Raw genomic sequence first — 144179 nt, 5'->3', positions numbered from 1 at the left:
GGCCAACAGTGACAAAAATGTCTCCTCCGCATGAGCAAGCACCACGATACAAGCAAATCATAAATACATTAAATCACCCTCGTCACTCCAAGCTTGCGTCACAAAATTCATGCAAATGGAAAAAAAAACAAAAAATAACACCATTAAACACCATTGACTCCGCCCCCTGACAGCTTGTAAACAAAACACCTGCAGATGCTTTTAGAAAAATGAATGTTTTTTTTTTTTTGGGGGGGGGGGGGGGCTGGATTACTTGAAATGACAGTTAGTCTGAGTTTAGGAAAAACAAAAGATATATGAGGGGTATTTTCCAACAACTCATCAATACAGCTTTCAAAGCAGTTTAGAATGTTTAGAAATAAACCAAATGTTTCCTTTCAGATGGTGAATTGGAGGTGACAGATTAATAATCAGAGACTCAGCGTCCTCTATTGACCAGTGCTGCTGGTGGAGACGATAATAAAACTGATCCTGGACGCTGGACAAGAAGGTCCCAGCCATAAACACCAGCTCACTTTACCAAACACAAAATGTTCCTTTAAACCACATTTCCAATGATCAAGAGAAGAAATCATGAATTTTTGAGAAGTCAGAGCTTTATTTAGCTTCTCAAGCACAATTTTTGATTCTTCAGACGCTGGTCTCTCTGTTGTCTTGCTTGACGGTCTCGTTCCTCTCTCTCTCTGCTGCCGCTCAGAACTTGTATAATCATGGCTCTGGCTCTCAGTCCTCTCTCTCGCTCCATTCGTTGGACGGACGGCTTCGCTCTCTCAGCTCTCTCTCTCGCTGCCTTCTCTCTCTGCTCTCTCTCTCTTTGCTCTATCTCTCTCTGTTGTTGCTCCCTCCACTCTCGCTGCTCTATGTCTCTCTGTCTTTTCTCTCTCCACGCTCTATATCTCTGCTCTCTCCCTCGCTGTTCTCTCTCCTGTCTCTCTCTCTCCTGTCTCTGACTCTCCTGTTTCTCCTGTCTCTCCCGCTCCTGTCTCTCCTGACTCTCCTGTCTCTCCCTCTCCTCCCTCTCCTCTCTCTCCCTCCTCTCCCTCTCCTCTCTCTCCCTCTGCTCTCTCTCTCTCTGGATGTGCCTGGCAGAGGAGAGCTGTCGATGAGCTTTCTGGAGGCTCTCCTCCTCTTCCCTCCGAGCAGCCATGTGGACCTGGGAGATCTTTTTTGGTCCCTGCTCGGTGATCCTGGAGACCCAGTTGTTCTGAGAAAAACAAATGATTTTGATGAGTCGTCGTTTTCTGCAGTTTCAGTTCAGATACCAAAGCACATTCAGCTCATGTTGCTCAAACTTCAGGGTCTCTATTGAAATCACACTTTAGAATTGGAAGGACTGAAAATGTTCCGTACTTTTAAATATTTTTGAATATTTCTAACTGTAATGTCAAAAAACACTGTTTGGGTTTCTTTTAGTTTTACATTGCATCGACTCCAATCACACTTTGTTTCATCATGAATAAAACATGACTTGGACTTCAAGTAGACGAGCAGTCAAGATGTGAGCAGGACACAAATATTGTGTTTCAGGAAGTTCAAGAAATCAAGAAAATGACTCAATGGAGGGTAAAGCATGAGCTTTGCAGGACTTCAGACTCCAGCAAACATGTAAACAAACGCTCACCTTTCTGAGGTCTACCAGGTCCAAAATCATGAACTTGGTCCTGGAGGACATCTTGTGGGTCTTGAGGAGGTTGTTGATGCCCTCAAAAACCTCGTCCAGTTGTGTCTGATGGAAAAAAAACACAGAGTAGTTGAGACGTACGTTAATTTTTGTTTCTCTGCTTCATAACAACAAAAGAGGGACCCTCATCAGTCTCTGCAAACTGTGCTGAATCCACAAATCCACTTGTTCAGTCTCACCTTGGCCTTCTGGGCGAGGTCCCGACCTGCAGTTGTGGTCAGCCGACACAGACCCTCCAGAGACTCCTCGGTGGCGTCTTGGAGGAGCCGGTCCATGCAGCCGACCACAACTGCCTCTCCCAGGAGCCGAGCCTTGAGTAGCTCACCGATGAAGGTGAGGTTCCCCAGGGCTCGTCTCCGGGCCTTTAGCTGAGCCTGAGGATCCGTGGACTGAAGAAAACAAGAATGAATATGAGTCAGATATGAATATTAGCCTTGGTAAGTTATTCAGACAAGTCTTTACAAGAGTTGTAGTAAAAAAGTGAAGTTTAATCGATGCATACCGACGCAGCAGCGCCGCCTTGCTTCTCTTGAAAGAGCTCCCGGCACCTCTTCAGGAGGAGGGTGCGGAACCTGATGGTAGAACCGCTACCATCATCCATCTGGACGGTGATCTATGAAACACAGACAGAGGTGGAGGTGAGGAGAAGAACGGACCACTAATGGCGTTTAACATGGAAGACGCCAACTGGTCTCAAACTGTATTTTGTCTTCCATGCAGGACAAAGACAGTGAGCAGACCAACAGAGACATGGACATTTCCTCTGAGCGAGAAATGAATCAATCCTACTTACAGCAGCAAGGCTGCTACACAGTGTAGCGTAGGTGGTGGCGAAGCTGGGCTCAGAGATAGCCTTCTCGTGCACCAGCTCCACCACCCCTTGAAGCCTCTCCATGGTGGTCAGGGGGAGTGCGGTCACCTGCGCCGATAGGGAGTCGTACTTCTCCGGAGTCATCTTGTTCAAGATACTCCGGAGTTTCCGAAGAAGCTCCTGGGGGGAAATGGATTAGAAAACACTGGTTAAGTGAGATCATCAATCAGCTCGCTTGCTCACATGCACATCCAGTCACATTGTGTTGAGGAATATTAGTGTGTTTCTCTTGTGAACTTGTGTCAATACCTCGGTGGCTTGAGCTTCAGGCTCCAGCGCAGGGACCGGCCTTCGAGCCCCGGGCTTCCAGGCGTTGGAAGCCGTCTGGAGTTTAATGTCCTGACCGGACATGTCGAGCACGATCCTCCTCCGCGGACGAGCGACAGTCACCTCCTGTGGAGCCAACAGGAAGACACAATACACACTCAATGTATGCACAAACAAAAAAGGAAAACAGAACAAATTTGAAGTAAATGCCTGTTTTTGAGCAGCACTCATGTGAAGTGTGGTTTCTCCTGACCAAATATTATACATATATATATATATATACATATATGTCTCGTCAATATAATGTCTTATTTCAGCAATATATTCACACTTTTCTGTCGTTTTTGTGCAGTGCATTGACCTGCAGGGGCGTCGACCGTGACGTAGTAAAGCAAACAGTTGACGGCGAAAACGGCAATTACGGTAATACTGATCTACGTTGGGTAGTTGATGTGGCAGTTGTACGTTGCATTTCTGTAGTTGCAGTTATTAAATTCTAAGTCTTCAAATCCTAAAAATTTAATCAACTTGTCTCACCTGTTGACGTTGGAGGTTCGCTGTCCTAGCTGCACCAAGAGAGTTGGTAGATGGTCTCATTGTGGCAGAAGGTGTCGCAAAAAACCAAGAAATATTCAAAAAAGACTGAATAAATCCTGGGTCGCTAAGGGTTGAGGTTCGCTGGTAGACTCCGACACACCAAAGATGAAGGAACAACGAAAATTTGAAGCGCTGCCTTTTATAGGTGGCCAGGAGATCAAAGGACATTTTTGGATCAAGGGACATCAAAGGACACATATGCCTTTGATGGCCTATGTAAGTTCATAGGCTCTCTCTCACTTATAACGAGTTACATTGAAAGTAATCAGGTTACTTAATGTAGTTAAGTATATGAGTTTAAATAAAACAATATTTTTCGACATTTATGGTGATCAGAAAAAGAAAAGAGTAATTCCCCACATATTTTGCAAACTTTATGATGTAAACCAGCTTCAAATGTCCGTTTGTGTGTGTGTGTGTGTGTGTGTGTGTGTGTGTGTGTGTGTGTGTGTGTGTGTGTGTGTGTGTGTGTGTGTGTGTGTGTGTGTGTGTGTGTGTGTGTGTGTGTGTGTGTGTGTGTGTGTGTGTGTGTCTTTGTTGACATGAATCCACGACCCACCCTGGTGACGTGACACTAAAGCCACACAATAACAGCACAAACAGATGGACTGACTGAGGCAGCAGTGGACCAACAACTCCTGTGTTTCAGGTGAAATCACAGTTTATTTTATTACTGACGTGTGGTGACTTTCAACATTTATTACACTCAAAAATGACTTTAAAAAAAGACTTGACTGCTTCAACACACCTGCATTGTTTAATAAGTGGATAAAAGGACTATACTTCCCTTCAGGTGACTCAACAGTGAACGATCTGCGTGAATCTCACCCTGCTGTTACATCAGCCATCTCCTCTGTCCTGCGTCACAACATCTTCCTCTTCTCCCTCTTGTCCCGTGTATCCACCAGCTGTCCTCCTTTAACCCTAAACCTTTCTGTTTTAGTCCAGATCATATTGGTCACTCCCAATGAAAATATCAGCACCTTTTACTCCTCGACCTCTGTCTTTAAAACAGGGCCCCTCTCTCCAAAACTGGGCCACGCAGTGATGTAGTGGTTTGCACACTTTCCTGACAATGAGTCTCCTCTTTCATTCAGGTTTTAGTTTTCTCAGAGAACTCCAGTTTCCACCCACAGTTCAGACATATGCATTTGAGTTTGACGCGACCTTCTGCCGGCCTGCCTGCCCGACTTTTCCTCCTGGATTCTCCCCTCAATCGCCTGCACTGGTTTTGACCTCCTGCCTGCCCGACCTTGCCACCTGGATTACCTCCTCCATCGCCTGCTCTGGTTTTTGATCTTGGACTGCCTGACTTTGCTTCTGCTGTGTTTTTTGAGAATAAAACACTGTTGAACTGAGCTTCTTGTCTGCCGTGCAATTCAGTTCACAAACCCTGACAATAGAGGACTCATTGACAGAGGTTCTCGTGTTGGAGTGAGCTAACCGACCAGAATAAGCTCTGGTTTATTGATAAAAGTTTCTTTCAACTTGAATTCATCATGTTTGATTAATTTACAATAATGCAAATTAGCATTATAAGAGCCCCTTCCTGCTACATGTGGTGGATAGAGTAGAATAAAATAGAATAGAATAGAAATAACGTGTTTAATCCCATAGGGACATTCTTGTAGCTCCACATGAACACAGAATGAATGTCATAGAAGTTAAATATCAATACAAGAGAATACAATTAAATAATGTTCAATAATAATATATACCAGGCTAAGTGGGTCAGTTATAGAGTCTTACTGCAACATGAAGGAAGGATCTCCTGAGACTCTTTAGAGCACTTTGGTGGTTTGAGTCTGCTGTCGAAGCTGCTCCTGCCACTGACCAGGACATCATGGAGGGACGTGAGCCACCGTTCCGGATGGACCTCAGGTTGGACCGGATCCTTCTCCCTGAGACCTCTCGCACAGAGTTCCTCTCCACCGCCACCATGAGTTTGTTGAGCCTGTTAGGACAGCGCTCGTCACCACATTCTCATAGGACACCTTCAGCATAGTGCAGCAGATCTTGAAGGACCACAGCTGCCTTAAAAAATAGCGGTAGTCCAGCCCAGGGATTCATCTATTTACACACCCAAATGTGTATAGTCTTTTACAATGTCCCTCTGGATGGAGTCAGCAGACGCAGACTACTCACACCCAGTGACAAAGTTCTCCACTGTGACCCTGTACTCATTCTCATCACTCCCACTGACACATCCAACTACTGTGTAAATATCACTTCGTAAGAACAACTTTTCATTTTGTGAACCAAGATCTGATTACTAAACTGAACTTAACAGGCTGATTGACTGTACAGATGTATCCTAAATGCCTTTTAAACATCAACACGGAAACTTTTAAAACCAGCCCTCCTTAATGTTAATAATAACATTAACGTTAATAATAATGTTGCTGACCCATTTCACAGCAGCATTATTGATTCATAAGAAAATAAAATATTTTTAACTGTTTTTCTAACAGTTATAGCCTCTAATTCTTGAAGGTAATACACTTACTATCAATAGATGGCTTATCATACATCTGCACAAAAGTATCCGAAACACCCCAAACCCTTCACATTACAGACATTAGACTCCAGGCAAACCAAAAGAAAAATGATCATTTCTATCCTGAACTCCAATGACTGTCATCTTTTCCTCTGAATCGCTCTACTAAGATGTTCAAAGAAAGTCAAAGAAAAGAATCCAAAGCCAATGTAATGTAACTTTAATGAAAATGGATTGAACCCACAATGAGAAATGGTCCTTGGCAGAGCAGCTCTCACTCGACACAATAAAACTTTGGTGGGAATAAAAGACACAACTCGTTGACATTTGGTTTTGGCAGTCCACTGGCAAGTCTGGCACACGGTGCGCCGCCCTGCTCCTCCCAGTCTTGGCTGACACAAAGCCCAGCTTACTTGAAGAGAAGCGGGGGGGGTGGGGGTCTTTATGAACTCCTCATGATATGGCAGGAAGACATTAGGGTGACGGGTGTTCTAACCCATTCTCCTCATGGTCATTGTGTAGAAGAGAAATGTTTGAAGATGACAGCAGAGAGACCAAGTAGAATGTAATCATCCTTTACCTCGGCTTGGCCTCAGTCAAGCTGAGCAGCTCTCCTCTCGTCCTCCGCAGACAGCCATGGTTTGTCTGAAATGACAGGAGGAGAAGCCATGACTGACTTTGATATGTTGGAGGAGACGTGTTTGGCCGCATGCCCTCCTTTGTGCAGTCTCTCATTTCATTTTTTTTTTTTATATCTCGAGCGTGCTCGAAATCAAATATCAAAATCAACAATTCATACCAATCAACTGAATATATTTCCCCAAACAAACAATGAATAGGTACAGTGGAAGAATAGAATTTGGTTGTATAAAGGAGTGAAAAGAAGTACAACATATTAAATCCTTACTTTTTTCCCAAAAAGTGCCAAACGTCGATCTCTGGAGACCGCAAACTATTTGGCATACGATGTACTTGTTTATCATTCATTCCACATCTTTGATCCTTCAGGAGTAATCTACATTACACAGCAGCATCCTTGAGCATTTGTGGTCCAAAATTCATGGTCAGGGCAGTAGAAATGAAACTTGCATACCTGGTCTAAGTTCTTTACCGTGAGAATCCTGCAGCAGGATCAGAAACACCTGAGCTTAGATGTGTGACTGTGGGTAACCTTGTGCCTGCAGTGAAGGAGCCGCGGGAGGGATGTCTCTGCCTCAGGCTGGACACCTATAGTTGAAAGGACTGTCTTAAAGTGATGGATCTGAAAGGCCTAAGCATCGGTGGGAACGTGTAGCAACAACTGCATCAGAGGGAGGAGGAGAAATGGTCTTTTTCAAAAGATGCATGGTTCAGATGTTGCCAGCTAAGTTACGCTGTTTGCTAACAAATAATTCCACTGCGTTAACACCATGCCCTCTTCACTCGTCTCAGAGAGACTATGGCAGAGCAAGAACACTTCGATCCAATGTCTCCCAGCACCTCGCTGTGACACCCCATCAAACAGGCTAGACATAAAGCCTTTGTAATACATTTTGCCAATCAAGAGCAAATTAGAAATCTCAGGGTGTAGCATCGTTTTACAGTAATATTTAATATTTAATAGACAAAATACTCAAACTTAAATCATGTTTCCCATGTTGTTTATATGTCATGCCAGTGTTTTGGCTGTCAGGCCCCATTAAACAACAACATTTCAAGTAAAAACGCCTCTGAAAGGGTTTGCATTGGCATAGAAATGTTTTTAAAAGCAATGTCCATTTACACCACTAGTGGGTGCCGTTTGTCGTTGTCATAATGAAACGACGCACACGTTACATAAACATTAACGATGGAGTGTACATCCGTATGTACAGAGGACAAAGTTTGATTGCTATTTTGGCTTTAACTGTAATTTGGTCTTAAGTTACACGAGTTTTCTGCACAGATTCGCTCACATAACTTGTCATCTGCAATAAAACACAACTTTTACTCACATGGATTGAGCGGTTGAAGTTTAGTGAAATTTCCACATCATTTTAAGTTTCTTTGTGGTTTAATACCTGTTACAACCATATAGTTAAGCCGAGAGACATGAATACTTACATTACTGTAAAATAGTGCTTAGATAGTTTTCAGAATGTAGTTTTACTCACAAAGAACAGAATACACTTAAGCTACTTGGCTACATTGGAATTATTAAGTATGACAGAAGTATTATTATTTATCACAATCTTTTGACATGTATTCATTCTCTAAAGAAATTGTAGTTGCAATTGTTATGTTTCGTGAAATCTGCTTTGAATACAAGATATTATATAATATTTTAGGAACCGTGAAGTAAATTCCTGCCAAAAAAACATGCATTTAATCTTTACTATTTATTGAGTATTTTAGCACCGCTTCTGTAGTTGCAACCAAGTATTTTATAAACAATGTTAATGTAGTTGTACTTGAGTACACATTTTTAGCTTTGATTTCTATCGGCAGGATAAGGTGCTTGGTTGACCTACAAACACACAGTCAAGTGGAAACGTCACTACAAATCTGTTGCAATTAAATGTTTTGGACAAAAATGTATGCCCTGTTGAAACTAAGCCTGACTGTGGGAATCAGACATAAACTTTGAGACTGATCATGTTCAGTGCTTGTTGCAACATTATTATAATTTAAATATAAATAGTTTACAAGTCTCTCGCAAATCTTTGAAGGCTTCAACTGAAAAGATTTATAAAATATTGACAGGAATGTTAAAGACATGCTCCTGGTCTCCTGTACATGCAGCCCTTAACGACCATGAGCCATGAGTGGGGACTGCAAACATAAATTATTTATCACTATGACTTTTCAGAGTTATAAAATTCTGATATGCCATAAATTTGATTCATGTATTACATGCATGTTTCTTCAGCTCGTCACATTTCACATCACTCGCAGGGCTGCGTCGTTCAAATAATTCATTTCTGGAGTTTAGATTTATCTTGTACAAACTGCAAAATATGCCTTTTTTTCACTTTAGAAGACTAAATACTGAACTGCTCGTATTGCTTCATGTCTGTAATCTAAGACGTGAATAACAGCTTGCGGCTGAAAGAAGCTGCATCGTCCGTAAACTGGGGCTGAAATGTTTTGAACATTCATCAAAGGTCTTTACAGTTTGACTGATCCACAAACGCGCGCGCACACACACACACACACACACACACACACACACACACACACACACACACACACACACACACACACACACACACACACACACACACACCACCACCACAGAGTCCCAGTAAAGAAAAAACACTAATTGGTTATTCTTGTTGTCTATTCCCAAACTGTGGTGGTGATGTTCATCAGTCTGGCATGGGCGACCACCACCTATTCTTCTCTGCGTCCACGCTCATGGTCGTGTGAGATCCCTTGTGTGAGATCCCTTCCAGCGCACCATAAACCTAAAGCTGTGCCTCTGCCACAGTCTGGTCACTGTCCAGGCCTCAGAGCTTCAGGCCCAGCTGATCCGGTGCTACTTCCCTCCTCTGTGACTAAGTCTCTTCCACCAAAAGTTAATTTTTAATGACACACTTTGTTATGTGGGTCCATCGGGGGCCCTTAGTGGCTGTGCTTTAATAAAGCGAGTCCCAGTGCTTGCTCCCTTCTGAGAAGACTTCATTAAAGCCGGTGACAGAAAAAGGACTTTGAAGTCCCAGATTTGAGCTGATCCGAACTTTAAATTTCACCGTCCATCTGTCTGTCTCCTCTTTTATGGCTTTATCTTTATTTTTACATCAACGGATGCAATAAACAAACAAAGATATTTTGAAGGACAGATGATGCGATCCCCTAAGGGCGCCTTCATAAATGAAGTGCAGTGACAGTGAGTTATTTGAGTCTAAGGGGAATGGGCAGGTGGCGCAGAGCAAAATGCTACACACACATCATTGATCTTCATCAAAAGCACTTTGTTGTCATCTAATAATATCCCGTCACACAACAAAGGCGAAAGATATATTGTACTGCTTTTCAACAATTATTTTTATTTGTAAATAACATTTATGAAGTCTAGACTCAGCGGGTAGAGCATGTCTTCTATTGCAAGGTTGCAGGTTCAATTCCCCATATGCTGACATGTTCTCAAAGCAAATTGCTCCCAATGGATGGACCGAGCAACTCCATTAGTGTGTGGATGGGTGACTGTGACTGACAACATAAATCACATTGGGTGCTGCTAAATCAGTGGGAAAGTGTCACATACGTGAATTCTATTTACCACTGAAAACCACAACGGGGTTGACGTTCAAACAGCTGGACACTTCAAGCACTGCAAAGCTGGATTAGACATATGGACAGTATGTCCATACTGTAGATAAATACACACAAGATAGGTTAGTTTGTGTGGTTGTCAGTTGCTTATGTGTTTGCACTGTGATGGACTGGCGACCTCTCCAGGGTCATCATTCATTCTCCATTATTCGATGGCCCTGGGCAGGATGAAGAGTGACATGTGATAAACAGGGTTGGGAAGGTTATTGAAAACTGTAATTTGTTACAATTACAAGTTACTTGTCAAAAAGCGTAGCCAGTAACATACTCGAAGTACTAAAATAAAAAGTAACGTACCAGAGTGCTTTTAGTTACTTTCAGATTACTTCACCAGCAAACATAAAAAATAAAGACAAAAAAGAATAGAATGTGTCGTCTGCTCAGTGTCTTGACACACCTTATACACAGCAGGCACAAATGACACTTAACAAGTTTTAAACTATAAAAACTCAGTAACCAATCAGGTGTCCAACACTGATTTGTTTTAAAGAATCAAAACCACACTACAAATAAAATTTTACATTTCTATTCAAGAAAATATGCCAATCTTGTCCAAAACACTCCAGGTCCAGGTGTGTATCAGTGAAAGTGAGCAGGTTTTCTCCTAGCGAGATGTTTCTCCAGGTGAGATGTCGAGTCCCTGGACGTTCACAGCACGTTCACGGCTGGGAGGCGTCAATAGCATTGTACAGAGAGGTTAAGAGACTCCTCCCACTTTAAAACATAGTGAGGAGAGCAGCTGGCTGCAGTATCCATGGCAACGCGTCAGTGCCGGCCAGCCTGAAAGCGTCGGGAAGTGTCGCAATGCCAGTGGATGGTGCCTGTGACCGCTGCATTTCTACTTTATTCCATCTGATTTTCTATTGTAATCCTGCTCAGTAATCCCACTTTTATCGAATATACCTGTAACGAGATTACAAATTTTTTTATGTACTGTAATGCAGTGTTTTTCAACCACTGTGCCGCGGCACACTGGTGTTCCGCGAGATCTAGTCAGGTGTGCCGGGAAATGATCCAAATTCACATTTTTTCGAAAAAAATATTTACTCTCACAGCCACTGTCAGCTGTAAGAGCAGTGTGCAGAGTAATCGTGTATGAATACTGTGGCGAGCATCGCGGAAGAATTGCTCTGAGTCGAAATTCTATTCTGCCAGCTGAACACCAGAGGCTTTTATTTTGACATGAACACTTGTAACCGGAACTTCATAACAGGATGAGACTCCACACAACACATTTCTCACTCATGGTTGCACACCAATATTTAACAAACCAAACCAAACTAGATGTAATAATTAACTACAACTCGTAATATAAACAACCCACCAATGCCTATTCCAAACCGAAGACAAAAGAAAATAAAAACTCTTTTTTTTTCCACACCTGAAAAACGAAGCTCAGTTGGTTCGAGCGTTGTGCTAATAAGGCGAAGGTTGTGGGTTCGATCCCCGTTACAGGCCATGCAGTTCTTTGCCCCAAATAGAGAAATTCGCTTCAATAAGCAACACGTGCAGCTAAAAAGTGCTGCCTTCTTTAAACTTAACCAAAACTAGATAAAGACTAGATCAGTGTTGTTCAATCACTGTGCCGCGAGATTCAAGGTGTTTTTATTCGTCATATCGCCAGTAAAAGCCAGGTTTCACGGAGAATGAAATTCTTATTTTGCCGTTCACGCTGAAGCCGACCTATATAAATAAGTATATGCACAAGAGAATAAAATATAGAAAATATAGAAAATAAAATAGTCAGGTCTGCCGTTTCATCAAAAACCCGACTTCTTCTGGACTAGTTTGAGTAATAATTGGGTTTTACACCTTCGTCATTACGTAAGAACGTGGTATGAAAGCAGATTAAAGCGTTAAAAAAAGAAGTGAATTTCTCTATTTGGGGCAAAAAACTGTGTGGCCTGTAACGGGGATCGAACCCACGACCTTCGGTTTATTAGCACAACGCTCTGACCAACTGAGCTAAAAATTTATTTTCTTTTGTCTTCGGTTTGGAATAGGCATTGGTGGGTTGTTTATATTAGAATACTCTTCACCACTAGATGACAGCACAGAACTTTGCCAATGAACCTTAACAGACATCAGTCTGGTTAATCACCACCACCTGCTGCTCCCATCTTGTATCAAAGTACTGTGTCAGTGACAGTGATGGAGAAGTTTTTGAAAAGTAAGAATCTAACCAGGATCTCAGCTCTGTGTTCATCCATCAGGTCCAGGTTTCACACTGAGTGAGTACAAATAAAAAAAAGACATTGGGAAATACTTTTTTCTGTATTTATTTGATTCCTGTTGATAACGCATTGATGAGAATGACTTTATATTGTTAATAGAGGCTACAGAGTTTAACATTTTAACATTTTCGGTTGGTGGTGTGCCTCGAGATTTTGCCAAAGAAAAAAGTGTGCCTTGGCTCAAAAAAGGTTGAAAAACACTGCTGTAATGGATTACAGTTAAAAAAAAAACAATTGTATCCTAATTACATAATGCCGTTACATGTAATCTGTTACTAACCAACCCTGGTGATAAAAGGCTCGGACATACTTTAATAGTTCCCATGTATTCCTCTCATAGGGCACTTGTGATCAACATGACAAGCACGCCAGGCTCCATGAGTGAGTAAGCTGCATTCAGAGTCCAGCATCAGTGTCTTGGTCTCTGTCCTGTTCTTGTGACCACGTAGAGTCTTCATAGGCTTTCTATGTAAATCGATAGTCCTAAATCTCTGCTTATCTTTGTTAACAGGTCAATTCTGTCAAATCCACCTCTGAATTTAGCATTCATCATGTCTATAATCCCTACAGTCAGAAAACAGTTTGATGAAGGAACCTTGCTTTTACTAGTGTCCACCAGGCACACAACACATTTTGGAAAGTAGCTTCCAAAGCTGTACGCAGAGAGTATGAGCTCCCAACATGTGTTGTTTTTTCCCCCCAAGAAAGTAAATTACACAAATTATTTTAGAAGTTTATTCAAGGGTATGGCCAAAAAGAAATGGGAGTTTTTCATCTGGAACAGGCATTTTATTAGCCGTCTGGATCCAGGAGGACTTGCCAGCTCGCAAGCACATTAATTCATGCCTGTTTGTTTGATAGGCACTGTAATGGCAAATACTACAGCTTTCAATAAACCACAGTTATTCTTTAATGCTAAGCAGTTTTTCAGGGATTTAACACTTCATGTTAAGCTTGATAAAGAATATTATTTTATCCCTCTCTTCTGTTATTCAAAGAGGAACGTACCTGGCCAAGATCAAGCTGAGAAGATCTCGAGTTTTTCTGAGTACCTGAAAGCTACAACACACTCAAAACTACATTTTGTATCAGGGCCTTGCACTTTTGCAATATAGTGGCAAGAACAGCAAGCTTGGAAGCCTTTTCATGCCAAAGTGCACATTCAACTATTTTCTATGTGCCAGTTGTTATTTTGCTATTTCATTAATGAGAAATTGACAGAGGTGAGAGTTTGTTAGTGAAGGAGCAGGGTAAAGTAGTATTTAATATTCTTGTCTGAAAGCAAGAAAACCTGCAGGCATTAAGGTGCAGTTTGCATGTTCTTCAAACTGCAGATTCTTTCCAAGCATACCTACATTTTACAGACACTGAAAGTAGCATCACCAATGTACCCAACTATGGTGAAACCGCAGTACAAGGGGTTAATTCAATGTGTCGTGAGGGAGTACTATACCTTTCATCCTGTTCAAGCGCCCTGTGGCACTGGCTCCCAAATCTCTGTAAGATGAAGTTATTATTTTACTATACCCAGACGATACCCCAACGTTGGTAAACCTCCACCCACAATTAGCCTTCTTTGTCACGACGGTAACAGTTCCTCTGCTCTCCGCCGGTCCCCCAGTTCGTACACTCCGAACACTCCCTCTGCAGCGGTATTTCCACTTTCTACTGTACAAATCTTTCAATTTTTAAAATTGTGACGTTTTCTTTGGGCAAATGGAGGGTCTCTGTGGTACTGTAGCAGCATTCTGTTGTCATGCAGTGACATCGAGTGGTCCCAGATGGTACGCACCAGCTTTGGAAATATGGTCAATCCGAATGCTTGTTTGTGTAGGAAATTGTGTTTCCAGAGAAAATCCGAAGGGAGAACGTGCAAACGTTGTGCAGAAATGACCCCAACTGAAATATTATGCAGTTTAATCTATTAATATACAAGTTCAGTATTATTATAGCAAACACAGTCTGTAAAATTCCTTTTTATTGATAAAGTCTAAAATAAACTTACTTTGCCTTCATTGCTCACCTGTCTGGCTGCATTTTCCACCTTTTCTCTCCAGCTAATCCAAATGCGTTATTACACCTCCGGGTATCTCACAGTAATAAATACAGGTTGTCCTACAAGTTCTTAATGACACAGATACACGTTCGATGTTAAGTGGAGCTGCTAGTAATTGTTCTTTATTGCGTTGAAGACTTGTATTTCCATTCCCTGCCAAAATGAACACCTGGCTCTTGGCTCATTGCTGCAACAATCAAGAAGAAGTAGAAAAACCAGCCTGCAGCTGTTCTATAGTTGTATTTAGCACCCAAATTAATAAATATCTTGTACAAGCTATGCTAAAAATGATTAGACAGTTTATCGGATGCATCTCCTCCCTTTTCTTCCATCTTTGAAAAGATGCAATTTTCTTTTCCCACTCCTCTTCATTGAGAAAATAATTATCCAACAGAGTTTCGAGAAAACTAAATGATTGCTATCGGTAAGCTCAGGAGAAGAAGAAGATGTCTTTATTTAGGGATTGTGAGACGACGTGGTGTCGGTGAAGCGCAGGACGCTGGAGTGGCCAACGGTGATAAGAAGGTGGCAATATGAACACGCTGTAGCAAAGTTAGCATATTATTCTTCATTATAACTTACCCTTCGGTGGACTCTTTATGATCTCATGCAAATCTCCTGCACGACTGGCTAGGGAATTACAGTTTAATCAAGGAAGTTATTTTAGGCATCGGTTGCAAGGCAGTGCCACATTTTAGGAAGCTTTGAAGACACAGTGAAGAGGAGAAACATCAGTCGATCCATCCTTATACCTGCTTTATTCATGTGACGGTCAAGATCAGAACCCACAGGGTCCATCCCGTCAGATCGTCACAGGAGACATCCACCAATTCACCTAATACATAATGTGTTTGCATCAGTCGTCACTGCTAACCACTGTGGTCATCCATGAAAACTGAAAACATTTAAACACCCAAGTAATCAAAAAAAAAACATCCCAGCCAAGACACTAACCTCACCTTGCAACATCTGGTAAATTCCATTTTTCCTTTTTATTACACACATCCGTGCCCACAAGAAGTGAGAAATCCACATTAATGCGTTTTCAGTGGTATCGACAGATCACACTCTCGGGGCCAGAATTTCACTTTTGGAGCTGCTTTTCTTCAGAGGGAAATGAAATCTAAAAATTGAAGTCATCACAACCATGGCTCTTTTTTTTTTTTTCTTTTGGAGGGGGGGGGGTATTTACATAGCATTATCCTCTGGATAATATTTGTACGGGGAGTCCTACAGGGAGGTGTCTTACCTGTTTCTGGAAGCCCCACAGTCATTTTTCATTTACAAATGATTGATATTTGCAGGATAGTTACTCTTCTCCTGATCCAATTAGTCTACCTTCTCAGAAACAAAATAGACTCATTTAAGTCAATTATACTTGAGAATTTCAATTAAATGATAAAAGACCTTTTCATTCTTAATTCTTTATACTCTAAATACCTGTCATTATGATGTTGCTCAGTGATGAGCAGATGTGAATCGTTGCAGTGGACGAGATCAGAGGTCGGTAATGATTAAACTGGAGGACATTTTATCACAAGAGGCATTATGTGTTTCATGCTGGTCATGTGCTGCAAATGCAACACTCTGCAGACTCTCCATTTACTCCATGTGATTTTGCACTCCCTCCTCGCAGGAGGGGAAGAGCTGATTGCAGTGTTCTCCTGTCTTTCTCAATAAGCCCAGCTCTGTCGCCTCCTCTTTGAGTCAAACGCATGTGTAGAGTGACTGTCAAGCCGCCAAGGCCCATTTACTCTGGCACCACATCCAAACTCCCCGTGCTCTGTCTGCATCGCGGCTCCTCCTGAGCTCGCTCTCATCCCGAGTCACGTTCCGCAGCTTCGAACTCCTGAATTTAGCTCACCTCCAGTCTCTAGCCCACAGCCCCTTTTCCACTCCTCCAAGCCCGTCTCTCTCTCTCTCTCGCCAATCTCATACCCGAACCCTACCGCCTGCCCCCCCCCCCCCCTCCCCCTTCCCTCAAGCTCCACTCGAGGCTACATGATAACACACTTTGGAGGGAACCGCTCTCCCCCAGAGCAGCCCAAACTGTGAGCATACTCACTCCATCATAACAGCACTGTAGCAAAACTGCTGTCACACTGAGTTTGCCATGCTAATGTGGCTGTGGGCAACACGAGCCTGGCCTTAAAAAAACAAACCAAAAAAAAAAACTGTGATGGAGGTGTGTGGCGTGTTTCTGTGCCTGTTGGAGCAGAGGGTGGGGTTCCTTGAGGAGGCTAAAACGCACAATGCAGGTCACGCGGGGCAACGGAGAGCCTGTATGGAGAGTGGGGTGAGGAGAGGCAATAAAGATAATTCACATCAAGGGAGCTTTTCCTCTCCTAACCGAGAGCAGTTGAATTCCAAGCTTGGTAAACACTGCTTGATGCACGGTAAAACGTGAAGACACTCCAGTGTGCTCCCCTCCATGCGCTACCCTTTGAGAGCGAGGCTTCAAAGAACTCGATTGACACCTAGTAATGCTTTGAACTATGTCCTTGGACTGTCATGTGGAAAGACAGACACTCCCTTTAATCATACACTTACAAACAGCGTGTATCAAGAAAGACAGATTCGGATAGTCAACACTGTCTCTCGCTCTTACAGCTCCACTCACACATAAGGATCCTAAAAACCTCCAAATGGGCAATTTTATTCCAACTGGCAACATGTTGCTGTTGTCTGCAGAATCCTTGAGCTCGCAATGAACCAATTACCATCACTGCAGTTTTAAGGGTTAAAGGTTCCCATTTGTTTCAAGGTGCATGTGGGAAGCATTAAATTGATCCCTACCGCGCTGGTCTGCTACATTTCTGAGGTTTCATAACTCTCTGAAATGCTTCTGTCGAACGGATCCGAGATGCTGGCTTGTTTGTCAAGGAAAAAGTTTAGCAAGTGAAACAATGTTTTGGTTTTTTGCTTTTAAAGCAATGTTTGGACATTCTGTACAAACACATTGGTGGTGTTGCAGAGAATACACGTTAAAATAAGCAGCTGGGCATGAGGAGATGTAGCCACTGTTTACCAGCCGCTTTAATCCTCACAAAGTGACATAATGAAGACAAATTCAGTTTTCATTTTTTTTTCCAAGCATTGATAAAAATTTTCTTTATCAAAAAGACAAAACTTCATTTAAGACTCAGAAAATGTTTTAAATTTAGCAAAATATGTAGTCAAGTTCTTTAAACAATATCCTTGAAATATGCTATGTAGCATAATTTCAATCCAAAACAGCTATGTCGGATGTTTAATGCTGCTAATGTACAAGGAAGGTTGCAGTTCTCTGGACGTTATTATTTTGCATTCCAGCAAAGTGTCTTCAGACTCAAAATAACTCATTAACTTCCAGAAGCCTTTTGAGCTTAGGTTGAATGGAAGCACATTCATAGTGACAGCATAGCAGTGTCATGTCAAAGCATGTAAGATGAGAGCGTAAACATTAAACTAGCCGAGTTTAATGCAGGTTAATTGTTAACCTATTTCATATCTTGACCTATATTAACTTACTATATACAAGTCTGAATTGATGTGGTTGCATTGCTCCATTAGACTAATTTCATGCACTTTGTTCTCCCACAGCATATTTTCTTCTTTGTGATGATTTTCAAAGATGAATATTCTGACGAACCACACTGATTTAGCCACTCGTCATTTCGTACAGTGCTGTTCAGATAAAACAATAACTAATATTTCTGGTGTCGACTCATTAAGGGAGCAGACATGTATCCCTAATATTTTCTTAATTACGTAAAATAGCTTATTGGAGACTTTGTTGGTTGGATTTAATCTCAACAAAAGACTCGAAGCAACTCAAAATGCATTCCATCCATATGCAAAAGAGATATAATTCATCTTTAAATTAAGACTGATTGCACACACACACACACACAGTCCAAATAAATTACACAAACTCATAAATCATTCATCAACAGATGCATCACCCATGTTTTAACAACAAAACAAAAGCAATCTGGTAAATAATCTGTAAAAATGTTCAGCTTATTAAATATGTTCATTTGAATTATGTTATTTGTTACGACGGAACAAAGCTGTATATCACCTGTATTCTCATTCTTCCTTGTTTTATCCTGATTATAAACTAAATAAGTTTCATTTCCTTCCCATAATCTTGAGTCCTCTTCTCAAACACTGCTGGCAATAGACATCATTCACACCTTGTTTCTATGAACTTTTCAAATCCAACTACCTTTCCCACCACAGATAACAAACCCTATAATTTGCTCATAGCTCTTATCGAGTCGATACATTGTCCTTCTCTCCAAGTATGTATTTCTCAATCCAGTTATTTTCAGTGTTTCACCCTGTCATTGCAATTTGCTGTCTCCTTGGTTACAGTTAATGTCTAACCATTAGCCGATCAGTCAAACACTTGGTCTCTATGAAGCTCCACACAAAAACAATCACATAACTTCTGCTGGATATATTGCAATCTGGAGAGACTAATGGAAAAAAAGATTAAAAGGATGGGTTCACCATTTCTCCATTTCTAAAACAACAGACAGGTGCCCATATCAATGCCAAAGCAGGTTTTTTCCACTGTAATTATTTTGGCTCTGCATGGCACACATTAAAATATCCAATCCCAAAGCCTTTTCCGAGGAAGTAATGAATGAAGAGATTCAGAGTCATTCTCCCCTCATGGAAATGTGAATCTCAATTCTGAATCGTTTGACTTCCACAAATTAAGTGGAGACAGTGTTCTTTACTTTTGTAGTATTACTTCAATGCCATTCAACAGAAGCACTGCAAAACAAAAGGGATTGTAAAATGATAAAGCCGGTTATTTTGAAAGAAGCACATTCGATTTGATTAACGCCGACTGTCAAAGCCTCAAAGTAGCTGGAAAATCTGTATTATGTCCTCACGTCACTTCCACTGAATACACACCAGAACAGGATATTCAAAAGCCTGTGTGAACAAAAGGAATAATCAGAGCAGGAAAAATCTGGTTCTGCAAACAAACATATGACCATTTGACAAGTGTTTTGAGGCATATTCAGTGAAACCAGGAAACACTGCCTTCGGGGAAAGTCTATTTCCATCCAATCACCACTTTATGCAGGAAGTCGTAGAGCCGTAAGCTGTGATGGAGAATCTCCTGATTAACTCAGGACCGGAGCGCTGGTGATGGCGGAAAAAGATAACCGCTGAAGATGTGGATGGTTGTGACATGAGGAGTGACTGAGGAAGACATTTCCGGAAGGACAGCTGAAGAAAAGAGGTGGTGGGTCAAAGACACTGAAGAACAAATGAAGTTTGACAACATTAAGGGGTCCCTTTTTAAAAAAAAAAAAAAGATTTTTCTTGAAGAATAAAACTGCTTAAATCACAATAACCCCTCCTCTGTGTTGTTGAGCCTCTATTCCAACAAAGCCCCGGCTGGTGTTTATGGCACGCTGTGAAGAAGTGCATTTACGTCTCTCGTTGTTCCACCTTGTTGAGCGCCAGAAGCAGTGCAACAGTATGAGGCTTGTGTTTTCTGGGACGTTAATGCACGGCCCGTTTATCTCGATGACTCGTTTGAGGTTTAATTCTCGCCGTGTGCCGTCTGAGCGTTCGCGTGATGCACGAGAAAAACCAGAAGCAGGTCAGCGGTGAAATCAACCATTAGCTTTGTTGGTGTGATGGAAAATATACAATTGTTAATTCATGTCGCTGATGAATAAGTGATCGTCTCCGGCGTCGGGGGCCATGCTTAAAGGCACAGGGCATATGGGGAATGCAAAGGGGCGCAGATGCTCCTCGGGGCCAGAGGGTTGATAGAGGGACACGGAGAGGGGAGAGGAGGCATGACAAAAAGATGAGACAGATGACTAACAACCTGACAATGGCTCCAAAGCCTTTCAAACTCAGCATATGAAGAGACCCTTCACCTCAAACGGTGCAACTTTTTCTCCTGAGCAGAAGATACAGGATTCTGTGAAAACATACAAACTAAATGATATGAAAGCCTCCTCATACATCTTCTCTAATTGCAAAAAGCACGCACACACACCCTCTCCCCATCCTGCAGAGCTGCCCTCTGAGCACCGGGAGGGTCTCAGCGCCATCTGCTGGTGGAGACGGGAACAAGTTGCCCTCCAATGGCTGAGGGGAAATAAACAAATCAGTTCCTTAAAATCATTTTCTCCACCGCCTTTGCCAAGGCGCCACTCTTTCTATTTACACCTCCTTCAAGCCAAGAAACTAATCTGAGTTGATTAGTTACAGTTTGCCAGTGCAGCAGTATGGTATCTTTTATCATCCACCAAGACCCTCTATTACACCGGCAGGGAAGAAGGAAATCAGGATCCAAAATGTGAGATCAAATCTTGCATGGATGACTGGGTATTCTGGATGTTTCAAAACAAAAAATGTAAAACCTTTGCAACACTGAAGATTGTTTTTGTGGGGAAATGTGTGCATGAAACGTCATGTCCAATCATGTTTTACTTCGTTATTTTTTGTGTGTCAGATTATCACTTCACACTGTTTGAGACACAATCAATACTTGCAGCATGGCGTGTTGTCTGTATGTTTGAAAGAAGAACTGGACACTTGACGTTGCATTTTGATAACATTTCAAGACTTGCAGACCGCATTTCCTTACAAAATAAATAAATTAAAACGGTAAGACATTTGCGCAGCAAAGTTTGTCACATCTCAATTTTAGTACCAAATGTAGGTCGAGCCCTGAAATCACTGGAGACCCAATTTTCTGTAATGCAGCTGTTTAGCTGCTTTCATTAGAGCCTCTGCACAGTAAACACAGTCTGCAGAGTGAGAGGAAAACTTACCAGTAAGAAAATATCAGCCAAATGCTGCTTATTTTTCACAAGTGATTTAAAGAGCCATGATGACAGTCATTCAGGGGTAGGTGAAGTGCTGTCTAATTATTAACAATATAAGTAGTCATCAAACCATTAATCTATTATTGTTGCTCTAACAGAAGTCATACAGCAGATTATTGACATTTTTTTTTTTCAGAGACCTGCTTCAACATCACAGCTCACATAAAGAGGTGGTGAGCTTTATGGATTATCCTGATCATGTTCTGCACATATAAACATAAAGTATATTTCAAGAAATCTATAGAAGATTATTGAGAAACCTGCATGTGCAGTCGGTATGAAAAAAAAAAAAAAACACGATACCTGTAAACACATAATCTGGTGGAAACTAAAGTGATGACAAGAATTAGACAAGTTCTGCAGGAGGATGATCAGCAGGATGCAGGAATAATTCCCATGTAAATGTAAAAACGTGTCCAGATTTGTCATGTTGTCTGCACACAACACTTCTTATATGTGATCCAAACCCAGAGAGGCCGTAATGTACAGTAGGTGCATCGCGAGTCCTGGAACTTCAACATTGATTTCATTTATTCTATAAACAAATACATACATACATACATACATACATACATACATACATACACACATACATACATACATACATACAACATGGTATTTTAAAATAGTGAATTATTCATAAGGTAAGATGTTTTTCACAGATTTCAAAGTGTAGAAATAACTGACAAAACATTTAACTTTTGGATGACATTCTAACTTGTGGATATGCACCTTTATCTATTTAACTTAAATTTATAGAAACACAAGTTAATGTGATTGAAGCAAAGACAATACAAGCGTAAGTCATATTACAAGGCAGCTTGTTGGTTAAAGTATTCCAAATATGTCTATTATTAGAGGTTCATCTTGACCTTGAGTATGTGGGGACCAGAGTTGCGACAATTAAAAAGGCAAATTATTAATGCGAGATGCAATGAGACTGTTTACGTGCACATACACAAAAAGTGAATCGATCATTCTCTTATTTCTGGAGTTTAATGCAAGTGTTGATGTAAACAGAATGAAATCCGATCTTTTATCAGAGAATGGTAATCATCCGATTATGAGAAATCCGATAAAAACAGTGAGAAATTTCTCCAAATACTCTTTTGTTTGAATCATCAAGATTGTACAAAAAAAGATCTGATGGTTTGAACATGTAAGCCAAGCAGCCCATTAAATGTTTTCATGCTGGGGTGATGCGGTTACATAAATACACTGATTAGTAATGACATGCGTTGATAGGTCAAATCAAAGATGACGACATTGAGTCAATGTGGCAGCAGCGATAAAAGCATGGACGGAGAACGAGCTAACATAAGAGTCGAGCGTGAATTGCACAGAGAGGCTTGTCATGGGAAACGGGAAACTTATTGAGTTGCTTATTTCACTAAGTAGTCAAAATACCACTGATGCAAACCAGGAGGTTCAGTAAATGCACTGTTTCACTTTGGAGGTGAAAGGGGTCAGAGCGCCCTCTCCTGGGTGTGTAACACAAGGACATAAAAAATAAATAAATCGCAGTCAATCTGTCAACTTTTGGCAGATTACTGATTATTTCTTAGTAGTTATAATCAGATGATTAAATCGACCGGCCAGTTATTCAGTTGGTCTCTAACTACAAGTGTCTCATTGGTCTCACTAATCGGATTTTAATGTAAAAAGACATTGCAAAAATGAACAACCCGAAATGCATGAAATCTTCAGGAGGAGATCAAAGGAGATCAGCTTCTGTTGCCATGGATGTGGCTTTTTGCAAAAAGTCGTGACCTGAATTGCATTAAACTTTTATGGATGATTCATCTTTATCCAAGGATGGTCCAATTTAATATTGTGAGCGATTGGTTCAAAGGTCAAGGTCACGGTCACAAAAAGGTCAAAAACTTATTCTCGCTGTCAGTTTTAATCCGATTAATTTCAAACCAACATATTCAGCTTTAATTCCCCAATGCTCTGACATACCACATGATGCAGGGATGTCATTACCCTGTTTAGCAGTTGGGGGTCAAAGGTCGGAAGGGGGGTCACGCAGAAATTATAAAATGTGTGTCTATCTGTGTCAAGCAGTGTCAACATGAAGCAATTCAAACTACCATGATAAATGATGGAAGGAGTGGTGTGGTGGATCAAATAACCTTATAATCCATTGGTTTCCATGGTGACAAATGTGGTGTTGGCAAAGGTCTGCCCTCAACCAAGTGCCCTTTGTACTTCTATTAATGAGTCAATAAATACACATATCTATAGAGGTACATTGGGGTTTTTTTTGTTTGTTTTTTTTTCATCTTTGCATAGCAGATTTTCTTGTTTTAATTATTGTACAGTAGCCTGTTTTTATATATACTATTTATTGGAATCTTTATCTCGATTTGTCCATAATTATCTAATAATTATCTATCTATCTATCTATCTATCTATCTATCTATCTATCTATCTATCTATCTATCTATCTATCTATCTATCTATCTATCTATCTATCTATCTATCTATGCACTATTTTCCTTCTACTAACAACAACCAAAAAAAATGATACCTCCTCAGTTCAATTTGTAATCCAGGATCAGGATTTCTGAGATAGATTCAGGATTTCCGAGATATATATATGCAGTCAAGGCCATTTTAAAAGCTGGCTAACATGGCAGTAATGTACCATTAGCCTGATCCCGCAATTAATTAGTTCTTAATGGTGCTACAGTCTTTTAGGACACGTCATTACTGGAGATCTTTAAATGGCATCTTAGGTCACATAAAGTAATTCCTCTTGTAGAAGATTAATGTTGTGAACGCACAAGAGACGAGACGGTTGTTCCAGAGCCAGTGAGAGCGGCTTAAAGCTGCTGTTATTTCTGACTAAACCATGGAGATGTTATACTATTTCTGGTTAGTTTGCGCTGGCAGTGTGCTTTTCATATTCTTATCAGTGCCGACAGCAGAAAAAGCAGAATAATAAAATCCTTTGTGTCCCTACTTGTAAAATTCTCCTCCCAACAGCAAGAGCTGGTGGGACATTTCCGGAGATTAAGTTTTTAGTTGATGCTGGAGGAAAATGTGACACTCCACGTTTCAGTGTTGGGGCTTCAGATAACATTCGCAGAATATTTATACAGTAGAAAAAGTGTGGGGCTAGACCCCCCCCCCAGATCAGCATATAGCAGATATGCGTCAGTATTTATCTGCGTATGTAGAGGTCCTCGCATCTCCGTACAATTACTGACAAATGCATCAATGTTTGTTATCAATGGAAGCAGCTGCTCAGGACCTGATTGCAGAATGGTAATAAGCCACAAAGACCTGCCGTGGAACCATGACAAGACAAATTTTCCTCTCGGAAACAGCTTTTCAGAAAGCACGACGAGGTCCCTCACAGTCACTATCTGAGCAAAGATCAGAAAATGAATTGCTGCTGTATCTATAAAGGACTTTTCTACTCGCAGTCCTTCACGCTGCATTATTGAACAAAGTGTAAAGCATCACCCTGGTCTGGTTTATCCTACATGAGCACCGAGCGTGAACGCTCAAATAATGTTTTATTTGTCCTTTATTTTTTTCTTTGTTTTTAATTCGTTGTTTTTGTTTTTGTCAAGGAAGTTAGTTCCAGGCTGCTTCTGACGAACAGAACGCGATGTGCTGGTGGAGCGGGGAATTTCCTTGATAATATCACACACATGAGACACACTCACACGTTTACAGAGGGTTGGCGGCGAGGGGCAAATAGCTTCTGGAAGAATGAGATCCAAACTAATTTGCACCATGCAAATTCCCCATAGTGTTTGCACCTACATGATCAGCCTTATTAATGCTGCATGTGCATCCACGAGTGTGTGGTTGCGATGTGTGGTCTCGGGGAAAGACTACAGTCCAATGAAAAAGAGACAAAGACATTAAAAAAAAAAAAAAAAAAAAAAAAGGTGAGAGAGACGTGATTCAGTGTTGCTAATCTCTTTGATACCCACGCAGTGACGTCCTGTGCCAAGCTGAGAAACACCTCAATTATTCCATTCGTCTTTTATTCATGACCTCCGGCGTGCCCTCTCGCTGCTTCGCCCTCCTCTTCCTCCTATGTGCTCTTTGCATTCTCCTCGTTCTCTCGTTTACCGTCTCATCATCGCCACATGTGATGTCTTGCGCATTCAGGAGCCATTTCTGATTTACATTAAGGATACGGTGTGATACTGGACGTGGGGTAAAGGGAGCCATAGCAGAATGAGCATGCATGTTTTCTCACTTCCACAGTCCCTTTGTATGGAAAGAACTAAAGTCCACTTTGATAAAATAACCACGGAATCTAAGTAGAATGTTTGAAGAATTATGAGCCTGTTTATGTTCCCATTTTTCTTCTTCTCCTTGTGACAATTCAACAACTTCAACATCAGAATCTGTAGGAGTTGGGATCATTTTTACAGAGTGAGATGGATTTTTGTTGTTTGGGCTGAAAACCGTCAGTCAGATCTGGCAACTTCAAAGCTTCATGTCATGTTTTCATTTCAGACGTGGGGTTGAAAGCGGGCACAAAGCTTGTCTCCTGCATCCAGGGAAATATATCATCTTGCGCAGCGTTACCATTACACAGCATAATACAGGTGTGTTATCTCAGGAGAAAATGTTTCTCAAGGCTGAGAGAAGTTGTATGAAAACTGTCACTATGTCAGCTACATTTTCTCACGAAAAGCGACAGCAATGCAAATATTGTGAACAATTGTTTTGTTTTGTTTTTTACTGGATTTTTTTTTCTTTTCTCTAACCTTTACTTAATTATAAAACGATCAATATACTGTCAAGTTGAGCAAAAGCAATTAGTCAACTAAATCAAAGTCCTATAATAAAATACAAGCTTAACATTTCTCGTGTCTGGAGTGAGCGTCTGACAATGACCTGTTTCTCTGTGAAATTACAAACAAACTGAGTGAGTCAGAAACCGTACGAGACCCTCTCATACAAGCAGGCCTTTGAATATACATCTGCAACTCTAAATCAGACGTTTGTACTATAATAGATTTCATTTAACGCGTTAAAACAAAGCTGACACTGCTGATAGCTGCTAAAAAGTGGTTTTAGGGGGTCAATATGACTCGGCGACTCATCCTGCAATTCCACATTTGGAAGTTCGATGCCCCATCCCTCCTTGTCTATGTGTCCTTGTAAAAGCTAGTAAAACCAAAGAGATGCTTCCAATAGTGTGTCACACCTCTCGTGGCAACCAATCCATTTGGTGTGCAACAGATTGTGTGAAGCGTTTTGGGAATGCTCAAGCTGTAATGTGTCAAATTGTAAAGTTTGATTTCCAGGTTATTATGACACTATTGTACCGGTCTGGCCCACTCACACACTCACACAATGAAACTGGGCTGCATGCGGCCCCGGAATAAAATGTGTTTGTCACCCCTGACCTGAAGGAATCAGTCTACACCCCCAACCCCACAAAAAAATAAAGATGTTCATACCTCACAAATAATAATCTTATTTTTTTACCATCTGGAAGCAGATCTGGGGCCTACACTCCACTGGATTATATTCTGGATTACAGCTTCATCAAGCCACTGGTCTTCGCTCTAGTCTGTGCCAAACAAATACTTTTTTTTTTGTATCACCACAACAACTGTTTACATATATATATATACTTAGATTTTTCCAAATTGGAGGAAATATGGTTTTGTCATCACGTTTCAAACCTCAGGATTCGGTCAATAAAACAAGTTGTTTTTGAAGGTAATTTTAAATGTTGTCTTTGCCTTTTGGTGAACTTTTGCATGTTGACATCTTTAGTTAATAAAGATTAAAAAAAAAAATTTAAAGGCTGTGAAACTTTGTGATGGCAGGACTGCAGTAATATTGTAAGCAATATTTTATTTTTATTTACTTTCATTTTTAAAAAGATATATTCTTTGATCGAAGGCCTGAATCTAAAGTAGTTGGATGATGTGTTGCTGTTTTCTAAATCAACGTTTTCTTTCCTAAATATAGCAAGAACTGAAACAGCACCATGGAATGAAATGGGACTTAAAGGAAACTACCATTAGTATCACACTAATATTACCGTCTCCATGAGCACCAGAACTCCATCTGTCTTTTTATTGAAGTCCCTGGGGTTGAAGTCTATTCCAGTAAACACAGAGCTGAAGGGAGCATAAACCTTGACAGATCACATAACTAACACAATAGGACACTCTCACACACGTGCCGGTTTTGTATCAAATTAAAGTCATTAATTCACCTAACATGCACGTCCTTGGATTGTAAAATTAAACTGGATTTTAAAACAAAAATATTATTTAACCTTTATTTTACCAGAAAAACTTAATTGAGATTTAAAATCTCTTTTTCAACGGTGTCCTGGCCAAAACAAGCACCTGTACATAAAATGTTCAGACATAACATGGAAAAATAAAACACATTAAACATATAGGTGTCATCCCAGATTGACAATTCCCAGTTAGACGATTTCCACATCGAACATTCCCAGATAGACGCCTGTAATTTAGACGAGTTATTATAATAATGGAGAGGAGCTTCACAGCGCAGCTAACGACCGCTGTCCGTGGACGAGTTGTCCGTTCAGCAATCGTCTAACTAACTGGGAATGGCCGAACTGGGATGAAAAATGTGAATACATCAAAAAAATGTGCACAACGTTTTTAATTTGCCCATAAATTAAAATTGAGTCTATTATTCAAAACATCTGCAGATGTTTGTCTCGCATCACAAAGCAACTTTTTAAAAGAGTCCAGCGAAACTAGATTTTTGAGTTTCAGGGTTTTTCGTAGTTTGTTCCAAGCAGATGGAGCCACAAACCCCAAGTTCAGTTCTGACTTCAGAAACAGGAAGTGAAAGATCCTGCAAGGGAAGATTATAAAAGTCCGTGTTTCTAACTGATGTAGGTCTAAAGTTAGGATGGTAGCAGACCTAAAACACACTTATAAATAAAAATGCACCAATGAGCATATAAAGAAGACCATCCAACACAAGTATACAACAGACAATGATGTGTCAGACATTTAAAACTGGTGATGAACCTCAGAGATCTATGATAGACTGTATCCAGGGACTGTCACCTACCAGAGGAGGCATGCATATACAAAACATGTCCGTAATCCAGCACAGACAGGAATGTGGCAGAAATCAGTCTCTTTCTGGATTCAGAAGAAAGACAATATTTCATTGGGAAGAAGAATAGCAAGGAGAACACGCAAGGTGCCAGCGTGAATACTTCAATATTCAACCATCAATGTTTATTCCACTGTGCATCTCTTGAGTTTGAACACAACTTACGCTTTCCTACATTGCCATGCAAAGGAAACAATCACATATCTGGCCGACCACTTTTCCTTTTATTCATTTTCGTTGAAGACAGCATCTGCTAATACAGTGTCCCATTTTTCTTACATTTCATGGGTGAATTGTTTCACAATAGAGAACATCGATCTGGCTTTCCGTAACAATGGAGACTCTCCGATTTGTGTAAATGTCAACTCTTCATTGGTGACGAACAATCAATACGCAGCCATTTGAAGTATTTGGTCTTTTCATGGCCAGAATTGAATCCAGTAACATTGGCAGTGATTTCTGCTGTTGATGATTACTGAGAGTCTGACAAATGAGCCTTAAACACAAGAACAGTCTCTGTGTTGATTTGTTTCTGGAGGACTTTAAGTGACTCTATTCTCAAGACTAATGCTGAATGTGGCGCAGATTGGATTGTTACTCCATCCATCCATCCATTTTCTTTACCGTTCATCCCCGTTCAGGGTCGCGGGGCGCTGAAGCTTATCCCAGCTAACTATGGGCGAGGGCAGGATTCACCCTGGACAGGTGGCCAGTCTATCACAGGATACACACCCAATTCACACCAAGCGCTAATTTAGGGTCACCAACTAACCTCATACGCACGTTTTTCTACTGTGGGAGGAATCCCAGGGGAAGCCCACCCTCACTGGGAAGCGGGAGCACAAGCCACTGCTCCACCACTGTTTGTCCAAGTATGGCTAAATTGCGCCACTTCAACACCGTCTTTATGACAGACAAAGAACACAAGAGAATACCTACGTCTCAAAGGTATTGCTGAATTGCGAGCAAAACCCAATTAATTTGAGGCTTAACTGAGATTATAGTGAGTAAACAGTCACAAAATAAACAGAACATAACTAAAGCCTGGATGTGAACTTGTTTAAAAGTGGATGCGAGAGTAATTTCTCCAGATAATTCATTAATCATGAAGATTACTGAGTTGCTGAATGCTTTGTTTTGAGAGCTCAGCATGCTGGTGGAGCATAAAGTTAGGCGAAAGCACGATACTTCTAGGGAAGTGCCATTAGAAAGGGTTATGCTCTGCATGTTTTTAAACTTGAGAATAAGAGTACTTATTTTATATGTTGGGGGGGGGGAGCTCCAAATTAACATTGGGTCAACCTTTGTTTTTGCAATTACACAAGTGGCAGCCGATTCATTAGCAGTCTACATTTGAGTCGCCCAGCCTCATTTAGTTAAGAACACAGGTGTTTGTTCATTTTCCAAGTGTCTCGGCCGCGTCGCAATGCACCACACAGGTAGCAAGGTCCTGTCTGACAGGCGCATTTACCCAGAAGTCCCCTCTCACCTTGTTGTGCTCCTCGGTGTCCCTTTGGTGATGTACGTGTTGAGGCAAAAAATATGTACGCGTCACCAATCTCCCAGCTGCATAGCTGGCCCTCAGCCCTTTACCGCCGTCACTTCTACAGCGAACAGAAATCTTTCTCATCACTTACCATAATTGGGGAGGGAACAACACATCCTGTCAGTCTTCCCGCACCGACGTCTGTAGCATCAACAAGCTGGGGCATCCTCTCGAGGGGCTCACATATTTTGTTCCATCTGCTGGAGAAGAATAAAAGATGAAATGGACTGAATGAGACTGCAAATGTGTGATTTCATGTGAACAAAGGCTAATTTTGATAACAGCTGTACTGCATATTTACATATTCCTTCTTACGTTGTCTGGAAGAAGATCGAACGGCCAAATTTGCAATTTGACACTTTGCCATCAGTCATATTGACGCCCTCCGTCCATCCATTTTCCATACCTGCTGGATCTGGACCAGCACTATGGGAGGCTGCAGCCCGTCCCAGCCACCACCAGGCAAAGGCCCAGGTGCATTCTGGGCAGGGTGCCAGGCCATTACAGAGGAACTGACAATGACATGTTGTGTTTTCATACCTTCAAGAGACATCATATTGGCTTACATTCATTACCTGCAGAGCCTCAACCATTCTTGCTTTGCTGTTACCGGGTGAAATCAAACATAGAATCCTTGCTGCTATCATTATCTGTTCATCCATCCCTTAACCTGTGGCAATTACATAATTTCTTTGTGTTTACATCTCAAAATATCATATTTATCAAATGTGTGACATCTTAGAAAGGTTTAATTTCAATGCTCTCCTTTTTTGTGAAGATCTCTTGAAAGTTTCTTCTACATTGATAGTTGCATGGAGTGTATCAGTTTGAACTCATTGTAATATTTAACATATGTACAGCATGAAGATGTCGGCTACACATTGAGCGCACCATCAATAGTTTCACCAGACACATGACACTCCGTCACAGACATTAACCCTAACCTTCGTCTGATCTCAACCAAATCCTAACTGAATTTGTTTAAAACCATGTAAAAGTAAATAAAATGTTTTTCCTTTTCGAGTAGATGCAAAATTCAGTCACGATTGTACATTTGAATAGAACTCATACACCACGAACATTAGGTGTATATACATAACGATGAGATGGAAATTAGCAACTGCTAAAGTGTGCATAATCATGCATTATGTATACATATACCACATCCACTGCATTACGGCCAGATGTGATAACAAATTTCCAACAATGGGTATTAAGCAGTTGATACAAAAAAGAACCATCAACAAATGTTTGGTTCTTTTGTACAGCCACATTACAGTTAAAAAAGAAAAGTATTTGAATTGGTGAATGGAGCCAAAGTAAAATGGAGAAAACCAAACCAAAGTAATTACATGCAAACTATCTTTCTCAGTCATCTCCTTATCTGCACTGGTCTCTGCTCTGACTGCTGATTGGTCTGATGTTGACTGTTACCCTTAATACATTCGGAAATGCAGGATATGAGAGGTGACCCTTTCACCCCACTAACTTATATTGTGAGCAACAGTCTGCGGCACGTGGAGCTGCACTGCATTTCTAAACAAGAGCAATCAGAGGTTTCTGACCTCCGCCAGGGGTCGACATGGACACAGGGAAATGACACATATTCCACATCCACATCAACTGCCTTTATTCATTTATTTAGTTTGGTGATCCCAATATTTTATTTCATAAAAGAAAGAACACAAGATAAGACAAGATTGGTACTTTGTTTCACATTATGATCCAAACCGTAGTTGAGAAAGCAGAATTATTATGGGGTTTCACTCACTTGTGGCCAACTACACGTCCCAAAACAAAAGCGTGCTCCGACTCCACTTCCCACAATGTAGTTGCAGGCTGAGCATGAAACAATAAGTAGCTCATTTAAAATTTGTAACAATTATTTTTGATCTGGATCGCCACCAAAATCTTATGGGTTCAAAATGCATGTGTGTACCAATTTTCATGAGGATCAGCTCATGAGTTTTTGAGATATCTATTTAACAGACAGACAAATAAATGCGGGTGATTTTATAACCTCCTTGTTAGAAAGCTTACCACACTGCCACTGTCAAATGAATATAACTGTTGTCAGGGTCGTGTGTTATTGTACTATGTGAGATAATCAAGATGCGCTTGCACTACGTTGCATTTTCCTAATTTGCAAAAATCCTTTCTAAACATGCTGCATTAAAAACTGAGAGTATAATAGGCATGAAAAAAGCAGGTTTTTCATTTAACCAGCTAACGATTAATGATTAAATACTTTTGTTTGAAAAGATAAGCTGCAGCCTTTAATAGCCTACAGCAAGAAAAGACATACATTGTTCAGGTGCAGTGGAAGGAGGACTCAGGATGTCAGACATTGTCATTGGAGGAGCAGAAGCCTTTTTTTTTAGAAGCAAACCAAAAACCAAAACGACTAAAAATCACAAAGACCTCAACATCCCAAGAGAATACAATGAGAGGCTGAAATGTCCAAACATACAGAGCACAGACCGAGACAGTGCGGAGCTACCAACAACCAGAGCACACTGAAGAACATAGAGTATACCACAGAAAGCAGTTGGAGACACTCAGGTGAAACACATCAGGGCAGGGAGCAGCAATCAGACACAGTGAAAAGAAGTCAAGGGACCTGGAATCAATCAGAATCTCAAAATAACACGAGAAACAAAATGAACTAACCATAACCCTTTCATTTGTTATACTTTATTTCCAACATTATGCACAACCTCAGCAATTTTCATGTTGTCTGGATGTGTACCGCTTTGGAATGACAAGTTGCAGATGAAAGTTGGTCGTTCTAAAACTAAACCGATGACCTTTTCCACAATTTCCATTCCAGCGTTATCAGACAGATGCTGAGCGGACGAGCAAAAGCCTCCTCCCCCGTCTGGAGGAGGAGGTGAAGCTGAAGGTGGACAGCTTCAAGCAGAGAGAGGAGCCGCTTCAACAAGTCCGAAGAGCTGAGGAGAGGATCAGCTTGGCACCAAGGTCCTGGTGGACAGAGACATCCAGTTGAATGCACTCAGGAGGAGGCTGTCAGGAGACACAAGAAAGAGGTGGAGGAGACAAAGTAGAAAGGACGCAAGGAGGAGGAAATAAAGGAGTAAGTCTCTGCCTCTTTCCATCCTTGTGTGTTCCAAACTTGTAAATAAATTCATCTAAATGAAACCTCAAGCTTATGTTTGCTCGTTTCTGGTCAATAAAGTTAAGAGTACGTTCTTCTTCTTCACATTACAATCATTCTATCCAGTAAATAACACAAAACAAGAGTCAAAAGCAGAATGGTTTGTCAGGATTCGAGCACACTGCTCATCTCACTAATGCATTTGCCTCAAAAGCATGGCATCTCATGAAGAAATAAATAAAATTTAACATTTTGTTAAAACAAAAACAATCATTCAAATGCAAATGTACTTTTCTCCACCTGGAATATGAAGAATGAAAAACTAAATGAAAGGAACAACATGCTTGGAACAACAAAACCTGATGATGGAACAGAGAACAAAGCTCAAGACTGTTAATATGTTATCAAGCATATTTTTGAGTCAATAAACCCATAAAGGAACATCAGTGTTTGAATCCCTATTACATTCCAAACAAAATCAAAAGAAACAAAAAATCACTTTTTATAGGGCCTGAGGTGAGGACAGATAGGTCTTCAACAGTGTTGCCACAGTTATTTTCAAAAACTAATCTGATTACTGATTACTAGTTACTCCTTTAAAAAGTAACTTAGTTAATTCACCGATTATTTGTTTTCAACATTAACTAAGTTAGATTATAAGTTACTTTTTTAGTTACTTTCAGCAGCTGCCAACAACACCAACGTCGTCTGAACATAAAAATTATAACAAAACTGTGCTGATCACTGCCTCCTGCACCATATTTATACATACTTAACCTCTGACCTTCATTCTTTGTTGTATTTATATCTGACTCACGGTTTTATTAGCACAATTTTACTATTACTGGTATTTATTTACCCAGAGATGTAGTTGTAGTTTGTTGTTGCACTATGTCTTTATTTATTTGCACTGCCTGCTCTATACGACATAATTGCCCCTTTTGGACAAATAAAGTCTTTCATTAATTGATTGATTGATTGATTTAAAAAAGAGAGGGTTTATTACAATGATAAGGTTTATTGATGACAATGGTTGGTTCCAATTCTTTTCTGTTACCTGAACGCACAGCGGGTTGGCCTCTGATTGGCTAAGTAGAGAAGGGGGCGTGTCTTTTGGTGTCTGCATGCATGCATGCCCTGCGTGTGTCCTTCTCGGTGGAGGAGAATGGAGGAGTGGCTGGGTTCTGTTTAATAATAAAGCGGCTTTGCAGACAAGAAACTCGTCCGGCGGGAAACTATACTAGTAATGCACAGTGGCTTGGAAAAATAACTTTAGTCTGATTACGGGTTTGGAAATAGTCACGCGTTAGATTACTAGTTACTGAAAAAGGTGGTCATATGAGAGTAACACGTTACTAATTAACGCATTACCGACATCACTGGTCTTCAATGTTTATAGATTCCACCATCACATGTCTCAAAGATTGTAAAGGTCTCACTCAAAACTATCAACACTGATCCTGTGGTGTTGTGAAATGCCAGTGTGTAATCTGAAAATTCAATCGGACAATGTGACATGCTGTGACCTCCAAGATGTTGTTGTCGTTGTCTGTGCATGTCAGAGAGTGTGCTGCCTCAACACTACCGCCAGATGCAGCCTGAGCCATGTGGCCAGACAGTTGGCCAGGGTGACAATAACTGAGACCTTCACAATAACGACGCCTGCTCTGACATACACCTCGTCTCACCCCTTGATGCATCTACAGGAGGTTATTCACTTGTTAATCCCATCGGAGGCCAGCGACACATGGACACATGAAACAAACAAGGCCACTTCTGGCATTTAGAGAGGTTTCACATTTGGATCAATAGGAAAGACTTTTTACATTTGGTTCACACACATGAAACATGAGTCTTTTACCATTTTGACTCAGCTCATTTCATGCAGATTCTGTTATTTTTTTCTTACTTTATAACACCCAGACACATACAAATGACTTGAATACCAGAAAACATAAGAGTAAAAGAAACAAATGAATATGTGTCATGAGCTGAGGCTGCAGCACTTCTCCATGTAGGTCAGGCTCTGCCAGATGCTCATGAATACAACTGCAACTTGAAGAGCAGCGTGGGTTACGTGTGGTGAAGTTTTCGATAGCTCAAGGTCACTGGCTGTTTATACTTGTGGCGAAACTTGCTGTCAAGCCACTGCCTGCCTTGCTGACCCCCCTGTTCTGCCGGTGGCATACCAACATAACAGTCATTGTATTTTAGTTCACTTTCATTTGACTCATGAGTTTTGTTTTGTTCACGTTGGGAAAGCTTTTCTTCTGAATAGTAGTTGTATTTTTGTACAAAGTTTCTGAACAACAGGTAAACAAACTAACCAATCAACATCAAACGATCAATCTACTGATCTTCTATAATGGTTTCTTCAGCTCAGGCATGGATACACTGGTCCATTACTCCAGGGTCACTAATTAATCTCACATGCGTGTTTCTTTTAGCTGTGTAAGGAAAACAATGTATCTCGAGATGACAACACACAGAAAAGATTGACCCCGGTTTGAATCCACAAACGATCGATATCTTTGCATTTAGGTGTGAAAATCAGACACCGACAGAATCTCTCAGCACCTGGAGTTAAAAGAAGCTCAATACAATTAATCCCACAAATGCACACTCTTTATCTATTTGAAAAGGCAAATGATCAAGTTTTCCAAAGATGTCAGACGTATTGCTCAAAAGCATTGTCACACCAAAGCATACATGTTCTGACTTTTTGTTCTTACTGGGCAAATGCAACCTGAAACTGAATTGATTGTTTTGGACGAGACAAAAGAAAAAGAGAAAAAGTAAACAGAGTCACGGAGCATTTTTTTTTAATAAAGAAGAAAGGATCCATTTTTATCTCTGGAAACTTATTACACTGAGAGCAGGTAGGAAGCCGATGCCTCTGTGGATGTCTTGTAATCAGCACAGAACTTTTCAGAGACATAATTAGTCTGTGTCCTTCCTCACTTCCTCCGTGTTCAGCAGGAGAAAAAAGAAAACAAAATATGGAGAATGCAACCAAAGAAAATAACACTTATTGTGATCTTTAAAACAAAAAAGTGGAGGAACAGCTGCTTACAACAAAATAAACACATTAACACCGATGCTCCACAGCTTGCAATCACCGAGGAACGAAGAGACAGCTGCCCGCTTTTAATTACAGTAATGTAAGTCTTCTTTTGGTATTCTGACAACCTTTACAACTTTTTTTTTTTCTTTTGAGGATCTTTTTGCATCATCGTTTCTCTTTTGTGTGTGTGTGTGTGTGTGTGTGTGTGTGTGTGTGTGTGTGTGTGTGTGTGTGTGTGTGTGTGTGTGTGTGTGTGTGTGTGTGTGTGTGTGTGTGTGTGTGTGTGTGTGTGTGTGCGTGTGTGTGTGCGTGTGTGTGTGCGTGTGTGTGTGCGTGCGTGTTGCAATAGCAAACATACCAGTAAATGCAAAATTTTCATCAATATAAAATAGGTTTGAAATCATGAGTTTTATCATGATCTTGAGGTCATTAAGGTTATGGAGTCCTGTTTACAACTGAGCCACAAGGATCACATCCTTTCTTCGGCCGGCTGATTTGGAAAAGAAGAGAGAATCTTCATCCATCTGCTCTACCGTGTTGTTCGACTTCGGGTCACATTTATACACATTGGCATTCACAACAGCTTGAGAGAGAACATGCAAATTCCACAGAAAGGCTCCACATCATCCCTGTACCTGCTGTAAGTAACAGATCTCTGATACAACCCAGCGAGTCTCACGTGACTTCGTCCATCAGCAACTTGGCCAGCAGGTAAGATCACAGACGATGTTTGGAGAGGATGTTTAATATTAATGGAAATGAAAACAAGTAAGGAAGGATGTAAATGACGTTCTGCTAAAATATGGTTCACAGCAACGCTTAGCCTTTGCATAAGAGGTATGAATTAGACATTATGGCATTAACTCAGTATCTGTATCAGTACTTGGTCTTTTAAAAAGTGGTAATGGTACATCCCTTCATTTTAACATTTTATTTCTTGTTTTTAAATCCTAAAGTGTCCAGGTTCCTGCAAGCTTTTTCATTTTTTTTATTTTTTTATTTCTAATTTCTTTGAGCATGTTTGCTGCTACAAATCCTTCGACAGGTTTATTCCAAGTTGTGCGCAAACCCCAACTCGTCACTAATAAGGGTGACTGAGCATTTGCGTTCAGGCTCATCTGTTGTGAAATTCATTAGCAGAGAAACTTTGTTTTAAATCTTGATTTCTATGGTTTTGTATGTTTAATAACTTAGTTTGATTGTGGGTGTGTTTTGCTGTGGTTGGAGACAACACTACAAAAGAAAACGCCACATTCATTCAGAAATCCAAACATGAAGTCAAATAGAAATAGTTCAACACACATCAGGATGAAACATTGAGGTAATAAGCAATGAAACAAGAAACTAGCAAAACATAATTTAAAAACATGTCACAAGGATAAAGATCTTACATGAAGTCTTCAGTCTGAGCCTCCAATGTATTTTGCTTTCTTCTGTTTATTTATAGAAACATTTCATATTGTGTATTTATATACTCTTTGCTCTGCACCGCCAGCTGGGAGCTGCTAAACTCTTTGCTGCTGTTCCTTGAAACAATGATAATCATGATAAATACCCACTTAAACCTATTTCTAAGTTGTCAATTATATATTCAAGGAGAGAGTGAAATTACACACACAGGTGGAAGCGTGCATAAAAGACTGCAATCGGCACAGAGAGACACCATGAAGGCAACAAGACCAAATGAGAGTTTCCAAAAAAACAAAAACAAAAAAAAAAACTAAATAGATGAAGAAAGCAGATAAATGTGATCTTAAATGTAAAACCTGATCCAAACTGTGGAAACGCATCATATCAGATTCAAATGACCGCGTGAAGCTCTATAGAGGGAAATGGGAGAGTAAAGTTTTTAAGTGTAGATTCAAATGACATAGAAATGACATATATTGGCTTGTTTTTCTGGACTGACTATATAAAGTCACATGATTAGAAAAAAATTGTAAGTATCTCAAATGTAATCTTTGAGATACCACTGTGGGTGCGGCTGGAGTACGGGGGGGCACGCTGGCTCAGGCGTGGCACCCCGGGGGGGCTGGGTATGGGGCTCCTGGGGGTGGGAGGGTGGCTAGCCCGGCTGAGCCTTCGCTCTTCCTGGCCTGGGGGGAGGGGGTTGGTAGTGACAGTTTTCTGTGGTTTTGCTCTAGCTTCAAGCATACAATTCCAATATCCTGCCAAATTTTAAAAATGTAAACATAACAGACACATGAAGGTCAAATGGATTTCACGTACAAAGCATATTTTCACCACCTCATCAGTCTCACACTGGTTCACACTGCAGTTACATTCACTTGTTAACACACACCAGTGGCGATGGCTGCCATACAAGGGGCTCGACCACTGGGAGCAACTTGGAATTCAGTGTTTCACCGAAGGACCGTTCAACTTTAAGAGGGAGAAATGAGGATTTAAAGGACGAGATGGGATGGGAAAACTATACCAACTCCACCAAATGAGCCATGGCTGCTTTGAAAAAGTCGGAATCACTAAAAAGATTTTTGTATTGAAAGATTTGGCTGTAATTAGCTACAGTATGTACTGTATGTATGTATATTCAATAGTAATTTTATGTAATAATTGGCAACCTCTTTTCTCTCCTGTGGTGTTACACAGGGTTACGTTTGGGAAAAATCCTCTTTTCTTTTTCCATGTTGCCCTTTGGATCAATTATGTTCAAGGACAAATTTCGTTCTTATGCTGACCACATTTTTTAAATTGTTTGTATTGTTTGTTTGCATTTTCATGTGTTTTTTTTTTAATCTATTTGTTTTTTTATATTATAAAGCTATAGTTTTAATCCTGCATTGCTCATTTTTTTCGGATGCAAACATGGAGGTCGTTCAGTCATTCAGTCAGTCAATTAAAGGCGCTCTCTGTTTTAAAACAAAAGGTCTACCTGGTCTTTATCCAAAGGAAACAAACATAACAACACATATGAAAGTTGCAAATTGATCCTATTTATTAAGTTTGTTTTATTCATTAGAGCCACATCATTTAATTTCCTGCAGTCCTTCACCACACAGTGTGTCTTTTATATAACAGATCATAATGTGAACGGAATTGATTATCATAACTTTTCATCAGACAACATATCTGAACGTGTGTAAATACTTCTTTCATTTGTAGTTTGGAACTATGAGTGGAATAAAAATTCCTGTTAAACATATTCAAACTAATTTGGGCTACACGTTGTCCATTCCTTACACATAATATTTTCCCATTATTGCCTCAACTTTGAACCCCCACCCTGAAATGCTTTGTTGAAATTATTAGTGAGATGTTTTAATTCTGAGTGGGTTTCAAAAAGCAGTGCACCTTTTCACAGGGTAACTAATTAGCATAAAAAAAACACATTTTCCCAGAGCTCTATGGAGAAAAAAAAAAACAACCAAAAAAAACCCATGATTGTGCTTTTTACAGAACATTGTTCCTGGAGAAAATGCAGCCAAACAATGAACAGAGAGAATGACAAATGAGGAAAAGAGCTGTATTTTAGAGGCACAGTTCTTAATTACATACAAAGCTGCCATTTAGAGTCCATTGTCCTTCCTGAAAGTTGGCAGACCTTAGCAGAATGTGTTGACTGCATCCTTCCTTTTCTCCTTCTTTATTTGTTTTTCTTTCTCCATTTTCTGTGGGTTGCAAGGCAAAACCATTGTGAACTCTTTATAATTTCCACGGTAATCAGTTTGTTCTTTTTACTGCGGCAAAGCTTTAATCAAACATCTCACAGCCTTGACTGGCCAGAAATGCGTTGTTCCGACAGAAAAACAAAAATGCATACAATTACTCCGGGAGGACTCATCCCTCCTCCTCTCCTCTCTGCTACAGCTGCAGGAAAGAAGGCACTATTCCAACCATCTCTCTCTCTCTCTCTCTCTCTCTCTCTCTCTCTCTCTCTCTCTCTCTCTCTCTCTCTCTCTCTCTCTCTCTCTCTCTCTCTCTCTCTCTCTCTCTCTCTCTCTCTCTCTCTCTCTCTCTCTCTCTCTCTCTCTCTCTCTCTCTCTCTCTCTCTCTCTCTCTCTCTCTCTCTCTCTCTCTCTCTCTCTCTCTCTCTCTCTCTCTCTCTCTCTCTCTCTCTCTCTCTCTCTCTCTCTCTCTCTCTCTCTCTCTCTCTCTCTCTCTCTCTCTCTCCTCATAATGACAGAGGGTGTACAGATGGGTTTTGTAATACACTGTGTAGAAATAGTGTATCGCAAATCCTATATGGACACATCACCTAATAATGGGGTTCTATTGTAATTGCCTGTGAAAAGGTCAACATGTCATTTAAAAGCCCATATAAAACCTTTGGAGTATTTTTGGCCATATAATTAAATGTCAGCAAGAACAAAGCGAAACTAAAACAAAGTGATGTTCCTTTATTCGTCATTATTGTATAATGATCTCGATGTGGGGCCGCATGGCGGTAGAGTGTGCAGTACTTTTACCTCACTGCCGTTGCCGTGCTCAAGTCCAGGAAGCAGTTGGGAGCCACAGTTTGCATGTTTTTATGTTTTTACTGCACATGTGTGCTCTTTCCCCTGGGTACATTAGTTCTTCTTAGAAAGGCTTGTCAAAAACATATGAATGTAACATATTAACTGAGATCAGCACCCCTGAACAAGGATTATGCAATATCGATGGATGGATGGATGGATGGATGGATGGATGGATGGATGTCTGATCAAGTGAGGGGGAACTGCAACTCTGAGCAAAACTCATAATACTGCAACTCTAATTAGATCAGATGAACTGAATCCAAGTACTGAGATGACAATGTTGAAAACTACTGAATAAATTATAGGCTCAGACGTTGGGGAAGGTAAAATATGGTATCTGTCCAAGTTGATGGCACAGTTCCTAATTGCTTTCACCATCAAATGTAGCCCCTGAAGAAAGAGAAGTGTCTGAAAATGACCTTCAAGATGAAACATCAGATAAATGAGAGTTCCTTTCATGCCAAGAAAAACTGATGCACATACAGAAAGCCAGTGAAAGTGTCCAGTTAAATGTTCTCAGTCCTTAAAAAAAAAAAGAAAACCTGACCTCTTGTGACTGCTTGACGTGTATTTGATGTGAATGAATGAGCGGGTAGTATATACGCTCGGACTTGGTCTCAATGGATGGGAGATGTGAGCAAACGCTGAAAGTGAGTGAAGATATTTAAAAAATAAAAGATTCATAAGTTTAGTTCTTTTAACACACACACACACACTCACACACACACACACGCGCACACACACGCACGCACACACATGCACAAACAACATATAAATTAGACTCTCACCATGTAAAAAGAAAGCTCAGGTTGGATTATTTCATGCTGGCATCAAGTGCATTTTGCTGAGGGTCTGTTTACATGACAACATTTCATGTGAAAATACATGGTTTTTGTGATTTTCTTTTCAGAACGGTTTCTTGTTTACCCAGCAACCTTTTTGAAAACTACGTCCATTTACACGAAATAGGCAGAGATGCTGAAAACAATGTAGTTTTTACGTTGGGTCCCAAGTCGGTGCTGTTGCTTGTTTTTTGTAATGAAGCCACAGACAGAGGCAGAGAACAAGCTTGCAAACATTAACAATGGCAAATAGACGGACATTCGTATGGACAGAGGGTTAAATTGGAGTGTTATTTTGGGGGACTGTCAACTATGAACCTCACAAGTCCCGTGGAGAATATGGACTGGGAGTCATGACACTCGAGAAGCCGCCATTGTTGTTATTGTCCATCGTGCGCAGATCTATTTACTATGGCCGTGTGTGTGTGTGTGTGTGTGTATTTCTCTCTCTTTGTGTTCCCCTTTCGATAGACTGGCGACCCGGCAAGTATGTACAATTTCTTCATCTCACATCCCATTAACATATGTTGAGTGCAACTATTGTGCGCTGTACACATCTGTCTCCTAAACATGAGCACAGTTCTCTCAGAAAACACAGTCTCACTGTTTTCTTTTTCAATAACTATGTGCTTTGAGATTGTCACACCAATTAATGTCCACTTTGCCTGCTTTCCCCACAATGAAAAACACCTTGTGGCGTGGGAAGTGTATGACTCACATCCTCCTCCGCTTACATTTCAATTACATTTTTATTGAAAAGGGTTGCTAATATTCACTGTTCCATGGATCTCTACTGCCACTTCAAATGTTTTAATGTCCATCACAAGCTCAGGGATCTGCAGACTGGCGTCACTTTACTGCCTGAGCTTTTTTTCTGCTGTGAGTTACCTGAATGTCTTACCTTGTTTTGTTGTCTTTATTGTCCCAAATATCATCCAACATTCTGTAATCTGATCATGCACGGCAGACTCTATTAAATTTATGGTAGTGCCTCCTTGCCCTTTGACAAACCTAAATCAAACTTGAATTGTAATATCAAATGAGAGTTTGATGCACCATGGGGATGGGATTTATGCAGGCGATGGGTTTAATTTCCACACAAAGCCACTGTGCATTTTCATTTATTTATTCAAAATCGTTCAGCAAAACAGAAAATAACCAAACAAACATAATATATCTCTGCAGTCTCTTTGCATGAATAATGAAAATAACAATGGGACAGCAAAAAGTGAGTAGAATGCTGCTTAACCAATACAAATAAATCTAATAATTAATGAATTAGGGGAGATTCTGCTCAAAATAAAATCAACATTTAGAACATGCATTGGGAATAGGAGGAACCAGAAGTTACAGTCTTGGTAAACACGTTTGAACAATGTGATGAGTGAGTCTTATGAAAAAACATGCATGTGAGTTTAATGTCTCTCAGTCAGCTCTTGATGAGCAGGTGATTCGTTAAAGGTGTACTATTTTGAATTTGACCCACGAAGGTTAAAATATGTTGAAATATGTGCAATATGTATTTACTATGTATGTTTGAAAATCACAATTCATGGTAATACAAAATATGTTATGGTTTTATTCCATTGGCTTTTATAATATAAATTGTGATCGTGCCAAATGCTACTTTATTCCCCCCTAAACTTAAGTTAAAAATGATAGATGTAAGCAACATAGTATAAGGATGAGTGGAAAAAGCTTGAAAAAGATCGAGAAAGATGTCGAGAAAGTAAATAGGAACTAAAGTCCTTATGCAGTTACACTTACATTGAACTGCTAATAATCGGGGGTCTTGCAACGAAATCGTTTTTAACTCATAAAACAGATGTAATTCAATAAACTTCAATACAAGTCTATCACCCTCACTGTTACGTTCAAGGGTCCTGATACGGGTGTAGTAAAAACACATTACGTATAAATAAATAACGATTTTCAGAAAGCTATACATCGCATTATTACTAATGTGATTACATTGTGTTTAAATTGCGATAAATCGTCATCATGTTCGTTGGTTTAGCTCGCACGATGGAAATTCGACGTTTTTAATCGTTCAGTGTTGTTGTCAACGTGGTGCTCGTGAACGCAACACTACCACGCTGTCTTAGCGGTATATTTGGTTTCGTCTTGTTTTCCAAATCAAGGAGGATGGGAGACGATCTGGGCGACGAGTGGTGGGCACATGAAGAGAAGTCAGGTATTTCTCTCGGCCCCCGTATGGCTGATCTTATAAAGTGTCGGGGAGGTTTGGTGCGGACCTGTTTAAAATCGGGAGGAAGTGTGGGCTTTACCACATCTGACTGGAAGCTAACGTTAGCTAGCGAGTCACATTAACAAAGTTGATGGCCACTTTAGCTGCAGTCTTGAAACGTGGAACGACAGATATGAAAAACAAGTCAAATGTGCTTCTTGATTTTTCTTCATGTTAGAATGGAGGGCGTTAGTTTGCTGAGGGCAGCACGGGTTGTTGTTGTTAGCGGAACGTGTGTGTGCGTGCGTGTGTCGTCACAGAAGTGAAGCTCTTACTGTGAAAGTTCGTCTTGTTTCCTCTCTGGCGCTCTGGACTTTTACTTTCACCCACGTTGAGTTGTCGTTCACTCATAACTTTCTGCTGCCATCAATCTGGACATCTGAGTCTCCCTGCGGCGGAACTTGATGCCCTGTGCAAACCAACAGAGGGCAGTCCTGTTGTGTAGAGACCATCAACCTGATCGTGGTGGACTGATCAGTGCGTTTTGTTTGCGCTGCTTTTATTTCCAGGAGGAAATGCACGATGATGGGGAAAAGGGAAGATGATAGAAATAAACCGTCATGTTTTCAAAGCTGTCCGTTGTGCATCTAAATGTTGACAGAAAACCAGTGTTTGTTGATCTTTAGAGTTTTTCCTGACATTTTGTAACGCATATCAATTCCTTCACTGGATATGAATGTCATTTTTGATATAAAGAGTGACATTGTGATCTCAGACTCTTTTTTGTTGATATTCAAACCACATAACATGATAAGGAAACACAGTTTCCCAGGTCAATAAAATAAATAAATGAAAATGCAACAAAAGACAAATAGGATAAAATAGAATAAACTCAGCAAAAGGGTCATGAATGCATTATGGGGAATTCCTTCATTCAAATCTGTATTTGGTGACGTTGACCTGTAAAGTTTTAGGCATGTTAATTTTCAAGCTCCTTTCTTCCTCACATGTGTTTTCTGTATAGTTGTCCATTTCTCTATTTGCACTGTGTCTTCTGGTTGTGGGATTCCCTGTAGCACTATGCCTCCGATGTGACTGGAGACGAATCTGACTTGAGAAAGAAACCACGTCTCCCTATTAGGAGGCGACGCCATCATGTTCACTCCTCTGAATTTGTTCTTCTTGTAAAACATGGCAGTCACTTTTCCCACAAGCATGATGCAGGACGCTTTAGTTACAGGATCATATAGGATCATGTGCATTTCCACAGCTCATACAATGATGCAGATCAGAAGAAGGAATGGTGTGAAGATTTTTGCAGTGAATGTTTGGTTTAAAGCTTTAATCTCATTATTCTTTCTATACCTATAAAATCCTATTTATTTTGAGACATTTGTACAAAATTGTCTTTTTGTACGTTGGCCCTTTACCCTGACTGACATCCCATCCTTGTGCACATTTAGATCACACAAGCGCTTGACAGAAAAGGAAATTGACAGGGCAGGAAAGGAGAGTTGACGTCTCTTAGATGGACCATGGGATTGACTTTGAAGTCTTAAGAAAGAAGCATTGATTTACAAGAATCAGTATGACTTCTATGTTGATGTGTCTCGTGGCTAAATACTCCCGAGAATGACAAACACACTCGCAAGCTTCATCAAGCTGCGTCCTGCCCCAGACTGCTGTACGATGCCTCATCTCACCTCAGCAGTTGGTGATTTCAGGGGAGTTAATACCCTCATACACCCAGTTTGCTGGATTTCAGCCACCAGCCGCAGGAGATGAAACACAGCCCTCTCCACAGTACTGTCAGCTTGTTTTTTTTTTAATTTAGATTAATTAGCCCATCACAACTCTGGTTCCCAGATCCAACTTCTGAAAAACATTAGGTCTCGCATCATAAAATACTATACATTGAATCTAAAGCCTTAAAGTCATGTCGCAAGGAATTTAGTGATGGATGTCGAGTCTCATTTAAATTCAGATAATGACTTGATATTTGTTGTGTGGTGTTTAGTTCTCGCAGAAGTTATGACTTCACCTCAAGTGGCTGTGGGTCCGCTTCTAATCGCAGAGGACATGGTTCGTCTCCCCATTTCACTCTGACCACTCCTGAAATCACCCTGAAAAATGGAGGTCAAGATGGCAGCCTTTGTCATCGTGTGTGTGTGTGTGTGTGTGTGTGCGTGTGCGTGTGCGTGTGTGTGTGTGCGTGTGCGTGTGTGCACGCTATAAGTATATTTATATTGAATCAAAAAAAGTCAATTTTATCTCCAATCACTGTCCCAATTTCCTGCTGTATTGTTATCCTACTTACCCTCCAGAAAATCTTACAGTTGGAACTGTTATAGGTCTGTCTCCTACATATTTTCAGTTTGACTGGCCAAAATGAGGAATAGGCAATTTGATTTTCACATCATTATTGCGTGCTTTGCTGATATTTAAGTGACACTCTGACAACTTGACTCAAATACAATTGTCCAACATACATTTATGAACTGGAGAAAAACTCGCGATTGGTACAAATGTATAAGAGGTAACTTCACTGTTGCTGTAGGAAGTTGTCAGTCATTCCCCTGAGTTGGGATGTTTGGCTGGCTGGAGATGACGCGCTTAACGGTTTCTGAAGCTTGTTACATCTTCACAGTGGCTGAGTACAAATGGAGGAAATGGTTTAATAGATGTAGGAAGCTGTTGAGAAAAGTATTAAAATGTTTACAAGTTTTGAACTTCTATTAGGTTATACTGTGCAGCGTTAGACTTCGATAATTATATTTAAGGCTTAGTTTTCACCAATAAAGTAGTAAAGCCTGAACCGACACGCCAAGTGTTGTGAGCTGCAATGTGTCAGAAAACCATGTTGAAGAAAAACAATTGAACTTTTTTCAGCTTTTCTAGTTGCTCTAACTCTACCGGTTCCAGTTTGCTTGTGTTTAAACTCAAGGGAAGAGAATAATTGACAGCAAAAAAATGTTTTTAATGAGCATGTATAAAAGAATAATGCAACAGAAAAATATGGAAATGGAATTACACATGTGGTTGTATTGACGTCTCACAGAGCTCCGGGCACACAGGTCATACAGATGGATAAAGTCAGGAAATCATGTTATATACTAATACTGTCAAAAAAGAAGGAGAAAGGTAATTGATTTGATCATCGTTACAAAAATACATCTGGCTTTGGCTGATCGTTAAAGGATGCATGTCACTTTGACCCATCTGGAAGTGGTTGCTTCTAATCACAAAGGCCAGTGACGGTGATGTTTGAGGAGTGTGATGCAGGTGAGCTCGCAGGGGAAATAGTGATGCTACTAGTAATCTTTCCAACACCTTTGACGTGACAACCATTGGCGAGTACTTGAGTCCTTTGCTCGTGACGCACATAGTATGGCCCAACAGGCTGTGCGATGCCGTGGGTCATACCATTCAGAGACTGGATATACGGGCTCCCCAGGTGAATGTGGATCTTGTTATCCTCCGTTGTGACGATACCAGGGCTGCTGTCAGTGCTGTTGGATTTCTGATGCTGCCAGCTGTTTTGGCGCTCTGGGGTCTTGCAGAAGACGGCCTGATTTGTGGCTTCTGTCGGCTCGGGGGAGCAGGTCCTGACTGCAACTATCTGAATGGGTGAGTTGCAGTGGTCGGGCGTGACAGAGCGCGACGAGTCTGGACTCAGCACCCGAGAGGTGGCTGCTCCATTCAACGGGGAGATGGTACGGTCGGGGCTTGAAGATGAGCTCTTGGGATTAACTGCACTTGGTCCTGAGTTCTGGATAATGGTAATTCTTTGCTTGGGCGAAGCTCCAGTTGTAGGGATGAGAGCTGTGCTGGTGTAGGACGTGGCTGCATCTCCTGTGGGGCTGCTGATCTCCAGTGTGGCTGTGTTGAGGATATGATGTGGCGTTACCTTAATATGTAAGGGCTGCCCAGGGGTGTGCGTTAACGTCATCACGTCTCCATTCGCTGTTTGGTGCATGTCGATTCCCGAGTGGCTGCTGTACTGGCTCAGGTTGTTGTTTGCAATGTTCAAGGTGTTGAAGCTGTTGACAAGCGAGCGTCTTCTTTTCAGGACCTCAGAGTTGTGGTTGGGGTCTTCGTCATCATGCTCTTCATCGAGTCTCTCACTGTCGCCACGGTAGATGGGAAGAAGGCTCTCTGCGGGCTCAGTTTGGACCTCTTTGGTGGTCTGATGACGGTTTGAGAAGTCTCTGTTGGCTACCGGTGTCAGATTCTTGATTCGCCGGTACCTGTCTAGTTCATTTAGGAGCTCGTCCATCTCTGTGGCCAGCTCTTTGTTTCTGGCTTCTTGCTGGGATAGTCTTCTCTGCAGTGTGGATTGATCCAGCTGCACCCTGCAGATGGATTCCTCCGTTCCCATCAGTTTCTGGAGTTTCTCTTTCAGGGAATCCACTTCTCTGGTCAACAGTCTCGACTTGACTTGCTCCTTTTGAAGACGGCAAAGGAGGAGGTGCTCCTGGTTGACCTCCTGTTTCTCTGCCTGCTCGTATCGAGAGAGTTCTCTCTTGGCCACCTCCAGCTCCTCTGTTAAAGCTCGAGACCTCCGCTGTTCCTCCTTGAGCTTTCGTTCCAGGCCCTCAAAGCCTTCTTCCACTTTCAACAGTTCGCCCTCCAGGTCCTCCTTGTCCTGGAGCTTCTTTCGCAGTTTATCCAGCTCCTGGGTCAGTTCCTTAACTTTGTTGTCCTCAGGTTGGCAGTGATGGGCAGTGCTGTTTGCAATAGAGCTGTACTTCTCTTCCTTTTCTTTCCAGTTCTCCAAGACCTGTAGCCTCTTCTTCATTATGGTTATTTTACTGTGTTGCTCTCTGTTTCTCTCCTCTTCTATTTCAAGTCTGTCTTGCAGCCCCCTCCTTTCCTTAACTATCCCCTTAATCTTTTCTTCTAAATCTGTCTTACTCTTTACTGCCTGCTGCTTCTCCTCTCTCAGTCTCTCTGTCATTGTTGCCAAATTACTTTGTTCATTCCTTTTGCCCTCCTTCCTATTGAGCTTTTCCTCGGCTTGCCGGAGCCTCTCGGCCATGCTCTTTCTCTCCTCCACCAAAGCTACAGTCAGCGATCTCAACTTGCTCAGGTCCTGTCTAATGACCATTTCACTCTTCTCCAATTGGCCTTCAACTGCCTCAAGCTCTCTCACCCTGAGTTTAAGAGAATCAAGCTCATCAGACAGTGACTTGCTAACGTCTCTCTCTCTCTCCAAGCTGCTCTTTAGAATACTGCAATCTTGTTTGCTTTTGCCTAAAGCCTCTTCAATCCTGTCTAACTCACTGATTCTGCGGCTGAGCTTATCCACCTCAACTTTCAGGCTACGGCAATGGCTGGCCTCACTCGCTAGTCTGCGGTCCAGCTCTTGACACTGGTCGGCCATGCGCGTGAGCTCCTCATCCTTCCCTTCCATTTCCACCACCCTTCTTCTCAGTACCTCCACCTCTGACAGCAGGCCCGGGGCCGTCATGGTGCTCCAGCTCGGGTGGAGCACAGGAACTTGATTGTTGCCCTTCAGCCTGTGATGCGGGGATCTGAACTCCTCCCCCACCTCTGCTCTGGGCTGAGCGGCGCTGACCTCCTCTCTGATATGGTCAGTGATAGCAGTCAGTTCTTTAACTCGATGTTTGTGTTCCTCCAGCTGTTGCCCCAGACACTGTTGCTCTTTTACAACCAGAAGTGCAAACGCCTTCAGCTGGCTCAGTTCCTTTTTGAGAATTGATAGTTCTCTTTCATTTTTCTGCTCCTTCAGTTCCTGGTATTCTTTCTCCTTCAAAAGACGGAGCTTCAGTCTGTAAAAGATAAAATGAAGGGTATGTCAAACAGAAAAAAGTTGGATGAGATCACTTGTGGAACCGTGTCCTCGTCCCGAAGGACAATTTCTAGTGTTTGTATTTATCTTCTGGACTATAAATATTTCCTTAATCTGCTCATAATCCACTTTACACACACATTTTGTTCTCCACTACAACTAAAAAGGCCAACTCATCCCCTGATATTTGTATGGTAGCAGCAAATGCTTTCTTTATTTCTTGAACATCTTTCTTCGCGTGCCTGTAAACCGTAATGCATGTTGATCCGTGTATATATCTCTGTACTTCTCTCGAGGCAGCATGTATCCAGCATAATGTTTTGACTAGCATGGCAGATGGTTCCCTGGCAGGGAGTGTTTGTTAATTAAGAAGTTCCTTTACCCTTGAGTGCCCTCAACACTGCACCCAATCACCCTCCTTCTGTGCACCTCGAATGTCACCCCATTTCCAGCTAGGAGAGGCAGGAATCCCCCCCCTGCTCTTTAAGTAATTACAGACTGGCTGCTTTTAACAAGTGTCGTCGCTCCACGCATTTCGCCCCCGAAATGCGTTGCAAAAACAAAAGAAATGCATTTGACACACTGTAAATTCTAGGTCTCACTGCATTAAGACTCACACGCAAGCGTTTTAACCGTTTACTTCCAGGTTGCCAAGCAGTTCTTAAATCTTTTGATAATACATCACTTCAGACTTTCAGTTTTAGATTTTCCAGGGAACATAATGTGAGAGCTTTTTATTCTCACAAATTGCTCTTAAAAAACTTAAAAAGTTGCTCTTGGTGCTATGTCAGCTGAATGTATGAGGTGGCTCATGGAAAATGCATGTTTTGTGAAACATGTACCCCTTTTGGGATGTAGAAAACCAAACATTTAGAGTGTTTCTACACTTGCTTTTAGGATATGTGGTATGGACAGGCAGTGTTGAAGCTCTGCAAAAGTAAAACTTGATTTCAAGTTTCCACTCTTAAACGTGAGTGTGTTATCACAAGTCATCAAGAACCGCAAAGCAGTGACTTAAATTTGAATGCCGTAAGCTGTTGTCGTGTGAAAGTTTTAGAGCGTGACATGATTAACATGAAACCAACAATGAAACGTAACTTTTGCTCAACTGTTCAAGTCGTCTGTTTTTTGCAGTTGGTCGACTCCTGCCGTGCCCCCTGTCAGTTCTTGTGAAGCAGCTTTTAAACTTTGTAATGTTTCTAAACAAATGTTTGCATCTTTTTCCTGTTGAGTGTTTTTCGTTCCTACCTGCTCTCCTCAGCTGGCCTGCGTCCTTTTTTTTTTTTTTTGTAAAAAAAAAATCCTCAGAGGGGGGAAAAAAAATGGTTTCTAGCCGTTCACCTCTCCTTTTCCCGGAGATCCCAGTGATGTGGACATTCCATCCGGAAAACCAAACATTATGAGAAGTGCTCTGCACACGGAGTCTCACTCGCAGTCAGTGGCGCCCATTACATCATCAACAAGTCCTTATATGGGACTGTACAGCCTCTACTGCTCTGCGCGTGTGTGTGTGTGTGTGTGTGTGTGTGTGTGTGTGTGTGTGTGTGTGTGTGTGTGTGTGTGTGTGTGTGTGTGTGTGTGTGTGTGTGTGTGTGTGTGTGTGTGTGTGTGTGTGTGTGTGTGTGTGTGTTCTGGAGTTCAGCCCATTGCAGATGAAGTCATTGTGTAGCCATGCCAAAGAGGCTAATGGGAAGGACAGAGTGTGTGTGAGTTTGTGTGTGCACTCATAAAATAAAAGAAAAGCTCCAATCACATTTCAAACTTAAAAAAAAAAAAAAAAAAATGCAGTTTGCATAATGACTTTTTAGCAAATTTGGCAACTGCTGTAATGTAAGTGCCAAACTGATTTGGCATGTCCTTGGAACTAAAGGTCTTCTGGAAGCACGCAAGCTGTGTGTGCATGTGTGTGTCTGCGTGTGTATTCGTATGTTTTAAAAAGGGAGACATGTTTTGTGAGTTGTAGCTGCTCTGCCTGGGGCCTGATAACCTGACTGGGAGATGACATCATCAGTTCATCGGCCCGCAATTACATCCATATGTCTCCTCTCTCTTCCCTTCCCTTTCTTTTGTCTGTCATACAGTTCCTCATCCTCTGCTGTGACTTCAGCTTTTAGCCACACTCTTTTCTTTTCGATCTTGTTTATTTGGAGTGACGGGGGTTGTACTGTTCTCGCAGGCTGTGTTATCCGACACAACAAGAGTGACACAAATGTTGAATGGAAAAAGGGAATCGGTCGTCATGTTTTCAGTTGTTAGATGATAGTCGTAAAAGTTCTTCAGAAGAAAAACAAAAATATAGGTCTGTTCGTGCCCCCCCCCCCCATGGGAGTGCGTATTTGCACTGTGGCTCCGAGTTACTGCTTTCACTGGGAAATAAACCTCTGGTGGTATTTCTTTCTGTCAAGCAAACCCAAGCAGGCCCCAAATAAAAGAGAACTATTCCCCCTGTGACATGTTGCCATCACAAAAGAATTCACACAAGCGCCCCCCCCCCCCTCTAAAAAGTGCGCTCAAAGTTCCTTTTTCAGACATTTATGTTCGCATGCTTTTAACGGCAGACATGGAATATCCACTTGGATTGTTCAGATTGATGATTTGCGGTGTGCGTCTGAGAAGTTGTGCCAAACATGCAGCAGAAAATCGTCATGCCAACTGCTGGGTACTTTCTAACGCTTGAAAGGCTTGAAAGGCTTGAAAGGCTTGGACACGAACGTCTCAATACGTGACACAGACGGTAACAAAGAATCACACACGGTTTAAAGCGTTGAAGGAAATCCACAAACGGGGGCCAATGGGGAAACCGAAAGTTTCTCTCAGCTCCGCGTTCAGCGGGTTTGTTTTAACACGACACACTGACGGCAGCACGCAGTTTGCATTACAAACCACTTAGGTCTTCGTCGAACATGTGAATTCCTTCCATTACAGACACTGCTGCCTTTAATTAAGGTACTAACCATGGCGGTTACACAAGTTGGTGCTGAACTCTGCCTGGTTGGCATTCACGTGTTCAGGGCAAACCTGGCTGCTGGGTTTAAAAATGGATAATTCATTATGTTTTTGGTACTTTGTGTTGATTGCCCAGTGTGGCTTTCACACAATTATCTCTTTTCGAAACTGTCTTAGTAAGGTGCCAATTATTAATATTATTGAGTGCTATTTCTTACTTTTAGCATCCCTCTCACTATGATATAGAATTATAGAATTAATACAGGTCTGTTGTATTAGGGTCTGTCAGTTTTGTTTGAGGGGGTTAAATGGCAACTATTTCTGTACTCCGCAGAGAAATCCTATTTTGGTTCTACATATGTGCGAAAATGTGAAGTAGAACTGACGAATAAAGTGACTTTTGCTTTAATAACTAGAGTGTAGTTTGCTTTCGATTCAACTTATTTCCTCTTTTGTGAAAGTCTTTTTATTTCAGTGAGGCATACAAGCTGCCTATTCACTGTGTTTTTATTTACTTTGAACAACAATTCTCTCTTTAACCATCCTCATGTATAGGCTTGCCATCGTCATACAGTCATGATTTCGGACGGCAGCTTATTTTAGAATTTAGAATTGTTTTGAACACATTTGAATCACATTGAATTCTAAAATGACTATTTTATCAAAATGCATATTAGTTTTAAAGTCCACTTTTTGTCCGGAACATCCCTCCCACTGTTTTCTTTGCAAATCATGCTCTCTATACAACCATCTTTGGAAAAAAAAGTAGTTTTATTTGGTGAGTCGTTAGTCTGCAGTGGTATTTAAAAACCGTACAGTACAGCCATATGAAGGATGCTGCAAAAGAGTTGTTGTTGTTGTTTCTTTCCTGCTTTTTAGAAACCGGTTTGCTTTATTTTGCTTCTCAAGTTTCTCTGTTCTAGTGTGAAGTTAAAGATAAGAATGTCGAGACGTTTAAAGCTCCATCGCCGCTGTAAAAAGTTCAAGCACCTCGCTCCCAGCCCATTGGTGTAACGCAACTCTTGCGCAACACTCCGGGGATATCTCAAGCTGACTTACGGGGATTTGGTTTGAGCAAGTTCAGACATTTTCTGATGAATTATCATTGGCTCTATGAAAACCAATTTGGCTACTCGGCGTATGTCATTTGTCTAAATGTCCCACTGCACTTGGCTTGTGGAGTGAAAGTAAACCACGCCTCGTGTGCCGAAAGAAAATGTTGAAATGAAAAGAAACCAGGCAAAGTTGAATTGGTTGTGTTTTGCTTCTTTTTTTTGTGTCTCCAGTATGTTTTAAGTGAACCACATTCTAAAATGCGGTTGCTTGTAAAATACTCTTTAGCTTTATGGGGCTTTTTTTTTTTTTTTTTTTTTTTTTTGAGGCCGGAGATGAAGTGATGGTGTTTGAATCACGCTTAAAATGTAATGCTCAAGAAGATCAGCGCTTCTTTTCCTCTCTTACAAGTCAGTGAATTGTATTGTTGATGAATAATAGTGTATTTTCCAGGTAAAGGCCTCAGTAAGGTGGAGCCGTGGTACATTATTTCTGTTGGTGTGGAATGTCAGGGAGAAATCCTCCTCATTCCTCGCAATCCCTTCTGCACTGACCAACTCCCAAACCAGGGTTCATGCCGTCCTTTTTTTTTATGGGAGAGGCTGAAACATTCAACTCGCTTACAAACACAATGTGATCATTCACAATTCTAATACCTTTCAAACATTACTGATGTGTCAAAAAAAACATTTTCCCTCCATTGTCTAAGCTCAGGTGTTTACATTAGTTTAGATCTGAATGTCCTTTTAACAAATCCTCCAGTTGTTTGAAAGCCACTGCACGGTGACGTAAAGATGGCATTAGGAAAGCAGCTGGGGAGACACTCTTGGCATCCCGCTCTACATTTATCAACATGTTTAATAAAATTAAAGGTATGACTAAACTGACCTCCTCTGCTCAGTATAGCTAATAAATGGGCCCAACAGCTTGCGATCAGAGCAGCGGTTGCTGCTCTCAATTGATACACTGCCAAACTCCTATGGTAATTTATGGACATCTTTTTCTGACACATTATTGGCTGAGCGGGCAGATGGTGGATGCATTTGAGTGTGAGGGATGAACAGAACAGCTGTGTGTTTCCATAAGGGAGAAGCCAGGTTTGCTCGTGATCCTTTTTTTTTTTTTTTTTTGTCGAGCAGAGTCTCGAGAATGTTTCCTCCACCATGTTTAACCAACCAAAAGGCTTGTGTTTTAATTGACTGCCTGTTAGCAACACATTGTGTCTCCGAGGATGAGAGTAGTGGCGTGTCTTCCGGTTGGTTGACCAGCTTGATCTAGTGATGTGTCAACACTCGTTTGGTGCACTTGCGTCTCCAGCATGCTGTCATCTGTCTCCACTAGTTTTGGATGACGTGTTAAAATGAATCCCAGTTATACTAATTTATTGGCCTCAATCTGCTGTCATTATGATTTTCTACAACATCATTATCCATAACCACAACAAGGCCCGAGGAGACGATTCCACCAGAACTTACACAAGTGGAGGGTTTTTTTTTTTCTTGAAAGCATTTGGAGACAATAGTGCAAACTCATTTGCATGTTAAATGGAAGTGATTCACCAATAAACTAGTACATTCACTGAATGAGTCACAGGACACATTTCTTACATACACCATACTGGTGTCTTTCTGCATGTTTGGTTGTTGTTTTTTTTCCAATATCAAAGCATTCATTAGTGGTGGACGGCGATCGTTTCCAAAAGGTTGCCATCTGAATGCAAATATTTTTTCTGAAACGTAAATGCAAAAACGGTTCAGTTTCCAGGCGATTGTTGTTGCGTAAACGTGGCTATGAGTTACTGGATTACTACTGACCATGCTCGTGGCTGGGGTCACGTCAGCGGCGGTCTGCAGAAATGTATTAATACCTTACATAAAGTTTGGCCTCGGTCCCGCCGAGCTGGGAGCTTAGTGAACCTGGACTAATGGATGGCTGCAACCCAAGCGCCCCTCAACCAAAGCCTCCAGTTATACCTGCATGGATTTATTTATTCTTTTCATTTTTTTAACTAATCATGTGCTTTTATTAAATTTTTCCACTCCAGGAGGTAGCATTACGGCTTTCTGGGCTGATGATGCAGTTGCTCTGCAGTGGAACTCACAGTGGAAAGTTACAGATATCCTCATTATATAACAATGGAGAAAATATTAAGTTGTTATAATGCGACCTGGTGCTGCTTATGTGGAAACGTGGTAGGTGATTTAGGTCTCCAAATTTTTATTCAGAAGGAAAAAAAGTGTTTTTCCTGTGCTAAAAAATGTGCATGAGAGAGTGACAGTGCCAGTAGCAGTATAGATGAATGAAATCCGGCTAAGAAGGTGACTATTTCTTAGCGATCTATCAATCCTACAGCACATTTAAACAAACTCTCGCTTGGTTTACATGAGAATTGACACGTGTGCATGTTGCACGAAGCAAAAGGCTGTAAAAAGGCGTCAGAAATGCCAAATCCTTGCCGCAGATTCCTAATGATGTCAACGTTGACCCAATTGTGCCGCTCGTTTGGCGCCTTGATACATTTTATGACCTGTTGGTTCTTTGTTGGCTGTCAACAATACCACCATATTAATTTACCCTGGCATTGTCTTGTGTTCAGGCCAGCACAGAGCATTGTTGTGGAGGTTATGTCATCGAACATGCAGATGTCTAGTGTGCATTTGCTTTACGTTACTGGTCCAAAAAGGTGTTTTTTTCCCCCCCATCCTTTAGATCAGTGAAGACTCATGTGCAGGAGAAGAGCTCTAACACATCAGGTCAAAATAGAATGTAAACATTGTATTGACTTTACTGTCAGTAGTCGTCTGCTGTGTTTCTGTTAGCGAGTTAGATGGTATTTATGTCCACTGATTTTACAGTTCAATCCAAAGTATTGCTGTGTGAAGTGTCCACTCCCCACCCCTGAGTTTTTCTTTGAATAATGTTTTCTAGATCATGTACATCCCAACTGACACGTGTATTGATGAGCAGGCCACATCAATGGGGAAGTGAAAACATGATGGATTTCAAACTGCTTTGCGGGTGTTGGGTAAATTCTCTGAAGAGTTCGCGATTTGGAACCGAACTGGGCAGATTAAAGCATAAACGTTTTATGTGCGTTCAACATGTGTGTGCAGTTAATGCCGAGATGCTGTCATCCCAGTGTCACCCCATAGGAAACACACACACGCAGGCTTAAAGTGTGTCCTAATGGCTGAGGTTGGAACAGCCAGATTGCTGCATTGGCATTGTGATGTGAAGATGTAATCATCTGTTGACACGCAACGGGGATCATGCTATAACATAAAGTGATTATATAGCATGACTGGAATTTTCTGTATAATTCACAGCTAAAGCAGGTCATCTGGGCTGCACATGGCACCTGGTGGAGCTACTTTCTCAGGGAAATCCAAAAAAAAAAAAAAAAAAAAAAAAATGAGAGGGGTGCTGATTTTAAGCCAGTCTGAGTGGCTCTTTTGGCTCGGAGCATCTGCTTTGAAAAGAAACAGAGAGGGAGATTGAAAGATAGTTGAAGAGGATTTGGAGTAGGAGTGGAAATTCTTCCAGTTAAATATTTAGGCAACTGCAGAGCAAGAAGTACAGGATGGAGAGGGAGATGAAAGGGACAGGCGCATCGCCATGTGCCTTGTGTTGTTTACCCTGTGGATAAATGCAGCCGTTGACTCAGCTAAAGCCTGTTTGAGCCGAGCTATACAACAAAGCTGCACTGCAGTTGAGAATGCAAAGAAAGGAAAAATGAGCTCGTGTGTGTTGTTTAGCAGAGATAATAAGGGAAGGGAGCACTGTTGTCTGGATTAAGTTTTCATATATATTAAGGGTTATATAGTTTCATTCGGTTGTGAAGTCTATTTTTATTTTTTGTCCAAAGTTTCATCAGTCGCTTGAAAGTTGCAGCCTTTTTTCTTTATTTTAATTAGATCCTGTAATTATTGAAGCACTTCACAGGAGACCATCAATATAAACACAAGAATAAATACACAAAATACACTTGTTGATATCTGAAAGCACAACTTTGGACGTTTTATTGTTGGTTGGCTCATGCTTCTGGCTATGTAGAAAAATTAAGATGTGATGTTTGACATTGTTTTTAAAGAGACTATATAACAGTTGGCAAGCAAGGAATTAGAAGGAAGGCAGGAATGCATGAGACACACTGGGTTCACACCACACCACAGACTTGCTGTCTACTCATGTATTAATCATCATTAGGCCAAGATGAACCACAAAGCCTTTATGTGTGTGAGTTTAGGGTTTCCACATTGTTTTTGAATAGACAGAATTCTAGTAATCTTAATCACTCTACTGCCTTGACTATTTTTGGTCTTTAATTGCATGTGTGCCTGTGGTGGATCAGTAAAGCCTTTTCAGTTTGGCACACAGATGCAGACAACTCGTCTCCTTCCAAGGCTGCAAGGCCAATGCGGGTCGGTCCTCTGTTCAGCTAGATTACAGACTGGACTCCAGTTGTACATGAGCTGAAACAACCAGGGACTTCAACAAAGCAGCCCAGTTTGTGGGCATTAAATTGCATAGGGGAACCGGTGACATCCTTCATTTTGGACGAGGCCGCGCCCTGAGGCCACACTTAAACGTGCTCTCTATTTGAGGAGGGAATCTCTGTAGCCACCAGTAAACCCTCAGCCCATTCACTTAGGTTGAAAGAAAACTTCATCTTGTCCTGCTGTCCTGCCTGTTGGGTCGGGCAAGAGAGTGCCAATTTAGATCCCGCGTATAATTGCATGCCGAGTGCATGTTGATGTGTTACAAGGGAGAGTGAACAGGGCCAGCAGGCCACAGAGTCTAACCAAGTCCAGGACGTAATGGACCGTGTCTGAGTGGAGTACCTCATAAGTGCCGTCTTGAGGTCACACACACTGTCCAGTGGAGATGCAGCAGCCAACAGTTCCTTTGCTGGCTCACTCAGCCGTAAAGAGCTTTACAGACCAACATAGACTTAAAAAAAAAAAAAAAACAACAAGTCTAAGCCAGCACAAGTGTACATCGCAGACCTCAGGTCTGGCTTGTTCCAGTGCGCTGAAATACTTAAACCCCTTAGCCTCTCCTACCCTGGCTGTAAATCCTCATCTCTTTTACATCAGGAGGAATTCAAAAAAGGCACGGGCGGCTATTTCAATAAGCCTAGCTTCAATACAGGCTACCAATTTTGTGGGAGCTATAAAATATCAATGTTGTTTTTGCTTAGGCCTTCAGTTGAACCTCCTGGGTTTTGTTGCACAAACCTCTCTCTGTCTTGCTCCAGTAGAGTGGTGAGGCAGTTGCTCTTATGGATAAAAGCTTTGTGGCTCCTCTCCTGCTCCTCCAGCCTGCGTAGGGTCTCCCTGTGAGAGCATGTCTTCTCCTCAAGGTGCTTCATCATCCATATGGAGGCACACTTCTGGGCCTTTACCGAGTGACTGAACTGAGATGTGCAGGGAAAACAAAGCAGGGGAGTTGGGGGGTGGGGGGGGGGCTTTGGAGATAATGTAACTTCGATGCAAATTTGTTTGAGTTGCCAGGAGCGAACAAGAAAAGATGCTATTATCACTAGAAACCGCACTGAAATTTGAAGGATCATTTCACTTCAAGTCGACTCGCTTGACCTTTTGCGTTTCAAGACTTTTAAACTTTTCCATCCATCCGAATTTTCTTTGTCATGCAAAAACAAGGGAAAAGGTCACGCTTCAGGTTACACATTGATAATTATTGTAGATGGGTGAACCCTGTGGAACACCTGTAGTGTAAAATAAACACGTGTAATGATGCAGAAGTAATAGATACGCTGTTGTCAGACAGTAATGCATTCATCTCATTAGTTTTGATTACGCTCTCCATATGGTATCCTTGAGCTCAGTATTGGCTGGTGGTACCTTGGCAATTGGTATTTCGCATACATCCTGCAGTCGGTCCTGCTGGGCCCAGAGGGAGTCTCTCCGCAGGGCGCGGAGGACTAGTTCCCGTCCGCTGAAACCGTAGTGGGCCTCCAGTAGATGGGAATCTGTCGTCTCTGATTTCAAAACAGCAATGACTTCATCTCTGGCCTGTTGAGACAAACATTGCAGCAGAACAGTGGCCATTCATAGCATTACCTTACAATGGCTGTAGTTACAGTAAAAACAGTGGTATTGCGACTTGAGCTTTGCAAAACCCTCAAAAGTAAGCACATCATCCTACCTGGAGTTCGCCCTCCAGGACACTGAGCAGGAAGAGCAAGTCCTCGTTGGACAGATCTTCTCTCGTGCGACGAGTCTCGCGCTGTTTTCTCTCGCCTTGCATACTAATCTGTTGGTTAGGGGTTTTTTTATTTAAAAAAAATTTCAATTTAATTTCTGAATTAAATTGAAACAATTTTGCTGCGTTGACCAAGTTCCACCTGGGAGGTAGCAAAGAACAAGAAATGATTAGAGGTGGCAGCTAAACACTAAGAAATGTGTGCTTCTGATCAGAGAGGTTAAATAAGGTCATCCACTGTGTCGATACAGTACAAGTGGTTATTGTGTGACTTTCATAAGTGCTTTGGATTATATAAGCCTCCATGGCTTCATGGGATAATTCAAAGCCAGAAGGCCTCATGTCATAACAGTTAGTGTTACTGAAATGGATAGGTCTGGGCCTGGCATTACTTTGTGTAGGACTTATGTCATCTCATAGTCTTACTCGTAGCACATGTACAGCTATTGCCATTTGCTTGGCAGACTGAAGGTTTCAAGAAAGTAGGACAGAGGGGCTTGATATAGAGTGAGTGTGTGACATGTGTACATGTGAATGTGTTGCTGTAGCAAATCACATCAGCTAAACATGGTTTGCTGGCCAGCTTTCTGTGTAATGGTGTTCTCATTGCAAAGACGGATTTCAAGCAGGTTTATGTTAGTAAAAGATGATGTCAGTGCTCTGAGTTTCTTTTCACAGCTTTCACAGCGACCAAGACCGCCTCCTATTCCCCAGCCCATTTCTCTCAATAAATGCCTTTTTTTTTTTTACAACAGAAAAACAAATGAGTGATTTTAGTGTCCAGAGGCAAGTAAGACCTCCTCAGGCTTTTTATTTGTGCTTTTTGTAAAGCATGTACTAAACATAAAAGCCGTGATGCTCCCTCTCTTTTCTTCTTACTAACTCTTCCTCTTCCACGAGCACACACAGATAGGCAGTATTCACCTGCTGCCATCAAGGCCTGAGACCAACACCGAGTTAGTCTAAACAAGGTTAGAACATTGTGCCAGAGTAAGAAGCCACATCGAAAGTAAAACCTAGTAACTGGTTCAGACTGGAGCCGAGAACATCCTTATATGTAGGTACTATTTCCTTTTGCCTCTGTGTGGAAAGAAACAGTGTGACTTTCTCAAGCTCCCTCCCTTCCTCTTGATGCCCTCTCTGTATCAATCAGGAAGACAAATGAAGCTGTCTTGGCTGTCCCTGCACTCATTTACTTCACTTGTTTCCAGCAACAGGAAAGAGTGATGGAAACTGGGAACAGCTCAGGAGTTTTCTTTCGGTAAGACCTGCTAAGGTTCTCATATTCACAATGCGCAAAACAGAACGTGAGCATATCTTCTATTGATTTGATTGTGCGTGTCCATAGGAAAGTATTTGAGGAACACAGTTGAGTTTGTGAACTCCAGTGAAATTTCATCAGTCAGCTCAACTGGTTTTCGCCCAGGGTCCGTATTGAGGAAACCTGTAAGGCTGTAGAGCTTTGGCACATTTTTTTCTGTGGTGGCCCGGGGTCTATTTTTCTTGGACAGTGGTAATATATTTCTTTGCTCTGCCCATCCGACGCTTTGAATGTGTGCAGTCAAGCCATGACACGTGCCTCTGTTTCCTTGCCCTTGGTCCTCAATTGACGAATGGTGATGGGGTCTGAACACCTCACAAATCTCTCTCTCTCTCTCTCTCTCTCTCTCTCTCTCTCTCTCTCTCTCTCTCTCTCACGACATGAGTCAGACCGTGTTCTTGCTTCAGTGCGCACACAGTGTCTAGACAAGCACATGCTTACTGATGCACACTCCCACACAATGCCAGGCATGTGAAAATACCTCAGAACTTCTGCTCTGGCTCAGAGCCAGTGCATTCCTTAATAATGGTTGCCAGGGCATCCCCACAGAGGACTGTCCACTGGCAGGCACGTTGGCAGCCTCACATGTGGCTGGCCACCACTGTTTATTTATCAGGACACCACAGAGGGCAGCAGGCCCGTGTCCCTCCTGATTGTCCCTTGCCACTCAAAAGGGCACTGCCTGCCCTCGGAATGAACCGTTAACATTTTCTATAAATAATCCTACTTTCCACATGCCACAAAATAAAATGGTCACAAATGGTTCTCATGCCACAGACTTTATACAGGATTCAGAATAAAGAATATTAAAGAGAAATGATGTATTGTTGCTGCAATATGTTCGATAGCGCTGCTTGAGTCTAAAAAGTCTCCTTGAAGTCTATATCGGTGTGTTCTGAATTTGTCACAATACACAGCAATCAGTTCTAAACCCTCCAGCAACATCAGAGAAATGTGGAAAGCCAAAGTTAGAACAGAAACTGCACCAAAGTTGCAGCCTCTTGTCAATGTCAACGGCGACACATGGAGACATCGATCTGCTGTCTAGTCACTGTAATGAATTTACAAACATAATAGATTTTGTGTTTTGCATACAATCAATCCACATCTTGCCATGCTTCGGAGGATCAAACCATTCAGCAGAATCTGGCATCGAGGAATAATGTGGGAAATCCACCAATGCCCAAAAGCTTTTGCAAGTGGGTGTGAGAGCATGAGGGTCAGGGGTCGTGCTTCTGCTGCTTGATGTGCAAACCTATTTTAACTTTTTCAAACAAACTAATAAAATGTATCTTTTCAATAAATATGTTCAGTTTTCCCGAGGGATGGGGCCTGTCCGGTATCGGTATAGGGTTCCGATATGAACGTAAATCACGAATCGGAAATTTCGTTCTTCAAAGCTTCTGCTGAAATTAGTCCACGTGTTTTTGTTCCGGCTGCTCTGCTCTGCTCGCTGCAAAATGTGGAATGGATTTCCTGAATGGAGCAGAGTCTTAATGAGATGTGGAGTAATGAGTCAGGAAATCCATTCCACAGTTTGCAGTCTGCTTAGCATGCTATGGAATTTGTCGCCATTCTGCTACCCGACTTTTCATGACAACATGTCACTGTTTGGTCGGATTTTACGCAAAAAAAAAAACGCAAAGTATTGACGTGAATGTTAGGCGTTGTAAAGGTGTTGTAAAGGCGTGGTACAGCGCGAGGCTCCGTCTTACTCCACGCCAAACTCCTTGAAAATAGTCCCAAACATTTGTGTTGCGTTAGAGCTGGAAAAATTGCAGTTTGTGCTGCGTTGATAAAGAATTTCTCCAGGAATTAATAAAGTGATTCTGAGGTTTTAAAGATGGAACTAGTTTATTATGAGATGATGATGTCACGCAGACCCCCACATTGTCCAAATGGAACAAAAATAGTCCGTACTGTTTCCTTTTCTGACCTTATACTATCTAACCTCAATTTGCCTTTTAATAGAATACATGCAAACATGCATACATTTATTACTTTACTGTAGTGAGGAGTTTATTACTGCCTCATATAAAACCAACAATAATGACAATACTATTATTAAAATAAACAGAGGTCTGGTATCAGAATAATATCGGAACTGGCAGATGTTTAAAGTTGGGTATCGTGATCGGATCGTAAGTCAAAACACCTGGATCAGTGCATCCAGAGTTTTCCCTCAATAAGTTCTCAGAGAATGTGCGTACAAACAAACCTCTGAATTTCCTCATGTCGGTCTTAAGTGTAAAAAAGTGTGGCCGCTCATCTGGAAAAGTCACAGTGCTTCTTGTATCATCAGGTTGAATAAATGCAGTCACAGTCACTGTGAACTCCTTCCAATGTCATGTGAAACTGGACATTTCTGATCAAAATAAGCAAGAACATGTCACTGAATACCTTTTTGAAATTGATTAAGAGCAGGTATGATGAAGCATGTTTACAGTAGTGTGAGGTTTTAGTAGCTATTTTTAGGATGCTCCCTCCTGGTTATGAAAGCAGTGTTGTTGTGATCTTCAGTAAGAATTGAATCCACAGACTAGTGGGCAGGCTGTGTTTATCCTTCCCTCTTTGTCTGAATAACCTCTAATCTTATCAACAGGTTCTTATAGGCTTACTTTTATAATGGTGGCCTACGTGGCTCCCGGGCAGTGTATTGTTGCAATACAACCAGGCCCATGGCCTCCAGGTAATTACATTTTGAGACCTCTGCTTTAGCTATTCATTTCCAACAGGTCACTCATATCCACTTTATATCCACCTGTCATTGGAGGTTGGAGCGTGTGTGCCCCAGAGCCTGTTCTGGCCTCCAGCTCCCAGGGTCTAGTTGGCTCAGCACCCTTTAATTCGCATTCTCTATGGCTGATGTATGTCTTGGCTCTCGCACAGTACTGCAGGCACGGATAGTAAGAGACGTATACCAGAGAAATTATACAGTTTGCACGCCAGACAGCGAGCACGGGAGACGTCATACCGGCTATAAATGCACTTTTGTCACCAGCAATGCCTCTGTTGTTCTTTATAATTACGAGTGCAGCTCGACTGCTCACATTGGTAAATGCCTCAAGCATTGATGAGTTTAGCATAAAGGCAGAGAGCATTTGATGGAAAAACACCTTCAAGTCTTATAATTACTCCTCCTGATGAATTTCTCTGCTTTGTTTAAAGTGTCAAGCTAATATAAATTGCCTATATCATGTGCTGCAGAGTTGAGTTGCACTATGATGTGATATATTTCATTGTGTTGTACAGGGAGTTTGAAACAGTAACCGTTCACAGATTATTTACACCAGTTAACTGCCCGTCTTCACAGAGGCAAAATGATTGGGATATGAAGTTATGAGGTAATGCGACACTGCCCTGCTTGTTTACATTTAAAAGTTACCCTCTGGGATTATGGCATTTGTTTTAATCCCCTTTCCGCATCATGTTGAGTTATTTGTTTTGTTCATGTTAATCTTTGTAGGTGGTCCTTCCCACATTTGTAGTAAAAAGGTCTATAAATTAGATGGTGGCTGCAACTGTGGAAACTGAGCAAAACGTTCAACTATTTGGCAGTCAGCATTGTCATGAAGTATGAGCCACATTGTTTTGGAATGATGCACGCTGTGTCCTCCAGGAGATATTTCGGTTCATCGGGACTCTGTGGCCGCTCGCTGAGTATTCTTTGTGTGGAATTCTGCCATTTACTTTTTGAGGGGTTTGTGTGTTTTGAATAGATGTACATTTTTTTTTTTTTTTTTTTTAACTCCCTGCCCTCCATCTGATTGCAGATGCTAGATTCCTCAAGTGTTGCATCAGAGTTTTGTATTGGTGACTGATAGAGAAGGAAAGATAAGACATGTTACATAGGATGCTTCTATTGTACTTCTATTCTTCTCCATTGCTTCTACGAGAAGCCACAATGGAGGGAGGGGAACCAATAATTTTCACCCCTTCGTTTGGTTCAGTTGTGTTCACATTCACTTCTGAGGCCGGACCAAACCACCTGGAAAATCCCGCCGCTTTAGCCCGTGGTGGCTAGGCTTGTTAGCTCAATGCTAGGTGAATGTGTAGCCACAAACAACCACCACATCTAGACCTCAGACTAGATATCAGTGAGTCTTCCTCACTAATTCTTCTGACTACTCCACGTCGGCCCAAAATATATTTTTCAACTTTTTCTTTCTGCGTCTCATTCTTCTTTTTTGCGTGGTGAGCTTTGTTCGTTTACTACCCAGGACGTATTGCACACTACGTCACATCCTCTCACCCTGTCCTCTCACCCGGTCCTCTCACCCGGTCCTCTCACCCTGTCCTCTCACCCCGCCTGCTACAAAGGTCGTTTGTAAAAGAAGCGAGATCGAGGTTTTCAAGGGGACCAGGGGCTCAAATTCACAATTTGTGGCCGTGTCCAATGGTTCGAATGGTTTTTCCCTGAAGAGAACTCTGGTCCGGGTCAAACGGGAATGTGAACACGCCCTAAGTTTTGCCTTTTAAACGTTTAACGACACTGAGTGAAATTCCTACTTATACACTATGTGTATAAATATATCAGAAAATACAATAAAAAAAAAAAAAAAAGTTTCCTAAACTTCTCATTTGTGAAAGTACACAAGATGCAAGCGTGTGTGGAATACAGACATTTAGAGCTGGCCTGCCGGACCAAGGTTGAGCTTCCCAATGAGATATGATGTGAGTCAAACTCATGTACGAGGCACTCGAACAGCCCACAAACAAGCCAGGGCGACAGAGGCGCAAGACAATGCCATTTTGAAACTGAAGCGATGGAAAATCCGAGATTTGTGTGCTCACAAGACCAGATTGGCTGTCTGGAAACATGGAAACATGGTAATATGTGTCAGGGGAAAAAAAACTTGCATCTTCACTGACATTGTGTCCCGGTCTGCTGGGCTGCCGTCAGGCTTGCCACCACCTGGTGGGCTTTCTGAACCCCAGAGGATACGTATGGTCATATGGTCGCCACTGAAGTCCGGTCTTCTTTGATCCATGCCCGGAGCTCCTGGGAAGTTCCATGTTGCATCTTCCCGGGGGCCATGACGCTATAATCTCCAGCCACCATCCATGCCTCCCGCAGGTGACATAAAACAGCTTTGAAACTTTAGTCCACTGCTGTTTCAAGTCTCTGGAGGCTTTTAGTTAAGCCTCTGGGGATGGCGGCAGGTATTGAGTTTCCAGCTTTGATTTTCGTCCTTGATGTTTGAAGTGTCATCTGCTGTCCATACTGCCCTTCTCAAAAAGAGCTTTGCATGTTTTGAGGAAGCATTTTGGGAATACATCTTTATTTGATCCATTCAACCTTTCTCATTTGTGGTCACAACACTGGAGGGGGGGAATTTAATTTCGGGTAATAATGTCTTTCGTTTGAAGGCTTCCAACTCAGTGTCGTACCTGTGAACTGCGACTTCTTTTGACCAATTGTCACTGTGTTGATTATATGGTCTGCTAACATACTGTGTGTTGTGACCTCCTTTTTAATGAAGATATAAAGACCGTGGATGGGAATTTTTCCAGTTTCTGACCCATTATGGTCTCATTGACAGGAGATTGTGTTGAACGTAGCAATAGCACCAAGAAGACCCGCCAGCAATGTTGGATATTATCATTTCTTTGGCAATAACTTTTGCGTGGAGAGTCGCTGCACCATGAGCTCCCTGTTCCAGAGCCCATTTCTGAACTTGTGCCTTCAGCTCTGGTGCTTTCAATCCCCAATTAGCATTCTTTATAGTTTTTTTTTTTTTTAAATCATGATTTTGATGCTCATTTTCAGTTTTCAAGTGGCAAATTGTTGACTTTCTGGTTCAAATTTAAACTCCATTCCACTTTCGATCAAATACGGCAGTGATGGAGGGTTTAGTCTCATAGTGCGGAAAATACAGTATATACATTTTTTATTTGGATGCCCAAGTTAGTTTTGACCATCTTTACTTTATTTGTTGAAATATGCTGTCATTAAGACAGAGGCCTTGACTCCCCCAGTTCTCCTAAAAGCTTAATTGCTTTGGGTTAATTGAAGGCTTTTATCTCTGATTAGCACTTCCTGTGTAAAATCCTCCGGAGCCTCAATCAGGACCGGCTTCATAAACACTATCTCGCCTTTCCAACGTATCTTTTAACTGTTGTATTTTATTTATTTTTTATTTATGATTGATCCCTCTTGCGAGACCGTCACGTCAGAGTGAATAGATAAGCAGTCAATTTGGTGTCGATGGAGAAGAATCTGATCAGACCAACCATCACTTACCGCAACACATCGGAGGCCCTTCAACCCAAGGTCTCGACTTCAAGCTTACTTTTGTATAATAGTTCTTAAAGGTCAACCGGAGCTGCCTGCATGCGCCTGAACACCTGTTCTCTCTGACGGTATTGAATTCCAGATTCTGTGTCTGGCTGTGAAAAAACATATAACACTAGAAATAAGTTCTGCTTTTTAAATTACCTCAAGGCCTTCTTCTCTCATACAGATTTCAAAAGGTGATGAAGTGTTAGTCGTGTGTGTGTGTGTGTGTGTGTGTGTGTGTGTGTGTGTGTGTGTGTGTGTGCGTGTGCGTGTGCGTGTGTGTGTGTGTGTGTTATACCACGTCACTTTCTGCGTGCATTTCCAACAGGGTAACCAGTATTTCATTTAAAGGGCCATGTCTTGTTTTACTAATATGACAAAGTATATGCTGTTGATACAACTGCTGGGTATTTGCTCTCTACACAAGGCCTTTTTTTTTTTTTTTTTAAAGAACATTTTATGAAAGTGTCGTTGCTGTAACTTTTTTTTGCAAAGCCTTTTTGTTTTTGTAAGAAGAAAATCATTGCACTTGAATATTGGAATTTTACATTTGGCAAATGTGAATATGTTCTTAACGAATTTCCAATTGCTAAGTTTGAGTGATGTCCGTAGTAAATGTTTTCAGATTCAGCTTATAGTTATCACCATTATTCAAGTTGGTTGCTTTCGTTCGAGTCGTAGGGAAATGAAACCGCAGGGAAGTTGTTCACAAGAGACATTTGAACTAAACTAGTGAGATAATAAAGGTGATTGAAACTGTTCTTAAGTGGTATTTATCTTTATGTAATACATTTCATAAAAAGTGATTCTGAATAAAGAAACAAACTGTTACAGTTTACATGTAAGAAAAAATCTGACTCCTCTGGCCTGCTGGCATCGACTCCATACCTGTTTTGTTGAGGCAACAATTACCACAAAAGTGTCTTGATGTTATTTTCAGACTAACACGTTCGCTGGCATGCGGATCATTTGATTTGTTACCAGTGTGGATGCTGGATGAGCAAACGGTGTTGGTCTGAAACAAAACAAATACACCTACTTGGCGTGTGGGTGCCGTTCTGCAGTCTGCAGGTATATGATAGAGGCCCTCGCCGAGCATTTTCCTCCTCCAGCAGCGAGCGCGACCTGCCGGCTGCTGCCAGGTTCCCCTCTGCCTGAACACTCCGTTTGCGGCCATAATGAGTCGTCTCACGATCACCAACAGGGGCAACAAGTACATGAATCCTCGGTGAGATGTTCCAATGAAGGACTGTTATACGCTGTAAAGCATTTGAATGTTTAGTGTTCATCGTTACCGCTGACCAGAGACGGGCGCTCTGTATTTTACTTGTTCCACCGTCTGTTAATTTCCAGCATGCAGCCTTAAGTCTCTATTGATTTAACAATAACATGGTGAAATTGTGGCTTTTGGAGAGGAAGCTGCAAGCCTCCAAATCCAATAAACTGCTTGATCCACTCTCCCGCCCCCACGAGTCTCCACATCAGGCTGTGGTGTATGTCTTGAGATGGGTTATTGATTGTTAAAACATGCACCGAATTGATTTTTTTTGGGGGGGGAAGGTATCATTTTGTTATTATAGAAATGCCATGGCCAAAAAAATGTCGCGCTGCATCACTTGGGCGGTCGTGTGGCCGTGCTCGTGTGTCGTCGGCTTTTGCAGGAGGAAGAAAAGTCTAATTGGTTTGTCTCGTCCCACTGCATGAGTCAAATTGGTATCTTAACTCGGACTAATAGAAACCTAACGGAGCTCTTCCCGGGTCGCGATAACGCCGTTTTATGCAGTTGTGTGGGCACGGCGCCATCTTACTTAAGTGAGCAAATCACACTTAAACGCTAATGAACAAATCTGGGTGCCATTTGTGAACAGCTGAAACAACCAGCTGTTTCCGGGAACCAGTCAGTTTATTCTCATTACACCCAGTCGACACAATTGACTATCCATTAAAAGCAGTCACCTCTATTGATCCCTGTCGAAGATTACTGGCCGGCCCCATTTTCTTGCATGCGAGTCCTCTTCTCAGCCATTGACTTTCATTGATCTATGTCTTTCTGAGCCGCTACCCCTTTGCTCGGTATGAGTTTTAAAGCATTTGCTTCCCTTCCTCCTGACTCCAATAACTAGAGTGGCCCTGTCAAGAGGGACATTAAGGTTTACGGGGAACAGAAGATCCCGTCCACCTAATGGCTGCGCGGCTCTTCAGACAGAGATTTGAAGATTTGTCCTCTTGTTTCTATTCACACTTAAACACTATTTCTATTTAGCGTACATGCATTGAACACACAACCTCCAAACTTTCACCACCTTTTTTTTTTTTTTTGCTTTGTTCCATGTATTTGTTCTTTAATTAAAAGGCTGATTTTCATACGGCACGACAGGATATAAATATTTTCTTTTGTGACTTACATTACAGCTGTGTAGTTTTTTTTTTGGTGGAAGCCACATTATGAAGACCTAGAACTGTCTATCTTTATCACCTTTGCAAACTAAAGCAATGTAAATCAAGTAACTACTTGTTTTGATGCGGTTTGAGGGTTTCTGAGAATGTATCTATACTTTAATCATCCTTAAGGAAATCCAAATTCCTACTGCTCCTACAGCAATTAATTAACACTTGGCTTATTTACTCACTCAATTTACACAAATGAGATTAAAAAGTTAATTACAATCAAATTAAAGCAGTACTGGGTTAGACTCCCTTTCGCTTTCAGAACTGCCTGAATTCGTCATAGCAACGTTTCAAGAAGGTGCTGGAAACATTCTGCAAAGATTTTCTCTCCATTTTGACGTGATGGCATCAAACAGCAGCTGCACATTGTTTGGCTTCACATCAATAACACAATATGTCCTGTTCCACCATATCTCAGCGGTGCTCTATTGAGGATCTGGTCACCGTGGAGGCCATTGTTGAAGAATCCTGTTAGAAATGAATTAAGCTTTGTGACATGCTATTATTCTGCTGGACACAATGGCTGCAGTGTGGCCATAAAGGGACGGACATGATCAACAGCAGCACTCAGGTGGGATGTGGCGTTGGACCGGTTGCTCATTTGATTGAAGGGTCCGAGAGTGTGCCAGGAACATCTTCCCCTCGCTGTCACACCACCTGCAGCCTGTATTGTTTAGTGTATCGGGGATGGATTCACAATTTAATGTTGTTTACTCCAAATTTTGATCAACCATCCAAATGTGCCTGTAGAAATCAAGACTCATCAAAGCAGGAACAATTGTTCCTAGTATTTTACTGGCCAATTTTGCGTTGTACAAACTTGTACCCTCAGTTTCCTGTCCTTGGCTGGCAGGTGTAACATCCAGTGTGGCTGTGGTCTTTGTTATAAAGACTTCCTGTAGCCTTTTCAGTCATCTTGAACTAATCTGGCGCTCCTTTTCAATCACCCTTCTTCCACGTGGTCAATTTGAACCATAGCAGGTCATCGCAATCCTTGCCTGCATGTCTACATGTGCTATTTGAGTTAACAAGTCCAATCCAATCCAAAGTTACAGTACGGTAGGAAATGTTCATTGCATTGCGAGACAGTTAAAAATCGACACAAACATGTGATGGGATTAATTACGGTGGAATATAAAAATGCAACACGATGCAAACTACATCCATCGTTGTTTTGCGCTGAGACGCTTCCCTTCTTTGATAAACGTCCCACGTTTCTACATGTACGACATCGTTCGTCACGCAGAGCAGAGAGCTGCAAGACTATTCCAGTTATAGCTGTGGCTTCAGGTGACTTTTGAAATACAGGAAGCTCTCTCCAGTTTCAAATCAGAGGTGTGTCGACAGAAACGGTGATTAAAATAACATACAAGACCATAACAATCTGCAGATATTGCAAAATTAACTATTAATGAGACGGATTACGTGCAGAGGTATCCGTTCCCCAACGGGATCTATACTGTGAAGTATCTTTTTATTTTCCTTCTGTCTTGCTTGTGCATTGTTGAGAATCATGTAATGCTGTGATTATGGTGCAACGACTGTGCATCTCTTGCTTTTGATTAATTGCAATTGCACCCAACTTATGTAATGCATTTTCCCTCAGCGTGCTTTTACGTGGTCAGTCCCTTTCGCTCACACTCATTGGGAAACAGACGGGTGGGGTTCAGTGTCCCGCTCAAGGACAAACGGACGGTGGTCAAACCATCGATACTGCGATCTGGACGTTACGCCCTGCCAGCTGAGTCTCAGCCGCCACCACTCCTCTAGTGAGTCTGGCTTCTCAGCCTGAATTTGAACCCGCGCACGTTCAACGCAGCACAATTTAGTACGTCGCTACAAAACATACATTTGTGGTCCTCTACATAAATGAGTATACCTCTTAGCTCGTGCTCGAAGTTCTGTCATTCCAATTAAAAGCTTCGTGTTGCCATAGAGGAGGGATGTGTGTGAGGTGTCTGTCTGCACCGTCAGCGCCTCAGTTATTTGGGTGAAGTCGCTCATTGTGGAAGAGCTCAGTGAATTAAGTCACGTGATTGCGTTCTGTTATCGTGAATCGGGCCTTTGAATAGTGCAAATCGCATTATAGAGATGAAGCACTTTGCCAGGTTTGTTTTTTTTCCCCGAGATAAAAAGCATTACTCCACTCATTATGACTAAATGATGTCATCTTGTGAAAATAAGACACTTGGCGTAAACCTTTAGTAATGCGCTCCCATCTTTTACTATCTCTTATTCAAAGCTGCTTCCCCTCATTTAATTATTTTATCCTTTAATCAGTACATTAAAGGAATAAAAACACTTACCTGGTGTCTGGCAATGCACTCTGCTCTTTTCTGTTCTATGGGCCTGAGCTTTGCTTTGGTTGTGGTCCAGTTCTGTCCATCATGACGGCACGGAGTCCTCCTCACCTCTGTGACCGACCGTCCAGAGAGGGACAGGGCGACTCAGCTCATCAGTAGTGGGGATGGCCTTACAACAGAAGGTGTATATTTCTTCACATGACCCGAGGCGTTGGCTTGATCGTTGAAGTGTAAAAGGGGTGTGGTTATCAACGGAAGAGCAACCCGGCTTGAGAGAAGAATAAAGCAGAAAGGGGAAAGGTTGTGATAATAACCGCTGAATAAATTGATTGTGAGACACGGAAATTAGAGGACGAGGCATAAAGTGTGCCTGGGATGTTTGTGTGCGGCGGGGGCTTTTGGGAGCGCCCTCGACCTCGAGTGGTGACCCCCCCCCCCGGCGGCAGATGAGAGAGGCGAGGCGCTCCGCCACACGAGCAGCTGCGTCCAGACCTAAGAGAGCCGTCGCACTCCACCATCATTTGAAGTCGTCCTCCGTAAGATCCCCGACCTCGGTAACGAGTAGACTGTGTTCTCCGTCAAGGTTTCATCATGAAAGCCTCCCAGCGTCAGCGGCGAGAACCGAGCGGTAAACAGCAAGGCCGCCGTACAAATCTCATGAAGTTGGACTCGGTGCCGCATCATTTCCTCTGAACCGTTCACGCATGTGAAACCAATTTGTGAGTCGCGCTAATAATGTACAGGGGAGGCATTACGTAATACTCGTGCATTGAATTAGAGAGACACGATAACCAAAAATGGTTAAATCTGGAGAAAAAGAAAAGGCATCGGTTGAAACATCGGCGGCATAATGCGAGTGGTTGTTCTCCGTCAGCACTTAATGATGTATCGCCTGCTCTCATGCTTCTGATTGGAGTTTGGCAGCAGGAGGAACATGCTCCAAATGGCAACAAACGCAGCCAAGCGTGGAGCAGATTTCCCCGAAATCATAAATGTTCAACAGTCATCACCACGTCTGGCTCGCGAGGTGATTTATTTATTAATTTATTTATTTTGGGTTTTTTTTTTCTTTGTCCGCAGTTGAAAAAGAAAATATATCCATTCCTTTTTATATTGAACTATTTTAAAACTGTACGCCCGGAACATCGCAGTAAAAAAAAAACCCTATAGATTTATTGCCGGTGGTTTAAATAAGGGGGGGAGGAAAAAAAAGAAAAGTTGTAGACCCAAGAATGGAGATGTTGCCGAAGGGCCTGTGCATGACCTCATCGTTGGAGAGGAGAGGAATGCTCTGAGAAGTGGTAGCAACAGGGAAGCTAAATATAACCAGATGCTCGGTTTGAGATCGACCGCTATTGTTGATACCTCAGGTAACATTTGTGTATTCCTCCCTGAAACGTACACAGGAGAACACTCGCACCTGATGAGCTGCACAAACAGTCGGAGGCGTAGTGGAGCACTCGCCAAATGATTTAGTTTGACCCTCGGTCAAACCAAACCAGCGCGGCGTTGCCTCGCCGAGACACTTCTCTTCCGCGCTGCAACGGCTCCCGGTTCCAAGTTGATCCATAAAGCAAGTTTTGTAATGAGCGGGACGGTCCACCCGGACACACACTGTGCTCATTATACTCCACGGACACTACTTATTTCCTTCATTGCCTCTCCTGTCGATCACCTGACCTAAATATAGGACTGGATGTGCACACACTCACTCATAGTTCCTGAATTTAATGAGAACATTTTTCCTCCCTTCTTTTTTTTTTTTTTTTCTTTTAGATGCGTCTGAGTTGGAGGAGGAGACAAAAGAGCCCACAGAGAAAATAAAGACCCGGCCAGAGAAGAGGAAGAATGTAGCAGAGAAAACCAATAAAGCCAAGAAGAAGAAGAAAACTCACGTGCAGGTTGTAAATATAAAAAAGTAATAAAAAAAAAAAACCACATTCCATTGGTATTAGAGCTATTACCTTGAATCGTTACAGCAAAGAATTAATATATTAAAGACAAATTTAGGGTTTCAAATATTCACACTTTCTGTATTCGGCTGATATTCGTTGGCTGATTCGTTTGAAAGAACTGAGAGTTTTATTGATTGTGAAACAGTCATTTCCTGCCCGTTCGCTGTATATCTTTTGATTTAATTTGTCGAGTTCAAGGCTTTCAGTTTCCTCGTCAAATACAAGCCAATTTGATCTCAAAAGGAGCCTGAACAGCAGAAGCACATTAACCTGTGAATGAGTCAATGAAGTACTCGTCCTTCTGAACACAGTCACACTTAATGAACATTTGATCAACCTGAACTTGGAGAAATAAGTGAAATCTTCCCTGCAGCATTTCAGGAACTCTGATTTTATGCTCACGCGGTAATGAAGTTGAGCGTCTGCGTCTTTGTGTTGGGTTTTCTTCTCCACAGTGGACAAATTACTTGCAGTGAGTTTCCCCCCCCCCCCCCCCGTTCGCTGGTTTGGAGCCTCTGGAGGGTTGTATGTTCGATACCCCTCATCTAGATCATTGATTTTTCCAAATGAGCATAAGTGTCCTTATGTACAAAATAAACATGTTTCCATTGTGACCTGAACTTGTACTTTGTGTTCAGGTTCGTCGTAGTGGTGGTACTTGGGAGAGCTGAACGTCTTCTCTCGTGGTACACGCCACACTGTAAAAAGTTAGAAAGCCATCGATCTACAGCGAATCCAATCTGGCCAAGCCACCAAGAAAACATTGATTTAAAAAGAAACAAACATAAAAAAAACACACATTTCTTAAGATTAGTGGACACAAGACAACATGACACGGAGTGGAGATCCCACTGACGCTGCCATGAAAGATAGAAATCCAGCATGAGCCTCAAAGCCTCGCTGTCAGTAAACAAACAGCGTTACTTCCACCGCTGTAAGATAAGCTTAATGACATTTCACAGTATTTTGCACCGCAATGTTTCTTTAAAATTGGCTTGATGTTGACATTGTTGTCATGTAACAATTGTTTGGCTCCTGAAAAATATTGACGTTTACGTAACGCACGACAAAGAAAAACTTTAAATTAAAGGGCTAATGTGTCACTATTTCACTGGTCTGACGCACTCAAGATGAAATGTGGCTGCGTGTGTTAATCTACAGGAATAATAATGGACTAATGTCAGAATTATTCAGCATCCAGCTTCAACAGACATTATCTAACAGTGTTTTAATAATAAATACCATGTGGACGTGTTCCGTCTGACTCGGGTTCTCATGATGTATTGAAATCACAGGAAGAGCCTGCAGTTCCTCCCAAGAAAGAGCCGGAGGACAACAAGCCGTCTCAACCCAAGAGAAAGAGAAAGGCGAGTGTGTCGCCCCCTGCTGTTGCGAGCGGGTCCTGCAGTTGGTGCAGAGTCTTCCTGTGGCAGTGGGCCTTTGTGTTTTGTGAATAACTTTTTTTGTTTTTCAGAAGAAGAAGAAAACGATCACAGATGTCTTGGCGGCGGCCGAGCCGAAGCCGGGCAGCCCGGCTGACCTGCAGGCTCTGGTTACGCAGTTTTTCTCAAACAAGCGTTCCGTTATCGAGCAGGAAGAGCTCCAGTTGCAAAGTGAGTGAAGGCAAAAACCTCCCTCCAGCTTTTGCACGTTCACTTGGTTTTCCCCGCTGATGCATTGCCTCACCAAGGTCGCTGTTTGTCTCCCCCCCCCCACACCCTCCCACACCCTCCCCCGGGTCTTCCAGGCTCCTGCTTCCTGTCGAGCAACGACCTAACGCACACCCTCTCCTCGTACCTGAAGCAGGGTGAGTGGCTGTCCTGAGGATGTCTCCTGGTTTTTTTTTTTTTTACCCCTAAACACTTCACTTCACTTCACTTCACTCACTTCCCTCTCTGCTTTTCTTAGTCTGTCCCAAGTGGGCAAAGATCCAAAAGCAGCACACAGAAAAGAGCTCTGTGGTTCTGCTGGTCGTCTGTAGTTCTGCCCTTCGAACCATCGAGCTCATCAAGTAAGTGACACACCACTTCCCCCCCCCCCCCCCCCCCCCCCCCCCCAACTTTCCTACATTACAGCTTTTTAGGTTCGGATTCCAGCATTGCTGTTTGTTTCCTCTCCCTCCCAGGCAACTGACCACTTTCAAGGGCGAAGCCAAAGTCATAAAGCTGTTTGCGAAGCACATCAAGGTAACGAAGGCCACGGTTTGATCTCCGTGGTTGCGTGCAGATCGCGAGTCCGAGGCAGCTGTGTGTCTGCGTTTCCTCTGCGCAGGTTGAGGAGCAGGTGAAGCTGCTCCAGAAAGGAATCACACATGTGGGAGTGGGGACGCCGGCCAGGATCGGTGTGCTCATAGACAAAGGTGTGTGTGTGTGTGTGTGTGTCTGCTGTCCAACGCCGACGCTTCGCCCGCTTCATCTCTCATTTTCCTCCTCAGAGGGCTTGAACCTGCAAGCGTTGAGGTACGTGGTCCTGGACTGGAACTGGAGGGACGTGAAGCTCAGGAGGATGGTCGACATTCCCGAGGTGAGTTACTGCCCCCTGCTGGGCTGAAGAGACGATTTCCTGTGAACGCAGTGATGTTATTGGGGGGAAATTCACACACACTTCTCCAAAAATCTAATGATGTGGAAGTGATATCTACACCTACTAACTGGCTGAAGAAAGTGATGAAGCATCTGATTGGATGATATATTATGGTACTTTTTTAATTTAAGTGTAGAATTCTAAGGTCTTTATCCAACTCAGAGAGAGAGAGAGAGCGAGCGAGAGAGAGAGAGAGAGAGAGAAACTTCCACCTTCAGAGCTTTTAGGATTCATCAGTTTTCTTTTATCTGATTAAGCTTTGCGGTTTGATAGATGTTTCAAAAATGTTTCCTTTTTTTCAACCTTTTTCTGTTCATGTATTGGAGGCAGGAGACGCCTCGGCCTTAAATGAAGCCGTAAACACACAAAGATACTTGGGCTTTTTTTTGTTGTGTTTTTTTACACGAGATGTTCATGTTCCATCACAGAGAGAGAGAGAGAGAGAGATTTGGGTTTTTTTACACGAGATGTTCATGTTGCCTCGCCTGATTCTTTCAGATCAAACTGGACTTGATGAAGCTGCTGGATAGCGGCGTCCTGGCTGGTTGCAAAGAAAACCGAATCAAACTTGGACTGTTTTAAAAAGCCGATCTAATAATGTAAACGTTCGCGGTGAGGATGGGCCCCGTCCTGTCGGATCTCTTCTTCATACTTCTGTTCATGGAGCCTGTGTGAGATGTTCGCTTGCTGTTTGCTCGCTCTTGTAGTTCGACACATGACGGATTGAATAAACGGACCCTGAAAGAAAACCACATCCTTTTGTTTGTTTACTCTGACCTTGGGAAGTCTCCCCCCCCCCCCCCCCCCCCGCCGAGACGGCGAGGTCACCAGTTTGTTCGCCCACCAGGACGTGCCATTTGTCACAGCATCCTTTTGATAAAGCATTCTAAAGCAGCAGCAGGGGCGCAGACCCAACATATTATCTTCCACAACAAACTGGAATCAGACGGGAATCATTGTTTGGTATCATTCTGATAAACTGAAAATAAGGAAGAAAGAACGAGCACATAAGCACGACACAGAAAGAGGTAGTTGAGCAAAGGTTTGTGGTTAATAAGTAACAGGCCAAAACGGTCTCTCTCCCCCCCACACACACACCCTGCAAAGCCTGCTGGGAAAATCTTTTGGCAGGCGTAGCAGTATGAGTGTGGGCGTCGCGAGCGGATATTGCTGAATAAAGAAACGGGGGGGAAAAGGAGATAGAGCAGTGGCTCTTTTTTTCCGCAGGAAGTGGTTTGAGGCTCCAGCTCGGCCCCAAGGTCTCCCGTCATGAACGACGCGAAAGGAAAGCCGGGCCCGTTGGCCCGGAGGCCCGACAACTCCGCTTTCAAGCAGCAGCGGCTCCCCGCCTGGTCTCCCATGCTCAGCGCCAGCTCCGTGCTGCCCTTCTTCTACCTGACGGCCTTGCTGTGTCTGGTGCTGGGCGTGTGGCTGCTCCTCACCGTGCAGAGCACGCGGGAAGTCAAGGTGAGTTCCGACGGCGTTTGCTCCGCGGTTCTCGCTTCGTTTGATCTCGGGGTTGGGGGGGTTGGTGGGGGGGGGAGGTTTGAATGCAGCAGGTTTTGTTCTACGTACATGGAGTGCAGAAGTGGAATTGCCCTTGTGTGCAATAAAAGAGGGAGTGATAAGATCCAAGGTTGTCTTTGTATACCTGAACTGAGTTTTTTTTTTTTAACAACCTCCTGCTCTTTACTCCCGTGGCTCTTGTCTTCTCAGCTGGACTACACCGACACTGAAAGCTGCCATCACTGTTTTGAAATGCGTAAGAATGTGAGCAACGCAGCCACTTCCTGCACATGCAAAGTGACGCTCTCCATTGCGACGCCATTGAAGGTATGTGTGATGGAGGGGTGGTTTTTGTTTTCTCTATAGATTGTTTTAAAACAAAAAAAAACAAGTGAAAGCTCCCAAACAGCCTGTAAGGTGGAAACTGTGTTGTCAATGTTTCAACACGAACATTTGTGGCTTTTTAACTCAAAACCCAGTCCCAGCACCCCCACGTCCGTCCAAGTCCTACATGCGTGTCGTGCTTCGCCCGCAGGGCGACGTCTTCTTCTACTACGGCCTCAGAAACTTTCACCAGAACCTGCGCAGATACATGGACTCCAGAGACGACGGGCAGATGGTCGGACGGCTCAGCAACCTGAAGGTTTCTGTGCAAATTGTGTGGAATTAGATCAGGTTAACAACGGGGGTGGGTGTCTTTTTGAAATCTGGTAATGGCGATTCAAACTTCTTGAATAAAGTGATCCTGTTCTCCACAAATTAGGTAGGTAGTTTTTAACGTGAGCTGACACTTTGTAGTGACTTAATTATTATAATCGTAATACATTTTATTTTTAAAGCACTTTACTTTTGGGGGGAAATGTACAAGTGCTACATGTTAGGATAAGGAAATTAAAACGTAACAGAATTCAAATGTGATCGTAATATGTTTAATGATTAGACATTATTTTGTACTGATGATTGGAGAACTAGATTACACATTATAGAGAACAAAAGACTATAAATGACTTGGACAACAGCAATCTTACATAAATACCATAAACGGTATATACTCTAGATATATGTATAAACAAATAGTCCAAACTTTTAGAAGGCGTTATTACACTGTTATTGAATTTGAAGTAGTTCAAGTCCAAACCATAAATCACTGACTCACTTGATGATGTAATATAATTATTACAATATTCGGGGAAACTTATTTTGCCCCATAATGTAATATTAAAAGTTTTAAGTTTTGGGCTCAGGGTGTTTTTAAATTATTGACCAGTTTTAAATGTTATTTCATTACATTTCAGGCTCAGCAATTTCGTTACATTATGAACCAGTTATTACATTTTGGGTTTTATTACAACATATTTTATCAACAATTCGGGTCATTGTTAATATCTGGCTCTAACAGGGCTCAATGCAAATATCACAAAGAAATCAGATTACAGTAATGAGGAAAATAAAGCTTTTTGATATCAATGATATCCTACTTTGTAAAGAAACATCTCATTTTAATCATAAACGCACACATTTCCACTCAATGCTGAACTTTTCTTAATACAGAAAGGAGTGTTAGTGGAACTAGAGTTTGTTAAATAATTCTAACTATTGGAACAAGATGAAGTAATCTGGCCTCACATGTTCAGATATTAAATACTGGTCATTTGTCTGACACTACATTCACATTACAGTATGATTATTCCTGTTTGTAAGAAGCTCAGTTAAAAGGAGCACAAATGATCTACGCACTGGCATTTCAGCAGACCGCTTTAAATTACTAACATCAGAAGCAGATATATAATTGATTCCACTATAATGCAAAGTTAAAATGTACAACTACATTGAGAGGAATTGATGTGGACAAAATCAATCAGCGCATGTAGATACAGACATTTAAAAATGTGTATTTGTCCTGGAGAGGCTTGATGGAAAGAGCTGTAATGGGTTACCGGGGCTCGTGACGTTCCAGAGTGATGAAGTGTTTCTTCACACGCCTGTGTGGAGATCTGACTGGGTGGCGCCTGTTATTCCACTTCCACGCCGTATGAGCTCACGACATTTCGCCCTGACAGCTGAGCGGAGAGAAAGTAGCGCCGGGACGCGATGTGCAGAGAGGGAGGACTGATCCAGTGAGCGAGGACAGCTGTGGAAGTGTCTTTCCAAACGCTTCCAGCTCATGAGTTTCTGAGTTAGTGAAGAAGAAAAAACAAACTTCTGTCTGTTGGCTGGAAAGAGCCGATCGCTCCCACCTGCTTCCCCGGGTTTTACTTGCTGGGCTTGAGGGAGAAAACTAAAGGGAAAGGACTTTTCCATGGCATCTCACTGGTTCATCACATATACAACAGAGAAAAAGTTCAAATGTAAAGGTTATTCTGGCTCTATTTAACCAGTAGTAGGTTTTAACCCACGCCATCGTTTCTCTCCGTCAGAGCCCCAGTACATATTGTGAGCCGTTCACTCGGGGCCAGGGCGGACTTCCCATCGCTCCCTGCGGCGCCGTGGCCAACAGCATCTTCAACGGTAAAGTGTAAACGCGCCGCCGTGTGTCCGCCCTCCCACGCCACTCTAAACCCTCGTGTGCTCTCCCAGACACCTTCAAGGTGACGTATGAAAACACCAGAGGCGTGACCGTCAGTGTCCCTCTTCTGCGGGGAGGCCTCACGTGGTACACCGACAAGAATATTAAGTTCCGTAACCCGAGGTCGGGCAACTTGACCCTGGCTCAGGTGTTTGAAGGTAAACTGTGACGCAACACTTCTAATCCATGCATTTTGTTCTGTTCTTGTATTTGTTTGGACCCAAATAAAGACAAAATAACATTTCTCTTTCCCTAAAATGGCCATTATGACAATTGTGATTCAGTTTGTTCACATTACTTTAAGAGTAATTGAGCTTTATAGTGGGTCACACAATGCACTGCAGGAACAAGGAGATTATTATGTTATGTCATGGTTTAAGGCCAAGAGGATGGTCAGGATACCAGGTAATAAAAACTAAGAAATTTGATCAAATTCAAAATATCACAATCTATAAAGACATTGGTGGGTAAACAGAAGTTTACAGATAAAAAAAATATATATATAATGAGGAATAAAAACAAGAGACAAAAAGAAATCAAATGTACAAATATGTTTTAATCAATAAAATTAAGAATCTCACTGAAAGTTTTGCATGTAGACTCAGAAGCTTCTTAACAACTTTGGTCTGTTTAACTAAACTTTAGTTTCATTCACCTTTTAAGTGTTGATTTTGAGCCAATGCTGATTTAATAGTTATTAAATGTTAGAAAGGACACACCAACAAGCATTATGGGTGTCTGTGCTCAGTTCTCCCTGTCAGGGGCGCTAGAGAGTTTCAGGGGGCAACACAAGAGGCATTTGTGATAAAAACTTAAAAACTATTCCTTGGAAATATTAACATTAATATTATATTATATTATATTATATTCTTCCTCTGACCCCCCACCCCCCCTCCTCATCTCCAGGCAGTGCCCAGCCGCCGTACTGGCAGAGGTCCGTGTCCACTCTCAACCCTCTGGACTCCAACAACGGCTTCATCAACGACGACCTGATCGTGTGGATGAGAGAAGCTGCCTTCCCCGACTTCAAGAAGCTGTACGGGGTTCTGAACCGCGGCAGGAAACCGTTCTCCAAGGGGCTCCCCGCGGGGAATTACACCGTCCACATCAACTACAGTATCCTTTTTCAATCAGAGGCGTCTGCATGTGTGAACTGAAGCATGGGCCTTTGTCTTCTGTTTCATCTGCCAGCGAGACGTTAAAGCACAAGCACATGGACGGGAGTTATTTTAGAACTGGCCGTTTTCCAACCGCCATCACACATGTTGGGAAGCCTTGACCCTCCGGCCCTCCCCAGACTTTCCCGTGCAGTACTTCCGAGGCAGAAAGGAAGTGGTGCTGACCACCCTCACCTGGTTTGGAGGGCAGAACCACTTCCTGCCCATCGCGTACCTGGTGACCAGCAGCCTGATCCTGCTGACGGCCGTCATCCTCACCGTGGTCTGGCTGAAGTTCGGGAAGAAGGGCAAGAACATGGAGGAATGAAGGGGAGGAGGTGGAGAAACTCACAGTGGTAATTGCTTAAACAGGACAACAAGTCCGAAATGACACGAGCGGGAACGTTAATTTGGTGTAATTTCACCGCAGCACGTTCCAGGAAAAAAAAAAGAAACAAGAAAAAACAAGCAGCAACGAGTCTGTGTGAATGAGTTTTTATATCTGAACGACGATTCGCATGTGTGACGGTTTTTATTGCGAGTCTGAATGACGTAGATCTTGCTTGGGTGAAATTCTGCATATTTTGAATACAAGTCGTTTTGTTGATGCACTGTTAATATTTATTGATGTGATTGTTCGGGTACTGTTGACAGTGACTCCATTGAGGCTGTCGTGTGTGAAAATGTAAAAACAAAAGCACTTTGATTCGTACTGTAACTGTTGATAAATCTCAATAAAGTTTTTTTTTTAACATCATCTGTCTTGAAATGAATTTATGAGACAAAGCAATCCAGATGAGCTGAAAGATAATGTGAATGGGACGTATTAAGCCTTCCCTTTCTAATTTAAAAGCTGCCTATTCCATTTGTCTTACTAATCTGATTACACAGGTTTACGCTTGTTCTGCTTTCTTTGTGGAGACCAAATTATTTCTTTCAATTCAATGTGTTTTAAGTTGCCTTTAATTTATAATTGAAAATGTTCCGAAAACAAATGAGCAATGATGAGCTTCATTTTGAATTAATGGACATGGAACAACCTGAATGGCCACATTAGATGTGATTTAAAAAAAAAAAAAGAAAACACGCCAAGGCACAGCAGTTTATCTGAGCTGATCCAAATCATAACAAATGCCTACCTGAAAACTATTATATCGGGACTCCATCAGTAGTTGGGTTCAATGCACCACCTTGTGGTTTAAGGTGGTATTGCAAGAACGTGTCACAATGCCAATGAGATCTTTTTGATATTACTCTAAACTTTGTAAAAATATACATATAAAACCTTTCAGACAACTCGCATTTTTCCTTTCTTAAAGTTACAGGCCGAATTTAATAAAACAGTGCAGACCAAAGCAGTAAAGGAGCAGAGGCATCCCGTCACTATGACCTATTAATAATGAGAAATAGAGCCGAGGCCGGCGCAGTGGAGTAGTGGTTAGTGCTCTCACCTCACAGCAAGAAGGTCCTGGGTGTGTGAGCCCTTCATTGTCAAAACAGTAGTGAAAGTAATAGGATTTTAAGTTCCCAGTCTCTGATGGATTGTATATACAGTTTATAGGTACTGTATCTTAATGCAGTGTTTTCCAACCTTTTTTGAGCAAAGGCACACTTTTTTCTTTGGAAAAATCTCGAGGCACACCACCAACTGAAAATGTAAAAATTGTAAACTCTGTAGCCTCTATTAACAATATAAAGTCATTCTCATCAATGCTTTATCAACAGGAATCAAATAAATACAGAAAAAAGTATTTCCCAATTTCTTTTTTCTTTTTGTACTCACTCAGTGTGAAACCTGGACCTGATGGATGAACACAGAGCTGAGATCCTGGTTAGATTCTTCCTTTTCAAAAACTTCTCCATCACTGTCACTGACACAGTACTTTGATACAAGATGGGAGCAGCAGGTGGTGGTGATTAACCAGACTGACCTCTGTTAAGTTTCATTTCACCGGCAACGTTCTGTGCTGCCATCTAGTGGTGGAGAGTATTTATACATGATTACTCTTCAACACACTGCGGCTGTGAGAGCGAATGATTTTTAGAAAAAAAATGCGAAATTGGATTATTTCCCACGGCACACCTGACTAGATCTCGCGGGAACACCAGTGTGCCGCGGCACAGTGGTTGAAAAAACACTGTCTGAATGACACCTGAAGATTTAGTTTTCTTAAAAACTCTTTTATTTCTCTTTGTACAATCAGTGAGAGCTCGACCCCTCTGTGACCAGGGAGCACCAAACCTCTGGGTAAAGATCACGTTGGGTTACTGAGCGGAACAGAACGGCGCCGCCTCCCTCCGGCCACCGAGCCCTCCGGCCACCGAGCCCTCCGGCCACCGAGCCGTCTGGCCACCGCAGTACCGCAGGTGGACGGGAGAGGAATGCAGTCCACAACAGCTTAAAAACAAACCTCCTCCTCACGTGAAATAACAGCTTGGTGCACACACTTACACACACAGATACAAAAAGGACACACACCCAAACACGAGGACAGACCAAACACCCATTTCAAACATTACCGTCAAACACAAAAAATAAAATGGACAAACACACACACTATGGAAGAATCACAGCTGTAACATATTTACTACTTCTTTTTCTTGTACCTTTTTTTCTTTTTAACAAAAACCTATTTAAGACTGTTTTATTTTGGCTAAACCTGTCTGTGAACACACGCTCTGTTGCGGATGAACAGAAAACGTCAGATTTGGTCTTCAATACCGGAAATGTATATCATTTAGGAAGTTAAGTAAAGATCGACCTTATTCAGTAAAATAACAGTGCAACCGAATTGTTAAGAGTAGCGGCGGGGTGGATTTCAATAAGCGTATCTCCTTATCAGCAGGATGTGAAACATTAAAATAAATATCAGTAAATAATTTTGAGTCCGAACAGGATTGCAGTAATGGAATTACTGGAACTGTACACAATTTCAAGTCATGCTTAAAAAAAATAAAACAAAATGTACCGTGGAAAAGTGAGTTTCAGAGGAAGGGCGTTGGTTCAGTAAGAGACCCTCAGATTCCATTGGAGGGAAATTCAAAGGTTGTAACACAATGGAAATCACAGTTTCACAGGATGCAAGACCGACTTACAAATCACAGGACAGGGACAAAGTCTTTATCAAATAGTAGTCAAATGCTCTTGTTTCCATCTCCTCCTCCGTCCGTTTGTCTCTCGGCGGTGGTTTTTAGGGGGGAGGAGGGGGGGAGGGGAGGAGGAGGGGGGGCACATTCATCTATGTGGTTTCAGTGATAGGACTGTAATGGCACTACAGGAGCAGCCGGCGGCCGCGTGGGAAACGTTCAGGCAGCGAAGGAGCTAAAGGTAGCATTCATGACTGGGACCGCCCTCCCTCCCTCCCCCGTCGCTCTCAGGGCCGGACTCGAACCGTGAACCCGCCGCAGCCCCTCAGCCCTGTCCGCTGGGCTTCTGGGTGCTACTCTGAGGCACCTGATAGGTCAGGTCCTCGGTGGGCGCGGCCGGCTCGGCGCCATTCTTCGGCGTGTCGTACGCCTGCCACCCCGACTGGCGCGGGGCGGCGGGCCCCGCCCCTTTGAAGTTGCACGCGGCGGACGGCGGGTTCAGGGTGCCGCCGCCGCCGCCGCCGCCGGCCGACAGATGGCAGCCCATGTCCACCACGATGGGCGTGGCGTATTCTGACCCCGAGGCCGGCAGCGGCTCGGCGTAGGCGTGGTAGACGTCGGGGGAGACGGGCGCGTCGTACAGGTCCGGGTCCGAGTAGCCCGGCGCCGGACCCTCGTCGGGTTTGAAGGTGGAGCGGGCGCCCAGCGTCGTCACGCCGCTCACCAACGGCTGCGCGTATTCTGGGAGGGAGGCGGAGAGTGAGTGAGTGACGGCAAAACAGTTTACTGGATGAACATTTTAAGATTTGGTCTGGAGTGTGAAGGAGCTTTTCATTAGTAGGAAACGGCTTTCATGACCTCATTAGAAAGGGTTTTTGCTTTTCATTTTTCATTTTATTATTTATTTCATTCATTTAAAACAAAGCAACAACAGCATTTCATATGAATGAAAAGGAGCAGAAAGAAGTCAAACTTAGAATGTCTGCCCCTTATCAACACAAAAATCGTTTACAGTTCCAGTTCGTTTCAGTTGAGCGTCACATGCAGCGTCTTTTTCCAAGACATCAAACACAAAAATAAATAAATGAGGCTGATCTGCAACTCCGCAGTGTCGTATTTCTGGAACATTGATAATTTAACACGTTTCTTAAATACATCAATGGATTTAGAAGTTTTAATTGTACAATCAAGACGGTTCCGCAGACCGACTCCTTCCATTGAGATGCATTTTTCCAATACGGCCGATTGAAACCTGGGTTTTGTAAAAACCTCAGTTCATATCTACTTTTTCTCTTGGCGAATCTGTTTTGCAATTTGTTCGGTAAAATTTCCAGATGAGCTTTAAACATGGTTTTTAGAAGGTTATACTCCACTAAATCTTTAAATTTCAGTGTTTTTAGTTGTCTAAATAAAGGATCAGTATGGTCTCTGTAACCACTTCCACTAGCGACTCTAATCGCTTTTTTCTGCAGAAGAAAAATTGGATTAATGTATGTTTTACAGGCATTTCCCCACACTTCAATACAATAGGTCAGAGATGGAACAATCAATGAGTTATACAACAAAAACAAAGCACTCTTATATAGAGAATCTTTGACTCTATGCAACACAGCTATTATTTGGGATACCTTTACTTTGACATTATTAATATGTGATTTCCATGTCAAATGTACATCAATCATAATACCTTGGAACTTGATCTCGTGCCCTTTCGATTTCTAACCCGTTAATAGACAATGACGCTGCAACATATTTCCTTTTACTACAGAAAACCATAAATTTAGTTTTGCTGATATTTAGGGACAATTTATTTGCATTGAACCACTTCGTAATCTTCTGGAATTCATTCTCTACGATTTGCATGACATCTTTTATATTTTTTCCTGAATAGAATAAAGTGGTATCATCCGCAAACAGAATGCACCGAAGTAACTGAGACACAGACACAATGTCATTTACATATAGAAGAAAAAGTATTGGTCCTCATGTTCCAAGGCGGGTCATCATATCCTGTTATCTCATCGTCTTCGTCAAGAGTGAACAGAACTAAACATCAGGATCCAGTCTGACACGGCTGAGAACAGTGATTTTTTTTTACCAACTATTGGCAAGTCAAATGAAATTACATGCAAATAATGCAGGAATAAAGAAACGTCTGCTTTGGCAAATATTGTGCATGAATTCACATTAAATATTGTGACGGAGCCGATTCCCTGATGTGCAACTTCTTAATGACGCACCCGAGAACGCTCCTGTGACACTCAACAAGGAACTGGTGGTTATTTCCTCCGTTGGGCTGCTTTGTGCCACAGTTCAGCTTCACTCTCTCTACGTCAATGTGACCCGCAGCCTGCAGCTGTTTCCACTAAAAAGAACCGCAGCACGTTACCTGCTCGGCATCGGGCCGCGGATAAACACAGTTGGTGATTCTGTGACGAACATAACGAAGCATTCAGCTCCTAAAGAGATGGACGTTTCCCCTCCGGGAGCGGGAAGAGCATCAGGATGAACGATGATGTAATGAGGCTTTTCTATCAGACGTTTGTGTCGAAAACGTTTCCCCAACAACTTTTAAAGTGGCGACATGATAAGTTGGGTAATCCTGACGCTGCTCTGTAATCCTATTATTGCAAACTTGGGTATAAACAATGGAAGTGTAGTTTTTGTTTTAGAGTTCATTGCGCGGCCGACAGCTGCAAACGGTCCCAGACAAACACAACAGTCTACTTGTGTTTCTCGAAAACAGCTGGTTCTGTAAATTATTCAGGCTTTTAAAAACTGCATGTAGCGTCAACATGAGGCCGTGTCTCAGTCTCAGAGTTTAATAAAGGCGCAAAGCAGCCTCCGTGGAGGACGAGCAATCATGGGTGAATCGCTTCACAAACTTCTCCCACGCTGAGCCACAAGAACAACTGCTGCATCATTTCAACCCCCGAAGCTCTGCTGTCGTTACGTTTACACGTCTCCCAGGGCCGGCGGCCGTCCAAACCGCACTCAGTGGACGTCCCGCAGTCAGAGCCCACGTCAAACCAAGTTCCTCAAGCCATTGGTGGAGCAGCTAATAAAGTTAGACTGCAGATCAGTATTCAAATTAGAAATGAGCTGCTGGTTTTAGCTGAACCGTAAATAAGGAGCTTTTTGCACTATCGAGCGGTGCTATTGGTCACGTATAGCAGTGTTTTTCAACCACTGGTGTTCCCACGAGATCTAGTCAGGTGTGCCGTGGGAAATTATCCAATTTCACATTTTTTTCTAAAAATCATTTGCTCTCTCAGCCGCAGTGTGTTGAAGAGTAATCGTGTATAAATACTCTTCACCACTAGATGGCAGCACAGAACGTTGCCGGTGAAATGAAACTTAACAGAGGTCAGTCTGGTTAATCACCACCACCTGCTGCTCCCATCTTGTATCAAAGTACTGTGTCAGTGACAGTGATGGAGAAGTTTTTGAAAAGGAAGAATCTAACCAGGATCTCAGCTCTGTGTTCATCCATCAGGTCCAGGTTTCACACTGAGTGAGTACAACTAAAAATAGAAATTGGGAAATACTTTTTTCTGTATTTATTTGATTCCTGTTGATAAAGCATTGATGAGAATGACTTTATATTGTTAATATAGACTATAGAGTTTACAATTTTAACATTTTCAGGTGGTGGTGTGCCTCGAGATTTTTCCAAAGAAAAAAGTGTGTCTTGGCTCAAAAAAGGTTGAAAAACACTGACGTAGGGTGAAGTGTGTTGGGATGCAGTGAATGAAGACAAACTGCTTTTTGCGTATTTAACACTTGTTTGGACGCGTGTAGTTTCGGAAGTAATGCAAACTAAGGCTCACGACGAACTGTGAGTCTGAACATTCCAGCTCCAGAGAACAAGGTCAGACTGAGTTTGTTCACGCGTCCACTGCGATGGTGGAACCAGCAACCCCTTGTCGGACATGGACCGAGAGACCGAGAGAGCGTCTACCTGCAGGCTCGGCGTGGAGTCGGGGCACCGCCCTCCTGGCCGTCAGCCGGCCCACCTCACTGCTGCTGTAGCGCACAGAGTCGTCCGTCTCCACCATCTTGGACGGCAGCAGCTGCTTCATGCTCTTCCACCAGTCTGCAGACAAAACTGCCGTCAACTCGCGAAAACACTCGACCAGAGTCCCCGAGCGGAGCGGAGCGGCGGCGTACCTGTCCGGTCCCAGTGGGGAAGGTCGTACGTTCCCTCAGAGCTCTTCTTCCTGTGGGAGGGAAGGAAGAGGGGGCAACAAAAAAAAAAAAGAAGTGAAAAACTTTTTCGTGTGAGTTTTGTGTTTGGACGTGCTTGGATAGGAGGATTAGAACCGTCACCTGCCCCTGCAGTGCCAGGCGCAAACTGCAGTCAGGATGAGAGCCGTCAGGACCGTGACCAGCACAGGAACCAGGACGGCCGCCAGAACCACGTCTGTCAGGAGAACCACGTCAACAAAATGTCAGCTTATCCACACATTCCACCTCTGTGGTGCTCCAGGGCAAGAAAAACAACAACAAACAGTTTTTACCCGACTGCAGTCACTTTACTGAAGAAACAACTAATGTGCCATATATTGGAAAAGAAGACCATTTTAAAACTTTATTCATTAAGATTTCTATTGTTTTTCTTTTTACTTCTGCTGTTAATTTATTGTTGTTTTTAAACCCTGTTTTGTATATTTTAACAGTTTTTATTTGTATGTTTATTGATTTTATGACACAGATGGGTTGGCACTTTTTTAATGTTGTACTGGTGACAATGAAAATAAAGTTTATTTTCTATTCTATTCTGTTCTGTTCTGCTAAAAGCAAAACACAAACCGATCAATCGGGGAGTGTGAGACTCCACCAGTCGACGCTTTCTACGGATAATCAAACGCTTGGAAGTAATAAAAGGTGCCAGAGCTCATCAGTATTACAGTTTACAATTAAAAAGTGGGCTTTATGGTCTATTTTTTCCGACGAGATGATAAATAAAGTCTAAAAATCCAGGACACATTAAATCTATTCTGCTGCACATCAAGTTCCACACGTTTTAAAGTATCAGGGAGATTAAATGTAAAGTTTACTGGTTGTGTTTTTAATGCGCCTATGAGCCAATGGTTGATTTTTCTCTGTGTACGTCTCAAGTGGTGTCAAATAAATCATCATAGGAGGATTTATGTATTGAAATTCTTCGTGAAATGGTGTTTTTAGAATTATCCGTCCATCCATCCATCCATCCATCCCTCCGTCCATCACTATGCTGGAGCTGATCTAGAAAACGCTTCTATTTTGAGGTTTTTACCAGAGGTAAGTGAAAATACAAGATGAAATAACACAGATCTTATACACGAGGCCTTTCAAGTACATTAGGAGATTCACGATCAATTCCTCATCCACACGCCAACGCCGTTTCATGAAACCGCATCACTTTTGTCCGGTCGTCCACACGACGGAGGAATTTGAAAACACCATGATGTGTGGCAAGATGCTGAAAACAATGACATCATCGCCTCTCGACAGCAATGGCGGACTTTAACCGACAGAAGTGGGATTTTCGGATGCTCCATGTCTTTTTTTCTCCGTTTTTGGTGCATTTCTGTGGCGGAGTTACAGCGCCACCTTTTTTTTGAAAAATCGATATAATCCATTTATAGAATTTGTGGCTAAAAACTACTTTAATTTTGAAATTCGACTTTTTTCCTTGTGGGTTTCCGTAGTTGCTGTTGCACTTTAGTGTAAATCCGAGTCAAAGCTTGAAATTGTTAAATGACTGAGTCTCATTTACTTTTTATTTTGCGATTGTTAATATGCATTTTAACTCTGAGGACAATCACAGCAAGCAAAGTTGCACTTTTGACAATATATCTGATGTTTTTTCTTTTTCATTTGTTTGTTTTAGGCCAAAATGCCCGAATATGAACTACATCTCTTTGAGTCTAGACTTTTCCAGAGCGACGGGGGAGATAAACGATCGTTTTGTCTGCTGTGGCCCGGACACGTACCTTTGCCGGTGTGCGGCGGCATGGTGGTGTTCCTGATGTCCGGGGTGTGGGTGGTTTGGCCGACGCCAGGCGGGTGCTTCGTCCCAGCAGGAGGCGGGACGCGGCGAGACGGGGTTATCCTCGACTCGGTTCTCGTCCTCTCTGGAAACGAAGGGAACAAATGAAGAAAAAGCCAGTTTGAATCCGCGAGGGCTTTAAAGAAAAAAAAAAAAAAAAAAAAAGAGGCAGAAGAAGAAATGTCTTTGTTCGGTTGCCAATCAACAGATTTGACTTACCGACGGGAATCTGGCAGCCGAGCAGCTCCAACTTCAGCGCGATTCTCTGGTGCCACGAGGTGGGATTGATCCTGACGAAGCGGGCCTCGATTGGAGGAATGAAGTTATTTCTCACCTCATGAAGGTAGTTTATGTTGCCTTGGAAAATCTGCCGTAAGATGAGACCAAACTGTTATCGGTGCCAGAATATTTAAAACACCAACTGTGGTGTAAGTCGTAGTAGCAGCTGCAAAGACCCCCCCCCCCCAAAAAAAAAAAAGTTCACTGGAACAAATGCACTGTAAGCTATAAGCTGATTATTCTCCAACTTGGCCAACTATTAACTACTTTACTGCTCACAATGAGAGGATCTCAGCAGAGAGCAGACGGCAGCCCGGCCACTAAATCCATATCCATTCATTATTAATGCCCAAGTGTCCCGACTGGTCCACCACAGCACTTAACTCAAACCACTGACTGCTCTCACTTCCTGCCATAAACATCTCTTAGTCAATACCAGTTGCTATGAAAACGATCCATGTGAGTGACAGTACTGCAGAGAGGCCCTTTTTTTGTCCATTTGCACTAATTCAATAGGGGGGGAAAGAAAAAAAAAAGAAGAAAGAAACGAAAACCCTCATGAAAGCAAATGACGTGATTGTTGAGCGAGCGTTGGATTATCGACCTGCAGCTTGTTTTACCTTGTCTTGTGTAGAATTAGTTTCCCTGTAGCTGAACCACTGCTTGCCGTTGTGGCTGCACAGGACTCGGTACTGGGAGACGTAGTACTGGTACTCCCTGAGTGTGGAGCCCGTGGTGATGATGCCTGGAGGGAAGAAGATGAAGGAGAGACCAAAGACGACCAGTGTTTGAGTTTAGACCGACTCTCAGGCTGCTTTCATACAAAGTGCAGACACATATGTCAATTTGATTCTCTGTACTTGGTACAGTCTGCGTTTTTTTTTTTTTTTAATCTCTTCTATGTAGGAAGCGCTAACGTGACAACAACCTCAAGTATGTTCTGTATGAAAGGTCCTGCAAAAACAAGACAATTCCAAAGTGTGCATTGCATCATAGATAGTGTGTATCAGTGCTCTGCAGCCTTTATGTCCAAAAGGGCTGTTTTTGCCATTTTACACCTGCTAGCAACATGCTAATGTTCTGAAATGAAAAAAAACCATGACATTTAATGGTCATTCTTTTGATATACTTTAGTTTAATCAATTTATTTCCCCAATTAGCTAACAGCTAATTTTAGCAATCTTTCATTTGAATGGAATCTTGCCTCTTTAGCAATTTAATGAATCGACTATTTTGAAGCTTTGTTGATTCTTTTTAGTGATTTTATGATTGTAGCGCTCTCTCCTGGGGTTTATTTTTGAGGGGAGTAGTTTTAGCTATTTTATTCATTATTAGCAATTCCGGCTGTTTGAGCTCTATTGCCTTATTTCACCATTTTTAGCCATGAGATTAGTTCCTTTTTGAAAGACAATATGGTATGCACATTAAAAACAAAAGAAAGCAAAATGTTTATTGACATGAAATTTTGTGGAACCGTCGGGAAGCCGCTCTGCATCGAAAACCACATTTCTCATCAAACTTTGCTGCACCATTATCCAATCAGGAATTTTCTACCACTTTCCCCTTCTAATCACTTGTATGATCTCAAACACCACAAGGTTTGAATGTAAGTCAAGGGCTGGCAGGTGAATAAATAACCAATCAAAGTGGAGAATAGGCTGCACAAAAACTTTACTTCACTGTGTTCGTTTTAAAACATCTGGATAAAATCCATAGTTTTTAGATTATTTAAAGTTGTTCAAGACAGATTATTGCTTTGGTAACTTGCATGATCTGCTCCCTTTTCAGTTAGCGTGAGTTTCCCTGAAAGCTCGGTGAGTGGGTCCCTTTAAATGTCGCCACAAGGAATTGTGGGGCGGCATGAGCTCCGTCTCCTTTGATAAAGGAAGCGTCGGCGCTGTCCTGTGCTAAAAGAGGCTGTAAAGCAGGGGTGTCAAACTCAGATCCTCGAGGGGTCGAAGCTCTGCACGCTTTCCATGTCTCCCTCCACCGAACGTCCTGATGCTTCATCACCACCTTCAGCACAACGCCAGATAACAAGCTGCTCATTGCAATCAGCTGTGTGGAAGCAGGGAGACATGGACGTGCTGTAAAGGAAGCAATCAGCCTCCTTTTCTTTGCTTATTGAGAATTTGAACGTTCCTTATCATGGCCGCCGCTTTAGCACTTCCAGCATTAAGGAGAAGTGGATAGGAAAGGAGATGGGAGGGACTATCAGGAGTTTGGTGGATGACTGGGCATGGTTATTAGCCAGTTGCTTTGAGACTGTATATATATATATATATATATATATATATGTATATGTATATATATATATATATATATATATATACCCCTCATATTTCATTGTGAGGTAGTAAATGTTTATTTTTCTCTAAAGTAGATGTGTGAGGTCTAAACATTTGTATTTGTCACTTTATCTTCGAAGACCAATTGATTGAGTTTTACCTAAAAATTTAACAACCCATATGTTCATATTTATGTTTTTTTTTGGTGTACGCTGGTACCTTTTTGAGTTTGTTAATACCATGAAATAGAAACTGGAATAACATTGTTTGAACTTCTCAACAAAGATTTATTGTGTGTGAATACAAGAACATTGAAAAAAAAAAAAAAATGTTGTGGTATATTTTATGTGGTTACTTTCAATTAATCTTATTATTTATTGATTTTTTTTTATTTAACCTTGAAGATACACCCTGTGGTGGACCGGTGTCGCACCCTGCCTGCTCCCCCCCCCCCATTGCATGCTGGGATCGTCTCCGTCGTCCCCGCCGTCCCGAACCGGATGACAACAAGCACTGACACTGGACGGACGCTCGTGGTACCTGTGATGCGTTTCTCCCGCTTCAGATCGACCTGCAGCCACTGCCGCCGGTCGCCGTGTGACGGCGCCCAGGGGAGCCCCGCCTTTTTAAGCCGCGCTCCCGGTGGCGACCACACGCTGTGTTGGCCGGCGCCGGCGCTCCAGTCCCACACCGACGAGGCGTTGAGCTGAGTGTCAGCCACGCCGCCGGACTCCAACCCCAGCGTCCCGTAGCAGCCTGGAAACACAGGAATCGTAACCTCTGCTCATAATCCAGTTCAGATGTGCCCCCCCCTCCCCTCCCCTTCCCCCCCCCCCCCTCAAACCACATTATAAATCGGGGCCGCCACAGTTAACACTCAAAAGTTTGTGCACATAAAGAGGCAGCTAATATACTCCAGGTTGTGCTGCAGACTTATAAAAAAATCACAGCCGGGGCAAGTTTTCATACTCAAGTAAAAGTTCAAATGCGCACGGTAAGGATTACGCCACAGGACACCCCCGGGGGGGCAATTATTACCGTCATTAACCCATTAGAACACAATGCAACGTGAGCGCGTTTAGAACACGCCAGTCGTGTCGCCTTAGGAATCCTGCAGAAAAGATACGACATCACACTTCGGCACCCGCTGATGCTGATGATGACCGGCGTGGCGGGACAACGTTTCAGAGCGTGGGGGGGGGGGGGGGGGGGGGGCTGCAGCCAATGAAACAACTCACCGTTGGTCCTGAAGGTGAAGAGGCTGTTGGATAAAGCTCCTCTGTGGAAAGAGGCGGAGACACAAAGTGGGTTTGTTTTGTGGCGTTTTCCTCTGCGTTGCCGGAATCAGACCCAGCGGATCCCGGCGGCGGCGCGGCGCTCTTACCCAGTGGACGTGACATTGTTCGCCAGTGTGGCCTCGTAGTGAGGGATGCCTTTGCTGCTGACCACGTTGATCCTCCCGCCCACTGCGTTGGACACCACACCGGCGTGGACGGCCGCCACACACAAAGGGGAGGACTGCACACACACACACACACACACACACACACACACACACACACACACACACACACACAGAAAGATCAACACTTTGTCTCATTATGCACTTTTGAAGGGTTTTTTTTCCGGCTGGAGAAACCACATCTGATCGGGTGTGACGAGGAGACGAATTCGACTGATAGCAGAATAAAAGCCCAGGGTTTGTCTGAAAACACATTTTCCGCATGAGACGAGTCAGCAACTATAGAAGCCTTTGTGATTACCCTGGAGGAAAGGAAAAGAAAAACCCAGGGGAGGAAAACAGGACATGAAGGATCAGCAGAAGGTCAAGCTTCTTGAAAACGTCACATTCAGACATCTCTGGCTGTTGATTAAATATAAAAAACAACAACACCAGCCCATGTTGTCCCTTCAGGAGGTATTGATCTCTATTTTCCTTGTATTTAATATTTAAATAAATTGCATACACACAGCAGGAAGTGTGACTGCTCCCACATTAAACCAGGATTTTGTTTTAAGGATTTTCAAAAAATGTACCCCTTAGTTTTAATGTTTAGTACCTCTTAGTTTTAGCCTCCTATGGCGATTGATGGAAGATGCAACACCAAAAGGGAGAACGGAGAATTTTGCCAACAGCGTTTATTGAAGAGCCGCTTCGAGACTGAAAAAAATATCATTTTAATTGATAGAAAATCACTTTCTTTAATCATTGTGCTAAATACATTAAACATGAATAAATAAACAAATTGATAATAACTGTTATAAATAACTGTTTTTAATGCAATTTGGGGGGGGGGGGGGGGGGGGACTCGTACTTGTTGCAGTTCTTTCAAGTACCCCCAAAAGGTACTAGTACCCTCTTCTAGAAACACTGTATTAAACCATTATTCATAAAATGAATGCACCGATGTACACGTCACCGCGTAGTGATGGAAAGAACTCTGATGAATGAACTGTGAATTATCTTTATTTAATCGACTGTGTCTTGCCTTTGGTTTGTTTTTGGATCTAATTTTCCATCAAATGTTCCAAGAAAATCGACCATACAATCTCAGGAATTAGGACATTCAAGGTCGAAATATTTGGGATGTGACATTTTGAGAAGCTCCATTTGTGCAAAAGTATGCACGCCGCGAGGAACCGGCTGTTTTTGTTGACCGGGGAAGTTGGCGGAAGCTTATCAAACGATGTGAAATAAATGACTTCATCCATGTTTTCACGCCCTCCTTATACAAGCTAGGGTCAGAGGAGGGGCAGAAAGTTTCAGCTGGCGAGGGGAGAGAAGCGGCGTAGGCCCTGAACACATCAAAAGACCAACACTGATTTAACACAGTGAGATTTATTCACTAAACAAATAGGCCTCATGGACATATATCTACAGGAAAACCAATACAAGCAATGGGAGAACAGAAGAAAAAAAAAACACCACAGAGAAAGAAAGTTTTGATTTCAAAGACTGGACAGACAGAAAATGCAGCCTGATGAGATCAAATGACGCTGGAAGAAATGTCCGTGGACTTAAAACTGTATGAGCAAACTTTGATTTGTTGGCCTCAAAGTGAAGACGAGTCGGTTACACAAACAGGAAGGAATTTGATTTGGGAAAAATGGGGTGAAAAGTGGGTGTGGTGGTTGGTATTCTTACATCACAGCAGGGAAATCCCTGGTTCAAGTCTGGTCTGGAGCCTTTCTGTGTCATTTTCATGTTCCGCCTGTCCACAGCATGTTTGAGGTTAAATGTTTATTCTTAAATTGCCTGTATGTGTGTGTACGTGCGTGTGAGAGTGCAAGAGTGTGTGTGAGTGTGAGTGTTTGTCCAGGTTGCAACCTGCCATCACACAGAGCCAGCTCTGAACTGGATCAAGTGATATTGATCACAAAACAATTGATCAATTATTACCCAACAATTTGACTTTTGACACAAATTGAGCTGAAAAAAGGAGACAACTACAAACTAAATTGATGTTCATCCTTCACTGCATGAGGACTTGAAATGATTCATGTATCTTTTACAAGCTGCTGTCATCTAAGTACAAGTGTGTGCAATTAAAACAAGACGGCAGATTTAACAAGAGTCTTCGAGAAAAGTTATTCAAACCAGTCCGACTGCTTGTGCAGCACAATGTACAGTATATGTGCAATATAAATATCACCAGACACTAAATGGTTCCCCCGCATTGTCAGTTCATGCTCTACAGATTCATCCATCCATCCATCCATTGGCTACCGCTTTATCCGGGGCCGGGTCGCGGAGGCAGCAGTCTGAGCAGAGTGGCCCAGACTTCCCTCGCCCCAGACACTTCCTCCAGCTCCTCCGGTGGCACCCCAAGGCGTTCCCAGGCCAGCCGAGAGACATAGTCCCTCCAGCGTGTCCTAGATCTGCCCCGAGGCCTCCTACCGGAGGTACATGCCAAGAACACCTCCCTAGGGAGGCGTCTGAGGGGCATCCGAAATAGATGCCCGAGCCACCTCAGCTGGCTCCTCTCGATGTGGAGGAGCAGCGGCTATACTCCGAGCTCCTCCCTGGTGACTGAGCTCCTCACCCTATCTCTAAGGGTGACTGAGCTCCTCACCCTATCTCTAAGGGTACGCCCAGCCACCCTACGGAGGAAGCTCATTTCAGCCGCTTGTATCCGGGATCTCGATCTTTCGGTCATGACCCATAGTTCATGACCATAGGTGAGGGTAGGAACGAAGCTCTTTCTTCACCACGACGGACCGATACAACGTTCGCATAACTGCAGACGCTGCACCGATCCGCCTGTCGATCTCACGCTCCATCTTTCCCCCACTCGTGAACAAGACCCCAAGATACTTGAACTCCTCCACTTGGGACAAGGGCACTCCACCGACCTGAAGGAGGCAAGCCACCTTTTTCCGGTCGAGAACCATGGCCTGGGATTTAGAGGTGCTGACCCTCATCCCAGCTGCTTCACACTGGGCTGCGAACCGCACCAGTGCACGCTGAAGGTCCAGGTTCGATGAAGCCAACAGAACCACATCATCTGCAAATAGCAGAGATGAGATCCTGTGGTCCCCAAACTGGACCCCCTCCGGCCCCCGGCTGTGCCTATAAATTCTGTCCATATAGGTGATGAACAGAACCGGTGATAAAGGACACCACTGCCGGAGGCCAACGTGCACTGGGAACAGGTCCGACTTATTGCCGGCAATGCGCTCTCCAGATTCAGAATAACAGTTTTTAATAAGAGACTTTTTTTTTATCAATTGACAGCCGTAATTGATCCATACCTTATAACTAAAGGACAGAAATCAGAGGGTAAATTACTTTATGTTCCGCACTACAGAGCGCACCTGAATTTAAGGCGCACCTGCAAAACCATATAAGCCGCACTTGACGATAAGCAACAGGTGTCCACGTTGTAAGAGGGCAAGAATTTCCCTGCAAGAACATCAATTCTCACCAATCTGTCTTTCATAGCGCTGGAAATTCCTGCACACAGTGCCGTGTTGTGTGTCTGCTGAGAAGCCGGCAGACAGACAGACGCAGAGAGACAGATACATGATCACCAAGCATTTTATCTCTGTTGTTAAAGTATTTTATCGGGTTATTTGCCGATTGTGATTCTGAGGAGGGAGATTCCTCAGCCACGGACGCAACATGTCGGCTTTACAATTCACCTGAACGCAACATTCACGGCGGCAGACAGACAGAGAGACAGACGGAGAGACAAATACATACACAGCAAGCATTTTATCTGTGTTGATAAAGTATTTAATCAGTTATTTGCTAATTGTGATTCTGAGAAGGAAGATTCCTCAGCAACGGTTTACTAGTTTACGTGATGCACCTGAACGCAACATTGATGGCAGTCAGGTGCTGGAGCTCTGGACCGCGGGAAGCAACACAAGACGAGCTACCAAGAGCAGAAATGTTACTTTTAAAGCACGTTTTGGAGAAGCAGAGGCGCTAAAAACAGCATGTATCGACATGCGGAAGTAGAATCTGGTGGCATGAAGCCCGTTAGCCTGTAAAAATCCATGAATTAGCCGCATCGTGTTATAAGATGCAGGGTCAAAGCGTTGGAAGAAAGTAGCGGCTTATCGTAAAATATATAATATAAAATTAAACTGCTTCACTTCTAAAAAACTGCTGGCAGGAACTACAAATGCAAATGTGATGAGGGAAGAAAAAAATAAATAAAACCACTGATGTTCGCCTAGTATTGTGCAAAGCTACCGACCACATCGAGCCAGTTGACATAAATTCTTCATTTTCTTTCAAACTGGTTTTGAAATTGGTTTTGCTTTATGTTCTGTTTTATGTTCTGATGGTAAACAACTGGAATTCAACCGTTCCCTCAGAAAGTTTGTACGTGTTTCAGGAGGGGTGGAGTGACTCTATGACGATTTTCTGACTGAACTTGAGCATTCAGAACAAGTGGTGCTGTTTTCCAGCGCGGTCGCTTAACCTTCAGACCGAGGCACATAAAGGCTGAGGAGTCAGGGTGTCGTCATCGAGGATACTGAGTGGCACTGAAGGTAATGACTCACTACATTCCTGTCCAAACCTGCTGCCACATCACTGAAAAAAAAAAAAAAAAACAAGAAAAAAAAAAAACCATTCCACTCTATCTGCCAGCTCCTCCCGGCCAACAGCTGGTGGAGTGACGGTGGGATTTCATTACTGGAAAAGACGCAGGCAGGAATCCAACACGGGACGAGGCTGCGGGGAAACCGGCGACCCCGCCGGGGCGACAGTCACACGGATCGGAGCGGCGCGGCGCTCGTAATTAGGAGCGGTCCGAGGTCGCCACAGCCGCTCAACACTCAGCCCGCGACCGTTAAAACTTCTCCAAAAACACACACCACATCCTCAAGAGCGGCGCAGCGAACCACCAACACAAATACAAGGTTCAGCTCCAAACCACAGTACCCCGACACACACACACACACACACACAAAGTGGCATGAGGAAACCCAGAAAAGCCCAACCACAGGCCTGCGAGATCCTGAAGCAGGGTTTGGGGCGATAAAGAGGACTACAGGATTGCGATCAGGGCGTGGCAGCTGATCCCTGGTCGATACAGAGTGAACTCCGGCTGCACGCCCTCCATTACGCTCCGGTTCATCGTCTCTCGCGCACACAAACATGAATGAATCACACAAACACGCCGACTCGCTCTGCTCCGCAGCTGCACTGGATTACTGGTCATTATTTTCAGCCAAACTATTATCTCACCTCCCTTTCACCCGCTGACCCTGCCCCTCCTCTGTTCCTGTGGGGCGACTCGCTCCCCGAAGCACACCCCCGACGCTCCTCCCTGTCCTCCCATCAGCCAGGCCCACATCTCCTTCCGTACTGGGGGTTTTTTTTTCCCCTCTTTATTTGCTAAATCCTGTTCTGAGCATGAGGTCATCAGCCAGAGACGCTGCGCCCATGATTTCACACACCGTGGGGGTGCCATGAGGTCATCAGTCCAGGACATGCATACCAGCATGCTTCATTTTACACAATAATAACTGCATGACAAACACAAAGTGTGGCTCAGATACAGTTCCCCTGTGAGGAACCGGGGATTTATTGACAACAAAAGAATCAGGACAGTTTCCTTTCATTAAAATCCAAGCATGTGTCACATCTTCACTTCACTATTGTAATTCTCTGTTATCAGAACGTCCAAATAATTGAATAATTCTAATTGCAATGACCACATCTCTCTCATAATCTTCTTTTAACATGCAGCCAAACTCCATCACATCTTCCTATAAGAGCAGTTTTTTATCCTGCAGCCATTAAAATAAAATGCCGAACATGTTTTTTGACATTGTTCTCAGCCTTTTTCAGACGGTTGCCAAGTAAAGGCAAAACTTTTCTGAAACGAAAACGCAAGAAAACAGGCGTCTTCACTTGAAACCTTGTCGCGCAGACGTGGCCTGATAGGTCAGACTTCCTGCATGCAGTTAGGAAGGCCTACACTCTCTCTACCGTTGATTTCAGGCTTTAAAATGTCCTTTTGAATTGATATTACAGCTCAGGCCTGTTCAGGTCACCTTGGACCAATTTTCTTTTTATGCCGCTTTAGGTTTAGGCTGCGTGAGACCTTCTTTCCTTCTCCCTCTATATATACATAGAGTTTTTTTCCCTGCGCTCTCGTTCCTTTCTGTACCTTCCTGCAGTGGAGGTTACTGATCTGCACAACCTTGTCTGATGTCAACTTGCTTTCAGTGCCGCAGAAACGCCTCCACCTCCGAGTGTGAACCAGTTCTTCCTTTTCCCTTTCCGGACTGGCCAATGAGGGACTGTTGGGATGACGAAGCGCCAGCAGGTGTCGTAGTTGGCGTCCCATAAGTAATGGAGCAAAGCCATGAAGACATGAGCAAGGTGGTGGTCACCGAGACCAGACCAGCGTCAGGCCAGTGTGACTCACTGTGGTGGCGAGACGACGGCGACGAGCACAGAGAGAAGCACCTGGCGTGTAACTCACCTCTCGGTATCCGTTCGGTATGGTTCCAGAAATCTCCTCCGTCGACGTCAAGCAGCCTGCCGGGCAGTATTTGCTAAGAACGGACAAACACGATCAGTGTCCGGATGTGTGACAACCGTAGGAGTATTGACACAAAGCCTACTTTTATCTACCTGAACTCTGCCTCGGGGAAATCAGAGCCTTTGTCCAGACATGTGATGAGATCTGAAAAAAGGCAAACAGACTCTGTCACAACTTGTTCCTGCAAAACCATCAACCGCCCCCGCCGACCACCTTTCCCCACACTTTCTGCATTAATAAAGACATTTTCAACCTGTTTAATTATATGGTATCGTACCTGTAGAAAATCTCTCCTGCTGGCGGAAAGTAATCATCATACCTGGGTTATGAGAGTCTTGTGAGGACTGGAAATTCATATTTCTCCACTATCAAATGATCTAAGATTATCTTTTTACCAACGTGAGATCAAACTGAGAAAGATAAAGCCTTCACAACAAAAAAAACCAAACACAAATTGTATTATTATTGTGTCAATTAACAAAGTTAAAGAACCAAACATCTCAAATCCATTTTAAAGTGGTTTTGAATGGGGTCATGCCCAGAAATTAACATTTTAAGACGCCATTATTGGTTCTGACATGTTTCTGCTGAACGGTTCTTTCTTCAGTCCACCTGGATTTATTTTTATTTAAAGGGGCTAAAATGTGGACACAAAGCTCAACTTCCGTGGTTTCTGGTAGTTTTTGAATTGCATGCCTGATGATGGTTTACTTCATACATCAGGCCTGTGAAATTGGTTTCAAACACAAAATCACACAATGGGAACTTATTTCCAAGACGTATTTGTTCAAATCAAGCCCATATAGCAGCATTATTCCCAGTTTGTAACAATATAACTTGCTGACTTTGAGTGTTTTGTCTCATTATCGTGGATAAAGTTGCACTCTAATCTCAAGACAATGATCGGCTCTTCACAAATGAAGCAGTTCCCCTTTAGAAGTAAAAGAACCAATTGTTTGGGTATCAAACATTATTAGAAATGGGTAAAGGCACACTCAGAATCACCAACTTGCTGTGGAAGAAAAATAAACCTATTCTCTTTAAAATAGAGGAAAACAATGCTATTGCATAAACACAGATTTACCTTTTATTCACGATTCCTGAATATAAGAGACGGCAATATATGACCCACATGCTGTGTAACGCCCAGATGGTCTACTTTAGAAGCTTTTAGCACACTTCCTCAGGGCAAAATGAATTTTATGACCATGCATTTATTATTTATTGAGGTTTTTTTTGTTGTTTTTTTTAAGTCTACACCACAGAAGTGGACAAACCAATGGACTGCATTTAACTTTTAAGTTTGGCTATTTTACTGGTTCATGCTCTGCAAAACCTTGAGATGCATGATTCCCTTCAGATTCACAGCGCAAAGAGGACAATCACTGCTGCACAACAGGCTGAGATGGTCATTTTCCGAGTCCCCAAAATAACCACCAAAAAAAAAAAAAAAAAAAAATCCCAACATGGAAAAACAACGAGTCAAACAGAAACACCTCCAACCGCCAAGGTCACCATGGTTACTGATTCACTTAGCTGAGTAAACTCTTGCCACCCACGCTCATCTGCACAGTCAGACGAGGAACGTCAGCTCCACGGCAGGCCTGGCGACACCGAGGGACTCGCTCGCCTTGACTTATTCAGTTATTTCTCTGCTGCGCTCTGCCCTCCTCTTCCTCCGGTTATCTACTATCTGAAATTCCTGCAAGTGTTGGACGTGATGAAGCAGGCTTCCACAGAACACGCGCCGCGCTTTGCGCCGACTTCCTCAATAAGACGTTTGGAATCTGTTTGGGAGAGGCGTCGGTAACGGTCGTATTATAGGAAGACGACGCGTTGCTGAAGAGCTGGTTCTTCACTGGCCTCAGCAAATGAGTTTAAACTTCCATCGCCGATGAGTCAGAGGTTTGGGCCATTTTTATCATTGGCAAACCTGTTAAGATTACAGGCGACACCTTTAATTGCACTGCAGCTGCAGACAGCTATGATAGGTATTAGTGAGGCATGCAGATTAAAACCAAACCTGCCTCGTGCAAGAATGCCGAGTCACTGTGGCTTCAAGGCTCTGAACAGAGGTCGTGTGAACCTCACGCTTTCCATCGCCGGACAAAGTCGCTTGACAGTGATGAATAACTTGGACAGATTAGTGAAATGAGGGAAAAATCTTTTTTTATCCAAAAGAAAAAAGTGTTTCACAAAATAAAAGGTCACAACTAATTATTGAGAGTGGTGGTGGTGGTTAGTGCTTCATATTCCTGGTCTGCATGTTCTCCCTGTGTGTGCATGAGCTTCCAATATCAGGAGTATTTGAATAGCTAATAAACAAAAGTTGTTGTTGTTGTTGTTTATATTATGTTGTGATGACTTTATCACTTTCCCTCCTCACTTTGTTTCTATAACTGAATTTAGTTTACTGGTAGAAATGCATCATATATCAACAGCAGCATTATTATAAGGATAAAGTTTCTCAAAAAAACATGAAACTTTTGATACTATATTAAGGTTTAAATTTAGTCTGTTAATTATATTTCCAGATATTACTCGATTTCTCTGCTGTGGCCACAGTACATTTCTCTAAATAGTTTTATCATACTAACTAAGTAAATAAAATAATGACAGCTAAATATTACGAGATAATGTTTAGGGTTCAACAAAAAGAAAGTTCCTCTTTGTTTCATACACATTTATTTAATGTGGAGTAATATATAGAAATAGAGAAGTTCAAAGACGAGAGGTCTTGTCATAAAGCCACACACTATGATATTTTCTTATATCCAGTTCGTCTTGCTACTTCAGTATTTGAGTCGTATCACTTCCTGAATTATTTAATGGGTCCCTCCTCGGATCGGTCCTACAATGTGAGCTTGTTGAAAATGACAAAGTACGGGCAGATTTGCATCATTAAACAAAAAGAGGTTGTTAACCTTCCATTTGTCTGAACAGAAGCTTGAGTACATTCAGCAGGAAAAAGAGAATTTGCGGCCTTTAATCCCAATCTGATTTGAAAGAATTGAGTATCAACCAAGCCCAATATTGACATTTCCTTTGTATGCTGAACGGCAAAATGGTTTTATGTCACACAAAGTGGCACGAACTAATCGTCACCTCCTGGTTGGCCTCTTTCACACGTTCTCGAAACGTCAGAGCTCCAGATTTAAAATACGATGTGATCACTTTTAGTTTTCCTTGATCGCGTATGTTGTCACTACTTTCTGTGATATGCAGCTCCGGAGAGACGGCGGAATATACTAAAAATCCAAAAGCTTTAAAAAGTGTTACAGTCACATGAAACCAGAGAGTTTCTGTTTTTTTTTACTTTTTGTTATAGGGGTAAATTAAAGCCCCTCTCCATGAGATAATTGCATTTTAACGTCTTGCAAAGGGATCTGCGTCGCTCATCGGACTATGGAAGCCTTCTCAGCTCAAACTTCAAATCTCTATTTTTGCAGACTGCCGCTCAATGAAATGTGTAGAACGCCACAGCGACATTCTCTGCCCTTAACACACTGCAAGCACACTGTAAAGTATAGATGAGGCATTATGGAACAGAGCACGTCTCGTTTCCGGAGAGCTCCTTGTGGTCTGAGACTGAACGCAGACCAGAGGAAGCCCAGCGTGCATGAGGTCATCTTAAAAAGGTATCTAATTCAAGAGAAACCAGACCAACGTCAACGCTGATCTGATTTCATCCAACAATAATATGACGAACCTCGATACAAGCAGTCGGCCTGGACAGAGATAAACAGACACGCTGCACTTCAAGAGAAGAAAGGAGTGATTTCTAGATGTACGGCCAGCATGCCTCATAATGAAGATGGCCGAGTCGGTGCTCCTCTTGAGTCCTGGCTGATTTGTTATAATGATCACTGGATGAGCTGCTATGAGATACTGCAGCATTCAAGGTCTTTTAATGACTAAAGCCACGAACACTGATGATTCAAGATCCCCTCAAGTGAAATCAGCAGGATCAAACCGTGACCTTGTTCAAACAGAGCAAGAAAGATGTAGTGCTCACTAGGGTGACAACAAATAATTGATTAAACTGATTAAAATCACGAGTACACAGCTATCAAGTTTATGGTTCATGTCATATGTGACCGGCTTTGGTGGCGGAGGAGCAGCAAAGAGGTATGTAAATAAGCTCAGAGACGTGAAAGAAGTAGACAAAACAGTCTAAAGTCAAACTGCAGGTTCAGGGTGGCAGGGTGAGGCAGTGGTAGGCACCGCAGCCTCGCAGCAATAAGACCACGGTCTGGAGTGATTCTGTCCCTCGCCACCCGTTTAGCCTCCGGTCAGCTCGGACGTCCTCCAGCCGGACGTCAATAAAGTGTGCATTACAGAAGATGGATTGACTAGAAAAGGTAGACAGCAAAGGTCAAATATCTTTAAAATCTCACAATGTTATATCATACGTTGAAGTCCACTTCATCATAATCCATTTCAGCGTGCAGAGGGCTTTTAAAGCAACACCGCCTTTAACTGGCAGACGAAAAAAGGAAGAGCTGCCTCTTTCTGTGGTCTTTAGAAAATAAACAAGGGCCCAATTCATTTTGATCGCTCGTTTAAAGTCGTCTCCACACCGACACAAAGACAAACCTAAACATCTGACTCACTAAGTTGAAGAAGCACATTACATGTAAGCAAGGAATCCCCGTTTTTTTTAGCGCACCAAAGGGAGAAGTGTTTGTGTTTGATGCTGGCTGCAACTCAAGGTAAGAAAGACATGCTGGACTTTTAGCCTACAGCAAATATATCAAAATATGTATGTCCATTGTGATACCAAACGGAGGTATTTCGAAAAGTGTTCTCCCATTGCAGGCAGAATCACAGTTGCAATCATCGAATTTCACTATTTCATGTTTCAGCTTGAAAAAACCCCCAAAAACATTCTTGCACAGGATCACTTCCTCCCTCTTTGTAAAAGCATTTTTGGAAACTACATATCTTCTAAAAATGACACCGCTTCAGGGTTTTTAACACCGGCTCCTTTAAAAACGCATCATGATCCACTGAGCCGTCAAATGAGAAGGAAATCATTTTTCCCCCCATAAGTTGGCAGCATTCAGACGTCGTCCCATGTGCGACTCTTTCCAGGACAATGTCATCACATCACAACTCTCCAAAAACGAAGGAGGTGCAGAACTAAACAGCTGTGACGTAACACACAGTCTCCGAAGCACGGACAAGAGAACGGAGTGGCAGGCGGGAAGGTGTGTTTACCTGTGTGCTCGGCGGTGGAGTAGGACAGGTAGAATCCACGTCCGGTGTGGTGAGTCCCACTCATGAACTGCACGGTGACCTGACTGCCCGCAGACTCCACCAGCTCTCTGAGGTCCAGACCCAAACCGCAATGTTTCACTGTTCGGCCATTCGGGTGAACGCAAGGAAAAAAAAAAAAAGAGACATAAAAATGCACAATTTAAAACATCAGTGCAAAGAATTCCGACAACAGTAGAGGAGCTGAGGAGCTGAGGAGCTCTCTCAGTGCAGGACGGAGCGCTAAGCACGTCCTTCATCCCCACTGCTGTTAGACTGGACAACAAGACTGTACAGTAACATGCAATCTACGTCACTTTATCTACGTCACTTTACCTACGTCACTTTACCTACATCACTAATTGACCACTTGTTAGGACTGAACCTGCACTGCCAACACTGGTATTATTTTTTACTATAGTGTGTTTTATTGTACTTTATCCTACACTTTGCCGCCCCCCTCCCCCCCCCCCCCCCCCCCCATCATAGTTTATTTTCCTTGTATTTCATCTTACTGTATATTTTGCTCCCCTTAGAACTTATTATACTTTATTATAGTTTGTGGTTTTTATCTTATTTTTTAGTCCTATTTTATTTACTTATTATTACTCTTTACTGTAAATATTTTTGGCCCTTAGAGTTCTTGATAGTCATTGTATATAAGATATCTCTATCCTTACCTAACTGTTTGCACATTTCTTGTCTTTCATACTCATGAGTGTCTTTAAGAGCTGAAGTACATTTCTCCATTGTGAGATCAGTAAAGGTTTATCTTATCGGATCTTATCTAACACTTTACAAAATGTCCCTTTTTTGAAGAACTATATGATTATTCTCCACCAACTTTGGCTCATGTGGGATATCTGTTTGTCATCTAACACTCTCGCTTCTTAGCAAAAATGTCCCTTCGTTTAAGTCCAGGTCGGACTCGGAGGGGATTTTTCTGTGTTTTCCTCGTTTCTCCTGGTACTCTGGTTTCCTCACACTTTCCAAATATATGCTTTTGCGGTTAACCTGTGACTCTGAATTGCCGCGAGGTATGAATGTGAGTGTGTGTGCCTGTCTGTCTCTCTGTGAGTCCTGTGATGGACCGGAGGTCTGTCCACATTGATTTCAGTGAGATCCGCTCCTGGAAAAAAATGGATGAAGTGCTGTGAAATGACTATGACGTAATCGGTGCAAGATATATATTTTTGATATTTGACATATATAGGTCGAACTTGTAAAGAATAACGAAATAAAAATGAAATATTAGTCAAACTACATTGAAATTAAGCCGACAAATGCAAATGTCTTATTTAAAATGAGTTCAGAATGTGAACCGATGTGACAGCGAGGTCAGCACCATCATCTTTTACCAAAAAAAAAAAAGGTTTGTAGTTTCAACTTTCGAGATAAAGTTTGCATGTTCACCCTTTGAGGTTTTTCGGATGACCCCAGCAAAAATCCACACTGGCAAAAGACAAACTTGTTTGGTTAATGGTTGACTCTTTTACTCACAGACGAGAGTCTGTAATAATCCTTTAACAGACTGGTCATGTGTCTCGTGTAGAGGCGTCTCCATTTTGAAACTTAAATGAAAAAACTTGCGCTTCTTCCAAAATCTCACCGAAAAAACATCTAATAAATGTAATTTTCAAGCAATACAACTATAGTAATGTTGATGTTTAACACAAGATTTCACAGATAAATTGCTTTTTTTTTTTTCCTTTACCATATAATATAAAAACATTTTTGGGGTGTTTTTAAAAAGGTTTGCAGGAAACCGTGTGAACCCATTACACACCTAGCTCAGGGTGTGTGCTGCCTCTTGTCCTCTCCTGGCGAGAAAAGGCTTCAACCCCCTGAGACCCCAGTCTGCGTCAGTCTGGTGTAAAACCATGGTTCTCAACCTTTCACCCCCCAGTTTAGAAATACGAAGGGCTGCAGAGGACCCCGTCTCCGATCTCTGATTTACTAAAACATTATAGTGAAACCAAACACGAGCTTTCACGCTGAGCTCACCAACATACAAGAGACACCTGTCAAAGTCCTTCCTCTGCCCTTCCGAAAGGCCACACGAACCGACAAAGAGGAAAAATCCAGTAATCGCTATTCTGAGGGACAAACATACACATATTGTAAATACGAGGACAGCAGTTCGTGCTTTCAGACGAGCCTCTCTGTGGAAGTCTTCTGCAGTGGCGCTAAAACTATTTGCATCAAAAGTGAAGACGGTAACAAGACCTCGAGAAAGAAGATCAAACCCCGGCTCCTTTCCTCTCCACCTCTGGACGTCCGCCAACGATGACATAGAGCGGATATGAATGTTGAAATGTCGGTTTCAGACAATTGTCACACCCTGACACTCAATATCCGACGTCTGAAAGGTGCGGGGGAGGGGGAAGCTGCCACCACCTGATGGAGAGTCCTCACTCCGAACCCAGCAGAACTGTGCATATGTTCGAATACAACTGACCGGCTGACCCAAGAAAAAAAAAAAAGAAACTGTGCCTGTGACCCTCACCAATCTCGCTGCGGCCCGGTCCGACGCCGTTGTAGAGGCGGAGGTAGTTGACCTGGCAGTCGCCGTCTTCGATGTCCAGCGTGGCGAAGCGGAAGTGGATCCGCTTGCCGCGAGGCACGCTGATCTCCCACTCGCACACCGAGTTGTTGGGGTACGTCCTCGGGTACCCCAGAGAGGACAGGGTCCCGCTGAGGGGGCCGAGCACACTGGGGCCACAGCCATCACCTGCAGGGCGACACCGACAAGCACAAGAGTTCAGCAAACACGTCCAGAAAGGAAAACAAACAAGCAAAACTGGATTACACACACACACAAAGCTCAAACAGAGCTGAAATCACAGCACCTCAATGGCCCAGTTTGAACAATGTGAAATGGAAATATTCTTCAGAGCGTTTATGAGTTCTGTTTACACGACGACGTCGCTCTGAGCCACTGAAAACGAGACTTTTTGAAAACGCGTGGCCCCGGCATCCGACATTCTTTATAGAATCTCAACTCACCATTTGCGTGTGAAGGGACATCATTTTGTGGAAACACTACACTTTTCTGAAATGAACACGCAAAAACGATGCGTCGTCTAAACGGGGGGCCAATTTCCTAATAACCATTTACTTGGAAAACAAAAACAGGGAATTAATGTACGCAAGACCTTGTGCAAACCTTTTACTTGGGCGGGTTCTCTGAAGTAAACACAAACGAAAACCCTTGGAGAAAGTAGGTTTGTTGTTTATGAACTTATAAAAGAGTACCATTAAAATAGCAATATCAGTGGCATGTGCAAAGTTTTGAACACATTCTTCTTTATCAAAATCCACTGACACTTTTATGACAGATAGCTTCAAGCTCTGATAGATAAAGGCTAATAACCATCATTTTAGGAATGTAACCAAAGTTTGTTTTTCGGATGTGGTTCAAAAATAATACAAAAACAAAAACAACACAACTGAAAGAGTTTCCTACTGGAGCCAAGGAGCTCAATCAAGCATAAGCGAATACAAAATGTTCAAAGCAAGCAACCTGAAAAAGCTTGTATCCCACATTTGTTGTGTCTTCTCCAGATCGATGCGAAATGAATGCAGACGGTGACGGTGAATCAGGGAAACCGAGCTTCCCGATACGTCTGCTCGGCTCCATCACTCATCCAAACCTCACCTTCCACAGACGACAAGGCAGGAATAATCCAGCAACCTGGAAGCGTTTCAATGTCTTTTTACATCCTTCTGCTTGGTAAGAACCTGCTCTTACTTGATGTGCGTTACTTCAATTCCTCAAACTGTGGCGTAGAGGAGCTGCCGGTTGTGTGATGTGATCAAAAGTTTCAGATGTGTAAGACTTTGAAAACGTGTCACTTCACAATACAAAACGGACACGTATTGCCCAAGTCAAAACCTGTTAATAAACTACATTTCCAACTTTTGTACCAGTGACACGCACCGTTTACCTATTTTGAAGCATAATGACGGAGAAATAAAGTGAAGCCCTTCCTACGACAAGTCGTTGCTATGAAATGTCATTAAAGACAAGTTATATATGCTTTCATAAAGTCTGTTTACTTTTAATTCTCCACATTGCTGAAACAGGTAGGTAAACGGTGGATGCGTTTCAGGCTTTTCCATTCGTCAGAGTCTCTTATGAAGGATTTGTAGATCAGCTGTGGCTCAGGTGATACGACTATGAAGACATAAATTGTTTGGTTGACATATTGAGGGGCCAAAACAAAAAGAGGGAGACGATTTGGGCGACAGCCCAATCAATCAATCAAAAAAATAATAAGCTATCTACAGATAGCTTGGAGACAAAAATGATATGTAGTGGCAGCTATGTGTGTGATGTGATGCATTTGGAGACATCTGGTTGGCTTTTGCTGGAGGTCTCAATGTTTAAGCATTAAATAACTACATAGTGTAGAAGATAATTGAATAACTAATAGTTTCACTCCTACCCCTAAGATGAAAGTAATCTGGTAAAAGAATCAACACAATAAACTAAAGAACCCGTTACATGCTGGTCAAGAAATTAGGGTCCATTGAGGAGTGATTTTTTTTTTTTTTATGGAGGGAAAGTGTTGATTCTTTACCTGATGACCTCTGACCTCTGAGCTGTCACAAAGCACAGGCATTGTTGTCCGACTGTTTAAGCTGTGGACTCATGGCTGGAGATAACACTCAGCAGTCATGCTTCATGGTGCTAAGTGGATGTTCTGTGGGTCTGGAGTTATATAAGAGACTCTCAGTGGACATTATCCAGATGAACAAGACAAAAACAAAGCAGCTTCCCTCACCCTGACTCACAACTGTTACTGAACAACAGCACGGTGCTCAACAGGAGTTCACATTGTCCTCCCAACGCTGGGCACAAAACAGCCCAGGACAGCCTTTAGAAATTGTGAGAGTTTATTTGAAATCAATGTGAGATTGTAATCCATGTGGAATTTCAAGTTGTGACAGACTGTCCACGTGTTTACAGCCCTCACTGCGATCACCCCACCCCCAACCTGACCACCTGAGAGGGCAGCTGTTTACTCCTAAAAACTATTAAATACTCACATTTTCACTAAAACGAGAAGGAAACCATTTCCAAATACAGATCACAGTGATCTTGACGCATTCTCTGGGTTTGATTCGAGGTTTAATCGGGCGATTCGCAACGAGAAACAAGGCCACGGGAGCCCAAGCGTGTGCGGAGACCACAAAAACCAGACTCCATTTAAAAAAACCGGCTATTTAAAAGTAACGTTGTCACAGCGAAACGCACGCGGGTGAAATAGTCAGACTTGTAACCGTTTACGACTCGTTTACTCTCGTGTTGTAATCCCGCGAGGAGAAACTCCGCCGAGCAGGGCCTTATTGTTCACAATCTCGGTTTTAGGGAACCGGTTGGTCTGGTTTTTTCCACCACAGCCGTCGTTCACCGTGACGGGCGGCGGCGTCAACGAAGCGTAACTCCACGTACACACACACGCGCGGGCGCGCGCACACATACACGCACACACATGCGGCCATGTAAGGTAAGTTCGGAGGAAAACAACACGAGCGGTAAACACTCTCGAACGTGCCCGTGTGTTTACATGGCTGTTTATCAGCCGGGCGCGTGTGCGGCGGGCTCAGCCCCCAGGGTCCCCCCACCCCCACCCCCACCCCACCGGGGGGTGCTCCTCCGGGTGTCACCCACCTTTCTGAGCCGCGCAGCCCTCCGTGGTGAGGATGAGGAGAATCGGCAGGACGAACACCGCGGCCCCTGTCGGTCCCCCGCCCACCATTACCGCTCTGCCCATAGCAGCCTGCAGTCCGAATGCATACTGCTCGCTCCTGGACCCGGCAGCGCCGCTTCAACCTGTACCTGGGCAATTAAAACCCCGAACCAAGCTCCTCCATGGCGGGGAGCAGAGCCGGATCAGTCCGCGGAGTGAGGCGGTTTCCCTCCTGAGGTTTAGTTGTGTGTTTTTCTCTCTTTCCTCAAGCTCGCCTCCTTCAACTTTGCACAATCCAGTGGTTTGCGACACTCTCACTTCACTATGGAGGAGGTAACTGCTCCGCCGCCGCACACATCCACCAATCTGCACAGCTACTTCCTCCGGGCGCCGAGGCTCCTCCTTCAGATCCGGGATGTGGGAGATCAGACCCGAGTCCCCCAAGTGGTGTGACTCCGCTTTACTCCCAGCTCAGAGTCCGCCTGCAGCGCGAGCTCCTACAGATTGTACAAAACATCCAAACGACCCCGCAAAACTTCTTTGTCAAGCAACTCAGCTCTGTGACACCACGGTACAACTCCATCAGTAAATTATATCTATATAACTATCATTAAGGCAGTTCGCAGTGCTTTACAAAGAAATAAAGCGAATATATTAAAACAAAGACATAAAATGAAAATACATAAAGTAAAAACTTTATTGAGATAAAGGCAGTAAAATGAATAAAACCTATTGTTTACTGCAGAGCCTATTAAAACTTATATATTAAAAGTTTATGGTATAGTAAAGTATGTATCTGTCTGTCTGAAATACAAATTCACAAAGCAGGGTTGTCTTGTGGAGTTGTTTTGTTTTTCTGTAACTTTTCCTCACTGTATTTTAATGGTTTTTTTTGCTTAATGTGTTTATTGGCTGGAAAACACTCCTAACCTGATAAAGGTTTTCTAATCTAACCAAGGATGAAGATAATTTTACTGTCATTTCACAAAACATGCAATATAAAAGTGAAACAAAATCTCACTCAAATATGACTTATTTTAACAACACAACAATCTTGACAGAGATACATGGTAAAGGTGAACTTGTATTGGAAAATATACAATATAAACAAACAGTTCCTATAGAAATAGAATATCAAGATAATTTCATAAATATGAATAACTTGTTTGGACATGGTATGGATAGGGGACTGCATGTCTGAAATAAAAGACTTTATTGAAATAGGCACAGTCACAAGATAAAGATAAATACTAATAGAAAAGAATAGAATAGCCAATAGTAACTTAACATAACATGACATGACATAACATAAGGAAATATAACATAACAAGCGCTATCAGATATTTCTTTTGTCTGCCAAAGGTTACTTCTATCAGTGGTGAAAATTATGAATTTTTGACGTAATCCTTAAAAGTCTATAAAATGAAATCCGGATCCACATCCAGACTTTTCCATGGTCTAATATCTATCTGTGGTGAAAACTTCACCAAAATCTGTGCAATAGTTTAACTGTATTCTTGTTAACAAACATACAAACAAACAAATGTGCCTCCATGATTTTATTACATCCTTGGCAAACATAATAAACATTGCATAACATAGTAAAACAACATATAACCAGCATGATGGAACACTATATGACGTGTTCCGAAACAACATATCAGGTGTGATACACAAAAAACAAAATCAACATAAATAAAACACAACATGACAGCGAATGACATAACAATCAGAACCAATAAATCAATACAACATATACAGAGCATATTAATAAATATGATACAAATGTATTAACTTGTGCCTAAAGATATATAAGATAAGTAAGACTCTGATTTAAGTAAAAATCCACTGAACATTGAATAAAGACAGTAGTTTGAGAATAACATTGACTGTAATATGTGGAGTGATATAACGCAACAATTATACAACAAAGTGCAATTTAAATCTTTGGAAGTCCTAAAAGGAACAAACAGCAGAAATAATTGGGAGCACAAAGTCCTACAGTAATTTTCAATAAGTGCCTTCGGTCTGCCAAAACTATAAATGTTACCCATTTCAGCAAAGCTTTGTGAATATGAATAAACAACCTTTTCAGAAATATCACAAGAACAGGGCTGCATTTAATAATTTACAGTTGCAGTAAAATACATTTGGTGGGTATTATTATATTATCGATCATCATGCTTGCTGTTATCCCAAACTGCATTTATTATCGTTGTAAGTCTGACTTCAATAAATTACCACTCACAGACCAGCTGCTCCCAAATATATTAAAAACATCGGGAAGCATTCGGTCCTCGATTATATTTAGCTTCATTCATTCATAGTTTCATATGTAGTACACGCACACAACATTTTGTTTTTTAAACTAAAATGATTGCAATGACAAATATTGTGTTCAAATAAAAAATACATCACTCTTCTATGACTCTATAGTGATATACTGAAATGCAAATATGTTCTTCATATTGATATTTCTGGTAACAACACAGAAACTTTCACAAAAGATTAGTTTGCTTTATTCAGTATAACATCAAGCCAAATTGTGAGCAACAACATTTAATATGTTTGTTTGTGTCATAGAGTGTTAGTAAATTAATATTTCCAAGGAAAAAGGGTGTATATGAAAATCTTAATTCCACTGTCGCTCTACTCAGAGTTAAATACCCAAAGAGAAAGATACACATCCTGCAGAAGATTACTCATGTTTCAGAGGAAACAAAGAAGAAAACCCATCTGCCTTTTTTTTGCACATATTTGAACAAGTCCCAGCAGGCGCAACACGTGTGTTTATGAGTCCATCTCATCAAATCAACGTGTAACGCTTTAAAATGCCCCTATGAACCACACTTTATTCCATTTTTCTTTCTTCCTGTGCAGTTTGTTGTAAATATGTGTCTGTCAAATACAATCTTTGTATACATAAACAGGTAAATCAGACTTTGATTTCAATGGTTTTATTTCCCAGAGTCAGGATTGTAAAGACAAAGACAAAATACCCTAAAACATACTTGTAGAAACTCTGCTTCTTGATGCAGAGATATTTGGACTACATGCTCTCATTATTGCCGCCAAGACACATGAGGACAGAAAACAACAGCTGTTTGCATCCAGAGACATATAATAAATAATAGATATGTCATTTTTTGATCATGATTTCCTTCCCCTGTTCCCCCAAACCCACACTGGAGCTCCCTGGCGTTCAGAGACGTTTTTACCAATCCTCATTGGTTCAGTGTGTGTTTTTCTTTAGTTGGCTGTTTGGGGGAAATCTTAAAAAAAAAAAAAAGAATATCCCTTTGGATGGGCATCTCGACGAGGGTGCTACTGTGACTGTGGTGGAATTCCCCTCGTTCAAACGTGTCCCAGAAATTACAGACGGGGAATGTGAGAGACGGAGGGCGTGCGTGGAGGAGAATGCAGGAGTGGACAACGTGAGCCTGAGCGACGGTGTGAGGCTGCTTGTATTTCCCTGCTGTCTCGCTGACAATAACCTGAAGTCTGCACACACACACACACACACACACACACACACACACACACACACACACACACACACACACACACACACACACACACACACACATGCACACACACACACACACACACAGAGACTGAAAGAAGCCCTTTGATTCATCCAACAAATTACTCACAGGGTAAAAAAAAAAGAAAAGAAAACTTGTTTGTTGCTACACGTTACCATTGGTTACTCTGACAATTGCATCACATCTAAACGTTTTGCCAAGTGAGGGAGTGTTTTAGAACAACAATACGGTGCTGGGATTCTCTGGACCGTAGGACGAGGGCCACCCAGTTATTAATCAGCCGATGTCTTCCCCTGCACAGCCACACTTTAATGAATGGGTTTTCCACAGCCTCGATTCCCTTATGTCACATTTTGGGTGTGTGCAGGTCTTTCATTAAGGGAATAATAAGGAGTGGGTGTCTTTGTAGGAACAACAAATTTGGTCGCTCTTGCAGATCCTCGTGTTTAATAGGACATCTGGGTCACGTGAGGCTGATCCGATCAATGCCAGCAACACACAGGGTTCATCTACTGTGACAGTGCGTCCTCGCCGAATACACATTATTGAAGCCATTTTTAAAATGTAAGGCTTTTACCGGAGTGTCACTCAGGTGGTGCAGGTTTACCAGCACAGTGTTTTTCAACCTTTTTTGAGCCAAGGCACTCTTTTTTCTTTGGAAAAAATCTCGAGGCACACCACCAACTGAAAATGTAAAAATGTTAAACTCTGTAGCCTCTATTAACAATATAAAGTCATTCTCATCAATGCTTTATCAACAGGAATCAAATAAATACAGAAAAAAGTATTTCCCAACTCAGTGTGAAACCTGGACCTGATGGATGAAGACAGAGCTGAGATCCTGGTTAGATTCTTCCTTTTCAAAAACTTCTCCATCACTGTCACTGACACAGTACTTTGATACAAGATGGGAGCAGCAGGTGGAGGTGATTAACCAGGCTGACCTCTGTTAAAGGTATACAGGAGGATTTTCAGGAATTTTAGGAAAGAACCGCCCTCTCCACCGTTTGAAAAAAATGCGCATGCGCAACGCTGTACCTGCTCCCGAGACGGAACGCCTACTAAAACGCGTGCGAGAGACATGCACGAGCCCAGTTCTCCTCGTGCACGCTCTGTTTACAAGTCACAAGTCGGCATCGCTCACATAAGCTCACTGAACAAGAAGATTTGCACCAGAGGGGGTGAAACTGTGTAAAAATGTCCGAGAATAATGCGTCGGGTCGGCCACCGGCATGATGAGAACCGTGTGGAGTGAGCTGCACGCAGGGACGAGCACGTACGACGGGCTTACGTCATATATCACCAGAATGATTGACAATTGGGAGGACCAGTTATTTTGATGATCCACCCGGAAGAAGAAAATCCTCTACTATACCTTTAAGTTTAAAGAAGGCAGCGCTTTTTAGCTGCACGTGTTGCTTATTGAAGTGAATTTCTCTATTGGGGTCAAAAAACTGTGTGGCTCGTAACGGGGATCAAACCCACAACCTTCGCCTTATTAGCACAACGCTCGAACCAACTGAGCTTCGTTTTTCAGGTGTGGAAAAAAAAAGAGTTTTTATTTTCTTTTGTCTTTGGTTTGGAATAGGCATTGGTGGGTTGTTTATATTACGAGTTGTAGTTAATTATTACATCTAGTTTGGTTTGGTTTGTTAAATATTGGTGTGCAACCATGAGTGAGAAATGTGTTGTGTGGAGTGTCATCTTGTTATGATATTCCAGTTACGAATGATCATGTCAAAATAAAAGCCTCTAGTGTTCAGCTGGCAGAATAGAATTTCGATTCAGAGCAATTCTTCCGCGATGCTCGCCACAGTATTTATACACGATTACTCTGCACACTGCTCTCACAGCTGACAGCGGCTGTGAGAGTAAATATTTTTTTAGAAAAAATGTGAAATTGGATGATTTCCCACGGCACACCTGACTAGATCTTGCGGAACACCAGTGTGCCGCGGCACAGTGGTTGAAAAACACTGCTAGATTCTATCAGGTTGATACCAGCGTCAGTGTCCTTGGGCTCTAAATTATGCAACATCAACTGTTCTTCGTGTAGGTTTTTTTGCAAAATTGCTGGGAGCCCGGCGTAACGCAGATTCATATCTGCATCCGTCCGATTTTGTGTCCGCTGCAAGTATTTTGAGTACACAACAAGTGAGTTTACACTGTCAAGTGGCGCCAAACGCAGTGCTGTGCACGTTAGTGCATTATCGATGGAGAAGATCTGTGGGGCGCAGCAGCGCCACCTGGATGAGAACTAAAGGTAAAACCACTGACTGTGTGTCCAGGTCACAAGTTGATGCATGCCACCAGAAGTTGTGTGGGACTTTCCATGGTGAGTTTGCTTGTTCTCCCTGGGTATGCAGCATATTCTAATCTGCAGGTACTGCGGTTTCCTATTTTGACACGTAAAAAGATCAAATTGATCTATAACGTGGCAATGAAACATCATGTATGTTGACTAACTATGTAATCGACTTTCAGACAATATCATTGTACTGACTTAATGACGGCAGAAATGTGTATTTCTGCAATGACCTGGCAACCAGTTTGCTCCCTTTTCCAAGAGTTTTCTTTCCAAACAGGAGCATCTTCACCTCTGTTCAAAGTTAAACTCTCATTAGCATTATAGTCACATACAAGTCACACTTTTAATATCAGTATTTCTATTGTTTGCGCTTCATTAGTTTATGAAAAATAAATGCTCTGCTGCAATGCATCATCGAATGCTTTTACTGCAAGATTGGCCATATTTATTAGGATTTAATGGCTGTATAATTTAATTTTTTATTTTTTTAAAGTGCTGTGGCTGTTTCTGCCTCTTTTTTAAACAATAACTTTCAATATCTGGTCATTCCTCATTAATGCTCTGTGTTGGTGACAGTGCAGAGAAGCTACTACAGATGTGGAACAATGCAAAGGACATCTACAGGTTCTAACACTTTAGTTCACTTGCTACCAAGTGAAGCAACTTTTTGCCTTGTTCATATTGTGAACTAAACATGCTTTGGTTCACTGATCATTATTAAGCCACAGTGTCAATTATATTTGAGCTGTTATAAGCTGGTGCCAGCTGGGACTATTAGAACTGATATCCTGATGCAACGAGGACCTCTGCTGGAAAGCTTCATATCCCCCCCCCCCCCCCCCCCCCCCCCACACACACACACACACACACACACACACACACACACACACTCCATAGGCTTTAAGTGACAGCACCACCTGGTGGCCATACTTGTTACAGCAAGCTGGAAAGCTCTTTCTGAGTTTTATATCACAACCTTCTCTTCGGTTTTTTTTTTTACTGTCTCACGTGACACGTCAATATAAAAAGCGCAGGATCTATTTAATGCAAACCAACTAATTCCTTTGATATGATGTATAAAATGGACCAAATCTCTCCAGATAGCGGTTTGAATTCAAATGGAAAAGTGTACAAATACCACGGCTTTAAATATATAAATACTAGGGCATTAACCAAATGAGTAAGACTTTTTGTGAGGTGATTTGTTTGATCATACAAACATACTAATAAAGGAGGAGGAACCATTAAACAACACTACAGGTCATCATTATTGTCAGGCAATGAAGCAAATATTAATTACATCAGGGTAGAATCGTCAATAACTGCTTTAATGACTGAACATGACACAGGCTTAGTGTTTATAGGGTTTCTGTTTGTTTCTTTTTTTTAACTTGGAGATGAGCGATTTTGAAAAAAAAGGAAACATTGCTCTGGGATTTAATAAGTATTTCTATTCTGTCCTGTTAGTAAATCCACTTCACTCTGAGGAGGGTTTGAGTTCTTCCTGTGTGGAGTTTGCATGTTCTCCATGAGCGTGTGTGTGTTTTCTTCCGACAGTCCAAAAACATGCATGTGACGTAATTATCTGTTTGATCACAATATTGATGAATGGATCGATATTCCTTCTATTGTAACGCCTTTAGAAAAAAAATTTTGTCCCCCAAAATACAGTAAACATAGATTTTTTTTCCACCTCAACCATTCTTCTTCCTTACAGTGTTCCTACATTACTGCAAAGGTACATTTCCTATGTAAAAGATATACATATTTACATTCTTTGTCACACAGAGAAACCTCTTTTTCTATGTTTTCATCACATAAAAAAGCTACAAGACTTTTGCCACTTCTTTTATTATGTGATTTCTTATGGAACAGAACCTCGCTGGTTCACTAAGATCGTCATGGTGGAGGCTGAGATGCAACTTCAGGACAGAAGAAGCCATTAAAGTCACGTATGGCTTTGAAAGCAAGTAAATATGTGGAACAAGGACCTGATTGAAGTATCTATGTTGTCTTGGTACTTGAGATATACTGTGAAAATCCAATAGTTTGGGTGAACTTTACTGCTCATTTACTGTTTCTTCTCTGTCCACAGACGAGCATTGTCCCTGTTTGCTGTTTGCATTGAACATTGACGGATGCATCAGTAAATAAAGTGAGACAATCAAAAAGACACACACACACACACACACACTCTCTCTCTCTCTCTCTCTCTCTGTGTGTGTGTGTGTGTGTGTGTGTGTATATATATATATATATATATATATATATATATATATATATATATATATATATATTGAGCTGCTGTTGAGGGAAATTAATGGAGTATCCTGCAGATGTCTGAAATCTCAGCGTGTGGCTTTTATCCCCCCCCCCCCCCCCCCCCCCCCCCCCCACACACACACACACACACACACACACACACAAATGGAGCTGAAGAAGGTCAGCAGATCACAGCAGCCACACACAGCTGAAAAGACGGGATTGGACATTAAAAGTCTTCCACCCAGGTCCTGGCAGTGGTCATGGGGTCGCACGTTTCCATGGTGATTCCAGTCCAAGGGTGCTGAAAACAAGTGAGGAATCCAAACAAGGATGAGACCAGATGATGAGAATACTCTCTCAGATCGACAATTTTCAGCTCCAGTGCATTGTAACCAGCATTTTCCAAGTTTATGTCTGTTTAACTTGACGAGACTTCATCCAGCTTCCTTTCATTGCTTTTTGGTGGTAAGTGGCAGAAATTTGGAGAGATGAAACAGAGTAGTTACATCGCCTCAAGTCGATCCAGGCAACATGAAATAAAGCTTTTTAGTTACTGCATGAAAATGATTTTCATTGAGCCTTGGAGGGCTGCAGCAGCAGGGAGTCTGGCAGTCAGCGGGATGTTTCTTGAGTTTTAAGAAGAAGAAAAAGAAAAAGTATGAATGAAAATGGAAAAGAATAAGCTTTAAATCCAAACCATATGGGGACTTATCATAAATTCTGTTTGAAAAGCCTTTATACTGGCACAAGAATATTATTTCCCCCCCCCTTTTTTTAATGAATCCAAATGATCAATAATACATATAAAACATTTGGAAGTCTGGTAATAATTCCTGTTGAATAGCCATATTAATTCTGGTCTGTGCAGGCATGTCAAACACTTTTAGGGCAAGTTGCTTGGTGGTTTGGAGCCTCTTGTGGGCCGTTTGTGGTCTTGGGCCTTATGTTCGACACCGCTGCTTTAGGGAAACAATGACAGGCCCAGTATTATAGTAATGCGCTTGAATTTATCCAAGTATTTGAGTGACGTTGAAGTTGGAAGTTTCACATGTGACTCTCAAGGTGCAAAAACAACATTGGACACTTAAATAAATGGCGTCATGATAAAATGTGTAAAAATATAATAGATAAGCTGAGTTTGATTTGAAGAACATTACAATAAGGAATTTACACATATAATTTTAACCTATACAATATAATTTGCTATTAATTATTTCATAATACAAATGATTAGTATTACAAGTAATACCATCACATTTGCAAGGCATTCATTTAAAAATATTTTAACATAAAGCCATAAATCAACATATTGTGACGAGTTTAAACGTCTTTCCTGCTGGATTTGTGCTCACTATGGAAATCAAATGACTTCCTCTGAACTGGTCGCAATCCTTGTTAATCTGATTAGGATTTATTTACTATATTAAATAGTCACACACAGGCACACACACACACACACACACACACACACACACACACACACACACACACACACACACACACACACACACACACACACACACACACACACACACACACACACACACACACACACACATTTCAGCTCTGACAGGAGCCCATAGATTCCTTTTTTTTTTTTTTCTTTGCAGATTTATGTTGAACAGCATAGCTTTGGTTCACAGCAGTGTGAGTGCGCGTGCATGCGTGTCTCTGTGCGCTCCGGTCTGTTTCCACACACCTCTGTTTGTGTGCACGTGTCTCACTGTGTATATGAGCACATGTGAGTAATGGCTCATCCTTCACACACACACTCTCGGCGGAGGAACAATGCAGCTTAAGTGTCTGAGGGGCTGGACGGTTTGCGATGTGGAAGGAAATGAGGGTTTCTCGCTACCGGTTTGCTCCGTAATTTGTGTTCCATTAAATAAACAGCTTTTGCGCTGATGAATCCGGATCCTGCTGGAAGCCTTTCAGGGAGAACATGGCTGGTGGTCCACTGCCGCACTGCCATTAACCACAGGGCCTGTTCACACTACAGCACCCTCCAGTGGGACAGTCGCTCGCCGTTTATACATACAAAGCATATACTGAGCTTCCTATTCACACAAATAGACAGTTTATGGAAGACGTGCCAACAGCAGCAATCAGAGCCGACACACAGATGTTTGTCTTTTCACTTGAAGTCGTTTGAATGGGAGCCTCAGGAACAAGCTTGTTTTTTTCTTCTTTTGAAAATCTGAAGACTAAATAATCAGCAGCAGACTCCACAAACCAGAGGTGAAAGTAAATGATGTGTGTACATTTCACCTCGGTTTCATCTTCTCTGGGAACAAAGAGCTGATTCAACTTTAATTTTTTATCTGCATGAACATACGTTTTTTTCCGATTATCTCCCAATTATCCGCCTTCATATCAGTGCCTGAACATGTATTCTACTTTCATTTTCATCACGTTCATATTTTATTTCAGTACTTTGTGCTTTAAAATTTTGTTTTTCATGCTTATTGATGTGCTTAGTCACTTCACAAAGATATGTACATATATATATAGTCTTCTGAAATGTACTAATTCAGATTTTTCCCATGTATTCGGCATGCAGTGTTTTGTTTCCCATAGTTGCTTTGTCTCATTTCCTCCCCGTCAGTCATCGGGGAAGCACCTTGAATCATTTTAACCTGCATGAAAAGTGCTGTATAATTTAAGGTTCTTAAATCATCAGTTAGGGTTAGAGAAGTGGGATGTCTTCCCTAAGGTCACTGGTTTGAAACCCACTGCAGATGTGTAGGTCTCTAAAATCAAACGTGCTGAGAGCCCAGAAGCTTCTTCCACGTCGTCACGAGTGAAGCCACAGCGTCACATGTAGCCTCTAATTCTTCCTTTAGTTTTAACTGTGCCCAATTTAAATGTTTTGGTTGATGATCTAAAGCACCAGAGGGGCAAAATGTGGAACTATTTCTTCAATAAAAATGGACGTTTTTGCAAAATCTATTCTTTCAGTTGGTTGTTAACACTGTCAGAGTGGTGTAAATCAGGCTCTGTGGTAATCTGTGAGGTTTGTGGTGTTGAAGTTTAACTTTTCTCTCCTCTCAGATTTACAGTATGTGACTGAGGAGTTTTAGAGGTTGCGGTTTGGGGTTTGGATCGGCATCAGAACTTAATTTCAAAGTACCCAAAACTGGATTTCCCTGTGTTTTTTTGTAAACTGGCCATGGTTTCTCCATCCTACTAAGTGCTGTGTAATATCTTGTCTTGGTTGAAGGCCCAGAGCTTTCCTTGTGGCGGAGGTACTTGGACCTGAACCGGCCTGCGGCCGCCTGACTGCTCAAGATTCATTTTTGGCTGTCTGGAAACATTCCTCGACCAGGTGCTGTATATTTTCTTTCCATTCAGCATGAGCACCCCCATGTAAACTTTCCGGCTAAATTCATGCATTATTCAAACACACAATAAGGAAGGCTTCCCCTCTCAGGAAACCATAAGATATTCCTGTGAAATCATCTCCTCATTTAAGCAGCTTTAGAGGAAGAATAAAACATGTCAGTTATTGAAACATTTATTCTCTTTTTCACCAACATTAGCCGGAGATTCAGTCTTTGTCGATTCAGACCACTATAAAGATAACATTTTCAGTCTTTACGTCTGTCTGGTGCCGCTTTTTAAAGGAGGCCATTAGATCTTCCGAGACAGAGCAAATAAACACCAATATCAATACTTTTCTTTGGGTTCAGAGGTCAACTTGTAGGAGGTCCTTCTGGCCTCGCACTGTATATGGAGCATGTTTGCATGTGTAAGTCTTTGAGAATGTGTGTGGTCTGGTGTTTGCATATTGCTGATGGAGGCCTCAGTACCATCTAATGGGCACAGGGTTCCATCTACGACTGCCAGACAGTTCTCGCCTGCTGCGTCTCGTGCAGTTGAAGCTCCACTTCTTCATTATTCCAGCAAACCAGATTTTTGCAGTGCATCCTTTCTAAGAGCAGTGGTAGTGATACCACTGGTCTCCATATTAAACTGATATCTCAAGTATCAATATAATACGGATATTTTGTACAACAGCAAAATGTGTAAGGGTAACTCTACGTTTATGTGGTTAAAAAAAAGGACTGGTAGTTAAAGGTATTTTCTTTCATATGAGCCAGCTGTGGCTCAGTTTCTAAACGCAAAAATGCAGGTTAGATCCTTCATATTGAAGTGTCCTTGAGAAACATAACCCCAAATTGCTTTTAATGGAAGTTGAGCATCCATCTTGACTTCGCAACCCGTAACGGGAACATGACAGCGTTTGGAGACTGACGAGGCTGGGAATTTCTTCTCGGGCTGACAAAATTGACACATTACCGTGGATTACTGTATTCCATCGCCATGATTAATCTGATTAAAAACATGAACGGAATTAACCCATCTGCAGCACAGAGTGACTCAGAAACCCTGGAATGTCTCTGGCAATGACATTTCTGGCAGTTGCTCCAGCAGTAGAAGAAGAGTTGGCCCTTCTTGATTGGAAATTTGAGTACAAGGTTACCAGTTCTTATATTTTATGTCATCTCCAAACACAAGTGTGCTGGTCGGCTCTGATGGATATAAACTTGAATGTGTCACGAATCACATGTGGAAGAAGCAGTATGCTACCAACCAGGAACTAGGATTTAAATACCGTAGCACATTTTAAGTTTAATGGGGAAAAAAAGTAACTACAATGTAGATATTTAGATCCAATAACAAATATATTGGAATTACTGATGTTTTGGAATAAATCTGCATAAAACTCCCAACAATCCAAGGACATGCTGGGTCACTGGTCACTCTAATTGGCCTTTAATTGGGTTTAATTGCGTTTGTATGTGTAAATGTGTCTCTGTGTTCCGTCTGTGTTGGCCTGGTGACCTGCCCAGGGCGTACCCTGCTCTTCACCCAATGTTTGCTAAGATAAACAGTCCTAGTATAGAAAAAGCAGGCATAGACGTCTAATTAGTGTTGCTTTTAAACCTTTATTTGTCTTGATAGATTTTGTGAGTTCATCGTTGCTGTTGCCATCTGGATTTTGTTTGTTTTTTTTAGTTATTTTTAAATGAAAGAAATAAATGGCAGTCTGTTTGCATGACTGGATGGCAAGCTGCTGTCATTTCTACACGGAAACACGGTTTCACGAGACGTTTCTGCGCATAAAAGTCTGCAAAACAGACACAGCAGAACAAAGAAAGCATTATTATTATTCAGTCAGAGTGACAGCTTGAAAAATAAATTTGAGTGCTGGTTCTCCTTCATGCATATTGTACCTGGCATGCTCGCCTGCCGTGTCACGGAGTTGACGTTTAATGCTGGTAACAGTACACATGTGCAGGAATAACACAGCACAGGGCAACAGGGCTGCTGAATACACGAGCCATCTGGGACTGTGCACTATACATTAGCTATTTTCGTGGGTCCCAGGACGAACAGCTTTCATAATCATTAAACAGATTGCTTTAGAGTGCTCGCAGCCAAAAAAAAATGGATATTAGATAGTCATTGTATGTAGATTGACTGTTTGTTGATTTATTCCTGAATGTGACATGGCTGAAATGAAGTGACCCAGACTGTAAATTCACGTGTACGTGCAGTTTTGCCATGCAGTCAGTATGTTTCAGTCTTTAAGACATGATTGGCCGAGTACTTTTGAATAAATACGCTTTTTAAGGAATAACTTGCTCAGCTTTATGGTTCCTTGTATATGTGACCCAGATTTAATTGTTTCTATATTGGTTTTCTTCATGAAAATCATAAAATGTGCAGCTAAAGACATAGGTTTTAATTGTTTTATGACATTTATCTTCTTTTGAGTGTATTGAATGGATGCAGAGTATTTCATTGATTAAGTTTACACTTTGTTCACTTTAAGAAAACCTCAGATTTAAGGTGGACTTTGTCAGCAATCGCCACACATGAGGCCTGAAGCCTGAGCAGTCTCCTTCCCACATGCTGCATCCCAGAATGCTATCTGTTTGTCCCGGGTCAACACGGACTCCTATGAGCATTCCTAACATACTAACACCTCACTGCAGAATACCTTACCCACAATGCATTTCAGCAAGCAGCTGTGTTTATGGCTCAATAACATACCCTTTAACCCAGAGCTGGATGCTGCTTCATTGTAATGAGAGCAAAAGGAAGCGAGGAAGAGGAGAGTCGGCATCAAAAGAGCTCTTCTGGAGGAACTCCATGTTGAGCGCCAGCGTGTTCGGTTTGTGTGCCGTTGAGCCGCTAACATCTGTTATCCAGAAAAACAGCTGCGTCGGTCAACCTCTGACCCTGAGCAACTAAATTCTGCTGCACATCGTTTTCACTGGTAACACATTTACAAAAATCAACAATCGCTATCAAATCTGTACTTCAATAATCATGAAACGTGTGCACATAGAGCCAAACTACATTTCCCACAATGCAGCACAACGTGTGGTATCACCAGAGTCTTCCTGCCTGTTAATGAACATGCACGAATTAAAGTGATAAAAAATTTTTACTTATTTTGTGCTGATAAAATGAAGTGATTTATTTTTCAAGTCAACCTTAATCACACCTCTTACACAATGAAATGCTATAAAAGAGACAATTCCGTAAAATGCTGTGAATGGTAACTGCCTATTCATTAAGTGGGCAATTCATCCAACAGCAAAAGAACTCCCGCCAGAAGCCACAGTGGGATTCAAATCTTTATCCTCATGAGGTTTATTAAACACTCCGACCACTGCGCCACAAGAAGCAATGTGAATCGCAAAACATACATAACTGTTGATTATTCTAAATGAGATTTACTCATTAATTTTCTTAAAATAGTTCTCATGTTCAAAAAGTTATTTTTAAGTCTCTGTTAATTGTTTTTTAATATGTTTGATAGCATATTGTCCATTAGGTTAATTGATGACTCCAAATCGACAGCAGCTGTGAATGTGAGTCACTCTGTGTTTGTCTTGTTTGACTGTGGTGAATTTCAGAAGTTTTACATCATAAGGGTGTCAAACAAGATATAAGATGGGGCCAAATAAATCTCAATTTCATCTGGAGTCGGCCAGACCGGTAAAATAGTGCCATGATAACCTTTAAATTGAAACATTAAAGTTTTTCTTTGTTGTGGTCCAGAATATATGTGATGAACATATCTATATTAATACAAGACCGAACAATAACTCAGATATACAGTGAAATAACATCTCATATATTAAGTTGCATTATCCATGTTTTTACAAACTGAGCAACAAGGCTGGCTTTCATGCCAATATCTCAGCGTTTAGGTCTCAGTGTTGTTTTGTGTCTGGGACTTGGGTCAGACTGGAGCCTCTTGTTTTGACACCCCTGGTTTAGAGTATAACCTGCCTTCACCCATTGCTCCGCACACCTTCAACTCTAATGTGGAACATAAACATCATAACATGGATGTACAGGTATGGTGCAGGGTAAAAAAAAAAAAAAAAAAGCAAAGACAAATCAATTCTAAAAGCAGAGGAGGAAATGCTGAAACTACAGTAATGTGATCTTTGGTTTTAGATGTGGTTGCAACCGTATGTCATGATCCTGCTCTCACTCACTCCTCCCTTCCTGAGAGTTTTCACTCCTCCTCCCTGTGTTCCCCTTAGCTCCGCCCCTGTGCGCTCCTGCTTCCTCCTCCTGGTCACAGCTGTTTGTAACTGTCACTAGTGTTTGTATTTAGTTCCCCTCTCTTGTAGCTCTGGTTACCAGTTCGTCTGCGTTCTCACACCAGTCGTACCCGCCATTTTTCCTCGTGTTGTCTTTGTGTTCTGACCTCCTGCCTGCCCGACTTCACCTCATGGATATCCTTCTCAATCGCCTGTGCTGGTTTTGAACTTGGACTGCCTGACTTCACTTCTGCCGATGTTTTGATACTAAACACTTTTGAACTGAGCTTCTTGTTTGCCGTGCAATTGAGTTCCACTAACCCTGACAGTACAAACTGGCCATGGACTCAACCGGCAGACAAGAGCGCGCCGAACCACCGGAGGCTCCACAAGATCTCCATTTCCTGAATGTTCAACTTCAGCGGCATATTGCACATAGTGATCATGTCCTCTCCGCCCTCGGCGCAGAAATAAACACCCTCTCGGCACAGGTGAGGAACCTACCACCTGAGGCATTGTATGATGCCTTCTTGTTTGGACTGTCTTGTAGTTTGAAGACTCTTGCTCTCCCGTGAGCTACCTGACAGTCTGGATGAGCTGGTGGCACTGGCGATCCGAACGGACCGGCGTTCAGCTGACTGGGGGTGTGCGCCTCAGGACTCAAGGAGGAGAGATCCGCGAGCTCCAGCATCAGTTCATAGACGACCACCGTTGCCCCGTCATCGGCTGGCTTCTGTTCCTCCGGCCTCGGCATCCTCCTCCTGCACAGAGGAACCTATGCAACTGGCATGGACATGTCTAACACCTGCGGAGCGTGAGGGATGATTCAGACTCCGGCTCTGCATTGACTGTGGTCAAACTGGGCACTGCCTCACCAACTGTCCGATGCGAGGCAAGTCTTCAGATGGTGTGCCAAGGTCACTTCACTTGATCTCAGATTTTAAAGACTTACAGCATCCTATGTTCTCTGTTACTCTCTCGGATTTTGGTGTCTCCCTACCGGTGGAAGTACTGGTGGACTCCGAGGCTGACGCTAACCTCATGCACTTGCAGCTGGCTGAGAGACTCCAATTGAAGACATTCCCCTCAACCTGCCCATTGACGCTCACACCCTGGATCGACGCATCTTCTTCGGGATTACTCTGACCTCACAGCCAGTACAGGTTAGGTTTCCCAATGGTCATTCCGAGTCCACCAGGTTCCACCTATTTAAGTCCCCACAACTCCCTGTGGTCCTGCGTCTCCCCTGGCAACAGCACAACCCCAGTATTGATTGGGTGACGGGACGTGTGAGGAGCTGCGGGCCCCGGTGCAAAGATAACTGTCTGTCCTCTAAGAACTCCACTCAGCCCACCACTGTTTATCCACCAACCAGCTCTGTCACACCCTCCCCGGACCTCGAGAAGATCCCAGCCTGCTATCACAATCTCTTGGAGGTGTTTTCTCAGAGCCGGGATACCTCTCTGCCTCCACACAGGCCCTATGACTGCACCATTGACCTGCAGCCTGGCAACCCAATTTCTCGTGGCCGTCTTTACTCTCTGTCAAAGCCGGAGCAGCAGGCGATGGACAACTACATCAAGGCCTCCCTGGAAGCAGGTATTATCAGGTCATCTTCTTCACCCACAGGAACTGGGTTTTTTATCTCGAAGAAGGATATGCCTTTGAGACGTTGTATTGACTATCGAGCCCTCAACGCCATAACTGTTAAGAACCGCTATCATCTGCCACTTAGGACATCTGTGTTTGAGCTCCTCAAAGACACCAACTGTTTTTCCAAACTTGACCTAAGGAGTGTTTACCATTTGGTTTGCATTCGTGAGGGCGATGAGTGGAAGACAGCCTTCAATACCTCCTCCAGCCACTATGAGTATTTGGTTATGCCCTTTGGACTGTGTAACACATCTGTCACTTTTCAGGCCTTTATCAACGATGTCCTCAGTGAATTCCTCAACTGTTTTGTTTTTGTGTACCTGGATGACAGTGTTTTCCCCAGATCAGGAGATTCACATCCAGCACATGAGACTGGTCCTCTCTCGCCTCCTGGAGAACAACCTATTTGTTAAAGCTGAGAAATGTGAGTTTCACATTCCCTCAACATCATTCCTCGGTCTGATCATTTCCCCAGGACACATCTGGATGGACTCTGCCAAGGTCAGCGCTGTGACCTCATGGCCCATTCCAGAGAACCACAAACAACTACAGCGCTTCCTTGGCTTCACCAATTTTTACAGAAAATTAATTAAAGATTTCAGTATGGTTGCAGCCCCATTGCACAGACTCACCTCCACTGTTTCTCCATTCTCATGGACCCCTGAGGCTGACCAGGCGTTCAAGAACCTCCGGACAGCGTTCTACTTGGCCCCCATTCTCATTCAACCAGATCCCGAAAGGCAATTTGTGGTGAGACCGCTGAATTAGTCCTCCTTCATGTTTTCTGGCTTCACGGTCTCCCTCAGGATCTGGTTTCAGATCATGGCCTCCAGTTTACTTCCCATTTCTGGAAGGAGTTCTGTGCTCTATTCAGAGCCTCCCCGAGTCTCTCCTCTGGCTACCACCCTCAGTCTAATGGACAGATGGAGCATCTAAATCAAGTCCTGGAGACTGGCCTTTGTCTCCTCTCCCACCAACAACCCTCCTCCTGGTCCAAAAAGATCATCTGGGTGGAACATGCACACAACTCACTTCCCTCTGCATCTACTGGACTCTCACCCTTTCATTGTGTTTATGGTTTTCAGCCCCCACTTTTCCCAGCCCTGGAGAAGGAGGTTCATGTTCCCTTAGTGGCTGCCCTGGTTTGGAGGTACCGCAAGGTCTGGATCCAGGCCTGCCAGCTTCTTCTCTGAGCGGCGGCATCTGATAAAATCTCTGCTGAGCGTTGTCACTCACAAGCACCAACCTACCGGCCAGGGCTGCGAGTGTGGCTTTCAACAAGGAACCGCAGACTCCAGGGACCATCACGCAAGTAAACCCCACGATTACTTGGCCCTTTTCCCATTTCCAAAGTAATCAACCCTGTGGCGGTTCATCTCCAACTCCCCAGGAATATCCGGATCCATCCCTCTTTCCACGTTTCCCACATCAAACCCACCACCGAGAGTCCCCTGGTCCCCACCTCAAAACCCCCTCCACCACCCCAGATACTGGACAGCAGCGAGACAGTTTATACAGTCCGCGTCGTGGGAGGGGTCGCCAATTCCTTGTGGACTGAGAGGGATATGGGCCGGAGGAGCACTCATGGGTCCGGGCAAGTAATATTCATGACCCCTCCCTCATCCAAGAGTTCTACGACACCCACCCAGACCTGCCTGGGCCGTCAGGAGCCGGCCCTTGGAGGGGGGGTACTGTCATGATCCTGCTTTCACTCACCCCTCCCTTCCTGAGAGTTTTCACTTCTCCCCTCCTGTGTTCCCCTTAGCTCCGCCCCTGTGCTCTCCTGCGTCCTCCTCTTGGTCACAGCTGTTTGTAATTGTCATTAGTGTTGGTATTAGTTCCCCTCTCTTGTAGCTCTGGTTGCCAGTTCGTCTGCGTTCTCACACCAGTCGTACCCGCCATTTTTCCCCACCTTTGTGTTCTGACCTCCTGCCCGACTTCTCCTGAAATTTCCTTCTCAATTGCCTGTGCTTGTTTTGACCTTGGACTGCCTGACTTCGCTTCTGCCGATGTTTTGATATTAAACACTTTTGAACTGAGCTTCTTGTCTGCTGTGCAATTGAGTTCCACTAACCCTGCCACTGTACCTGTAGCGTGTTGAGGCGTCTCCAGTTTCCTCAGTCTACTCAGTTTTCATTCTGCTCCTCTTTTCTGATTGAATTGTTATTAAAATTGTTGTTGTTATTAAAATAATCTCTCTAGTGGTTTCTAACTCAGCTCAACTTTAATTGACAGACAGAACATCCTAGCCACAGTCGGGCAAACAATAAATCAGATTGAGGTTTTTTGGAGCTGAAAACAGCGTGCAAGAATTGCCACAAAGCTATGAAAACTATTAATCACACCAGGCCAACGTTGAACAAGTAGACTTGTGAAGTCCATTTGTCTAAGTGCTTATATATGTGCCACATGTTGAATCTTTTCATGCTAAAACTATACATTTGTTTAGAAAAACAAAGGGAATAATATGTGAACTATTATTGTTAAATCCCAGGTCAATAAAGAGACGAAGTCTGATCCAAACAGTGGGGGTAGTTTATCAAAGTCTATCACCACGTATCACCACGTATCATCACGTATCGCCTTGTATCACGGCACTGACTGCTGACATGGAGAGAAAACTGAATTGAAGACAATAAATACATGCCCGATTGTGAGAATATGCGTCTCCCCTTCTGTCTGACCTTCTGACCCAGCACTCCTCTACAGCTGTAAATTTTTGTTCATCACTCACTTTTTCCTCCCACACACTTCAAATGCGTTGAGAGGAAAATCAAAAGTGACAAGTTTCCACAGACAGCCTGTCTCCACCTGAGCTGCCCCAACATATTTATCACTCGTGGGAGTCATTTGTTTTCCTGCCGGTGATGCTGTGAACAGGACCAGAGCAGTCGTACCACAGTGTGATGGGGGAGCATGGCTGCTCTGTACATATGTGTGAATGCAGTGTGTTTTGGAAAGCCCAGTTGATGTGAACATGAAGATTTGTTCACATCAGTAGAAAAGGGTTTTGTAACTTAGGGTCATGGGGGCTACAGCCAAGGTAATAATAATAATAAAAAAAAAAAAATAATAAAAAAAAAAAAAATAATAATAATAATAATAATAATTAGTATTATTATTATTATCATGCACAAGATAATGCATAATTAAGATGAACATGGGAACTATTATGCGTTGTAGTAATCAAGCCACAAATATACGATTCCATCTTTAAAGCCAAATGTGAAATTTTTCACCTTGTGCCGTTGTGCAAAACGCTTTCGACTATTTAAAAGCTACTGAACATAGCAGGGACAGGCGACATTGGTCACCGTGAAGGCTGTAAATATTTATTCCTCATCACTTTTAGATTTCTACCACAAGTTTTGAAACTTCACTGTGTTTTGAAAAGGTTTATTTCATACTGTAATTCCAAAGCATTTATAATTTAGATAACATTAAAACAATTTTTGCTTACAGGGACTTCTTCCTCTTTTAATAACCTATTTAATGAATGATGTAAAAAAAACATTTTTATAATTGGATCATGAGCCAGACAGAATGGGAAGGAGGCCACCGGTTGCTCATCTCCATTCGTCAGTCCAACACAAAGGAAAACGTTAATTTGTATAGACCTTTATACATAGATGTTTTATACGTCAGAGCCATTTGGCTTCAGTCTGCACACTTTAGTATCTTTCAGGGGCGGCTCTTTGATTGCTTATGATAATTCATTGAAAAAACTGTAAGAGCCACTTTGATAATGCTGGATTTTCTAAAACAGAAGAATTATTCAGAACATGATCTGGTATTTAGATTTATCTGTTGATTACAACTTCAAAAGAAAGGTATATTTTAACATTTTTATATAATTTATTTTAGAAGAGACATTCACACAGATTTATTTTTGGTCTTTAGTTATAGACAGATATTAATTTGTTCTATAACAAAATTCATTGCTTGCTAAGTTTTTCCAGACTGGGCCAAGTGAATCCAAATGGATTGTAGCATTCATGTAATCAAATATACCAGTGTCTACATTAATATCTGAATCCCTGTATAGGATCAAGCAATGAATAGTGAGATGCAGATAAATATAGATAATCGTCATATTTCCTGTTGTAATTGTGTCTACTTTTGAAAAACTTTCCATGTTACAGGATCAAAATTGAGAACGTAGGTTTCTTTTTGTTAATCTCAAATGAAATGTCTTTCATTTCAGAGTACTGCAGTAGAGTTATATCAATGCCCATTACAGATACACCAAAACCAAGGCTTAAAAAAAAAAAAAACCTTCTTTTAATATAAGCGTCTTTGGTTTTATTTGGTAATGAATTATAAAAAGCATTGAGTCCAGCTTGCATCCAGCTTTTTACAGCTCATTTTGTGTTGAACATCTTCTCTGTATTTGTTAATACAACGCTTTTCATTTGGCCGAACTGCATTTTTGTACACTAGTGCATGAGAAAGCAAGCTGTTTGAGCCAGCCTTGACCCAGCGAGCCACCTCGTACCTTGTAAAACCGTCTCTGTGGCTGCGCTGATGTCATCCCAGCACGGCATGGCTCCCAGTGAGAGACAGGAATGTTACAGCCGCCGATTGAGGGAAAGGATCGTGGGCCTGCTGCCGCAGACGTACGTCTTCTCCAACATGAGGATTGAGGAGGCTACGAATTAGAACGTGTACAGGTACGGTGTTACATGTGCATGTATCGATGGGGGGGGGGGGGGGGGGGGGGGGGGGGTCGCTGCCACACCTCAGTGTGAAGAATTGTCAGGCCCAGGCCAGCTGTGGGCAGCGGAGCGTGTGGGCCGGCTGTTCGTTCACAGTAAACTCTCAAAGCGAAACAAGCCCACCACTCACTCACAGGCACCAAAAATCATGTTACATGTGGATGTGTGTTTTCTTTTCTTGCCTGTGAAGACAAAACAACAAATTCCATGTATTCACCATTGTATGCTCTGGGGGAGTTTCACAGTTTGGTCAAATTTGCGTTTGGCCACACCACGGGATTGATGTCTCAGAGCTGAAAGCAACCTCACTATTCCTTGAAATGAATAAAACACACAAACACCTGATACTCACCTGCATTATCTGGATTGAACATGTTTCTTGTTTGATTTATGATTCACATCTTTAGATTCAAAATTGGGAATGTGCGTAATTATTTTGAATCAGACTCATTGTCTGAGTTTCATACAGGCTAGTTTGACCTCAGCGAGGCCTTCCCAGTAAAACGACAGCATAAAAGCTGACAAATTTTCTTTTTTTTCCTTTTGTTTTAATGCAACGACACAGAAAGACATGGGTGGAGCCTTCTGCCTGTCTTTTGCATTCATTGCAATGGTAATTTTCTACATTTCCAGGGAGTTTACAGATCGACAAACTGATACCAATACCACTAATGGCCTGAATGGGGCAGTGTACAGCTCATGTGCAACTGGTAAAAAGAATAGAGAAGACAATGTATTTTGGAAAACACCAGAAATAATAATCTCTTTGGTGAAACACTGCGGTTATTGGTGGACAGACAAAAACATATATAGAACATTAGCTCACCTGGACATTAAGACAAAGGAGCTTCAGGTGACGTGTGTGAATGTGTTATAAACATCTTCACTCGCAAAGTTTAGCAAACAAGGAAACAACTAATCTGCTCAGACCAAATTGAAAGATTACAGGGACACAGATACAAATTTTAACAGTTCTGAAACCTGTTTGGATTAGAAACATGAAGCCAACAATGTGCACTGCCGTCTAGTGGATGTATTGATTAACGGTCAAGTTGACATAAGGAACACAAAGCAGTGTGAAGCCAGTGACATGTGACACAATTTGAAATGCATACATTAATTGACATAAGGTTTAGTCTCGCTTCTATCATGAGTTTAACTCCCTGAACGAAGTGGCCGAGTCAAAGCTGTGGCAGCCTCCAGTGTGTGTGTGTGTGTGTGTGTGTGTGTGAGTGTGTGTGTGTGTGTGTGTGTGTGTGTGTGTGTGTGTGTGTGTGTGTGTGTGTGTGTGTGTGTGTGTGTGTGTGTGTGTGTGTGTGTGTGTGTGTGTGTGTGTGTGTGAGTGTCGTCTACTGTGCTGTCTTTGAATCGCGTCTCAGTGTTGGAGATCTCATAACATGTACAAATACTGCACGTATGACAGATGTCCGATTATTAAGATATACAGTAAAGGCTGTGGGATTCTGACCTTATTGGAATGCGACTCTCCTCGTACCCACGGACGGGGTGGAGGAGGCCCGTGTGGGAGGGAGGTGCTGGTACAAGTCCTGGGAGCCCAACTGTGTGAGCAGCCAACTTGTTTTCTTAAAAAAAAAACTCAATAACAAGCCCCGGGCCTTGTCGGTGTTGAGAGAGGCATTTTTTTTAGGTGACACGGGGGACTCTTAAAGATGATGATTTATGGATAGACCCACGGTCGGGGGCAAGGAGCGAGAAGTACCCACCCTGAGTGTCGCAGGTGTGGCATGAAGGCTGCAATGGTATGGCCATCACTGCTGATGATGGTGAAGACGAGAGGTTAACTCACTTTGAAGCAACTTAAATCTGTTAGCTGTGGCGGAATGTTCTGAAAATATATAATTTACTTCCTAAATATACATTTAGAGGCTAAAATGAATTGACAATTATAAACTGATTACCAGTTAAAGAACTTTCTCACTCCTCACGACTCACGACTACTCCTGTTATCCAGATCAGTTGGTATCTGGCAGGAAAAGAAAAAACATCTCAACAGAAGAATCATTTTGTGAAAAATGGGTCTGTGATCAGGAGAATCTGGGTAAAATATCTGAACTCAAATGTGGAACGCCTTGGCTTGCAGTGTTTTCCCTTCAGTTGATATACTTGAGATCGTCATCTGCTGAGTTTATTCATGATGCGTGATTGTTTGAAGGTCAACATTATCATAGCTTTCAGACCTGTTTGTGTGTTGGTGTTTCATTCCATCTGTTTAGTTGCTCCTCCTCCTCATTAGTCTTTAAACTGGTTTCTTTTGAACGTTCAGCATTTTTTTCTATTGCAAAGACAGAATGTTAACAGTGTGTTCATATAATGAACAAGAGCATGAATGCTCCTGTTCTTTCTTATTAACTACTGATCACCTTCTCCCAATACTTTCCTGTGTCCTCCTTAGAGTAACTACCCGCTGTTCTTTAATTTCCACTGTTACCGAGGCCCAAACTGGCCCACTCCACCCGTGTAATGATTGTTTCTCCTGACATCGCCGTGAGTGTGTTGTGTGGGTCACTTTGTTGTTTATGTGCGGGATATGTTTGGTGTGACCTGTCAGGTCAGAGAAGGACGGTGAAGGTTCAGTGGGGTAAAAGGTCAAAACAGTAAAATTTGAAAGAGAAAGAAGCTGATCACTCACTTGTTGAGAAGCATTGTGTGAACCTGATTTACTTTTTGGCCTCCGTAGGAATCCCCCCGATGGCTGAGTGACATCATGAATCGGTCAATATTAGCTCAGTGTGAGATCAGGCCAATCTGGCATTAAGGGGGAAGGATTTGTCAGACTGCATTTAAGAAATTATAACGCTTCGAGAGGCTTGTCCTTGAAAGAAAAACCCTTAGTTCTTTAACGGATGAGCTAAAATAACTCCTCTGATCAGATGTTGGGGATGCTGACCAGTCGACGGTGTCTCGGCGTGTTTCCGGCAGGTCTAAATTCCACAGCTCCTTGTCCCCGCGGACGAGGTGACACCAACACTTTCCTATGTTTACCCCTGTTTGCACGGCAAATTCCAGGATTGCCTCATGGTGAAGAGGTGCCGAGTGAGGAATGTGGAAGCCTTACAAACTCCGATGCCATAAACTCATCTGAAAATGCGGCAGAACTCTGGGACACCAACTTTTCTCTGTTAAAAGCAGATTCTTAACGGGGAGTTACTCGGGCGACGGCCACTTTATGACTGTAAAATGTAAACTCGCGGCACGACAAATATTTAAAAATGCATCTACAGTTGCCATGTTGCACAGAGAGTGGGGTTGGTGGCAGGAGCCGGGTCGCGTCCATTCACATCAGGCCAACAGGAACTCGTCAGTGAAAGCTGGTGATCGGGGACGACTGGCTGACTTTGACAAATTGCAGACCGGGCAACGGATTGCTTCAAAGTCTTCCAAACAGCAGCTAACATTTACACACGTGACCATGTTCACGGCATCGTCTGTTCAGCTGCTATTAATAGGTGATTTTAATATCAGAGCCAAGTGAGTGTTTGTGTTGTGGCTCTAAGTTGGTGCTCAGTGAGGAAAAAGCACAAATACCGAGTGTGACTCTCTTCTGGGGCTCTAGACAACGTCATCCATGATACGCATCATAAACTTTTTTTGAATTGAATTAGAATTTGATTTCGGCCATCTTCACAAAAAACAATACAAAACAAATAACACTCAATTGTGTAATTCTTCAGCCGAAAGAGTGTACCGGTAGGTTGAAGCAAAGCTTATATATATATAAATCAAGGTTCTTTACATAATATAACATACAGAAAATGATTTAACTTATATTACAATTTTTTTAAATATACATTCAATATATATTTTGCACAAGTTTCATATATAGAGTTTATACATTCAAAACAAGCAGATACATATGTACATACATACACATGAATGTGAGATGTAAATTAATATTATACTGTTTCATATTTACATCACAAATTTCAATTAAATATAGAGTGGCAATATTTGGATTAATAAAACCTTTTATCATGTTTATTACGTATTCATAAATTGTATCCCATTATGTACATATTATATATAATTGATGTCTTCTTTCTTATACTTACTAACAATATATGATTTAAAATCCTTTGGGCAGTTCCGTAATTTAACCCCTGCTATTGTTATACTCATCCTTTTCAATCTTGTTCTCGCATATTGTATCTTGAAATTTAGTTTTCCTATTCAATTATAATCCCCTTCTCTCTGTAAAAGTCTTTTTTCGAGCCCTTTTGTAAGTGAACCTTTACTTGCTTTATAAATCATTTGGACAGTTTTGAGTTGGATGAGATCTGGGAGTTTTAAATCTGATGTTTTTAGGAATAATCCATTAGTGTGTTCTCTGTGTCCTGTGTTATGTATCAGTCTGATGGCTCTTTTTTGAATTATGAATAATGGTTGGATGTTTGTCATGTATGTATTTCCCCAAACTTCTAGACAGTAACTCAAAACTCACAGTCTCCGAGGTCCGTCCACGCCGTCTGCCTGATCCCCAGGCAGACGGGACAAGCCTTGTGCTGGTCCTTGTCGTGCAGGGAGAAGCCGTACCCCTGAGGACAGGGGTGCACGAAAGGCTTCTTCCTCCCTTTGCTTGTGCTCATAACGAGACACGAAGGCTGACGTGGTCCAAATTCGCGCTCCGCAGGCAGTCACTGCACTACAGGAGTAGGGGTGGCTAACACCAACAAGAACCGTTAAGCTAATCCGGGTTGCAGCAGTGAAAATGAGAACAAGCTAACTAGCGGAAGCTGGCGAGTTTGTCTCGAGGAGGTGTTAGCAAGGTGAAGAGCGTAAGAACTGAGTGATGACTGTAATGGCGCTGGTTTATATGTACATACATCATCACAGATCATCTGCCGTAAAGGTGTGAATAGAGGTGTCTTCTGTAGGCCACGCGGGGGCGTGATATCCAAATACAATATGTGTTGTACCGAGTGAATCGACTGAAAGGGAACATGTAAAGTGCATTATTGTACATTTTCTGCTTTCCACTTTCATGAAAGGAACAAAAATCAATGGAATGAAATGAGATAGATAAATCATAAATGAACTACTCTCAAGACATGTATATTTGGTGGATAATTTCTCTGTTGTAACAAAGCTTCTTCCCAGTGTATTTGATGCTTGGGTGTTTCTAAATGTAGTTTCAAGACTGACTTTATTTTAGTTTTTAATATTTTAAAATCAGGATGAAAAAAAACCACAGTAACCTGTCATTTATTTAGAATAAAATAGTTTAAAATGGCAAAATTACGAGGTGTTTAAAAATATATCATTCAAAAACCTCTAAATAGAATAAAGTCCACACTAATGTAGAAATGTTCACAGTCCGGTTGTCTCAATCTTAACACTGCATAAAACATAGCATTATTTATAAATGTCATGTGTTTTGTAATTATCATTAACTTATAATGGTCACTTTTAAAAAGACAAGTAAAAAAAGAAAAGAAAAGTGAATATTCATATATGGCCACTTTACCTATAAAGAGTTAATATGAAGAGAATTTATCAGGTGAGTTTATGTGTAAAACTACATTCATTAAAATTTTCTTTAAAAAAAAAAGAAGTTCTCTAAATCCATAAAAGTTGGAGTTGGCGTGAATAAATCAGAAGGTGAAATGAAAAAAGACATCAGTTAATATGACATGTTTTTGAATGACTTAACAGTTCAACTGATGTTCTTTTATCTACTATGTCACATCTTCACTGGAATTGTTGGAGTATTAATCCTAAAGCAAAGCAAACATCTGAATGCCGAATTTGCACAGTAATTTAGTTTTTTGTGCCGATGCAAGACTTGAACTTTCAAAAATTCTACATTGGCAGGATGTCTGTTTAGTCATAAGTATCATCCTTCATCAAGAAAGAAAGAGGAAAGAAAAACATCCTTGGTTTTATGCTAAAGTGTGAAAACTGCATCATAAGTACTCGAGGGAGCGCCCGGCCGCGGGAACGGGCTAAAAATACTCTTTTTCACAGGTCTTTTTTGCTCTGCAATGATGGACACTTTCCAGGGCAGTTTTGACACCTGTGCACAACGACTTTCTCCGAACCACACAGACACGTCTGGCCACCTCCAATGTACACAGTCTACATATAGTCTGCCGTGACCGTTTTCTTTCCTTGACACAGACGAATATAATACGCTCCTGTGACTCCAGGAACAGGCTTTCAGTGTGTCCTTGTCCTGCTGCGTGTGAGGGAGAGTTGCGTGCATGCGGCCTTAAAGGCAACACGGTGGTGTAAATGGGTGGATGCTCTGTTGCCTCGCCAACAGCCAAGTGTCAGCTTTGGTTGAGGTGTGATGTGGTAGCTGTGGATGGTTCTTTGTTATGAAGTTCTCAACTGCAATGACATTTTTTTTTCCTATCTTCATTAGAAAAAAAGAAAACATAACGTTGTACAATTTTGTTGGAATGACTCGTTCTGATCTATTGAATCTGTATATGATGACTATATAGCTAATGTAGCTCACAACCTGAACTCCAAATACTATAATGTGCTTTTTATGTCTCATGAGTTTGGCTTGTAATTGTTTCCGACCCACCCACAGAAACAACACTCATATAACACACACACACACACACACACACACACACACAGACACACACACACTTTGAGTTGCGGTGTGAAAGGTACACGATAGCCGGGGGGTAATGAGTTGTGTGTGTTTGCCCTGGTGCTTCAGTTCTCTTCCTGTTCCATTAATGAAGCCTAAATGGGCCTCACAACTGCCCCTCGCCATCCGGCCTGCACCTGTTGTATCCTGCAGTACGTGAAAGTCGACCCTGCTCTTCCAGCATCCACTCAACAGTCATTTTGTTCGCCTGTCAACATTAAACTACATCTTATGTTTGCTGTTTTATAAGTACCGCAAGAACACAGTGGTAGAGATGACAATAGTCATGGCAAATAAAATAAATAAATAGTCACCTAGGAAATTAGTGCTTTTCTTCATTTGAACTTTTAGACTTATAAATGTGCACACAAATGAATTAATTTAAATTGATTATAATAGCTGCAACATTCCCCAATTCAGAACTGTAAGAATGCAAAACAAATAATTTTTGTTGAAGGTACAAATACTTATCACTCCTCAACTCAGTGTGTTCAGAGCTTCGACTAATGATCTTATTCCTGCTAGGTCAATTTTGCTTCCAGCAACTGAAAGATGAACTGAAAAAGGCCTTTGTCAACTGTGCCAACCCATCCCACAACACCACATTAAACGCATTTATGAACTCAAGGGGCAGGCAATTCCCCAAAAATATACTGAAGATCAAAACAGATCAGAAAGTACTTGTACACATGTGAAAACCACATTCTCTCTTGTGGGACTAATAAAGGTTTATCTTGTCTGGTCTGGCCTCGACTCGTATGATTGTGTCGTGTCGTGTCAAACAAGTTCACATTCTGCCCTCCGACAGAGAATTCATGCACGCGCAGGAACAGCATGTAAACTTCACATAAGAGGCCACCATGCCCAGAGACGATCTCTCTGTGAGGCAGGAGTTCTTCAGTGCAGCTAATTTCAATTAACTTTGCTTAATTACACACAAGTCAGTTTGACATGTGTGATCCATGAAGGCAAGAGTAAAAGAGACTTACTGCTACACATGAAATGATGGTTGAATCACAACAACAACAACAACAACAACAACAACAACAATAATAAACTGTAGCAATCTCAAAAAGCCAGCTGTATTTGTACTGCTGAAGGATGTTTCTGTTCAGTTTATATGATTGAAATCTAAAAGTACTTATGTATGGGGTTATATTTGTGCCAAAATATAACCGACAAAGAAGAAGAAGCGGGAAAAACAAACTGTGAGGGAAAACAGAAATAAGGAAAACTAAAGATAATGATCCTGGATTACAACATGTTTTCCCACGCAGTTTGCTTTTCCCTCTTCTTCTTCTTTTTCTTCTTTGTCGGTTATGAGGCACTTCCAGAATCCGAAGTAACCAATCAGAATTCAACGTCCGCCCCAAATTTCTGTGATTGGTGGACAACGGTGTCTGTCACATTTGGGCTTTGCACATTTTGAGCGAGCGCACAGCAGAACTTGAGCGGAGGTGGAGAGATTTGAGCGAGCGAGAGAGAGAGAGGTTGAGCGCGCAGAGGAAGAATCTGAGCGCAGAAATTATTTTTGAGCGCAATCTCAAGTTTGTCTTTGCGCAATTTAAATATTTCCTCAAAATGCTTTTAGTGCGCTTGCACAAAAAAAAATTTTGCGCTCAAATTTTCCCATCGCTCGCTCGGAATTTTGGCACAAATATAACCCCATACTTATGGAGTTTGTTAAAAAGTTGAATGAAGGTTTAATGAAGATGTAATATAGGATAGCAGATTACTGGCTGGTAATTGGCAAGAAAGTCAATTTATTTAGACACTTTTTGTGCGAAATATGCATTTGTGGATTAAACTGCAGAGCTGAGTCATAGCAAAGTAGTAATCCACTAAACATAAATCTTCTTACTTTTTGTGCAAAGTTTTTTGTTTGACATGCAAATAGCGGGTAACACGCTCTCTTACCACACATGGGCAGGTATATTGTTAGGAACATGATTTTATCAAATCCTTTGTATGAACAATTAACTGTTTAAGAAGAGAAAATCATTGTTTTATTTCTTTGCTTTCTATTTAAGTAATCATTCAGCTGTGAGATTACATATGACAATAAATACTAACTTGAGATGATAATAAATTCAACTAAATTCACTCAGGGCCGTATTGTATTGTTCATGTGCAATTATAAATACATTAATGATTATGATATTTATGCACCTTGGCTGTTGTACAGGTCTTGTCCCAGTTGTGTGCTATAACAGGTGATCTTAAACGGCTCCGCTGTGGCTGCTCTGCTTTTTTTTTTCTTTAACTGTGTTCAGTGGCCACTATATCACAGAAATAATGAGGGAAACATTCTTTCATATCATTGTCATCTACTGTGGCTGCTCAGTGGGGGATGTGGACATGTTTTCCCGCTATAAATTATGGTACAACATTTTGGGAGGTTGAAGTCACTTTTGGGTAAATCCCACCAGCCTCTCTCTCTCTCTCTCTCTCTCTCTCTCTCTCTCTCTCTCTCCCACCCACCCAGTGACTCCACCCTGCAGCAGATAAAAAGCTGTGTCCACAAGGTGTGCGTGTGTTATGAGCACATATACTGGGGTTCCCTCTGTGTGGTTGTGTGTCTGGGCCCTTCATTCTGTCAGTGAGACTCACTGCAGTGATTATTTCCTCTTAGACGGCCACTCACAAAGGTAAGATTTGCCTCTATTCCCTTTCATTATACAGCTCATATCGCTATTATATAATTTAATTTAAATATTTACATTGTCAGTTATTCTAAGAATAATTGATTCATTATCATGTGATTATTCAACTTATTCACAGATGTCCTGCTTCGTAATTAGCCAATTTTTAATCAGATTATTCACCTGTAAATGCAAATTGTTATGAAATCATTAACGGCATCATATTATGGATTTTTGAAAGGATGTGGAGCTTTTTGATAACTTCCTAAAGATGCTTTAAAATGTGTTTTCTTTTATTGAAATGCAATGAAGGGCTTGTTGTCACTCATAAATATGGCCTCCTGGCTTAAGATCTCACCTTTATTTGCAG

General features: G+C 42.2%; 4 protein-coding genes across 5 annotated transcripts; 2 read left to right on the top strand and 2 right to left on the bottom strand.

The window, feature by feature from the left end:
• Positions 1–43614: 43614 nt before the first annotated feature.
• Positions 43615–77349, top strand: cmss1 (cms1 ribosomal small subunit homolog). 2 transcript variants are annotated; one of them, XM_080498372.1, is made up of 10 exons: positions 43615–43690; positions 73849–73973; positions 75323–75394; positions 75502–75640; positions 75775–75834; positions 75936–76038; positions 76153–76213; positions 76299–76386; positions 76462–76550; positions 77109–77349. In XM_080498372.1, exons 1-10 carry the CDS (start codon positions 43642–43644, stop codon positions 77190–77192), a joined length of 870 nt encoding a protein of 289 aa, XP_080354498.1. In that variant the 5' UTR covers positions 43615–43641; the 3' UTR covers positions 77193–77349. The 2 variants fall into 2 exon arrangements, with proteins under 2 accessions (XP_080354498.1, XP_080354499.1); XM_080498373.1 differs by having other exon boundaries at positions 75323–75400; positions 75508–75640.
• Positions 46641–49473, bottom strand: LOC308131163 (filamin A-interacting protein 1-like). The gene has a single exon (XM_080497779.1). It carries the CDS (start codon positions 49152–49154, stop codon positions 46920–46922), a length of 2235 nt encoding a protein of 744 aa, XP_080353905.1. The 5' UTR covers positions 49155–49473; the 3' UTR covers positions 46641–46919.
• Positions 77350–77875: 526 nt separating the features above from the next.
• On the top strand, positions 77876–82534 carry tmem30c (transmembrane protein 30C). Its single transcript, XM_080497927.1, has 7 exons — positions 77876–78077; positions 78327–78443; positions 78652–78759; positions 80534–80624; positions 80694–80840; positions 81589–81798; positions 81980–82534. Exons 1-7 carry the CDS (start codon positions 77880–77882, stop codon positions 82165–82167), a joined length of 1059 nt encoding a protein of 352 aa, XP_080354053.1. The 5' UTR covers positions 77876–77879; the 3' UTR covers positions 82168–82534.
• Positions 82535–84005: 1471 nt separating this feature from the next.
• On the bottom strand, positions 84006–112830 carry dcbld2 (discoidin, CUB and LCCL domain containing 2). Its single transcript, XM_080497675.1, has 15 exons — positions 112470–112830; positions 109299–109523; positions 106757–106894; positions 101629–101680; positions 101477–101549; positions 94912–95045; positions 94766–94806; positions 94068–94283; positions 91860–91984; positions 91180–91327; positions 90905–91045; positions 89256–89349; positions 89097–89146; positions 88888–89022; positions 84006–85667 (listed from the first exon to the last, which is right to left on the bottom strand). Exons 1-15 carry the CDS (start codon positions 112570–112572, stop codon positions 85252–85254), a joined length of 2091 nt encoding a protein of 696 aa, XP_080353801.1. The 5' UTR covers positions 112573–112830; the 3' UTR covers positions 84006–85251.
• Between the last annotated feature and the right edge of the window lie 31349 nt (positions 112831–144179).

The sequence above is a fragment of the Blennius ocellaris genome (assembly GCF_963422515.1).
Source record: "Blennius ocellaris genome assembly, chromosome: 6".
Classification (NCBI taxonomy): Eukaryota; Metazoa; Chordata; class Actinopteri; order Blenniiformes; family Blenniidae; genus Blennius; species Blennius ocellaris.
The sequence above is the reverse complement of the archived record's forward strand: the minus strand, read 5'-3'. Positions and strand labels throughout refer to the sequence as shown.

Excerpts from the sequence above, each read along its gene's own strand:
- cmss1 (XM_080498372.1), top strand. The coding sequence starts at position 43,642 with ATGGGAGACGATCTGGGCGACGAGTGGTGGGCACATGAAGAGAAGTCA. Across the intron at positions 76,214-76,298 it reads TGTTTGCGAAGCACATCAAG|GTTGAGGAGCAGGTGAAGCT; the intron begins GTAACGAAGGCC and ends TCCTCTGCGCAG. Across the intron at positions 76,387-76,461 it reads CGGTGTGCTCATAGACAAAG|AGGGCTTGAACCTGCAAGCG; the intron begins GTGTGTGTGTGT and ends TTTCCTCCTCAG.
- LOC308131163 (XM_080497779.1), bottom strand. The coding sequence starts at position 49,154 with ATGACGGCCCCGGGCCTGCTGTCAGAGGTGGAGGTACTGAGAAGAAGG.
- tmem30c (XM_080497927.1), top strand. The coding sequence starts at position 77,880 with ATGAACGACGCGAAAGGAAAGCCGGGCCCGTTGGCCCGGAGGCCCGAC. Across the intron at positions 80,625-80,693 it reads GGCCAACAGCATCTTCAACG|ACACCTTCAAGGTGACGTAT; the intron begins GTAAAGTGTAAA and ends GTGCTCTCCCAG. Across the intron at positions 80,841-81,588 it reads CCTGGCTCAGGTGTTTGAAG|GCAGTGCCCAGCCGCCGTAC; the intron begins GTAAACTGTGAC and ends CCTCATCTCCAG.
- dcbld2 (XM_080497675.1), bottom strand. The coding sequence starts at position 112,572 with ATGGGCAGAGCGGTAATGGTGGGCGGGGGACCGACAGGGGCCGCGGTG. Across the intron at positions 94,807-94,911 it reads AACAATGTCACGTCCACTGG|AGGAGCTTTATCCAACAGCC; the intron begins GTAAGAGCGCCG and ends CTCTTTCCACAG. Across the intron at positions 89,350-90,904 it reads GCCGCCGCACACCGGCAAAG|ACGTGGTTCTGGCGGCCGTC; the intron begins GTACGTGTCCGG and ends TTCTCCTGACAG.